General features: G+C 42.7%; 3 protein-coding genes and 1 long non-coding RNA gene across 10 annotated transcripts; 1 reads left to right on the forward strand and 3 right to left on the reverse strand.

The window, feature by feature from the left end:
• Nucleotides 1-17,967: 17,967 nt before the first annotated feature.
• Nucleotides 17,968-29,136, reverse strand: CWH43 (cell wall biogenesis 43 C-terminal homolog). The gene is made up of 6 exons (XM_074952060.1): nucleotides 28,977-29,136; nucleotides 28,306-28,441; nucleotides 22,891-23,035; nucleotides 22,179-22,240; nucleotides 20,864-21,019; nucleotides 17,968-18,064 (listed from the first exon to the last, which is right to left on the reverse strand). The coding sequence occupies exons 1-6, from the start codon at nucleotides 29,134-29,136 to the stop codon at nucleotides 17,968-17,970; spliced, it is 756 nt and encodes a 251-aa protein (XP_074808161.1).
• A 4,197-nt stretch (nucleotides 29,137-33,333) lies between these two features.
• LOC141986670 (uncharacterized) lies at nucleotides 33,334-56,960 on the reverse strand. The gene is made up of 4 exons (XR_012639343.1): nucleotides 55,765-56,960; nucleotides 35,875-35,995; nucleotides 33,739-33,818; nucleotides 33,334-33,395 (listed from the first exon to the last, which is right to left on the reverse strand). It is a non-coding gene; the product is annotated as an uncharacterized LOC141986670 (long non-coding RNA).
• A 2,601-nt stretch (nucleotides 56,961-59,561) lies between these two features.
• OCIAD2 (OCIA domain containing 2) lies at nucleotides 59,562-82,900 on the forward strand. 4 transcript variants are annotated; one of them, XM_074951435.1, is made up of 8 exons: nucleotides 59,562-59,994; nucleotides 64,226-64,374; nucleotides 71,269-71,365; nucleotides 72,224-72,277; nucleotides 75,006-75,053; nucleotides 77,391-77,496; nucleotides 79,087-79,174; nucleotides 80,938-82,900. In XM_074951435.1, the coding sequence occupies exons 2-7, from the start codon at nucleotides 64,315-64,317 to the stop codon at nucleotides 79,166-79,168; spliced, it is 447 nt and encodes a 148-aa protein (XP_074807536.1). In that variant the 5' UTR covers nucleotides 59,562-59,994; nucleotides 64,226-64,314; the 3' UTR covers nucleotides 79,169-79,174; nucleotides 80,938-82,900. The 4 variants fall into 4 exon arrangements, with proteins under 4 accessions (XP_074807536.1, XP_074807538.1, XP_074807539.1 ...); XM_074951437.1 differs by having other exon boundaries at nucleotides 59,562-59,878; XM_074951438.1 differs by having other exon boundaries at nucleotides 59,562-59,782.
• OCIAD1 (OCIA domain containing 1) lies at nucleotides 79,033-114,348 on the reverse strand. Of its 4 annotated transcripts, none has more exons than XM_074951433.1 (9): nucleotides 114,129-114,348; nucleotides 111,995-112,079; nucleotides 108,515-108,568; nucleotides 104,293-104,340; nucleotides 96,321-96,450; nucleotides 93,742-93,947; nucleotides 90,317-90,469; nucleotides 88,567-88,684; nucleotides 79,033-86,304 (listed from the first exon to the last, which is right to left on the reverse strand). In XM_074951433.1, exons 1-8 carry the CDS (start codon nucleotides 114,144-114,146, stop codon nucleotides 88,611-88,613), a joined length of 768 nt encoding a protein of 255 aa, XP_074807534.1. In that variant the 5' UTR covers nucleotides 114,147-114,348; the 3' UTR covers nucleotides 79,033-86,304; nucleotides 88,567-88,610. The 4 variants fall into 4 exon arrangements, with proteins under 4 accessions (XP_074807534.1, XP_074807532.1, XP_074807535.1 ...); XM_074951431.1 differs by having other exon boundaries at nucleotides 85,862-86,304; nucleotides 114,084-114,348; XM_074951434.1 differs by lacking the exon at nucleotides 111,995-112,079 and having other exon boundaries at nucleotides 85,862-86,304; nucleotides 114,084-114,347.
• Nucleotides 114,349-121,896: the final 7,548 nt, after the last annotated feature.

A 121,896-nucleotide genomic window follows, 5' to 3' on the forward strand; every position in this document is an offset into this window, starting at 1 on the left:
CTCATCTTAGTTAATTAGCCTCTTACAGTTTGTATGGCAACTTCCACCTTCTCTGTATGTGTGTATATATATATATCTTCTTACTATATGTTCCATTCAATGCATCTGATGAAGTGAGCTGTAGCCCATGAAAGCTTATGCTCAAATAAATTTGTTAGTCTTTAAGGTGCCACAAGTCCTCCTTTTTTTTTTTTTTTTTTTTGCGGATACAGACTAAGACGGCTGCTACTCTGAAACCTGCTTTACAATAGTTAGCTAATGGTACAAACAACATTTGGAAAGATCATTAAGTAGTCCGCTGAGACCCTCAGAAATTTTCAAGTGGTCCGCAAAAAAAAAGTTTGAGAACAACTGACCTAGAGGATATATCATTAGATCAGTGTAAGAGCTGGCAACACTAGGGTCAGAACTTAAACTCTGCCAAGTGCTTTTGAGAAACATGTTTATGGTGACATGGTGGGGGATTGCTGTAATGCCAAAAAAACCATACATGCTGTATACAATTTATGTAAACAAATATTTCATTGCATGATATGCTAAAAAGGAAATGCTAGCAAAGGAATGTGCTTTTTTTTTAAAAAAACAGCACATTGAGACAAAACCATAATTGCCTTTTGACCATGCACAGAAGCCTTATTTTTGTCAATAGGAATTTTGTACTCACATAAGGCACAGAATATGGCCCTAAGTGTTTGATAATCATAACAGCAGCAATTTGGTAACATCCTCATTTACTTTTCATTACAACATTTCAGCGTCTAGCAATTTGTTAAAAACATGTGGAAACATAATTAAGCTTAAAAAATCACATCCTTTTCTAAATATACTGTGCATGTCAAAATGTATCAATTAAAATACTGCTTAATTAAAATACTTCTTAAAATACAATTTAAAATAGCTGCAAATGCATGCTGTAGGATTTAGACCCTATTTTATTGTCCTACTCCCCTCCCCCTCCATGAAAAAAGTGCACTACAACTTCTCATTGGAAAAGACTGCAGCCAATATGTACATTTTTTGTTGTAATAGCAGGACTGCAAGTGTAATATGTAGTTTTTCTGCACGTGATGGTCCGTCCCTATATGTATTCTAAATGTGGTTGCACATGCGCGCCATGTGCCAGAAGGTTTTCTTTAGCAGTGTCCATTGACCCGCACGTGCGTTGATAAGTGTAGTATGCATCCGAGGAAGTGAGCTGTAGCTCACGAAAGCTCATGCTCATATAAATTGGTTAGTCTCTAAGGTGCCACAAGTCCTCCTTTTCTTTTTGCGAATACAGACTAACACGGCTGTTACTCTGATAAGTGTAGTATGACTTCTATATTCGGGGAGGGAGCAAAAGGCTTAATACTATTAATAATAGGCATAGATCTAACTTCTGGATTTACTGATTGTTAGTGGTACTTAAATTACAGTATACTTGAAATCCCAAATACAGTTTATGTTCATTATTTAATCGTCCTTAATTATTTGCCATGTTTACCAGCTACTACTTAAAAACCAACATTAGCATAAAACAAATTCTTTAATGAACGCAACTAAGCTCTTTACTCCAGTTAAAACTTGTAAAGGTCACAAAGTTAATCATAAGAACAAACATGTAATAACTACTTTGTATTTTATTAACCTTACTAAACTGAAATGAAATCTTTACATGACATATGTCAAAATATATGTCTTTCAGAAAGACGGGTAAGTCAGATTTTTTCTTTCCCTATGTCACCTTTTTAGAAAGAAATATACCCTGTTCTCCTGGGGTGGCTACTATCTTTTGTTGTTGTTCAATAAAACAAGTCTAAACTGGTTTCTCAGTCCAAAAGACAACTTGTCCAGTAATTATGATTTTCTTCAGCACATGCAATGCGTACATCAAACAAATCCATTACTAAAGCCTGTCCCCTTTGCCCATCTGCCTAAGCACATTCCACTCACATTTAACCTTCCCTATTTACTTAAAAATTCTGAACACAATATTTTAAAATTCTCCAAAATTCTGCATATTTTATTTGTCAAAATAATACAATATAATCACGCCATTTTCAATTATTTTGGTAATTTATTTCAAAATACCTGTTGGTAAGTGTGACTTTAATACAGACAAAAAAGATTATGGAAATGTTTTTTGACAAATAGATTCTTTATGATTCCTTACTGGTCCAGCCCCAGCCCTGGCCACTCCATGCAGGGAAGAGGATGTCCTGTCCCCACTCCCCACCCCCACCCTGCCAGGACTAGCAGCTGAGCCAGGTGCACAATTCCCCCAGGAGTAATTCACTCTGGGCTTGACACGACTGCACAGAAGCTTGGGAAGCAGCTCAGCCACCTGGCTCCCCTCCCTGAAAATGGCCCCAAAGCTAGAGCTCTGCGAGGGTCTGCTCTCCTGCCCTCCCTTTACTCAGCCCATACAGGGAAACTGACCTACTAGCAGAGAGCACCTGGGGCATCACCACTTTGCCTCCCCCGAATGTTCTTCCATATCCCCCAAGAGTGCTGGGGTGGGGGGGGGGCGAGCTGCAACCCCAGGTGCTCTGTGCCTGCAGGTCACTTACCCCATGTGGGCTGTGCGGTGAGTCATCAGGTGCCCCTCTCCTGCCCTCCCCTTATGCATACCATGTGGGGGAAACTGCCCTACACGCACAGAGCTCCTGGCATCACTGCTCCCACCTCCAGATGTTCCTCTGCAATGCTTCTGCGGGAATTCTGTGCCACTGTGAATGTGTAGAATTCACGTCTGGTGCAAAAAAAATTTCTCACAGAAAATACATTCTGCCCAAGAAGTGCTGCAGTTCTGCCTTTCACCCACCAGAGGCTGCTGTGGCACCAGAACAGCCAGCAGCCCACTGTGTTCATCACCGCACCCTGCCTGTGGAGCCAGGTTAGGACAGACAGAGTGGGGCACACAGACTGCTGTGATTCAGAAGGGCTAGTGAGGGGAACAGACTGGTGTGCAAGCTCAGGAGCTACTGGGGTGACAGCATTGAGCCAGGGCCTGGATGGGAGTGGGGGTGCAGGGAAACATGGGAACAGGGGCAGATGTGTCTGACTGAATGGGACCCCAACTCCCGAACAGTCCCTCCCCCCAAAAAAACAACTGTTCCATACTTCTCCCACCGACACCCAACAACCCACCAGCTTCACTCACAGGCTCCTTCCCAGCCATTACTGCTCTCTCCTTCAGCTCCTCCATTATCGAAGGCAACAGACAAGCCCTGTCATGAGGGTAAAAACCATGGCCACGGGTATAAGAGCAAATCCCTATCCTGAACCGCTCATAAGCACAGTGTTTCCTCTCCGAGCGGAGTCAGGTTGGGTGAGAGGTCACGCACTGATCCAGCCATCCCAGCACCCAAGCTGCCCCATGTTGAGGATAAGGCAAAGCACAAACGGGATCTGGCAGAACCGATGACTGCCCTGGTACCCAGGCTGGCACCCTCAGGAGCGAGTGCACCACCCGTCCTGCTGGCGCCTCTGTGCCCCTTGGAGCAGCTGGCATTGCTAACACTGCATGGGCTCTCTTGCATGTCCTGAGGGACGAGACACATTCCTGGGCAGTTGGAGCCTCTCTTACCGACAGAGAAACTGTTCCTCCATACCCGCATTCTCTGCTCCTCTCCAGATCCCCACTCACCACCGTCCTCCCCTCTCCAGCAGAAAAACCTGTGCTGCTGCTACTGGAGAAGCACATGCCATTGCTGCATCGCAGCTCTCTGGTACCGACAGTTCCCCCATTGCTGGAACCATCTTCGGAGTCTGAGGGCCTCTCAGAGCGGGAGCCCTCATTTTCTCCCATACTCCATCTGAGTCCGGTTGAGGACTCGCAACCCAGATTGCCGTACCCCCAGGGGTGAAAGTAAGTTAGAGGACTTACCGGTACGCCGGAGTCCTGAGCCGGTGGCGTGGCCTCAACCGGAAGAGGCATGGCTTTAACCGGAAGAGGCAAGGCCTTAAATCCCTGGGCCCTTTAAATCAAGATTTAAAGGGCCAGGGCTCCAGCTGCGGTAGTGGTGGCTGGGAGCCCGGGGCCCTTTAAATCACCCCCAAGCTACCAGCTGCAGAGGCGGCTGGGAACCCCAGGGCTCAGGGGCAATTTAAAGGGTCCAGGGCTCCAGCTGCCGCTACCACAGCGGAGCCCCGGGCCCTTTAAATCACTGAGGAGCCCTGGGGGCTCCCGGCTGCCGCTGCTCCCTCGGGGCTCTGGGCTGTGGCAGAGCTTTAAAGGGCCTGGGGCTCCGCTGTGGTAGCAGCTGCCGGAGCCCCTAGCCCTTTAAATCCCCACCTGAGCCCTGCTGCCCGAGCCCCGGGGTAGCGACAGCCGGGCTCCGTCAGGGATTTAAAGGGCCCCGGGGCTCCAGCCGCCGCTACCGCCCCGGCTCTTTAAATCCACTCCTGAGGCCCGCCGCCGCTACCCCAGGGCTTCGGCAGCAGGGCTGAGGCGAGGATTTAAAGGGCCGGGGCAGTAGCGGCGGCTGGAGCCTCGGGGCCCTCTAAATCCCTGATGGAGCCCGGCCGCCGCTACCCCAGGGCTCGGGCAGCAGGGCTCAGGCAGGGATTTAAAGGACCCCAGCGGCGCAGTGGGGGCTGGACCTCCGGGGCCCTTTAAATCCCCACCTAAGCCCCGCCGCCACCACTACCCCAGGGCTTGGGCAGCAGGGTTCAGGCGGGGATTTAAAGGGCCGGGGCGGTAGCTGGGGCTGGAGCTCTGGGGCCCTTTAAATGCCTGCCAGAGCCCCACCACCACTACTCCAGGGCTTTAAATTGCCCTCTGGGAAAGCCGGTCCCGGTACGGCTTAAAGGGCTCTTAAAATCGATTTCCTTTTTGATTTCGACGAGGGGATTAGCGCTGAAATCAGCCTTGCTGGGTCGAATTTGGGGTACTGTGGATGCAATTAGACGGTATTGGCCTCCAGGAGCTATCCCAGAGTGCTCCATTGTGACCGCTCTGGACAGCGCTCTCAACTCAGATGCACTGGCCGGGTAGACAGGAAAAGGCCTGCGAACTTTTGAATCTCATTTCCTGTTTGGACAGCATGGCAAGCTGCAGGTGAGTGCAGAGCTCATCAGCAGAGGTGACCATACAGAGCTCATCAGCAGAGGTGACCATGATGGAGTCCCAGAATCGCAAAAGAGCTCCAGCATGGACCGAACTGGAGGTATGGGACCTAATTGCTGTATGGGGACAGGAATCTGTGCTATCAGAACTCCGTTCCAGTTTTTGAAATGCCAAAACATTTATCAAAATCTCCCAGGGCATGAAGGACAGAGGCCATAACAGGGACCCGAAGCAGTGCCACGTGAAACATAAGGAGCTGAGGCAAGCCTACCAGAAAACCAGAGAGGCAAACGGCCGTTCTGGGTCAGAGCCCAAAACATGCCGCTTCTATGATGAGCTGCATGCCATTTTAGGGGGTTCAGCCACCACTACCCCAGCCGTGTTGTTTGACTCCTTCAATGGAGATGGAGGCAACACGGAAGCAGGTTTTGGGGACGAAGAAGATGATGATGAGGAGGAGGTTGTAGATAGCTCACAGCAAGCAAGTGGAGAAACTGGTTTTCCCAACAGCCAGGAACTGTTTCTCACCCTGGACCTGGAGCCAGTACCCCCCGAACCCACCCAAGGCTGCCTCCTGGACCCGCCAGGCAGAGAAGGGACCTCTGGTGAGCGTACCTTTTTAAATAGTATACATGGTTTAAAAGCAGGCATGTTTAATGATTAATTTGCCCTGGCATTCACGGCCAGTACAGCTACTGGAAAAGTCTGTTAACGTGTCTGGGGATGAAGCTGAAATCCTCCAGGGACATCTCCATGAAGCTCTCCTGGATGTACTCCCAAAGCCTTTGCAAAAGGTTTCTGGGGAGGGCAGCCTTATTCCGTCCGCCATGGTAGGACACTTTACCATGCCAGGCCAGTAGCACGTACTCAGGAATCATTGCAGAACAAAGCATTGCAGTGCATGTTTGCTGGCGTTCAAACAACATCCGTTCTTTATCTCTCTGTGTTATCCTCAGGAGAGTGATATCATTCATGGTCACCTGGTTGAAATAGGATGCTTTTCTTAAGGGGACATTCAGAGGTGGCCGTTCCTGCTGGACTGTTTGCCTGTGGCTGAACAGAAATGTTCCCCGCTGTTAGCCATGGGGAGGGGGAAGAGGGGAGGGGCTAGCCACGTGCTGCAGGGAGGCAAAATGCGACCTTGGAAAGAAAGCACATGTGCTATGTATGTAATGTTAACAGCAAGGTTTACCGTGAAAGACTGTACCCATTGTTCTATAAAATGTGTCTTTTTAAATACCACTGTCCCTTTTTTTTTCTCCACCAGCTGCATGTGTTTCAAGGATCACAGGATCTTCTCCTTCCCAGAGGCTAGTGAAGATTAGAAGGTGAAAAAAATGCACTTGCAATGAAATGTTCTCTGACCTCATGCTGTCTTCCCACACTGACAGAGCACAGACGAATGCGTGGAGGCAGACAATGTCAGAGTGCAGGAAAGCACAATATGACCGGGAGGAGAGGTGGTGGGCTGAAGAGAGGGCTGAAGCTGAAAGGTGGCGGCAGCATGATAAGAGGAGGCAGGATTCAATGCTGAGGCTGCTGGAGGATCAAACTAATATGCTCCAGTGTATGGTTGAGCTGCAGGAAAGGCAGCAGGAGCACAGACCGCTGCTACAGCCCCTGTGTAACCAACCGCCCTCCTCCCCACGTTCCATAGCCTCCTCACCCAGACGCCCAAGAACGTGGAGGGGGAGCCTCCGGCCACTCAGCCACTCCACCCTAGAGGATTGCCCAAGCAACAGAAGGCTGGCATTCAATAAGTTTTAAAGTTTTAAACTTTTAAAGTGCGGTGTGGCCTTGTCCTTCCCTCCTCCACCACCCCTCCTGGTGCTTCCCTCCTCCACCACCCCTCCTGGGCTACCTTGGCAGTTATCCCCCTATTTGTGTGACGAATTAATAAAGAATGCATGAATGTGAAGCAACAATGACTTTATTGCCTCTGCAAGCGGTGATGGAGATCGAAGAGAGGAGGGGAGTGTGGTTAGCTTATAGGGAAGTAGAGTGAACCAAGGGCGGCGGCGGGGGGGGGGGGGTTTCATCAAGGAGAAACAAACAGAACTTTCACACCGTAGCCTGGCCAGTCATGAAACTGGTTTTCAAAGCTTCTCTGATGTGCACCGCGCCCTCCTGTGCTCTTCTAACTGCCCTGCTGTCTGGCTGCGCATAACCAGCGGCCAGGCAATTTGCCTCAACCTCCCACCCCACCATAAATGTCTTCCCCTTACTCTCAAAGATATTGTGGTGTGCACCGCAAGCAGCAATAACAATAGGAATATCGGTTTCGCTGAGGTCTAACCGAGTCAGTAAACTGCGCCAGTACACTTTTAAACATCCAAATGCACATTCCACCACCATTCTGCACTTGCTCAGCCTGTAGTTGAACAGCTCCTGACTACTGTCCAGGCTGCCTGTGTACGGCTTCATGAGCCATGGCATTAAGGGGTAGGCTGGGTCCCCAAGGATAACTATTGGCATTTCAACATCCCCAACTGTTATTTTCTGGTCTGGGAATAAAGTCCCTTCCTGCAGCTTTTGAAACAGACCAGAGTTCCTGAAGATGCGAGCGTCATGTACCTTTCCTGGCCATCCCACGTTGATGTTGGTGAAACGCCCCTTGTGATCCACCAGTGCTTGCAGCACTATTGAAAAGTACCCCCTGCGGTTTATGTACTCGCCGGCTTGGTGCTCCGGTGCCAAGATAGGGATATGGGTTCCGTCTATGGCCCCACCACAGTTAGGGAATTCCATTGCAGCAAAGCCATCCACTATGACCTGCACATTCCCAGGGTCACTACCCTGGATATCAGCAGATATTTGATTGCATTGGCTACTTGCATCACAGCAGCCCCCACAGTAGATTTGCCCACTCCAAATTGATTCCTGACTGACCGGTAGCTGTCTGGCGTTGCAAGCTTCCACAGGGCTATTGCCACTCACTTCTCAACTGTGAGGGCTGCTCGCATCTTGGTATTCTTGCGCCTCAGGGCAGGGGAAAGCAAGTCACAAAGTTCCATGAAAGTGCCCTTACGCATGCGAAAGTTTCGCAGCCACTGGGAATCATCCCAGACCTGCAACGTTATGCAGTCCCACCAGTCTGCGCTTGTTTCCCGGGCCCAGAATCGGCGTTCCATGGCATGAACCTGCCCCATTAGCACCATGATGCCCACATTGCCAGGGCCTGTGCTTTGAGAGAAGTCTGTGTCCATGTCCTCATCACCATGCTGACGTCGCCTACTCGCCCGGTTTCGCTTTGCCAGGTTCTGGTGCTGCATATACTGCTGAATAATGCACACGGTGTTTAATGTGCTCCTAATTGCCAAAGTGATCTGAACGGGCTCCATGCTTGCCATGGTATGGTATGCACAGAAAAAAGGCATGGAACGGTTGTCTGCCGTTGCTCTGACAGAGGGAGGGGCAACTGACGACATGGCTTACAGGGTTGGCTTACAGGGAATTAAAATCAACAAAGGGGGTGGCTTTACATCAAGGAGAAACAAAAACAACTGTCACACAGAATGACCGCCTCAAGGATTGAACTCAAAACCCCGGGTTTAACAGGCCAATGCTCAACCCAATGCTCAACCCACTGAGCGATACCTCCCCCATGGTATTTCAGGCAGGACTGAATCTCCATTAAACTTTTCAAGATGCCCCTGACAGGCCTCACCAAAATGATTGTTGGCCGTTGATTTCACGAAGGGAGGGAGGGGGGAGCAAATGAATACAAAACAAATCTGGTGTATTTCTTGTTTTGATCATCTGTCTTTTACATCTTTGGCTGGCAGCAGACGGTGCAGTAGGACTGCTAGCCATCCTCATCTCCTGCCTGTTTGCCATAAGACGGTACAATAGGACTGCTGGCAGGACTAAAGAGAATAACCTGGTCGAGTCACTCCTATTTTAGGCTCTGTGCCCATGTCTGCCCAGGCGCTCCTGACCAACCTTACCGAGGCAGCCAGGAGCACCTCGGACATGACAACGATGGCTATCAGGCCTATTGCACCGTCTCCTGCCACAAGGCAATGGGTTGCTGCTGTGTAGCAATGCAGTACCGCGTCTGGCAGCACCCAGGAGACACACGGTGACAGTGAGCTGAGCGGGCTCAATGCTTGCTGTGGTATGGCATCTGCACAGGTAACTCAGGAAAAAAGGCGCGAAACGATTGTCTGCGGTTGCTTTCATGGAGGGAGGGCCTGATGACATGTACCCAGAACCACCCACGACAATGTTTTTGCCCCATTAGGCATTGGGATCTTGACCCAGAATTCCAATGGGTGGCGGAGACTGCGGGAACTGTGGGATAGCTACCCACAGTGCAACACTCTGGAAGTCGACGCTTGCCTCGGTACTGTGGAAGCACTCCGCCGAGTTAATGCACTTAATGCACTTAGAGCATTTTGTGTGGGGTCACACACAATCGACTATATAAAAATGATTTTTAAAAAACCAACTTCTATAAATTCGACCTAATTTCGTAGTGTAGACATACCCAAACTAGTCACATTGAAATAAGGTGCTATTGGGCTGTTAGGAATACAATCCTGTACTGATAGTGCCTATCACCTCCAGAGAAAGGGAAGTGCCTAGAAAATGTAAAAGGAAACTTAGTTTGATAACATCCTGTCTGGCAAGAACTCACTTATCAACAGCTGGGATGTGAAATCCTCATTTCTGTGTTGTTCTATCATTATAGTCCCCATTTCCCTATTGTTTGCCTGTATAATCTCTGTCTGGTTCCGTGATTGTTTCTGTCTGCTGTATAATTAATTTTGCTGGGTGTAAACTAATTAAGGTGGTGGGATATAACTGATTAAATAATCATGTTACAATATGTTAGGATTGGTTAGTTAAATTTCAGTAAAATGATTGGTTAAGGTATAGCTAAGCAGAACTCAAGTTTTACTATATAGTCTGCAGTCGATCAGGAAGCCGGGGGCGGGGGGGGAAATGGGAACAGGGAATGGGGGTGGGGAAATTGGAATCATGTTTTGCTAAGGGGGGGAATGGAAACAGGGACACAGGTAAGGCTCTGTGGTGTCAGAACTGGGAAGGGGGACACTAAGGAAGGAAACTGGAATCATGCTTGCTGGAAGTTCACCCCAATAAACATCGAATTGTTTGCACCTTTGGACTTCGGGTATTGTTGCTCTCTATTCATGCAAGAAGGACCAGGGAAGTAAGCGGGTGAAGGAATAAGCCCCCTAACAACAGCTAAAGAGGCAGACTTTCTTTTTTACCCACTCTGCCCTGCAACTCTCTTGCAATCCATGTAGCAGCAGAAGAGGAACACTAACACCCACAGAAATCTGCTCCCCCGGACAGAGCGGCGAAATGGATGGACCTGCTAGGCAGGAAAGTCTACTTCTCAGCAGGGCTGCAGTACCACATTTGCCAATTATCAGTCTTCGCTAGCCAAATATGACTTTAACAGCTATGAAGGCTAGCAGAGTTCAGGGACAAGCTGCCTCCGGACCAACAGCAGCAATTCTAGGCGCTGGTAGACTAGGGGCAACTGGTGGCCAAGGTGGTCCTCCAGGCCGCTATGGACACAGATGACACATCCTCGCACTCTCTGGCAACCGGGATCGTGATGTGCAAAGACTCATGGCTACAATCATCCAGATTCCCCAGGGAGGTCCAAACTACTATCAAGGACCTCCCCTTTGATAAGCACAAGTTATTCCATGAAAAGATGGATTAATCCTTCCATTCCCTAAGAGACTGTTGGGCCACACTCAGTTCCCTGGGTATTTACACTCCGGCCCAGAGACGCAGGCAGCAGGAACAACCGCTTCCATCCCCGACCGCATGCGCCCTACCCAGCCTACTACCAGTGCCAGCAGGAGGTGCTATGTAGATGGCACTGCTCACAACCACCTCCTCTACCCTATCCCAGCAACAGTCAAAACAGCAGTTTTGATGTGGAGGTTGAGAACCGTGAACTTCTCCTGATGCTTCCCGCGGCACCCCATATCACAATTGGGGCAAGATCACCATGGACTTTTGGGTACTGGAGATCATCCATCATGGATACGCCACAGAATTCCTATCCTTTCTGTCTCATCGCCCCTGACCCCAGATTTCCCCCAGAGACTTGTCCCATCAATACATCCTCCAACAAGAAGTGGACACTTTGCTCCACAAGGATACCATAGAGCCTGTCCCACCTCAATACAGGGGGATCGGGCTTTTACTCACCATACTTCCACATCCCGAAGAAGAGCAGAGGGCAGAGCCCATTCTAGACCTTTAGGTGCCTAACACCTTTATCAGAAAATCCAAATTCTGTAGGATAATGCTGGCATTGTTTATCCCCTTCCTTACCTGGGGAGCCTGGTTCATGACTCTCAACATGAAAGATGCCTTCTTCCACGTTGACATTCATCCAGCCCATCGGAAATTTCTCCACTTCTGGGCAGGATGCCACCAGTACCAATTCTGAGTCCTCCCTTTCAGCATAGTGACGACTCTGTGAGTCTTCACAGTTGTTGCAGCACTAATGCTACATCTCAGCTACGCAGTACTGGGAGAATTTTGCGCCACTGAAAAAGCGCAGAAGCAATGCCCTCCAGAGATTTTCCCCCTCCCCCAAGGGTGAAAGTAACTTAAAGGACTTACCAGTACGCAGGCTGGGGTCCTGAGCAGGGGGGTGGGGCCTCAACCAGAAGGGAGTGGGGACTCAATCAGAAGAGGCAGGGACTGGGAGCCCCGGGCCCTTTAAATCACCGCCAGAGCCCCATGGTCATGACAGCTGCACTGGTGGCCGGGAGCCCTGGGCCCTTTAAATCACCACCAGAGCCCCATGGTAGTGGTAGCTGTGGCGGCAGCTAGAAGCCCCAGGGCTCTGGCGGCAATTTAAAGGGCCAGGGGCTCCCAGGCTCTGGGAGTGATTTAAAGGGCCTGGGGCCCCGGCTACTGCTGCCGGGCCCTTTTAAATTGCTGGCCTGGGAAAGCTGCCCCCTGCTGGTACTGTCGGCTGTGTACCAGCTCTTGCCGGTACTCCAGACCGGACCAGACCGGCTTACTTTCACCTCTGCCCTCCCCGAGAATAATTGATTCTGACGGGGGCAAAGGGAAACCACAAGAGGGGTCACATAGGCACCAACTTCTCATGGCGCCGGTGGGTGCTTGTGTCCCCCCTCCCCTAAAGTCCCCACCCCAACTCCACCCCCTCCCTGCCCCTATTGGACCCCTCCCCAAATCCCCGCCTCCTCCCCTGAGCACGCCGCGTTCCCCGTCCTCCCACCTCCCTCCCAGTGCTTGCCGCGTGAAACAGCTGTTTCACAGAGGCAAGCGCTGGGAGGGAGGGGGGAAAAGTGGGCATGCAGCGCACTCGTGGAGGAGGCAGAGGCGGAGCAGAGGCGCAGGTGAGCTGGGGGGGGTGGGGAGCTGCTGGTGGGTGCACAGCACCCACCAATTTTTCCCTGTGGGTGCTCCAGCCCCGGAGCAGCCACTGAGTCGGCGCCTATGGTCACATTGCAATTGCATCTTTTACCCACCGGGGCTGATGTGGCACCAGAGGAGAGGGCAGCTGGAGCAGCCAGCCACAGAAAGGGCGGGGGCAGAGTCTGCCTTCCTCACAGCGTCCTGCCTGAGGGGCCAGGTGAGGAGGCACAGGATATGGGGGCAGGAGAAACAGACAGAGCAGGGCACACAGGGCTGCTGAGGGTCATACAGATGGGTTCAGAAGGGCGAGTGGGGAGGACAGACTGGAGCAGGAGCATAGAAGCTAGTGGGGGGACAACATTGAGCCAGGGGCTGAATGGGAGTCGGGGTGCAGTGCCATATGGGAATGGGGTGGGTGCATGGAAACATCGGGACAGGGGCAGATGTGTCTGACTGAATGGGAGAAGCTAGGGGTCAGCCAGGGTGTGGAAGGGGGAGGCTCCCCAACTCCCTAACAATCCCTCCCCCATCAAAAAACCCAAACGGTCCCATACTTCTTCCACCCACACCCCAAGCGCGGCTCAACTCCATCATGACACAAGCTTTCCACCGGTGGACCACTTCGTAACACTGATGACCATAATTGCAGACCTATGCCACAACCCAGCTCACCAGGTTCACTCCCAGGCTCCTTCCCAGCAATTAATTCCCTCTCCCTCACCTCCTCCATTACCCCTGACTCCCCCAAACCTTTGCACTGCTTCTGAGAGGTGCGGCAATTACATTTCTGTATGTACTCCACGAGGAATTCTGCACCACTGTGCAATGCAGAATTAATGTTCTGAGCAGAATTTCATTTTTCCCCACAGAATTGGTGCTGTAGAGCTGCTGGCCACCACTAGGGGCCAATGGACTCAGCAGAGCCCAGCTCTCCTGCTCGCAAATATAGGACACTGCGGAGGGGAAGAGGGAGCCGGAGAGTTGCGGGCAGCTGTGGTTCCCACCACATCCTGAAGAAAGGAGGCAGCATGCAGGAAATTCCATACAAGCCCAGGACCCAGCATCTCTCTCTGGATCCCTGGGCAGTAGGAGGTGCTCGTGTCTGGGCTGGGGGGCACCCCACACCTTGACTCTAAGGGATATGGGGTGTGGGTGGGCTTGGTGGCAGGGGAGGGGTGTGGGTATCTGAGACCAGAGAGGCAGAGAGTTTTCCCCCAAAGATGTGCCCAGCTGGCACATGTGACATATCCAGACTGAGATGCCCAACAAAGCATAACAGAGAAACAAGAGCTGCATTGCTGTAGGGGTTTCTTTAATTCTCTACTCCTGCGGGAAACTCTTTGGTTGTCTCTATTGTTACAGATGCTGACAGGTATTTTGAAATAAATTACCAAAATAATTGAAAACTGGTGTGATTATAGTGTTATTTTGACAAATAAAATATGCAGACTTTTGCAGAATTTTAAAATATTGTGTGCAGAATTTTTAATTTTTTGGTACAGAATTCTCCCAGGAGTATTCAGTGTACCCCTACCTGGACGACTGGCTCCTTGTCACACTATTCCAACAAGACCTAACCTCCACCATCCTCAACCTTCACACTTTCTTCATGTCTCTAGGTATTTGCATCAATGAGGAGAAATCAGTGCTTGTAGCTATGCAGATGATTGACTTTATTGGAGCGTGACTCGACTCCATCATGGCACAAGCCTTCCACCAGTGGACCACTTCGTAACACTGATGACCATAATTGCAGACCTATGCCACAACCCACGAACTATTGTCCATCACTGTCCCTCCCTCCTTGGACATATAGCAGCCTGTACCTCAGTGACACTGCACGCACATGCATTGCTTCCAGGAGTAGCTCCTCTCCAGCTACAGACCCCACATGGACCATTTGGAGGCCAAAGTTATAATTTCCTGGACAGTTCTGGCCTCCCTCCAGTGGCAGATTAGTCACTGGGCCGATGGGGCCCATACCCAGCAGCCCTGGCCAATTTCCATCCATTTCATGAAAGGTCTCCTCAATACCTTCCCACCAGTACTCAAGCCCATGTCCCCATGAGACCTTAATCTCATTCTCTCCACCCTCATGAAACCACCCTCAAAGCCACTGGCAACGGGCTTCCTCTCCCATCTCTCCATAAAGGTGCAGTCCTTAGCAGCATTACCTCAGCCAGACAGGTCAGTGAACTGGTGGACAGTTTCCTTACAGCTACACCCTAAATTCCTCCAGAAAAATGTCAGAGTTCCACCTAAATCAATGCATCCACTTACATGTCTCCTGTCCAAAACCACATGCCTCCCACGTAGACAGGATCCTGAACTCCTTCGACGTCTGCCATGAACTGGCATTCTGCCTCCATAGGACCCATGCCTTTTGTGCATTGTCAAAACTCTTTGTAGCCACTGCCAACCGATCCAGTGGCACTGGAACGGAGGGCTCAAGGAGGCCATGCCCCCCTCACTTTTAAAAGTGGGAGGACTAATCCCTCCCACTTTTTACAAAAGAAAACACCTTAGGGTGGGTGAGGATGGGGAGCACCAGGCTCGCTCTGCTTCAGAGAGGTGCCACGTCATCAGCAGCACCAGCCCCTGTTCACCTGGGGCCACCCCGCCTCCTATCTGCATCTCATGGGCAGGCTCCCAGGCTGGCTCCACAGCGGGTCCCTTCCATGCAGAGGAATGCAGCCAGCTGAGTGGCTGTTCTGGCACCACAGCAGCCTCTGGTGAGTAAAAGGCGGAACTGCAGCACTTCTTGGGCAGAGTGTATTCTGTCCCACAGGGGTATGGGCTTGAGTACTGTTGGGAAGGTACTGAGGAGACCTTTCATGAAATGGACAGTGGTAGGATGTGTAAACACATGGATAGTGCCATCCGCAGTGGCGCAGAATTCCCCCAGGAGTAGAAGTTCATCACACACCCTGCCTGCGAAGCCAGGTTAGGACAGATAGAGTGGGACACACAGGGATGCTGCAGAGGTCACAGACTGGGGTTCAGAATGGTTAGTAAGGGGAATAGATTAGGGTGTTGGCTCAGGAGCTAGTGGGGTGACAGCATTGAGCCAGGGGCTGAATAGGAGTGGGGTGCAGGGCCACATGGGAATGGGACGAGTGGGGACAGGGACAGATGTGCCTGACTGAATGGGAAAGACTTGGGGTCAGCCAGGGTTAGCATGGGGGAGGCTACCCAACTCCCTAACAATTCCTCCGCTCCCCCCTCCCCACCCAAAAAACCCAGTTCCATACTTCTCCAAACCATACCCAACAATCCACCAGGTTCACTGCAGGCTCCTTCCCTCTCACTCAGCTCCTCCATTACCTCTGACTCCCCCAAGCCTTTGGACTACTTCTGACGGGTTCAGGAAATATGTTTCTGTATTGTAGTTTAAATGAATTACTCAAAGTTCTGTATTAATATGCCTAGTAAGGAATATATTTGTCAAAAAAAAATTACCAGAATCTTTTCTTTTGTCTGTTTTGTTACAGACATACTTGCTGACAGGTATTTTGAAATAAATTACCAAAATAATTGAAACTAGTATGATTATATTGTGTTATTTTGACAAATAACATATGCAGAATTTTGCAGAATTTAAAAGTATTGTGCGCAGAATTTTTAAAATTTTGGCACAGAATTTTTTATTTTTTTGGTGCAGAATTCCCCCAAAAGTAGAAATTCTGACACTGCTATCCTGATGTATTGGTCTCTGGGTGCTTGTACTGTGAATTTTTCGTGTGCACATACACAGCTATATTTATCTCATTGTGCTGGTAGTGCTAGTTCCCTGGTGTAATGACGACATTATGCTAGGAATATGAATCCTGAAAATAGTGTCCTGCTGTGATGGTCACTCTGGGCTGTTAATGTGAATCCTCCATTTTTGTTTGCAGTGTTCTTGTAGCTCTGTTGGTCCCAGGATATTAGAGAGACAAGGTGGATGAGGTAATATCTTTATTGGACCAACTTCCGTTGGTGAAAGTTACAAGCTTTCAAGCCACACAGAGTTCTTCTTACTTCTGTTGGTGAGAGAGACAAGCTTCCAAGCTTACGCAGAGCTCTTCTTCAGGTCTGTAAGCTTAAAGGCTTGTCTCTATCACCAACAGAAGCTGGTCCAATAAAAGATATTACCTCACCCACCTTATCTCTCTAACGTGAATTCTGTCATTACAGCCCTGTTGGGTGCATCCTAATATATTGAGAGTATGAATCTTGGCCACTAGAAGCGATATGTAAATCTTGATGCTAGTAGCCTGCTGTTTAGATCTCACTCCACTCTGAGCCTGGGAGTTTTAATTTTGGCATGTGTATCATGATGCCAAACCATGAAGACAGTGGAATTTGGAAAAAAGGTGAACACAGGGCCAGCCTTACGGGTGGGCACTGTGGTCAAGAAGCAAGGAGTGGGGTGGACTTAGGGTATGAGGCCACAGAAGGGAGCTCAGGGCAATGCAGAGGGAGGCAGCGGGATCTCAGGGAAATGGGGGGCGGGGGGAGAATTCCTCCACCACTTTGGCCTTGCCCCCTCCCCCACTTTTACAAAGGTTCCAGCATCTTTGCCAAGCCTTCCCCTCTCAATGAATTTCCAAATAGGTCTCCAGGTGCATCCACAAATGCTACACCTTATCCAGCATACTGTTGCCTGATAGGGTCACAGCATACTCTACACAAGCCCAAGCAGCCACATCGACCTGCCTAGCAGACATCTCATGGCAAGACATCTGTCATGCAGCAATGTGGCACTCCATACACACGTTCACATCGCACTATGCCATCGCCCAGGCAACAACAGCAGACCATGTCAGGCTACACATTTCATTCCTCTCACATCCTTGGACCCACTTCCATGCTGCTCACTGCTCACCCACGTTTGGAATACATGTAGGAACCACCACTCTAAGAAGAGGAGGACGTTACACACCTGTAACTGGAGGTTCTTTGAGATGCTCAGTTGGTGAAAAAGAAGCATAAACTAGCTGCATCCCTCTTGCTCATGATTCTCTCAGCGCAGGGAAGTCATTAGGAGGTACAGAGCTGGCATACCCACCCTCCCTGAATCCCCCAATGCAGGGGGCATGTCAGGACAGGGGGATATATTCAACTGACAATTAGTCTCTTGAGAACCATTACCAGCTAGTGCAAGAAAAAAAACGCATCGGGGAAATGAAGGACCCATAACCAGTTCCCTGACAGCCACCATGCTCTGCTTTGATGAGCGTAAAGCAGAGAATCTGGCCTACATGTTATCCACTTAATGGACAAACTTGTCATTATAAAATCTAACAAAACCTTCCCTCCCTCCCACATTACTGACTATTTTGATTGGTAATGTCTTTCTTTAAAAAATTAAGAGAGTGATCCCTAAAGAAAAAGTTTTACAATTTCATAAGTTATTAGTCATCACATATTGCAAGACATCAACAATATTATGTAGCCTGGAAGATGCTCAGTCTCTAAAAGGTGTAGTTTTGGTTGCGTGGCAGTTTGATTTAAATCTACAGACCTCTCTTTCTGGTCACACTGATGTGTTATTTCCTCATTCTAGTCTGTTTAAAATACTTGGGAGTACTCATATGGAAATGATGAATATGTTCGTAGTTGTGTCCATCTTTGTAGGATCCAAACCTAAGAAAAAATAATTAACAAAGCAAAATCATTACAATGTAACAACAATGAATTAACCCATGCAATTAAATCACACAATTTTATAGTGTAATTAACATTTAATCTGAACAATTGTTTTTAAACTAGTCTTCATTTTAAAGTAGACTTGTTGAGAATACATTTTTTTTTTTTAAGTAAAGATGGGAGGAAAAAAGCAAGAATGTCTGAAAGGCAAATTTCACAGAATGACAGGTCTGAAGCAAAAATAGAAAGTTCTATTTAGGAAAATAAAAAGTTTAGTCTATTACAGCAATATGTAGCAAAATAGACAAAATAGACAAAAGTCTATTTGTATCAGAATCAGCAGCTACATCCTGGTAAAGTAAATAATAATTACCTATATGCTCTAGTTATGAAGGAGTGAGTATAACAAACACATTAAAATATGCAGCATAAATGATTACATGACGGCCCAATACGATGGATATTCCATAAATGGAACTTCAGTTGAATGAGAGTTGCACAGATGCAGTGAACTCCTGGCCCCACTGAAATCAATGGGAGTTTTGCCACTGACTTTAATGAAGACAGGATTTCACCTGTGTAGTGCCTGAAGGCTCAGACCCACTGTTTGTCCAGACTCCCTACTCTTAAAATTATGCCAAAAAGCTGTAAGCCCTAGATGAATGGAGAAAAGTATATTGCACATCACACTTAAACATGTAGCTTTTAATTACTGCTTGACTATTACTGAGGTTTTCTTTTACAAAAAGATCAGCATTGTTTATTAACAATGCCAGCATTAGCTAGACATATAAAAACAACAGAAAATTTCCTTTTAAAAATTATAGCTAAAAGGTAAAGCTTGTTCTTGGGAGCTGTCATTTTCCTGCTTTCAGGTAGGAGTAAAAGAAATTAGAACAGGAAGAAACTCATCTGCATTGAAATAAATGGACAAAGATCAGGACTTTGAATATGGATTTTAGGTAAGTTTCAACACATGGGACAGATTGTGGAAATCTTCAATCACATGCATAATCCAACTGACATCAATACCTAAAAAACAAATACTGAAATTTACCTCATGAAACTTAAGAACTTCTCCCACTGATTTCAGCGCAGAACAAATTTCCTTTTTATCCTTATTTCTCTTACTTCCTGTGTATTAGCAGGAAAACGGCACCATCTGCTCCAAAAACTCGTTTTCTGTAACTTGTTCTGTTATGACTACATACTATTTTAGAGAGATGAAACATTTAGAAATCTGTATGTAGTGCCTGTTTCACATTTATATTGTATTTTATAAAGCACTATATAAAATGTCGTCCTGAGAGGTGCGGAGGAACATGCAACTCACATTGACTTTAAAAGGAGTCATGAATTAATCCACACGTCACCAATGTGAGGTAGGTATCTTCACTTCACAGAGCTGTACACTGGGGTACAGAAAGGCTAAATAACTCAAGGCATATGGCAAATCAGTGGAAGAAATTAGTTAGAAATAAGGGACTCTGGCCTCCTAATCTTGTGCTCAGTCCAGCAGGCCATGTTGCCTCCCCTGTTATATTTATAAAGCCCAGTTTTGTTCCTGTGACCGAAAGCCCCCCCTGTATTCCCCCCCCATACGCTACTGTAATAATCTTTGTATAAAATATGCCTTGTTAGATATTATTTGAAAACTAATAACTTGCTGGTCAATAATATCATGGTAAAATATGTGTAGCAACATTAAATGCAAAGTTTTGAAATCCCCCTGCATGATGTTCTTAGCACATGTACAAAATCACACAGACCTACCCAGACAGAAGTATCCTGGATGAAATGTGTATTTACCTCAATTTACATATAAATAGTAAACAGGGTCCTTGAGACAGTAGGGGGAGGAGATGGCAGGAGACAGAGTAAACTTATGTTTCAGCAAACACAGGTGAGAAGAAAGAACATGGAGTCTCCTTCACCAGACTCCAGATCATTTCTTTACTCTTTGAATAAACCATTCTTTGAGGGGTAACTCTCAGAAGAATCCACTTCAAGGGTTAACTGAACTATAAAAGAAAGGGGGAAGAAAACCCAAGGGATCCGTCTCTCTCTCTCCCCTAAGAAGACAAAGGAACCAGCCCTTTGACTTTGAGGGGTGACCCTGACCAGAAAATTTGGTCAGCCGCATGCCTGGAAACATATGGTAAGGATTTTACCTTGAACCAAGTCTAGTGTGTTTAAGTTTTAGCTACTAGAAAGGGTTTTATCTTTAAACCATTTCTAACTTTAATACCTTATACTTATACTCACTTAACACCTCTCTTTGTAGTTAAATAAACTTCTTGTATTTTTAATCTAATCCAATGTTATGTTTAAACTGAACTGTTTGGTAACTCCAGTTAAAGTAGCAAACTGTTGAATACAGGGGGAACAGACCTTTAATAACTTAATTGTCCAGGAGAGAGTAGGACAATGCAGAATACAGATTTTAAGGAAATTTGGGATGGGGAGTGTGTTAGGGTCATCCTGAAAGGCTGGTGGAAGCCAGAGAGTGACTGGAACATTGCCGACAGGCTGCTGGGGTCCGAGCTGCTGAACCAGGGTTGCAGCTACAATCAGACACTCAGGGTGTAACATGCTGTTAGGCTGTTTGTGAGTGGCCCTGGCTGGGAGCTACAACAGTAAAGCCCTGTCAGGCACCCAAGGTTGCAGAACAGGCGGTGAAACCCCTCACTGGTCTGGAATACACCCTGGAATGTGACAGTTCCTCAAGTTTTCCCTTTTTGGTAATACAAATAAATAAATAATGATCATCTTCAAATATTTTTCTTATACGCTGACCTTGGGTTGAAATGGATGTCCTCAGGAACTTGGCTGGGGTCAATGATGATTTTGTCATTGTCAACGTAACTATCCAAGTCATCTGGGATCCTAAATTTGGCCATCTGAACTTCTGAATCACTCAGGCCAGCATGAGAAATGCAGACATAACCCAACCTATCACATCCAAACACAGAATTACTTTGAAGAAATAGCTCAAAGTCAGATCATCACATTAAAGCCTTTTTAAATCAGTGTCTTTAATAGTTATTTTAACCCACTAATATAATTCTTTTCAATTCTATAGCACCTTTCATCCAAAGATCTCAAAGCACTCTACAAACATAAGCTTCACAACACAATTTTGTACATGGAAAAACTGAGAAACAGTGTAAGTGCCTGAGATCACACAGCAAGTCAGATGTAGGACCAGGAATATTATTTAGAAAGCATTATGTTGTAGTTTACAATCATTAGAATATATTGGTATGTCTCAACAACTTTTTTCAATTAAACCATTTTGAAAGTTTCCAATAAACATTCAGGGGAAATGAGTGAACTTAAAATACAGGCGTAATAATAAAAGTTGTGTTATAAATGGCATCTCACTCGATACAGCTTTTCTCTGTGTGTATTCAGTCTCCTTATGGACAATATAGTTTACTACTTTTTATTCCTGTTAACACTGCAGACTCTACACTGCTATGTTAGAGTGAGCTGGAGTCTATTCTGGCTCATGAATCACCAACAGAATTATTTACTAGAGGCTCAATCCTGCAAGGTGCTAAGCATCCAGCCCTGGTCCAGCAAAGCACTTAGCATGTGGTTAACTTTAAGCACGAGTATTCTCATTAATGTCAATGCAAAGCTTTGCTGGACAGGGGCCAGAGTGCCCTACACCTCACAAGATCAAGCCCCAGGAAGATATTTCAGAATTTGTATCACTGGTGGTGATGAGTGATCAAGAATTCCAGGATGAGATTGCCAAGCTGGGATTTAGGAAAATAGTCTTTACGTATTAACCAAGCAGATTTGACCTGAAGTCTTAGAAACACAAAGATGGAGCCCCATGATGTCATTTTTACAGAGTAACTTTACAAAGCAGAATCACACTAACTCTGACATCCACTTATCAGGTTCCATATTACTTCATGTTATACCTGACTGCCTGCATGTAATTTAGTAGTTTGCCTTCAGCCAGTCAGAAAGTTTGATGTAAATTAAAGACAAGAAGTAAGCTCTTCCATTCAGAGGAGTTATACAGGCTTCTGTCATGAGATCTAAAAGTGATAATGGTAACATATCTAAAACGAGTAAATTATCCATTTTGACATACCATATTAGTCCATGATACATGATATAATCACACCACCTGTCATTATCCTTACTGTCAATATCCTATGGGGGAAAAATAAAGCAAACATGACAAGGTTTCTTCAAAGATGGACCTCAGGTCAGGGCATGTCTACACTAGGGGCACTACAGCTGCTTCCTACACTGACAGTGCAGATGCTTCCTACATTGACAGAAGGTGTTTTTTCCATCAATGTAGGTAGTCCAAGATCCTGAGCAGCACTAGCTAGGTCGACAGAAGAATTCTTCCATCAATCTACCTGCGTCTACACCGGGGTTAGGTAGACATAATTACAGTGCTCAAGGGTATAAATTTTTCACACCCCTGAGCAACGTAGCTAGGTTGATCGAAATTTTAAATGTAGACCAGGCCTCAGTAACAGAATCTGCATGTGGACACAGAACAAGGAAATGATTTGCTTGAGATGTAGTCAAAAGTTGCAAAGGAAACAGAATCCTGATGTTAGATCCAGGCAGGTAAGTAAAGGAAGACTGATTTTTTTAAAGGTATTTTATTTCTAAAATAATAGTTCATAACAGATAATTGAAAAATGGAACAGATTTTAAAACAAGTTGTTTTTTAAAAAGTATGTGTATTTTTAACCCTATAATCTGTGTAGCTTACTCATTTGGAATATTAAATTCATCTTTTCTAAATTAGTTAATTGTTATAGTTAGTAGTAGTTCTATATTACCTTAACATTACCATTTTCAATTACTTCTATGTAATCTCTGAATCTAGGAGCTGAAGTGATATATCCTAGAAACACAAGCTGTCGCGAGCTATTCTTCAACAGGTTTGAAATAGCAATAGCCTGGAGCTTCCTGTCCAAGTCATCTCTGAAAGAAGTGGGAAACCATTACAAAAACATTTTTTTTTAAAGGATCAGAAAAGATTCTCACTGATACAAACACAGAAAACCATGGGTTATGCAGTGGAAAACAGTGTCCGAAAGTTTACAAAAATAGGATGCTTTTTAAACTTTTGAAATGTTTGACCTCTGGTGCAAATTAGCTGCAAATAAGAGCTTCTTTCTCCTCAACACACTCCATGAATAGCTTGTTCTACGTTTTTATACTGAGCTCTAATCACCATGAATTTCTCATCTGACTATCTTCTGCAGTTAAGACTTTGGATCTGTCTAAATTATAAGTTTAACTGTGCCAGCATATAACGGTGTGGCACATTTTGGAACGTCCACATTCTAACTTGACCTTTTAATTGTACTATGGACAGGACAACCAGATCCTAGCATTGCATTACAGAATCATGCTAAAACCTAGATAATGTAACAATTTCTCTAACACCATTCAAAAACGGTGTCCCACAAATATTACCAACAAAAATGGTGCTGGAACATGTACTGATTTAACAAAATTGATTTAAAGACTGATTTTAATTTAACCAATGCAGGTTGTGTGCATAGACAACACCAGAAAATCATTATTTTCCTGTATGCTTGTATTGTAGAGCCTTGCACTGGTACTGCTGGACAGATGCAGGTCAAAAGGCTTTATGCCAGAATATACCTTCCCAGTGCACTTCTTGTATTTACTGAATTTCTAAATATACCTTCCCAGTTCTCTTACTGTATTTACTGGGTTTCTAAATGACTCCAATAAAAGTATCATTGATCCAAGTAGTGTAGTTGGTTTGCTTCCTCCTACAGCTAATACACACTTAACACAAGCCAAACAAAAAAGACCTGCACTGATATAATCCCAATTTTTTAAAAAATAATCCTTTATTAATTTAAAAGTTATGGTTTCTGATTACTGTTCCCCACTTTCAAAAGCAGCAATAAAATTATATTTTTAATTAACCCATTATAAAGCCTCCATTATGAATATGAATTCTCATAATTAGTCTCAAAACACAATTTACTTTGCACCTGCTTCCTTAGCAAGCTGAAAATAGCACTATAAACTGATAAACAGAGAAATGCTTGATATGGGATGATCTTGTGCCCCTTCTCCAAAGGATCTGGTGCTTGGGTGGGTTGAAAAAGCAAGTTCCTCCCTCAAAGGAGGCTTTTGGCTTCCGAGACTTTTAGTTGCACTCAGGTCATGTTTTCAACCCTTTCTTTGTATCCATGAAGGCTAGAATTTTTTTTCCTTAAGTGAAAGCTGAGATCCCAATAATCACTTGACTCCTGGAGCTAGGGCTTTTAAGAAAAAAAGCCATCAACTATCACAAGACTTGAGAAATTTGCAAGAATTGGTAACACTAATATTCGCCCCTAAATACATGGAAAGCTGGGCTGGAGGCTTTAGGTCACTAGAGGAACACTGCTGAAGGGGAGGGCAGAATGGCCAGGGAGGAACACTGCTGGAGGGAACTTTAGGCTGGTCAGTAGGTAGGAATGCTAGCACTAAGCACTGAGCTCCTTCCATTCCCCATGCACAGCTACCAGGTGGGCTGCTTGTTTCTATTCTTTTTCAATTCAAATGAACCGGCCTCCAGGAGGTGTTTCCCAGGCCCAGAAACAGCGCTCAACCATGTCAAGGTGATGTGTGACTGTTGCCAGCAATTGCAAATTGCTCCACTCTATGTCTTCCATCAGGGCTGCTTGCATGGCAATGTTCTGCACAGCAGCTCCTGTATCGGCTGTGTAAATACTGCAGGATAAGGCACGAGGTGCTTGTAATGCTCACAACAGTGTACAGCTGAGCGGGGTCCGTGCTTATCGTGCTATGGTGTCTGCGCAGGTAGGAGGTAAGCACATCATGGAAGGCTAATGCCATGTGCCCATAACCACCCGTGTCAGTGTTTTGGTTCCATAAGGCATTGCAAGCCCAAGCCAAAATTCCACTCAGCTATGTGCACTGTGGGATAGCTACCCACCGTGCAGCGCTCAGTGAGTCAATACAAGCCCTGCTAGTGAGGATGCACTCTGCCGACACAATGAGCATAGTGTAGACACGCAAGATCAATTTGCTTAAATCGGAGGCTCGATGTTGCCTTAGCTTTCTAGTGTAGTCATGGACTGAGAGAAACACAGGTGCTTCCCCTCTCCATGGCCAGTTCCTCCCACTCCCTTCTTGTTGGGATGTGCTTCTCCTTCCTTCTCTGCTACCCTGACAGCCAGATTCTTTGGGGGCGGGGACACAAAGTTGGACAGAAAAATGGAAGTGACTGGGCTGCCTGCTTTAAGCTGTCTTTTAGAGGCCAAATTGGGAGCCGTTTCAGACCAATTCAGTTTAATTAGTAAGACAGTTTCCAAGAAATACAGCTAACTGGGAATGAAGCTTCTGAGGTGGGAAAGGGGTGAGGGGGAACTTAATGGGTGGGCAGAAGGAAGCAAACCGATCATTTTAAACTACCTCCCACATGCCTCTGGATCCTGGCCATTCTTTAAACAGGTGGTTATGGCCAGACACTTTCAACTTGCTTTCTAACATGATTATAATAATTAGGGAGTTTATGGAATTGCCACCAGTAATTGCTTGCTGCTCCAGTACAACCCACATTTTCTGTGCTCTTATCCTGTGATCTCCTCAGGACAGAATCCTGCTTTTAGCATGGCCCATTCATTAGTTTAAAGTGCCAAGTACACCTTACAGCACTATGAATAACATCTAAACACAGAGTAAACTGGAAGCTGCTTAGCTGTCTCTTCTAGGTTTTATGCCAAAGGCCCCCAAACTGGAAGAACATTTTGGGGGGGGGGGAAGCACAGCTCCCATGGAGGGCGGGGAGGGAGCACCACCTAGCTCTGCTCCTGGCCCTGACCTCACTAACAAACTCCAGCTGTTTTCAGAAGCTTTTTTGCATATTATATTCCTTAACTGAATGTATAGTTATCTCTGCATAAGTTACAGTAATTAAGAGATAAATCCCAAAATCTAATAATTGGGATCTTAATATTAGATACTGTGGAGAATAAAGCAAAATGAGTTATAGCGACTTAAAAGATTCACAAAACCTGCCCAACTATTAACATACATTACACAGCCATAACCAAGACATTCCAGGAAAGATTGAGAAAGACAATATATTTGTTAATCCCCTCAAGCTTTTGATTTATCAGCGCAGTTCTTCATTTCAGAAGCGGGAGGTCACATTTCACACCTCCAGTTTTAGCTGTCCAGTAAAGGTACTGAACTTGTTTTTTTCTTGCTGTTTATGCAATGTGTCTTAGAAGTCTCAGTCGGTGCAGAGGGGAAAAAAAGAACACCCTACACTTAGGCCCTATAACTTCTTACCAAGCCACAATTTATGCCATCTACCTGTACCTGAGTCTATCCTCCCTGATGGAACATAATGGAACTCTACTGAGAGGGAGGAGGCTGAGGTGAAGGGGAGGAATCTGATATAGTTTCAAAGCCAATCTTGACTCTGTAGACGAGAGGTGGGCAAACTATGGTCTGTGGGCCACATCCAACCCACAGGATCGTCCTGCCCATCCCCTGACCTCCCAGCCGGGGAGACTAGCCGCCCTGCCCAACAGCCATGCCACCGCATGGGCAGTGCTCTGGCCTGCCACTCCTACTGGGCAGCGTGGGGAGCACAGCTGCCTCTGGCTGGATTGTGCAGCTTCAAGCTCCTGCTGCTGGTAAGGGGGCGGGGAGCAGGGGGTTCTGGGGGACAGTCAGGGAGCAGGGGCGGTTGGATGGGGCAGAGGTTCTGGGGGGGTGGTCAGGGGATGGGAAACAGGGAGGGTTGGGAGTGGCAGTCCCGGGGGGCCTGTCAGGGGGCAGGGGTGTGGATAGGGATCGGGAGGAGCAGTCAGGGGACAGGGAGCAGGGGGGTTGGATAAGGGGGTGGGATCCCGGGGGGCAGTTAGGGGCGTTGGGTCCCGGGAGGTGGCGGTCAGGGACGAAGAGCAGAGGGCGGTTGGATTTATTCTTTTACGTAGAGACTGTCCGGTTTGGTCAATGTACATGGCAGAGGAGCATTGCTGGCACATGATGGCATATATCACATTGGTAGATGTGCACGTGAATGAGCCTCTGATAGTGTGGCTGATGTGATTAGGCCCTGTGATGGTGTCCCCTGAATAGATATGTGGACACAGTTGGCATCAGGTGCCAGCAATGCCCCTCTGCCATGTACATTGGCCAAACCGGACAGTCTCTATGTAAAAGAATAAATGGACACAAATCAGACGTCAAGAATTATAACATTCAAAAACCAGTCGGAGAACACTTCTATCTCTCTGGTCACTCGGTTACAGACATAAAAGTCGCAATTCTTCAACAAAAAAACTTCAGAAACAGACTCCAATGAGAGACTGCTGAATTGGAATTAATTTGCAAACTGGACACCATTACATTAGGCTTGAATAAAGACTGTGAGTGGGTGTGTCATTACACAAAGTAAAACTATTTCCCCATGTTTATTTTCCTCCCCTACTGTTCCTCACACGTTCTTGTCAACTGCTGGAAATGGCCCACCTTGATTATCACTACCAAAGGTTTTTTTTCTCTCCTGCTGGTAATAGCTCACCTTACCTGATCACTCTTGTTACAGTGTGTATGGTAACACCCATTGTTTCACGTTCTCTGTGTATATAAAATCTCCCCACTGTATTTTCCACTGCATGCATCTGATGAAGTGAACTGTAGCTCACAAAAGCTTATGCTTAAATAAATTTGTTAGTCTCTAAGGTGCCACAAGTACTCCTTTTCTTTTTGTGGATACAGAGTAATATGGCTGCTACTCTGAAACAATTTATACTGTACTTACGCCTGAATCCCAAATTCCCCAAGGCCAGAACGTACTGAAGAGAAACACCAGCTAGCTATAGTGTTTGGAGCACAGCTCTTCTCAGTCTAGCCAGACTACAAACCAGTAGTAATTCCCTTCATTCCGCTGCAGGGTAGAAGAATCTGGAGGGCAGACTTTGAAGATTGGCCTTTTCTAAACTGGCATCTTCTTTGCTGCATTCTGTAGCTAGGAACTTGGCATACACTGTTCTCAAAGTCTGCTGTCCAGCTTCCCTGATTTTACCAAGGTTCTGAGCGTCCCTCATCCACCTTTGGAAAAATAAGGGCTGTATTGTACATTAAGTTGCTAAGAACTTTTATAATTAAAGCTTGTCACATTTTAATTCATATTTTTAAAAATCCGTGTCTTTCCACACCGTCTGTTTCCAGAGATAACTCACCCCGACACGTGATCCCTTGTGCTTGGACCAAAATTGGTGTAAAAACCCAGTTTTTCTCCTAACCACATGGTTGGATCAATGTTCCCAATGAATGGCTTAGAGGTATCACTCTCCAGAATGGTAATAAAATCTGCACCTGGGAGACAAATTTTTGAAAAACTATAACTATCAAAAAGACCGAAAGTTATTCTTCTGATCACACAGAATGGATGCAGCTCCCTCTAGCACCAGTCAGTGCCAATTCTACATTGACCAGAGACTGGTCCATCTATTGGTTGTGTATGCTGTTTCTGAAGTGCTCCCAGCCCTTCCTAACCTAAGACTCCTCAGGATGGACCCCTTACACCAATAATTCAGCCCATTCCACAAAAGTGTTTGTTAATAGTGTACCTGAAGTCTCTCCTGCACCCCCACAAGATAGAATTGCAGCCTTACTTCAAGAACACTTTTAGAGCGATTTATTTAGTACAATAAAAATATGAGTGAAGGACTTGGTGGCTCAGAGGATTTGAATGGGACACAGAACTCTTCCTTTCTAGGGATCAGCTCAAATGCAGCTCACACAGGTAATGATTGAAATGGATATTATTTGATGACTGTTGATCTATGTAAAGTAAGCTAGTCTGGGTCCCGTTCAGAACCGACAAGTGTTCACTTCACAAAAAACTCACCATCACGTTCAGCACTTTTATTGGCTGTCTCATCAGAGACAAGAAATGAATGAACACAGCAACTGAGCTGCTCACTCACCATTAGAAATGTCCCCTTAAGGTCAAGGTTGAGGCATGTTGATAGCTCAATGTGGGAGAAGTTTGCTCTTCCCTTAGACATGATGTTTTTATTCTATGATTCTCATAAAAATCAGGTAATTTTAATCAGAAACAAAGCCATGCTTGCTCCTTTCTCAAAGGGTGGAATCTCAAATTGCTACACCTCAATTATTAGTGAATTTATGAATTTCCTAGAAAGCCATGCAATATTTATATAAAACATAGAATTCTGTAATTTTATATTAAACCTATGTCACCAGTAGATAGAGATGTAGATTTCTTAATCTAAGGTTTGTCTTGAAATTTCTTACTACGGTTTTTGACTTCTGAATTGCTTCTTTTGGAAATAAGCATTTCATTAGCACAAAGAAACTTTCAAAGGAAAAGAAGTAAATTACTGATCCTGTCATTTGTGCTTTTGGTTCATGAAGGCTTCAGTTGATTGGTTTTAATGTGCATGAGAAATAAATACCTTCAATATATTTCTTATATAGATACTTTCAGGTTAAAAACATGGGCTACACTGTTCTATCTGAAGGGGAAAAAAAAACACTAAGAGGACAGAGAGTAGCCCAACTTTCAACTCCTGGAGTTCTGAATTGGTTTTTTTAGAGGGTGGGGGTTGCCTACTGAATGGGCCAAGGTGTCAGGTCCCTAAACACGAAACCATCAGGGCACCTGAGGAGATCAGAGCCGTCTGTGCAGTAGTCCAGTGCCTCTCGTTGCTTCCTAACCCCCATGTCATACGTCAGCATGACATGCTGCGTCAGTGCCTGCAAAAACTGCTCATTGACATGGAGACAACCCCTGCTCAGGGGAACAACTGGTTCCCTTAGTAGAAGAGGAACACACAAACCATAATGTTAACCCCAACATCACTCCTTCCTAATGCCCTTTGTGCACCTGCAGAGGAGCTTGTCTGAGAATAATGTTACAAAGCCTCCCACCACACTCCAGTGCCACCTGATCTTGGCCCCTTCCATTCATGAGAGCAGTAGGGACAATCCAGACACATACATAGTGCTAGAAAAGCAAATTTCCTTGCTCATATATGTTAAAAACAACACCTGAGAGTATAAAATCAAGTATATTTTAATAAGAATTTCTCTCTCATACCACTATTTATAATGTTAACGTTATACATTTCTCAGCTTTTACAATGCAAATAGACGAGTTCATTTTTCAAGTTTATAATTCATAGCTAGCCATTTCATTTTCAGGTGCTCAAGAAATGCACAATGCTGCACTACTTTGCTTGCAGACATTGTAAGGGAATGTTTATTTTAAAACTGTTTCCATTGGAATTAAAAACAATGGAGAAGTTAAAAAAAACAAACTAAATATGGAGCCAAGTTTATCCAAAAGAGTCTTTAAACTTAAACTTTCTTTCAGTAAATGTACCAAATATTTTGCTTTGCAGTGTTGTTGTAGCCATGTTGGTCACAGGATACCAGAGAGACAAAGTGGGTGAGGTAATATCTTTAATTGGACCAACCTTTGTCGGGGAAAGAGACAAGCTTTTGAGGTTACAAAGAGCTCTACTTCAGGTCTGGGAAAGGTACATAGAATGTCACAGCTACATACAAGGTGGAACAGATTGTTAAGCATAAGGAGCTCCACGTGTCGCAAGAGGTCATTCAAGGTGAAGTGCGCAGTTAACACCTCTGCAGTCGTAGGACAAGAAGGGCTAGTGGGTTACAGAGTCATTCAATAAAGACAGTCGATTTACAACTCATTACAACAATTTTTTTTAGTGATTAACAAAGTGATGAATTTAAGCTCTCAGGCTCATCTTTTGGAAGAATTGTGCAGGCTTCCTTTGTGCAGGTCAGATATGGAGTGACTGACTTGTGAAAAGTGGCCTCTTAGTCTTCATCCTCAAAGGAAACCTGCACATAGATTCATAGATATTAAGGTCAGAAGGGACCATTATGATCATCTAGTCTGACCTCCTGCACAATGCAGGCCACAGAATCTCACCCACCCACTCCTGCGATGAACCTCTCACCTATGTCTGAGCTATTGAAGTCCTCAAATCATGGTTTAAAGACTTCAAGGAGCAGAGAATGCTCCTAACACAGGTAAGTAGATCACAGAGGTCTGTAGGTATTATTAATAGCACATTATTTCCACAAATAGAGAAAATCAGGAAGTCATGACATTTAAAATGTACCCACACAAATAAGGCAGGCAAATGAATAAGAAGGGAGGAGGGGTTACTCTCTCCCAATTCATGATGTGTCGTAAACCTGGATAAATACCACAAAAAAAGTTACCGACAGACATTCACTCACATTTTAGTGTATTTGCATAACCTTTATTCACACCCTTTTTTGTATTTGCCATCTGTAACTATTCTAATGAAAACTAGTAGGAATAGTTGTCATAAAAGCAAATTTTGAGTAAATATTTCAGAATAGTCATAGAAAGCAAATTTCTAATTCATAATTGCAAGTATTCACACCAGAAACTTGATTTTATAACATTCATCCAATCATGGAACAAAAGCATGTCATGTAATGTGTCCAATCAAAACAGCTCTAATTTAAAACTGAACCTATTGAATACTCAAAGCAAAACTAACATTTGTAAGTAAACTGCATGCTGAAATATGTTAGCATAAAACAATCTCTCTCACCTGAAGCTGTCACCGCAACACCCAGCTCTTTGGCCAGATAGGAAGCTCAGATCCCACCCACCCCCTTTTTAAAAAAAAAATAAAATCAAATCTCCTTAATGAATCGAGAAGGGATGCTTCTAATTCAGAATAGTTTGTCAGAAAGGCTCCATTCAGAGTGACATAGTAACAAGGTGGTTTGTCCCATTAAGAGTCAGAGGGCCTGGGGCCAGCAAGTCCTGTTCAGTTATCAGACGCAGCTGGGAAGGGATCAGGTGATTCCTATAAGAGCTTAAGGGGGGGCTGCAGGAAGCAGGGTGGCTCCTGTGTTCTGAACAGAGTTCAAGTGCAGCATTAGTCCTTCCTGGGCTGGGGAGACAACACAGCAGCCCTACAGTGATCAACCTGTTGTCATGTATCAGTGAATTTGTGGGGTAAGAGTCCCATGGTCTTTTCAAAAACTGGTTCTCCTTCATGGCAGCACAACAGGCCTGTCACTGTACCAGCTTCAGCTTAGATTTTCACTGTAGTTACCTTATACTGCTACGCATATTAGCAATGGAGCATTCCTCATTGCAACATCAGCCCAGTGACAAGTCATAGTTAAGACAGCATTTCAAACAAGAAGCATGTGACTGCTTTTCAGATCAAGGATTTAATTCCAGCTAATAAAGAACTTAATACCAACTCATCTGTTCCAGTTTTAAACAAAATGCTTGTTAGGTGGGTAAATCCTATAGTCTAATCAAAGCACTCCATTTCTGAACTGAAGACGGTAACCCTTATTCAGGACCAAGTGGAATAAAAATTTGGTACTGCTCACGAAGCGGGATGTATGAAGCTTGGAAATGAATCTGATGCAACGTCATACACACTTCAACACTGCTCAACTCAACAAAATTTGAACAGACTCTACTATGACTCAGCCAAGTTACAGGCACTGAGTTTAGAGTCTCCAACCTGCTGGGTACAAAACCACTTGCATGCGTCACTATCACACGTTCTTAGGTCATGAACACATGGGCAACTATTTGCACCAACATCAGTGAAGCAGGTGAACTCCCTCATTACCCCTGGAAATAAATTCTGCCCTGATTACAGTAACTCTGCATCAGCCTACTTGAAAAAAAAAAGTGTACTCACAGAGTACCTTATATAATAAAAGTTTTACTGCAACTCTGGAAAGATCGCTATCATTCCCCCAATCAGAGTGTGGAAGTCAGAACAACCATCCACATTCATCATAATGGAAGGAGGGTGGAAAGAGTAGAAAGACACTCTCTCAAGAAGAGGCCATTTGAACATCTTTTCCCAATCCTGGAGATGCCCCAAAACATCTTTACACCATAAAAGCCCCTTGGGTTTACATTATACTGTAAATCCACACTTCGCAGTCCATTGTGTTCTCATTTGTTCTCTCTTCCCACATCCTCCTCTTCCTGTGTCTAATTTTCCTTTCTTTTGCCCTACATTTTCTTTGCATCATTCCCTTTTTCCTACTTGTCTTTCCCCCCTCCTCAGTTTTACACCATACTAATAGTTTTTGGAGGCAATTCTAACTTAATTTTAGTCTTCATTTTTCCCCACCCATTATTTTTTATTTGTATTACAGAAGCACTTACCAGTCCCAAGCAAGATCAGAGCCCCATTGTGACAGCTGCCAAATGTATTCATAGCAAGAGACAGTTGCTGCACCAAAACAACTGCAATTCAAAGAGACAAGGCAGATAAAGGGTGGGAGAAAGGAAGTATTATCCCCCATTTTTTTAAAAACAGACGGGGAAGTAAGGCACAGAGATTAAGTGATTTACCGAATGCCATACAAGAAGTCTGCAGCAAAGTCAGAAACTGAGACCAGATCTCCCAAAACCCAGTCCAGTGACTCAACCTCATGACCATTTTCCTCTGTTCAATACATATTCATATACTGAGTGACTTATGGTTGCTGTGTATTGCTGGAAAGATTTCTAAGGGATCATTTGCAGATGTTACAGTGTGTTTGAAAATATATTTCTTTGTTTAAAAAAAATAAACAATATTACTCACCCGTTGGCCTAATTTCTTCTTATAAACTTTATATTGCAGTCCTAATCCTAGCAAACCCACACCAACAAACAGCCACAAGACTTGAAACAGAAAACACACAGGAAATTAGTTGTGAGAGAGAAAAGGGATAGAGTGCAGAGTTAATTTCATGCTCTCAGTTAAACATGGAAGGGTATATTCTCTTCCTTGGGATTAATATTTAAGGAATGGGAGATACTGTCCGGTTATAGTTAAATCTCCACATATTTCAACAATAAGTGTAAGTACTTAGAAAGTACTGTACTGCCCATCAGTATACATGCGGATATTTTTAGAAGAAGAATCTATCTGCCTTTCATTCATGTCCTCCAAAACAAAGCAGAAACAGCAGGCTTCATGTAGCACTTTCCTTTGTATAGCAAAGGCTTTGTATAGCTAAAATTATCTCTTCTGAAGAACCTGTTACAGAAATTCATAAAGGCAAAAAGAAAAATGCTCTGTTTTTCCTGGCTCTGTTCCAAAAATCCTTTTGAAGTATGGAAATATTAATTTGTTAATATTATCTTGCCAAGCAAATAGCTATAGTTTACTTTAAAAAATCCCAGACCTCAGAAAGATGCAGTCCCTACCAAACCTCCATAGAAGCACTTTTCTAAATGTACAAATTGGCAGATTCTTGAAGAAGCACTAAAACCTTATAGAACGCAAATCATGGCTTTTCTGTTGCTTCCGAAGTCTGCCAAATCATAACAGTGGACAGGTAAGGACTCTCAGGGTTTGGCACTCATAACTCGTTGGTGATTAAATCACTTTGTGATTATTTCACATATACAAAGGCACATTAGGCCTACCAAAAAACTCAGGTAACTCTAGTCAATTCATTCATCAAATCCTTAAATAAACAATGATAAACTGACATATAATTCATTTTACATTAATATCAAACTCTTGTAAAACAACTTTACGGCACATTTAAGCAAACTTTACCACGAATAGTGGCAGGAAAAAAAAAAGACACATATTTACATGCCTTTATAAAACACAAAGGTGTTTGAGGGAGAAACTGACCGAAGAGCAGTAAAGTCTGAGAATGCTGGGGAAGTAAAACCAGAGGTCAGTGTTGCATTAAGTTATAATATCAGCTTGGTAGGACAAGGCTAGAAGCCAGTAGACAGGGTATTTTACTGTTCCACTCTTCTGAAGTTATAACAATGCTAATAGCTTTGTTTTGGGGGTGTTAAAACTTCTCGATTTGACTATAAATATATTTTACTACTTATATGGCCCCACTACCACAGTTTCTGAGTCACAATCTTTAATAATATTCACAACACCCATGAGGGGTAGGGAAGTACCATCATCTCTGTTTTGCAGATGGTGAAGTGAGGCACAGAGAAGCTACGGGATTTGCCCAAGGTCATGCAGGTAGTGATAGGAAAGCAGGGACTTGAACACAGGGTATTAGGTCAGGATGTAGGAGGCCTAACCTCTAGACAACTTCTCTCTCTAATTCTCACTGTAACTGAAAAGCTATTATTGGACTACGTGACCCCAATTCTCAACTACATCTCAGATGTGCTTAGTTGTAGTGGAGAATGGCAGCCACAGGGAGCTGGCTGCAGCTCATTGATCCTCACCAACAGAAGTTACAGCAGTGAGGCTAATATGTCCAGTTGTGCCGCTGGGGTGAACAGGGTAGCCAACACACAATTTTATTGAAAGTCTCATGATATTTGGTATTATTTTTACTTAAAGCCTCAGCTCATAGAACCATGTTATTTTGTGAGCTGCTATGAAACCCAACACCAGTATGATGGTGTTGGCAGTCTGACAGCTCCAGATTGGGTTTAGTGAAGTATACCAGATTCGGAGCACCAGTAGAAGATTCGTCCCTAGTATGAATCCCCAGATCCTTTTAATTATTTTTCAAATCTACTCTATATGTAGAGTAAGTACAGAATCAATTCTGTAAATACAGAATAATTCTCGAGTACCTGGCGCATTTTGTAACAACTGTTATAGTGAATATCAAGCCTTAGTTATTGCACAAATGCTACATTCAATTTTAAGCATTTTTCAACTGATATTTAGTTCATGAATTTGTGAATAAAGAGAAGCCATTTACAGTCATGTAATTTTTATAAATATGGACAATACCTTTGTAAACTGTTTCCTGACCACCATGTTACTGTTTGACCCACAAGAGAGGAACAAACACCTGGAGCCAAGATCAGTATTCAGAGTGTAGCCTTTGGAGCTTGGGATGAACCTACGCTTCCTGCAAACAAACACACACGCTGATTTTAAAGGGCTGTATTTTCAAAAGAGATCAAGTAGTAATGATTTCCTATGCATTTGTTCAACTGAACATACAGATGTGCACAATACATGTTTAAAACACCAAGAGAAATGCACGTTGATAGAAAATAGGTACATTTGTTTCCACCAACTGATCAGAACTATTGTTTACAGTGGGGGAAAAAAAATGAAGAAATCACATGTATTTTCTTAGACTGCAATCAATACCTGAAACTAGGTGGGTCATACTGCAGAAATATAGGACTAAATATTCAAAAGTAGGTGCTTAATTTACATCTGTAAAATGCAAATATTTGGAGCCAGTTAACTGAGCATACAACTATTCCTGAACATTTGGATTATGAAGATCAAAAATTACTCAAGTAAATTCTCAAGTGTAAGCATGCACAAGATGGAAAAAAATGTTGGTGCAATCAGATTGTGAACTGGATTTAAGAAGAGGCGTTGGAGGAATGGAATCAGAAAAAGCAGTCACAAGAGAGCCAGGAAAGCCAATTCACTGTAATTCCATAATACAACGATACAACAGGGACTGACAGTATATTGCACAAGGGTATATGGCAGTAGGGACATGACACTGGTATACATAAAAAGATAGCTTTCACACATTTAGAGGAACCGGGAAATTCTTCTACTGTATAATGTTCCTTTATATAATTCATGCTGTACTGCAACTGAAATAAAGATGCCCCTAAAATACATGTTTTTAAAGAGGCCGATATATTATTACACTTGAACGTATGTACAACTTCGAATTACATCTTTCCCCATGAAAATAATAAAGGAAGAGGCATCTGCAGTATTGAGCTATACCAACCCCAAATTGGCCGTGACAACCCCATTATTACAGCCTGTCACATGACCAAACGCAAAATTGCTACCAAGTACCTCCAAGAGACTTAGTTATTATGTAAATAGCAAGGATAGCTTGGTTTGGAACTTCAGTACACAAAATAAATTTTTTGTTTAGTCAGCTCTTCATTAACAGTCTAATAGCCTTCACTCTAAGACATGGATTTTATCATACTGGTTTGCCAATTTGATTTGGTGCTTATCTGTTCTGCCATCTGCTCCATAAGCTACACATTTTAAAAATAATTAAATCTTGAGCTAGTAAACTCTAAAACAGCATGTTTAGGGCTCTCTCTGAAAGGGGTTACTCCATAGCTGAGCTGGACACAGGGTTTCACCCAGTTAGGGCTGCACACATTTCCATGCAGTTCAGTCATTTATTTTGTGAGACTGGCTTGGCGACACTGAAGCCCTTTTGATTGTCAAGCTCTTTCCAACACCAAGGCTGGCTGCACCTAGCATATTTATTCATAGGAGGCTGGTTTGTTCCTTCTCCCTATTATAACTACCCTCCCAGGCAAATCCTCCCTAGACTCACCTAAATCCACTCTTGGTCTGCTCTTCCCCTTTCTCACAGAAAGGCAACTTAATCTCTCCCTGTCCTTCTAACAGCTCTCCAAGGTCAGGAAGCTTCTTCACAGGACAGCTTTCCTATGAAAGAAAACTGAACATTCCCTGTGACAGGGCTGACATATCCACTCACCTTCTCTGGGATCAGCCCACTCCTCTTTCCCAGCAGGCAAAACCTATTCATTTCCTCCCCAATGGGCTAAGAGTCCCCTGGCACCATCCCTACTCCAGGATTACCTCCTCCAGCCTCCAACCCTGCCTCAGTTCTTCTCCATCTAGAATTATTTACCTTGCCCAGCTCCCTCTAATGGCTCTGCAGATGTCTTCCACCACAGTGAAAGCTTGCCCTAATTGGCAAAAATTGCTCAACAGAGCAGGCTCCCACACCTGCTATGGAGGGATCTGTTTTATCTGGGAGAATTAATTAGCTCCTCTTGTCCATGAAAAGCAATACAGATTTAGGTAGATGTATGGATACCATAATACAGATTCGGACTCTGAAACACATTCTAGCTAGCCCAACAGTTTCCTTTAGTGTTCCCAATTGGTGGTTCAGTAGGTGATGTATGAGCATTTGAAATCTGGGAACACTAAAGGAAACACATAATGGAATAGTATAATCCTACACATTTGGCAAACTTCCATAGCACCCTGCATAATGCTCCCTGCTAATGCTCATACATCACCTACTGAACCACCACAGTCTTAGGATTTTAATTATTTTTCAAATCTACTCTATATGTAGAGTGAAATAAATAATTTCTTAGAGAGCTTTCAAAATGTTACATATATCTGCCTGCATTGGACAATGCATCTTTGTTAATTTACCATAATGTTTTTAAGTCACCCTTAAACATGAGTGCATTGTTGAAATGAGGGAGGAAAAACTGTTTATCTGACAGGAATATCGCACCTATAAACCATATCTTAAAGAAAGAAAAAAAGTTGGATTTGATAAATATGCTCCCTACCCCCACCCCAACTATTTGCAGTATAGCAAAATGAGACTTCTGATATTATACAAATCAAACAGATATGGATTTCTGTAGATTTGACTATTAAAATTTATTGAATGAAGGAGATAAATATTGACCAACGCAAAGATGTAGAAAGGAAGCATTGCTATAGATCAGGGGTCAGCAACCTTTCAGAAGTGGTGTGCCAAGTCTTCATTTATTCACTGTAATTTAAGGTTTCTTGTGCCAGTAATACATTTTAATGTTTTTAGAAAATCTCTCTCGATAAATCTGTATTATATAACTAAGCTATTGTTGCATGTAAAGTAAATAAGGTTTTTAAATGTTTAAGAAGCGTCATTTAAAATTAAATTAAAATGCAGATCTTATCAGTTTAGTGTGATCCTTGCCCTTGCTTTTCCTTGCTGAGTTTTCCAATGTCTGGCATGTATTTGGATACTTTAAGCTGCACACAGGCTTCTGAGTGATCAGTTGTTAACCGGCTCCGAGAGGGACAGAGGACAGATTTCAAGTGTGAAAATACCTGTTCACACAGGTATGTGGATCCAAATGCTGAAAGCACTGCAAACGCAATTTTCTTCAAACAGTTAAATTTCACTATCAAATCACTTGTATTTACTGAGGGATAGACAACCTATCCTAAATTCTCAATTACTGAGGGACAATCTACACTTATTGCTATATTTGCTTTCCACAAGCTTCTTTTAGTATAAAAACAACAAGGAGACCGGTGGCACCTTAAAGACTAACAGATTTATTTGGGCATAAGCCTTCGTGGGTAAAAAACCCCACTTCTTCAGATGCATGGAGTGAAAATTACAGATACAGGCATAAATATATATTGGCACATGAAGAGAAGGGACTTACCTTACAAGTGGAGAACCAATGTTGAAGGCCAATTCAGTCAGGGATGTGGTCCACTCCCAATAATTTTAACACCATCAATTTGGGCTTGAGTAGGGACTGGGAGTGGCTGCCTCACTACAAAACCAACTTCGCCTCTCTTGGTATTGACACCTCCTCATCAATTATTGGGAGTGGACCACATCCACCCTGACTGAATTGGCCTTCAACATTGGTTCTCCACTTGTAAGGTAACTCCCTTCTATTCATGTGCCAATATATATTTATGCCTGTATCTGTAATTTTCACTCCATGCATCTGAAGAGGTGGGATTTTTACCCATGAAAGCTTATGTCCAAATAAATCTGTTAGTCTTTAAGGTGCCACCAGACTCCTCGTTGTTTTTGTGGATACAGACTAACATGGCTACCCCTTTGATACTTTTAGTATAACTTTTTATGAGTGATGTACCTGAATATTTGGATGCTAATATTTAAACTGTATTGTTGAATCTGTTAACCTTAATTTGGGATATAGCAGATTATGTACTATATGTATTTTATGACTTTTTAAACCAAACTTTGTACTTTTGGATATTTTAAGCATTACATCTAGATGCATAGACACTCTTTCCTTGTGTATTAGATCATTTTAACATTTGGCTTAATAAAAAATATTAAATTTGACTGCAGGGGTAATGAAATGTTATCCTTATTGTATGAGTAAAGGGCAGCAGAACTGTGCTTTACCTGTTCTGATTGAGGGGGTCATCCTCAATTGAACTGAACTCACTAAGCAGGGGGCTCGGATGCCAGACTCCTGTGAAAGAAAGAGGGGGTGGAGACAGGAGTCCCTGCCTAGAGGTGTAGGCTCTGCCCAAGAGTTCTTGGGATGATCTAACCTGCCCATCCCCACTGTTCAAAGATGGAACTAATTAAGGCTCCCTTAGGAGTCTTTTGTTTTGTTAAGTGATCACTACAGCTGAAATCACCTGTTGTGGGACAGGGTTTCTGCGCAAACTGCTTCAGCAATGAAGTTCCTCCACTAAGAGCTGAAAATCAGTGAAAGTTGCATGGAACCTCAAGAGACTGACTCACAGAGGTCACAATAGAGAAGAAGGTGGCAGCAGAAGGTGATGGTGTGCATCGGTGACAGCTGGCAGGGCAGCTGATGGAGCAGAATGGCAAGCAGCCAGTAGGGTGGCAACTCCAGAGAAGCACTCAGATGGCAGAGTGAGCCAGGTGCCTTCTCCCCTGTCCCCAGGTGGGTTGTGAACTCACACAGATGCACCTCTGACCTCTGGGTCTTCACTGACCAAGGACAACCCCTGAGAGTGGGCTGTGGTGGAGGGAGAAGAGAGGGACCCATTGGTTGTTGAACTCAAGAACCTGAGGCAAAAGACACTGCCCAACGTACACTGGGGTGGGTGTTTTATGTTTATGAATCCTGTTTGCAGTGGTTTCCCAAATTAATGCCGGGGGACTTTCCTCCTTTCATTAAAAGTTTCTTTTCTACACTCAGACTCTGTGCTTGCGAGTGGGGAAGTATTTCCTCTTACAGGAGCCAAAGGGGTGGTGTGTAATTTTCCCAAATTACTGGGTAGTAGCTCAAGCCAGTTCTGTGTTGTATTGTTGAAAAGGAACCCCTAGATATTGAACCTAGTCCTGGTTGCTGCTGACTCCACCTGGCAGAAAAATTACAAATGCAACATTCCTAAGGAGTCTTCAGAAATTGTTTTACAATTTATGGGATGACCCCAAGGTGACAGGAAAAAGAATTATGGATTACAAGTGGCCTCTCCTTTCCTTTCTTCCTACATGATAGAGAGGCAGCTTGTGAGCTCTTGAGGCCCAAAGCGCTGACAGCGTCAATGTAATTTAAGAAATAATTATGGTTGTTTTACAATATCATGTAAAGTGTGTGTATGTGCCCTTGTCCACATACTACTGTATGTTATAGGCCCAATACTGTGATAAAAGCAAATGGGGATTCTCCCTTAGCTCTACTGGCCAGGACCTCTGCTTTTGGAGCAGGAGGATCTGAGTTCTATCTCTGCTTTCACTGAAAGTTCTCACTTCATGGTGTGCAGCAAAGTGACAACCATGAAATCGTAGGTGGCAATAGATTTGTTACAACACTCGGTTTGACAAGTCCAAGCACTTGGGCCAAGGAGGTGGTGTTATAGTCACAGCCAAAACCACTGATTTACTTATGGGCTCATCCAGTTCACCCTCACCTATAATTCCTGCTGCGACTGTCTGTGAGGAATTAATAATATCTAGCTCCTAGATTGCTCTTGGAGATCTACTAATGAAAAGGAGGCCAGTATCATTAGCTCCATTTTATAGATGAGGAAACTGGAGCACAGAGAAGTGAAGTGACTTGCCCAAAATCACTCAATAGGCCAGTGGTAGAGAAAGGAATAGAACCCAGGTCCTACTCCAGTGCTCTCCCCACTCCTTCCCTTCTTTTAACGTAAAGCCTTGCTCCTACCAAGAGAACCATGTGGGTGGAGCCTGGGTGGACATCAACTGGGAAAGTGCTAGTCTTTGCCCATGCTGTTCTCTTTGCAGGATCAGGTCCCAGGATTACACTAATATTTAACAATATTTTCTCCACTCCAGCACCTTTCCTGGCTTCTCTGCACATTCATTTTCTCCTTCCTCTCCTCAATTTAGCTCCCCTGAACATTTCTAATCTCTTAAAAAATAACTTTATCTCTTGAACCCCAACCACACAGGTACCCTCCTCTCCTATTGTTTTTATATGTCTCTACACTCTGGGTCCCTACTGTGATGTTGCACTCCATATGTTTTATGGAAATATGCTTATGAATGTGAATATGATGTATCTGGAATATGCTTTATGCAAAAGGTCTCTTGTAAGGCATCATAACAAAGGTTATATCCTACTGAATATATTCCTCCTGTTTGTATGTATGTATCGTTCTTGTATCTGAAGCTAGAAATATGAATTATAACTCCGAGGTCCTATTGTAATTATGCAAAGTGTGGACCACTATGGTGGTTTAGAATCTTGATGGCTCCCATTGACTAGGACAATTGGTTGTAAATGGCTCTGTTTACTTACAAACCTTCCGGTGTACGTGTGTGCCAGCCCAGAACGAATGGAGGCTGGAGTCTCACACGACATCTGATCATGTCACCTGATACTGGAATCCATCTTAAATTTGGTACTTTTCCATTTAGAAGGAGGGGTGTGGACCCAGAGAGACAAAAGATTCCAACCTTGTGCCAAAGCTATAAAACGGGGTGGAACACAACAAATGGAGCTGCCAGTCATGAGAACACACCTGAATTCCACCTAAAATGTCTGCTGGAACTAACAAGGACTGTACCAGGGAAAGGATTGGGCCCAGACTAGGAAGGAGTCTAGTCTGTTAAAGAAGCTTATTGGAACATCTCTGAGGGTGAGATTTTACTTGTAAACAGTTTCTTAATGTATTAGGTTTAAACTTGCGTGTTTTTGCTTTATTTTGCTTGGTGACTTATTTTGCTCTGTCTGTTATTACTTGAAACCACTTAAATGCTACTTTTTATACTTAATAAAATCACTTTTGTTTATTAATGAACCCAGAGTAAGTGATTAATACCTGGGAGAGCAAACAGCTGTGCATATCTCTCTATCAGTGTTATAGAGGGTGGACACTTTATGAGTTTACCCTGTATATGCTTTATACAGACGAAAACGGATTTATTTGGTGTTTGGATCCCATTGGGAACTGGGTGCCTGGGTGTTGGAGATAGGTGACCTGCTGAGCAGTTTTTGGTTAAAGTCTGCAGCTTTGCGGGTGTGGCTCAGACCCTGGGTCTGTGTTCCAGCAGGCAAGCGTGTCTGGCTCAGAAAGGCAGGGTTCTGGAGTCCTAAGCTGGCAGGGAAAACAGGTTCAGAGGTAATCTCAGCATGTCAGGTGACTGTCCCAAGGGGGTTTCTATGATCAAACCCATCACACCTACATTTCACCCATTTTTAATAACTTGGCTTCACACACTTCCCCCAACTCACAGTTTTACTCCCCATTCAGCCACCTCCTGTAGCTTTTTTCTGTAGAAGGGGGAGATCTGGTCCTTAGAAAACTAAGGTTATTCACAAGTTACCTGTGGTAAGGCCTACTGTACATTAGTAGCTTTCATTAAAAACACAGGAAAATAGTTTTAAATCATAAAGGCCCCAATATTGCAAGATGACCTGTGTGGTTGTGAGCCTCTGTAGCCATATAGAGTCACACTGACTTCAAGATGATCGGTCGGGGCTTGAGGGTCAAATTACATGGATAGGCTTGCAAGATAGCCTAAGTATGAAAAGTTGTTAGTTCTCCCAAGGGTGAAGTGTTACTAGCTCTTGGGCATAGCAGGACTCAAATACCACAGTGAAGAACATGGTGTAAATAGATGTGCAGATCATCATGCGCATGTATTCAGGAAGGTGTCAACAGCAATCAAAAACCTGGAAATATAGGACCTGCTCTTGAAAGGCTCTAAGCACTCACTAATACCATTGAAGTCAATAGAAGCTGCATCTTTTAGGATCAGGCTCAGAATTTTGATCTGTTGGTAGTGAGTTTAACTTCAGAGTGAATCTTTAACTCGTTTACCATTTGTAACTGGCACTAATTAATCACAAAATGAAAGGTTCCACAGTTTCATTACAACAACAAGGTCACTTTCCCAGAGGAGGAAATGAGATATGATTAACACTTGGTTGTAAAACTATTATTTTGTGGTGATTCATAATTTTTAAAAAAATTGGTATCTCATCTTGATAAGGCTTTTGTGAATATATCGTCAACTCAAATATTCAGTTATTTTATGACTATGACATTTGACTTATTCCTTTTTTCCTCTGTCCTCATTCTTACTTGTTTTTATCTTTTACATTAGTTAACATTCAAAGAGTGCAGGTAGATTATTTTTATCCCTGTGGTTTAAGACTGAGGAATCAATAAGGAAGCTTTATAGGTTGTCCGAGGCACTGAGCCCCCACAGCTCCAACTAACTTCAACAGGAGTTGTGAGTGCTCCACACTTCCGAAAATCAGGTCCTAATATGTTATTAATGTTCTTATTATCCATGCCATATGATTCTCGCAAAGCTGGTATATTTCACTGATGCTATTATAATCTTCTGACATTCTTATTCCTAATACCTTTTCTCCGATTTTTGACACTACAGAGATGCAGTAATGGCATCACAGTTTGGATGTGAGAGCAATCTTTCTCAGCTCCTGTTTCCATCCTCTTCTGCTCTCCACAAAACAATCCTTTGTGGATTGAAATTTCTCATATTTCCATTCATTCCAAATTTGCATTTTGGGAAGGCTAAAAATAACTGGTCCAGCCAATTTTGAGTTATGTTGTAATGGAAAAAAACTAGGTTACAAAAGGAAAACCTAGTGTGCATTTATACTCAAAACCCTGAGTTTTTAATTACATTCTGGCACAGAGAAAGAGTTGCAACTATGTGCACCAAAATTTTTTACGATTGAAATATATAGTTTACTTAAGTAGCATTAATCTGTATATAATCCGCCATATAATCTGTCAGTTTTAACCTCTCATTTGGGGTAAAAAAAATCTAATTCTAAGTGCCTTTACAATATACATTTCTAAGGCAAGGCAAAACCTTCATATTTAGAGAAATAGATTAAAAACACCTGAAACGTCTTGAAAATGAGATATTATCAGCAGAAAGTGTATATTAAATCAGTTTTGTGGCCACAATACTATGGACAAGTTTGTTCCATACAGGTAAAATACTAGTCTCACAATCAAGTGTTCCATAACAGGGATCTGTTCTGGGTCCAGTGTTCTTTAACATCTTTTAGTGACCTAGATGTAGGAATAGAGAGCATGCTGATCAAATCTGCAGATGACACTAAGCTTGGGGGGATAAGAAATTGCAAACACTTTAGAGGATACAACTAAAATTCAAAGGCATCTTGATAAACTGGAGAACTGGGTTAGGCAATAAAATGAAGTTCAACAAAGACAAATGTAAGGAGCTACACTTAGGGAAGAAAAACCAAATGCACAAATACAGAATGGGAGACAACTGGCTTGGCAGCTGCACTGCTGAGAAGAATCTGGGGACTGTGGTAGATCACAATCTCAACATGAGTCAACAGTGTGATGCTGTTGCAAAAAAAGCAAATGGAATTTTGGGTAGCATTAACAGAAGCATAGCATGCAAGTCACGGAAGGTGATAGTACCACTCTACTCAGTCTCAGCTGGAGTACTGTGTCCAGTTTTGGTTACCACTGCATAGAAAGGATGTAGAGAAACTGGAAAGGATCCACAGGCAAGTGACAAGGATGATCAAAGGTAGGGTGACCAGATGTCCCAATTTTATAGGGACAGTCCCAATTTTGGGGTCTTTTTCTTATATAGGCTCCTATTACACCCCACCCCCGTCCCGATTTTTCACATTTGCTGTCTGGTCACCCTAATCAAAGGGATGGAATGCAAGCTATCTAAGCAGAGGCAGAAAGAACTGGTTGGAAAAGAGGAGATTAATGGGGGGACATGATAACAGTCTTCAAATACTTGAAAGGCTGTCATAAAAAAGATAGAGAAAAATTGTTCTCTCTTGCCACAGAGGGCAGGACAAGAGGTAATGGGTTCAAACAACAGCATAGCAGATTTTGATTAAATCTCAGGAAAAACTTCCTAACTGTAAGAACAGTAGGACAATGGAATAAAACTGCCTAGGGAAGTAATGAAATCCCCTTCATAGGTGGTTTTCAAAAGGCATCTGGATAGCCATCTGTCTTGGATGGTTTAGACACAACAAATCCTGCATCTTGGCACAGGGTTAGACTAGATGACCCTTGTGGTTCCTTCTAACCCTATGGTTCTATGATTCTATAATCAATTTGTGGACAAGATTAATTGGTCTATAGTATTATGGAAATATCCTGTAGAATGTTAAAAGGAAAGAACAAATTATCTAAAGCAGTGTTTTGCAAACTCTATGGGTTATGATGTATCTCTGAGTGGGAGAATCACAGAGTTTAAATTTCTAACATTTTAAAATGGAAATTTTTATATTATAATTATAATACTTGGTTCTATACAAAGAGAAAGTGGTTGCTGTCTAAAATTTACAGACAGTTACCACTGGTATTTGAGATACCACAACTGTTTTCTACTCTACGTATTTGCAAACAGTGCAGTATCTCAGAAAAAACTTTGCAGTATCTGTTGATAAATGATAACTTTTCACTGACAAGCATCTCCTGTGAAGATGTGAATAGATTATACTTGCATAGTGGACACGTGAGACGGGGGCAGAGAGAGGGAGCGCTGTTTATGAAGCTGCCAGTAGAACCTGTTGTAATGATCGGGCCAAAAAATTTACTCTAATTGTGAGTTCAACTGTGAGGAGTGAGTGAAAGTTCATAAAATGTCACAATAAACTTTAATAACAAATATTGATGCGAAAATGTGCAGAAAGGAGACAAAGACTGAGTCTAAACAAAGGGGCTTTACTAATACAACTCAAGGACTGTGTTGAGACCATACTTGGTAAACAAAGAAAGACTGGAACCAGAAGTTAACGAACTAAACTTGTCATGTCAGAAGTTAGGCCCAAGAAGCTTTGGGAAGGCAAAGGGAAGCATGGAGCTGGATGACTGAAAGAAAGGGAAGGAGTGAGCATCACCATCATGGCTGCCACCTCCACCATCTCCTGGAACCCTAGACCTTCTTTGTCCTGATCCTGAAAATTATTCCGATTAGACTTGGGCAGAGACCCCAGAAGAACCAGTTGAGGTTCCCTGTTTTCACTTGCATAATCTCAAACCAATCATCCTATCATAGAATATCAGGGTTGGAAGGGACCTCAGGAGGTCATCTAGTCCAACCCCCAGCTCAAAGCAGGACCAGCACCAACTAAATCATCCCAGCCAGGGCTTTGTCAAGCCTGACCTTAAAAACCTCTAAGGAAGGAGATTCCACCACCTCCCTAGGTAACCCATTCCAGTACTTCACCACCCTCCTAGTGAAAAAGCTTTTCCTAATATGCAACCTAAACCTCCCCCACTGCAACTTGAGACCATTACTCCTTGTTCTATCATCTGGTACCACTGAGAACAGTCTAGATCCATCCTCTTTGGAACCCCCTTTCAGGTAGTTGAAAGGCTATCAAATCCCGCCTCATTCTTCTCTTCTGCAGACTAAATAATCCCAGTTCCCTCAGCCTCTCCTCATAAGTCATGTGCTCCAGACCCCTAATCATTTCTGTTGCCCTCCGCTGGATTCTTTCCAATTTTTCCACATCCTTCTTGTAGTGTGGGGCCCAAAACTGGACACAGTACTCCAGATGAGGCCTCACCAATGCCAAATAAAGGGGAATGATCACGTCCCTCAATCTGCTGGCAATGCTCCTACTTATACAGCCCAAAATGCCGTTAGCCTTCTTGGCAACAAAGGCACACTGTTGACTCATATCCAGCTTCTCATCCACCATAACCTCTAGGTCCTTTTCTGCAGAACTGCTGCCTAGCCATTCGGTCCCTAGTCTGTAGCAGTGCATGGGATTCTTCCATCCTAAGTGCAGGACTCCGCACTTGTCCTTGTTGAACCTCATCAGATTTCTTTTGGCCCAATCCTCTAATTTCTTTAGATCCCTCTGTATCCTATCCCTACCCTCCAGCATATCTACCACTCCTCCCAGTTTAGCATCATCTGCAAACTTGCTGAGGGTGCAATCCACGCCATCCTCCAGATCATTAATGAAGATATTGAACAAAACCAGCCCCAGGACCAACCCTTGGGGCACTCTGTTTGATACCAGCTGCCAACTAGACATGGAACCATTGATCACTACCCATTGAGCCCGATGATCTAGCCAGCTTTCTATACACCTATGGCATGATACAAATGAAAGAAATAGGGCCAAATCCTCAACTGGTATAAATCAGTGCAACATCATCATTTCTATAAAGTGACTACTTCTATAAATTACAAGCAACAGTGAATTGCTCTCAGGACACAACCAGACAATAAGAGTTTGTTCTGATTACATAATGCTTGTGCTTCTGAGCTCAATGTTACATATGCAGATATTGTGAAGACATGAAGACTATATTTCATCATGAGATATTTCAAACCTATTATTTAATTCTATCAACATTTCCACCAAGACATTGGGCATAGGTCTATTTTCTCAACCTTACACATTGTTAAATGGAAGAAGATAATCCTGACTTATAATTAATTGGCTGAGGATAGGTCATCAGGTTTTGCTTCTCTACTTCCTTCTAGCCAAAAATTACTATAATCCATATCAAGATCAGCTAGTTGCAGTAGAATATATTTAGATCTGCTCCCTGATTGATTCAAAGGTGATTAATCATTCTTCTGGGACCTCTAGACTCACCTCATTTTTACCACTTTAGTTTTACTAAAACTGTTAACCACTAATGAAATTCATGGTCATGATGACAAAAATCCTGGACCAGATTGTGCTAGGTTGCTGTAAGGATGCCCCAGGGAAAGGAAGCTTTCCTTGCCCTAATGTCTTCCATTTAGGGGCCTGTCATAACCGTAAGGGAAACATAATCAAGAACACTTAGGTAATTTTGTGCCTGTTCTGTTTATGCAACAGCATTCATCTTCTTAGTCTCTAACCTCACCACTTATCACAACAAAAACAAATACTTACTGGATTTGGACTGTCATTTTGTTAGGGTTACTGACTATTACCTGCAAAGAAATTCTGTATTTGCTACACTGCAGTTGATACATAAAACTACTGGCAAACAGCCATCAGAAACAGGATTAGTAAAATACTGAGAGATTCACTGAAGGCCTCATTCAATAAAATGTAGCATGAGACTGATTCTTTTCAGTTACATCAGCATAATTCCATTAACTTCAGTGCAGTAGCTCCTGATTTACACTAATATATGCAAGAGAAGAATTAGGTACTGTAAAGCTTGATCAAAGAATAGAAGATTGTCTGCTTCTCTTTGTTCTTAAATATTGAGAACTGAAAATCCCAAAACCTGAATGCCTGTTAGTTAACAGACGTTAATCTCTAATGAAGGATAGTGCAGGTACCAAAGAGAAATAAAAACATACCCAGGAAACAGAGAATACCCCCATATGTAGAATAGCTGCTCTCTGATTTCTCTAAAAAGTTGACTTTAGTGTTTAATATTTTATTCAGAGATTTATTGAATAAATTGGTAGTATCGCTGCTATTCCTTTTGGCTGTCTTATCACTGAATTGGTTAAGCTACTGTTATCATACACTGTTTTATTGCTTTCTTTTGATACCCGAATTGCTTCTGTATTGATCACTTATTTGTACCATGCTGTGTCTGCGTTACTTCTTCTGTTAGTTTCTGTGGAATTTTTATTTTAGTTATTGTTTCTTTGTATTCTTTTAATAAGTGAATCACTTCAGTTTCTCTCACTTTTGTAGCATTTTCTCTTTTTTTACCTCAGTTCACTCATACTTTGAGTGTTTCAGCTATTTACACATGTGGGAAAGGAGAGGAATTCTGCTGTCATTTACAATGGAGTGACTTTGGACCTATGTAACACAGCAGTATTTTTAACGAGGTGCTCTATAGAGACTCCCAAAACACTCTCCAGCAGATCCTCTGCAATAGTCCTTGCTTTACGAAGTAAAGTTTCAGAGAGTTGATCCTTCCTTCCCCGCAATGGCAGTAGTAAACTCCTCCTTTGGGGTTGTTTCTTTTCAATAATTTACCCTGCTCTTTGGTGGGGTGTGAGGGAAAGGGGTTGGATTTTTTTCCTTTTCAGGGGACGGGGGGTGTTCTATATTCTGGCTTTGATTTATTATTTTGAAGCACTGCATCTTGCTCCTGTGAATTGGCATATGCCCACTTTCATGGCTCTGAAGTACTTTCAGGTAAATACTGAGAACAGAATCTTTGAAGAGCCTATTAAGTCAAGTGTGGTAACCTACTTTCCCAAGGAACTTCAAAGAAAAAAGAAATCCAAGTTGATTTTCAATAGGCCCTCCTGAACAGGGAAGCATAAAAATTCTAGTAACAACCACTCCAACATTAACACTACCTTTACTGGAAGCTTCCAATTCAGGTGCTGGTTTATTTGATGAGTGATTATTTTACCTCAACTAGTTAGAACAGTCAAGTTATCATGTACATAACACCATATAGGACATGCAAACAGCAAAAGGGTGGAGAGAGAGAAACAGAACTGTAAGACAATGTATTCATTTCAGTTGATGAAGTCAAAGTCCACTCTAGCTTGCACTACTTCCTCATTCATTTTTAGTTCCATTGATATTTGTCTTCAGAGAAACTCCAAAGGGATAACAATAGTCTGCCAGATTTAGATTTTCCTGGCTGTCCTAGTGGGATCTTGTTTTTCCCTATGGCACTAAATGACCCTTCACATACTAATCTGTTTAAAGTGCATAAGCTACCGCAGCCAGCTCCAGCTGGTGCTAACCAACAGTAAAAACAAAGTATGCTTTAACTATCTTCAGAGTGGAGCTATTGAAAAAAAAATCACCAACCAGGATGAGCAGAAAAACTGTCTCTTTCTCTGTGTGAACTTTGGAAAAAGAACGACTTATCTTGTAGTTGATGAGGGATCTCAGAAATACTAGCAGTATCAGGCAATGGCAGAAGCAACTCAGTACTATTAACAGCAAAAGTTGATCAAATTGCTGTTTGAAGTGTAATTTCCTGCTTTTTAAATCACCCATGTTTTTAGTTATTTCATTTTAGTGCTTTAAACACATACACTTTGTTGGATGATAGAGGAAAGAATACACTTAGAACATCTGCAGATGACACCAACCTAGGTGGGATTGCAAGTACTTTGGAGGAAAGGATTAGAATTCAAAATTATCTTGATTGGAGAATTGATCTAGAATAGGTGTGATTTCCCAACTTCCAGCATAACAACGCAAGTGTGTAGTACCTACATTTAAGAAAGGGAAAAAAAAGTGATTTGTGAAACTACAGGTCCATTAGTTTGACCTCAACTGAATGCAAGATCTTAGAACAAATTTTGAAAGAGACAGTAGTTAAGGACAAAGAGGTAAATGAAAATTGGGATAAAATACAACAGTTTTACAAAACAATAGATTGTGTCAGACCAAACTGATCTCTTATCTTTGAAAAGATAACTAATTTTCTAGACAAAGGAAATGCAGTTGATCTTATCGACCTAGATTTCAGTAAAGCATCTGATACAGTTCCACAAGGGCAATTAATTAATTTGGATAAGATGGGGATTAATATAAGACTTTAAAGGTGGATAGGGAACTGGTTAAAGAGGAGACAACAGTGGGGTCATGCTGAAAGGTAAATTGTCAGGCTGAAGGGAGGTTACTAGCCGAGTCTTGGAACCAATCTTATTTAACATTTTCATTAATGACCTAGGCACAAAAAGTGGGAGTGTGCTATTAAAATTTGCGGATGAGACAAAGTTGGGAGTTACTGCCAATACTGAGGAGGACCGGAGTATCACACAAGCAGATTTTGACAATCTTGAGAACTGGAGTAATAAAAATGGGATAAAATTTAATAGTGCAAAGTCATGCACTTAGGGACTAACAACAAAAATTTTTGTTATAAGTTTGGGGATTTACCAGCTAGAACTGACAGAGGAGTAGAAAGACCCAGGCGTATTGGTCGACAGGATGACTATGAGCCACCAATGTGATGTGGTCATGAAAAAGGCTAGTGCAATCCTAGGATGCATTAGATGAGGTACTTCCAGTAGACAGGGAAGTGTTATTACCTTTGTACAAGCAACTAGTGGGACCTCATCTGGAATACTCTGTGCAGTTCTGGTCTCCCATGTTTAAGAAAGATGAATTCAAACTGGAACAGGTGCAGAGAAGGGCTACTAGGATGATGAGAGGAATGGAGAACCTGCCTTACAAGAAGAGACTCATAGAGTTTGGCTTGTTTATCCTAACAAAATGAAAGATAAAGGGAGATATGATTGCTCTCTATAAATACATCAGAGGTATAAATACCAGGAACATTTGGCAGAGGATTGCAGAGTATCTGCAGGAAGTTTCCTAGAGATTACTATGGAGGATTCCCAAGAGATTTCTGTGTGCATTAACAGACTTTTCCACAGGGCCCCCATTGCATAGCAACACAGGGGAATGAGAAGCAGATGCAAACAGTACCTAGTGTTGTTAATTTTGATTCCTTCTCCCATGTGCATCATGCAACAAAATAAAGGACACCTCTGCCTCATGTAATTGTGTAATATCAAAGCAAAATGGAGTATTAACACATGCTCCCTTCTCCTGCTTCAGGCACACCAAAGCGGGACTGCTAGACCCCTCTGGAGTCAAAAAAGAGTCCCTGGCTCGCCACGCAACCAGACAATCCTGCCATGTGTCCCACATCCTCCTCCAACTTGATCTCCTCGTCCACCACTTGGTTCTTGGGGTTGACTCCGCTGGCCGCTGCCTCCTGTCCCTGCACACACCCTCAAAATATCCACAGGGCTCCTAGCAGTGGAGGTGGGATCGCTGCAAAGGATAGCGTACAGCTCTTTGTAGAAGGAGCATATTTTTGGTGCCACACCAGAGTGACGGTTAGCCTCCCTTGCCTTCTGGTACACCTGCCTAAGCTCTTGATCGTAGAATGGCACAGCTGCATGTCCCTTTTGTGCCCCTTCTCATCCATGTTACTGCTCGTAGGTGTCGAAGTTCCTATGGCAACTGCATAGCTGCCTCTCCCCACAGACCCAAAAAATCCAGCAACTCCGATGTACTCCAGGTGGGAGTTTGCTGCAGAAAGCACAGGGCCGCATAGAGGATTTAGGGGGCCTGGGATCCTCGGTGGCGGGGGTCCTTCTGCTCTGGGTCTTCAGGGCACATCGCTGAAGACATGGAGCGGAAGGACCCCCACTGCCGAATTGCCGCCGAAGACCCGGAGCGGAAGAAGCGGCGGCGGATCCTTCACTCCGGGTGTGTTAGACGGCACTGAAGGGGGCCCCTGAAAACTCTTGTGGGTGCCCCTGCAGGGCCCGGGGCAAATTGCTCCACTTGCCCCAACCCTCCCACCGGGCAGCCCTGGAAAGACAGCATGGTCAGTTGGGAAGATGTGATGTGAGCTGTCCAGACCAAACAAACAGGAAGTGCAATTTCAAAAAAATTCCTGGGGCTTTCAAGGTGGAGGTGTGTATGCCTGTGTACCCAGCTGCAGGGCAGTGGAGTAGAAACTGCTTACCAGAGTGGTCATGAGAGCCATTGTGGGACACCTCCTGGAGGCCACTTTGGGTGACATGAGCAAGCACACGATCTACACTGACACTGCATAGCTCAAACTTTGTTGCAAAAAGCTCTATGCCACTCATCGAGGTGACTGTATTATGCCAGCATAGCAGGAGTTTTAAATCAGTGGGAGGAGCATTGTTGTGTATACACCTCCACTGTTTTGTCAACAAAACCTGACTTTTGTTGACAAAACTGTATAATGTAGAAAAGGCCTGAGAAGACATTTTTATAGTTACGGAGCAAACACTACCTTAGAACATGGGATACAGATATTATAAGTAGGATTAATACATGCAGCATCCTACAAGCATTCCACAAAATCTAAAAACATTCTTATAACTCTACTACTGTAAAATAGATATAAACTCACAGGTAAGCCAGCCTGGTTTTTGGCTATGCATCTGTCAGTGTTCAATGAGGCCCAAGGCTTTGGCATGAGCTGGCACTGGGTTTGCCAGAGTTACAGTGGGTTTCTTTTTTTCCTCCTTCTTCCAAAGGATCAGAGATGGGCTTTGGATAGGAAGGGTTTGTACTCTGGGATAGCACCCAACTTTCTCTTTCTGAGATGCTTAGCTGGCTGGTTCTTGCTCACATCCTCAGGGTCTAACTGTTCATCACATGTGGGGTTGGGAAAGAATTCCCCCCCACCCCGGTCAAATTGGCAGTGACCTGGAGGGATTTTTGCCTTCCTCTACAGCATATGGGTGTATCCACAGGGTATCATTTGCATGGATCATCTGGGTATATCTCACTTATTATCCTGCCTTTGCAGGGCCCTCATTTGTTGGCCACCTTGGTCCCTCCTATTCTCTGCCCATGGCACATAAGAGCTTAGTCTATGATGGGCTGTAATACTTTGGTCTAATTTTGGTTGCTGGGTTTGGTTTGGTGTGCAGGTGCTGAATGGTGTTGGTGGCCTGTGATATACAGCAGGTCAGACTAGATCAGCGGTGTGCAAACTTTTTGAGTCACACCCCCCTTCACCATTAAAAGAATCTGTCCATGTCCCCCCTCCATTACTGCACAGCCAAGGCTTCCTCAGCAGTGGAGCTTGACGGAGCTGAGGATGGGGGAATGGTGCTCCCTTCCTGTCCTCACTGGCCGGTTGGCCTGGGCCTAGAGCCAGAGCAGGACTGGGGGCTGAACAGGGCTGGGGGAGGACTGAGACTGGGGACGGAGCTGGGTTGAAAACATGGTGCTCCCTCCCACACCCCCTGCTGCGTGCACCCTTGAATAATCCTCCATTCCTCCATGCTTCCTAGGTGCAGGCACCCCACAGTTTGAGGACTAGATGATCTTGTGCACCCTTCTGGCCTTAAACTCTATGACTAGTTTGTTTGCTTTGTTTTTTTAAAGCAATCACCTTTAATCCCCTATACCAGAGCCAATATACTGCACATTCCTTCCCTAAGCTATTACTAACTTCCTGCTGGCAAGTATAATTATCAAAATAAATGTTCTAAATTTTATTTAGAAAGTGAAAAACCTGTAAGGAGGAGTCTGACTAGCAAGCTTGGTATTTGCTGTTCTCCTAGAGCAGCCTTAAGGCCCTCAAGGGTTGGGGGTTGGCTCAGTTTAGCAACAGACATTAGTACATGCTCCAGAGGACAGTGTAGGTTCAGGCTCACCTACCCACCTCTAGTATATGTAGCCCTTCTGCCCATCAGAGTTGGCAGCAACAAGGGCCGGGTTCAATATCTAGGGGATCCATTCCAATAACACAATGCAAACCGGCTCGAGCCCCCACCCAGTGACCTGGGACAAATATATACCACCCCCACTGGGCGCCTCCAAGAGGCAATACTTCCCCTCTCGCAAGCACATAGTCTGAGTGTAGCAAAAAGCCTTTTAATAACAGAGAGAAACAATGTGGCATTATGTTGGGGAAACACCACCAACAGGATTCATAACACAACCCATGAGCAAAAAAAACCACCCCAAGCAAATTGGGGCATGCCCCTTTCCCTCGGGTTCTTGAGTCCCAGCACCCAAACGTCTCTTGAGTCCAGCAATCCACAAATCACCCAAAGTCCAAAAAGTCCAGCCCCAGAGTTCAAAAGTTCATCTGCATAGTGTTACTCCCCAGTCTGGCTAAAATGTGCCTGTGTGTGGGGGAAAGGGGTAAGGGGCACCTTACGTGTCCTGAAGCTGACTGCCCCACAGGGCTCTGCTCTGCTACGCTGTCTCACGACCCGCTCCGCTCTGCACCGCTCACCGTCTCATGAACAGCTCTGCTCAGCTCACCGTCTCACGAACACACCGCTGTCTCACCAACGGCTCCACTCCACCACGACCGGCTCTGCTCTGCACCGCTCGCTGTCTCAAGAACAGCTCTGCTCAGCTCGCTGTCTCATGAATGGCTCCGCTCTGCTCAGCTCGCCGTCTCACGAACACACCGCTGTCTCACAGACGGCTCCGCTCCACCACGACCGGCTCCACTCCGCACAGCTTGCCGTCTCACGAACACACCGCTGCACTCTAGATCTTCTGGCTCCCCACTACTTGACACAGTGCTCAGTGATTTCAGCTCTTAGTGATTTCAGCTCATAGTAGTGGGGGCCTTAGTGCTGGTGCACCTTAAGGCCAAAGTGAATGCAGCACAGTACCTGTAGCAAGACTCTTAATAGACCCAAAATTAGCTCTGACATTCCACAGTGGAGAGAGACAGAGGTGCAATTGGTGCTTCAGGCCCTCACAAAGGGGCCCACACCACCAGGTACTAATACCTGTCTCAAGTCTCTCTCCATTCACACAGTTTTGGAACCCATGACCCTTGCCTAGCGAGTGCTACTTAGTTGATGGTGAGTCCCTCCATCATAGCAAAAGGCCAAGTACAGTTCCAAGCACAGTTCCCATAATCAGGGTAATAACAATTTATTCTTCCTGCCCCAATAACAGAGACACTGGGGATCCCACAGCAGCCGAAGTGACCATTTGGGCAGCTATGGCCTCAGTCTAGGCGGGGTGGGTGTGCCTATGCAAATGAGATCAGCCCCTAAAGTTTTTTTTTTTTCCACAACTTGCCACACCTCACCACCAGATGTCAGGGTGGAGCTCACCCTGACACTGCTTACATATAAATGAGTCTGTCCTTTTATTAAAGAGTAGGTAGGTGGGAACTGTTCCCCGCCCCGCCCTTTTTCAGCCAGAAGTTTCACAGTGTGTAAGGCAAACCTGAAGCCAGACCAGGGGTGCCCATTCAGCTGCCATGACTCACCACTTCAGCAGAACCTGCAGTGACTTATCACCAGGGATCCTAGTTTTCTGTGATAACTGCCCCCACCTCCCCCGCAAAGTTTTCCAATAAAAAACCCCAAACATAAAAATCCACATTTTTCTGTGATAAAAATGAAATCTGACAGCCTGGAGCCCCACCACCCAGTGCTGACAGCCCAAAACCCAAGCCCTGCCAGATTCTTTATTTAAAAAAAAACAACAAAAAACAAAAAAACCCACCACACACACATTCAATATTTTTACATGGCAAATGCATTTCCAGGATACCTATTAATTACTAAGTCATACTGCACCAACTCATCCCATAAGCAGAGCCTGAGCACTCAGATATGCTGCAGCAGCTTATCCCTGGACAGAACCTGGGTCAGATGACCCCTAGGCACAGGTATTTTACTGAGTCTGCCAGACCTGTAAGTTAGACCTGGTCTATGCTAGGAAATTAGGTTATTATAACTATATTGCTCAGGTGTGGGAAATATCCACACCCCGAATGATGTTTTTAAATTGACCTAACCCCTAGTGTAGATACAGGCTGATCAGATAGCAAGTGTGAAAAATTGGGATGGGGGTGTGGGGGTGGGGGTGGTAATAGGAGTCTATGTAAGAAAAAGCCCCAAGTATCAGGACTGTCCCTATAAAATTGGGACATCTGGTCACCCTATGTAGACACAGCTAGGTCGATGGGAGAATTCTCTACCACCTCTTGGGGAGGTGAATACCCATGTTGATGGGAGAACCCCTCCCATTGGTGTAGGCAACATCTTCGCTGAAGCACTTCATTTTTGTCACTGCAGTGTTTTAAGCGTAGACAAGTCCTTACTCTGTACAACAGCACTACTTGGCTAGGAACCCTCCTGCTGCTTCACAGTGTTACAGACTCCCTAGGCTTTCAGCCTGCCCTTGATCCAGTTCCTGGTCCTGCTCAGCCCCAGGCTTGTTGCTGCTATCTTCAGTCTTGCCCAGGCCCCACTCAGACCATACTCCAGCCCTGTTACTGAACCACTCCAGCCTTGCATCTGCCTCCAGACCCTTGGACTGACTCCCACCTGGCATTGACCTTTGGCCCACTCTAGACTCTAACTACGATCCTGATTTGGCTTGTCTGTGGACTGTGACCTAGGTTTTGATCCATAGCTGGTCCCCTACCTCGGTTTCAATGCGGCCCTCAGCCCGGTCCTGACTCTATGGCTAGCTTCAACCCTTGTACCTATTCTTGACTATGGCTCTGACCACTTTGAAATGGGAGCCTGTCACAGTGTTGCCATGACTCAGTGCATTTAAGGAGCAAAAATGTACAGGTCCTGGATAGTCTGCCCACATCTTTTCAGAGGTATCATTTGTTACAGGGAAAAGGAGGCAGTTACAACCCTCCCTCCCCCCCAACCTTAGTTTGTGCCCCCTTTTCATAGGTCTATATGCTCCATTAGGTCTTCCACGTTTTGTCCCACCCCCTGACTTTGCAGGATATCATAATCAAATGCAAGGTTCTTTATGCTGACAACTTTGCCTACCCACTCCCATTTTTCTGAAGTGACAGACCTGAACCTTGTCTCAGAAGAAAAAGAAATCTCAGTTAATTTTGTCCAAAGTTGCAATTCTAGCTCCAAACTTATACTTGTAAAGTATATATTTTATGTAAGTTACAGTGAGAGTTATCTCAATATTGACAGAAGGCAGATGCTCAGTTTAATTGCCCCACAGACATAGCTGTTAATCATTTCTTGGTCATTGCACACATTGCTAGAGCTATTTGACACTACATTTAGCTTCTGTTCAAGGTAGATTCTAAATGAAATAGTTGGAATTTGCCTATCATGGGGCCTGATCTTGCTGATCACTGAAGTCTATGGGAGCTCTGGCATTGAGTTCAGTGGACACAGGATCAGGCTCTTGTTGTACTGCCATGGTGCAATGTTTTAACTAATTTAAAATAAATTCATTTTATGAAAGCTAGAGGGGATTCTTACAAGAATCTCACCCATTTTCTCCCCTTTTGCCTTGATACCCATCTCAGTACCACTAGCTCCACTTTTAAGCAGCTAAAATCCTCTGTCAATGGCATAAATTTGTTTATTATAACTATTTTGACTGCCATATTTAGAACCTTCTCTCTTCCCTTTTCCCTATGCAGAGCCCTCTTCTAGTCTGCTTTTTGTTTGTCTGTAGACAAGGCAGTGTGTTTTTTTAAACTGTCTATAATTTACTAGAAAATTATTATACAGTGCCCTGGTGCTTTGAGTGGGGGGTGCTTTAGTGTAAATAAAAATCCAAACACCCACTCATTCCTCTCCCACCCCAACCTTTGGGGAAGTTGCAATCCAACTCTAGATCTGCCATAGCAGACAGGTAGATTTTAGCAGCCTATAACAGGCAACCCTAAAACAAGGGTAGCAAGGGGTGCTGGAACAATCTGTGTAGTGGGAGTGCTGAGAGCCACTGAACCAAACTGTAAACCCCTGTATATGATGGAAGCAACTCCAAGCCAGGGGCCGCGGCCACACCCCCAGCTCCAGCACCTAGGAAGGGTGGGGTTTATTGCACAACAAATACAAAGGGTAAATGCCGTTTTAGGTACACGACAGCCCCAAAAGAATCACGTTCCTTTGCACATGGGGATGGGTATTTAGTACCTGCCTTGGTGTGAGTTACTCACCTAAATTATAGCTGTGTAAACTGTCTGAGAGAGAAGAGACAATATCCCGCAATGGACAAAAACTAAATTCTGGTATGTGATGTGTCCAGAGGTTTCAGCCCAGGAAAGGGCAGCAGCAGTACAGGCCCCTTGCCCTTTCCAGGGAGTTACATTACACTGGGGAGAAAACACTGGCAGCCCGGAGCTCGCCAAGGGCCGCACAAACACAGGCAGCTTCCGGGAGCGAGGCTGAATCGGTGCTTCTTGCAGCTGATCTCTGCGTCTTCCTGGCCGGGCGGGCCCCGCAGTGAAACAGGAATTGAATACAGCCTGCGGGTGCCGCGTCTCCGCGCCAGAGAGCACGGTACAGCCAGCAGGAGTCTGCGCGGTGGAAGTACGAGCTGGGCCCAGTTTTAGAACTAATACAAAATCAGTAACTTCCCAACTAGAGTCCGGAAAGGTCGTAAGTTTTTTTTTCTCCTCTTTGTCTCTGCAAAGTTGCTCTTCGCTCTGCTGATTTTCTTTAGTCTGATCTCCTGGGTTTTCAAACACAAGAGCTGCGCAAAGAGTGCTCCGGTAAGCCTCTGCCCTGATGTGGGTTTGGGCATTAGCGGACGGGGAGTACGTGCTGTGCTGAGGCAATTTCCTCATCATTGCAAACACAAAAAGATTTTTTTTGTTCTAATACCCCCTGTAAGGTCCAAATTTGACAGCATTTTTTCCCCAAGATCTGTTTGCTAGTGACCAAGGTCTTGCACGTATATCACAAATTGCAAATTTTGTGGCAGCTGGTTTTAATGAGAGCTTGTATATCCTTTGTGGAAAGCATGTTTAAAAACCCCATCTAGGTTTTATATTGAGAAAAATACTATAAAATGCACATAAAATAAATGGAACTAAATATGGAGGGTTAATTACATACCAGAAAGTAACAAGACACTGGACCAAAGTTCTGCAATCAAAAATACACAAATGTCTTAATGAGGTTACACTAGAACTGAGGCAGGATCAGCTTTAGGGGTAGGCAATCAGGGCAGTCACCCTGGGTGCCAATTTGTAGGGGGCAGTGCATTGCTCATGGGATTAGTCTCTTTTTTGCTCTGCTGATGGGCTAGCATTCCCCACCCCCCTTCACTGCTCCTGGGAGGTGCTAAAAATCTTCCACATGACCAGGAAAAGATCTAGGGCTTTTCCTGATGGACCGCAAAATTCAGCTTGTTGGGAAAAATAGAAAATCCCCACCCCCACCCCCCATGATCCAAATTTTGCCCTCAGTCATGCTAGTGTATAGTGAAAATAACAACAAGAAGTAATAAAAGTTGTAGGTCTTACTCTGTATAGATTTTTCTATCTAACAATCTCAAAGTATGTGACTTCCTATGCATTAATTAAGCCTCACAACCCAGCTGCAAGGAGGGTATTTTACTTAGGAGGAAATTGAGATTTAACAAGATTGGGTGACTCACCCAGTCTCACACAGGAAGTCTGCTGCAAGGCCAGGAACAGAATCCAGATTGCCTGTGCCTAAACCCCATGCCATCCTTCCTAAGAAAAAGAGAGTGATCTAATTTTTTTTCCCAAATATTCTCATAATCCCTTCAAAAACAACCAAGAAAATAAAGTAACAGTGCTTCCCAGATTATTCCTCTGTAAACTTTGGAAATGGATGTCAAACATCTGAGCCAACACCTTTAACAATAGTGTCCAGTCACTGTTTCATTTTAATCCTGTTTCGCTTCTAGTGACATTGCCTGAAACTAAACTATGTACCCTGCACCAAAATAAGAGTCCCATAATTAAAATAAAGATTCTAATTTAGAGGGCTCTTATAATATCTCCTGGCAAGTATTTCCCCTTGCACCCCACTGGATGTCAAACATCTGAAGTGTTACTATAAGCGCTGGGCTAAATGTCACTATGATTAATTAGTACTTTATTCCAGAAGCACCCACACAATAAGACAAAGTCTCTGGCAATTAAATTTTTCCCCACTCTCAAAAATCTGTTTTTTCTCATCTGTTTCTCACAGTAATCTCACAGAGTGGTGTGGTCACTATCAACAACTGAATCAAGCCTTCTCAGGGTGGATTTGATTTAAATCACTAGTCAGGAAGACTCAATTTAATCATGGATTTCTACATAAAACTGCATTCTTGTTGGTTGTTATAACCTTAATACATATTCTTCACAACTCAGAAATAGATGTAGGTTTCATTTTTAGAAGGTACACACTATACACATTTTTTAAGTGATTTTGAAAACTTTTCAGATTACTTTTTCAGCTATATCAGAAAATGAATGGTTCGTTGGTTGGTTATTTCATTTACGAAAGGTAATTGAAGTAGTTCACCTCCCAATGATTTCATAAATATCTATCTCCAATTCAACAGGTTAATCATTAATATTTGGAGGATTTTCTTGCCATGCTGTATTAAGAGGAGACCACCACCAGACAGACATTTAAATTGTTTTATTTAACTAAAACAACAACATTATGTATTCTGCATTTTTTTCCTTCAACAGCAAAACATACAATATTTTAACAAAACAAGCATATGAATTTTTGAATTAATTAAACATTCACGTTTTTAAAAATCAGGTTTGTTTTTGTTAAAAAAGTAAAAAATAGTTAAATGAAATATTTTTAAAAAACCAAAAATTAAATAGACTGTCAGGCATGTCAACATGAGAAACTTATTGGCTTCTGCAGCTAACTCAGTCATCTTCACCCATTTCTGGGATTCTTCATTATGTTGAAACTGAAGTTTAGCTTAGTAACATAGGAAATACTTCCAAGATTTTATGGGTGTAATAAAAGATTAATTACAAGCTACATGTTATTAGAACACATTACAGAGTCCTAAAAAAGCCTGCCTCTCTTCTTATTTACTTTTCTGAATCTGGAAAACAATGATGAAAAAGTGATGCAGAGCTTAAATTCTGCTGCAGTGGTAAAGGAGCCAGGTCAGATTCTACAGCAATCTCCTGTGATGATCTTTTTTTAAATACAAGTTCCTACACAGCTAGGTTTATTGAACAGAATATGAATTCCAAGATTTAGTGCCTGTGATTGGCAAACTGCTCTAAAGTTCCCTCCCCTTTCCCTAGATCTTTTCTACGTGACAAGAGACTGACAGAGTGAGACAAACAGTGAAGAGTTTACAGTTTGCCCCACCTTCCACAGAGCTTCAAAATTACATTTTTTCAGAGAAACAGTATCAATATACAGTTTGAATGTGGTAAAACTGAGCACAGGAAAAGACTTACCTTACTACAGATTTGTATCAACACAGTGCTTTACCTGAGTCTTTTTAGCAAGGAGAAAGGTCAGTTCTTCAGCCCTGCCATTAAAAACCAAACAAAAAAAGGTTATTTGAATTCCCAATGCTAAATAAAAATACAGGGCTTCTCGTGAGTGTTATAACTTTGTAACCGTCTCAGAACTAAAGCACAGTACAGAGAAGAGATGGAACAGTTCACACTTTGAGTACCAGCAACCACTTAGGAGAACAGACTTTTGAAGCTGTTCTGTTTGTATAAATACATAAATAGAAATTGGGCTAGAGAGAATGGCTCTGGAGCCTGGGGGTTAGAGCACTAATCTGAGAGGTGGGAGACCCAAGGTCCAGTCCCCCTGCTCCAATGACTAATTATTTATCCAAAAAGTGGAACAGCTTCAACACAAGAGACTAAGGGGCACCTATACAGGAATATCCCAGAGCCCATTTGTTATGGCAGTCTCCTGAGAGGTGGGAAACAACTGTTCAAATCCTCTCTCCCCATCAGGCAGAGGAGGAAATTGAACCTGGGTCTCCCACATCCCGGGTGATGCTCTAACCAGTGGGCTAAAAGTTATAAGGGAAGCACCACCACCCCGTCATCACTTTTGAATGGACCCCAACAGTGAACCAGGCCCTGAAGCCAAAAGGGGTAGGGGAACATCTGAGATCCCACTGAGGCTTAGGCATGAAAGAGGTATCCCGAGGCCGAGAGGGAGGTGGTGTGTTCATGACCAAAGGCAGAAACTTAGGACCCTTTATAACAAAAAAATTTAGGTGCAGAGAGTTTACAAGCCTACAGGTTTATGCAGCAGCCCAGTGGGGGTTTTGTGGATTGCAGTGGCACCTAAATTTGGGGCTTAAGTAACTAAATCCCTTTGTGGGTACCTTTGAAATATGATTTAAAAAAAAAAATCAGAAAAATAACTAGGTCATGATGGATCTTGGTCTGAAATACAGACTTAGTTCATGTTAGGCTTGATGTTTAGGTCCTGTGGTGGAAAAATAAGAAATGTGCGTCAGGGGTTAAAGGCCGGGCATGGCTAGGAGGGGGTAGCCCTCTGACTGTGGGAATTCTGGCCACCACTCAGAACAGGCTGCTATAAATTAGACCAACTCTCTGAGCCATCTCATTCATGCCAGGGGCCATTTTGGCTTCTAGTGCAGTCAGGAATCAGGAAGGTGCAAGGTGGCTTGAAACCACATTTGTCCTCACTCCTCTCCAGCATTGAGAGTTTTGTGCTGCACTCCACAAGCCCCAGCACATAATCCTTCCCTGTACACGTGCCTGCTTGACTCAGGACAAACCCAATATTTCTGATAACTGAAAGGGGATAATGCATTGTGTGGCCTAATATAATTCACTTAGAGTTCAGCCATTGTATCTTTTTTAGTTACATTTAATATCAGGTTATTCAAATAGTATCTGCAATAAAAACAATGCTTCTTTCAAAATGGTGTTTTCTCTGGGTAAACAGTTGGGTATAACAATGTAATACTTTTACTCTTTTTACCTTTGTACCAAACAGTGAGAGGAGGAGCCAGCTGTAAAAGACGGCATTGCTGACTTTGCTGCTTACCAAGATTGTTAGGAGGAGAGGGGGAAGGACAGACAGACATGTCTTCAGAAACAGCCCAAAGTAAAGTTCAGGCATCTTCACAGCAACAAAACAAACAGGTAAATTTCTGTTGAATGCTATCTTTAGCCAATGACTGGCATTTTTGTATTCTTACTATCAAATGGAATCCAGGTGAACAGCTGTCTGAATACAGGGACTTATACATATAAATGAGGAGGAGGGGAGGCTTGCCAGTATTCCTCTGTGGAGTTCCTGCTGATCCATTTGCAAATTATTAATAGATTGCTGGTCTCCAGGTCAGGTGTCTGCGTCCACTATACTCATGGCAGCTTTCTCAGGGGTATCTGGCTGTTTGGGGCAAGGTTTCAGCTCTTCAGGAGTTACTTGTCATATATAAAGCTTTTACATTTTCCCAAGAAAGATGGCCTCATTTGAGATATTTTCTTCATGATATAAGCAAGATTCTGGGAGGCATTTTTTCACAACCAAATGAAAATGCAAAAGGCGGTAATACAGTATTTTACAAAGTCAGTGGGGTTGCACAGGTATAATTGGGGGCAGCCTTTGGTCTTATGTTTAAGTTTAGTTTAATACAAACTGACAAAAACAATAAATCTTATGGCTTAAACTCCACCCTAAAATAGCTACAAGTTGGCCCATGCTTCCCTTGTATACCTGGAATATGCAGCATTTATGGTGTAAAATATTAAATGACAATGTCCAGTCCTGTAGACCACAGATAGGTTAATTACAGCATTGCAGCTTTCACTTTGTACTTCCTTGAATAGCTCTTAATTTTTAGCATGATATTTTTCTACAGAATTAAATATATAAAATTTGAAAAAATAAAGCCTGCATTCTATTAAAATGTCTCCTAATGTTAATAACGGATCTAGTCCATGTCATTAACTATGTTTCAGGACTTCTACCCCTTCTGCTGTGCTGAGATTTTGCTTTTCATATTTCAATCCAAAGTAAATTTTTACACCTGAGTTAAAAATTTCTAAAAAAACTAAGTTTATAATAAAATGTGTATTGATGCTATATAACTGTAGGTAGTTTAAATATAGTTTATAGTATCCCATACAATATTAAAAATAGAGCACATTTGGTTTTAGAATCATAAGTTCTTGCACAATTTTCTATATATACACACAGTAACTCCTTGCTTAACATTGTAGTTATGTTCCTGAAAAATGCTACTTTAAGCAAAGTGATGTTAAGCGAATCCAATTTCCCCATAAGAATTAATGTAATTGGGGTGGGGGGGGTTAGGTTCCAGGGAAATTTTTTTTTTCCTTCACACACACACCCCATATAAGTCATGGTGGAATCAGAGGGTGGGATATTTCCCAGGGAATGCCTTGCTGGTACATGATGAACTAGCACTCGGCTGAGCCCTCAGGGGTTAACACATTGGTGTTAACGTAGCCTCAAACTCTCCAAGGCAGCACGAATGGAGGGAGGAGACACAGCATGACAGTGGTTGCAGACATTCCCTGCGGAAACTGACCGTGACCATGAATCCACGCTATCCCACTTTCCAAAGTGTGTGTTTGTGTGACATGCACATTGCTCCTTTAAGTACGCTGACCCCACTCTAAGTAGACTGCCTTTTTAAGTAGATCAGCAAGTTGAGACAGCAGCTGCTGCTGCCAGCAAGCTCCCTCACCCCTGCACCCTGTCATGTCCCTCCCCACCGCGCTCTGTGGAGATGGGGGTACAGGAGCAGGGGGACACCCTGACATCAGCACCCCTCTTCCCCCCACCCCCTGCCCAGCAAGCAGGAGGCTCCTGGGAGCAGTTCCAAGGCAGAGGGCAGTAGCAGCACACAGCAGTGTGGGGAGGGACACCTGAACTGCCTGGCAGCTGCCACACGGGGAGCTGATAGCGGGGCTGCCAGCTCACCCTGGTTCCAGGCCCCCATCCCTACCTCCAACAGGCTGCTCTTCCTGCAAGCACTGGACAAAGCAGGCGGCTGCCAAACCACTTTATAAGGGAGCATTGTGCAACTTTAAACGAGCATCTTCTCTAATAGATCAGTGATGTAACAATGGAACAACGTTAATCAGGACGATGTTAAGTGAGGAGTTACTGTATTATACTTCTCTAAGCTCTGTACAAGGTTTCAGTATGTTCATGTTCACAATTTCTGGAAAATCCAGCCTTCTTTGTGTTATGACCCAGACTCTGTGCCAAATTCTGCTCAGTACAGAGAAGACAGAAAGCAGAGGGCAGTCAGAAAGCTGGTAACCACCATCTGCAAATTCTAGTCAAGCTATCTTGGTCCTGGTCCCAGTCCCAGCTAATCTGCTCTAGTTTATGCCAGCTGGCTATGGCTTCCAAAGGACCATACCTCTTTTAAGAGCCAATAGAGCACAGGTGCTCTCTGGCTCATCCTCAACATCCAACTCAGGTGGAGTGGGGGGGCTAGTTGGCATAGGATTTGGTTACACTACTTTACACCCGCTGCAAGCTCCCCCATCCTGAAGAAATCTCAACAGGCCTGTTAAGGCCAGATTCCACCACTTTTGTGCCATAGGTGAACATTTAACTAAGAGTAATTTTGATATGAAATAACCCTGTTCATAATCATTTACTTCTTATCTGTTGTTTGTACTATTGTAGAGGTTTTATTATATTTGACACAGTTTATGAGCAGTACAAGTTTCATATACTATACTATGACCTTATGTGACAGGTTTGCTCTACTCACTGCTGGATGGCACCACCTGTTGGTGGTTCTGGGGATTAGCTTAGTCTGATTAACACCCCTTCCAGCAGATATACCCCATTAGTTTCTCCCCTGCAGCCTCTCTTGCTCTCAGGAGCCACAGCAGCCCTCTGGCCAGGTCACTCAGCATTCCCCTCTTCTTGGGTGCAGTCCTTCAAATTCTCTGTCGCTCCCACAGTGACCCCAACAGTCTTTCAGTTCACTGCTCCACTGGTGGGTAGGGAAACCCAGGCCCACCCTCTATTCCAGTTTCCAGCCCACGGACCCTACAACATGCAGCCAAGGTCTGCTCAGTCCCCAACCTTGCTGCTTATTCCCTGGGCTGCTTCTTACCGCAGCACTCCCCCACTCTCTGGGGTTTGCCAGCCACTCTACTCCCTCCTCCCAGGCACAACCGTGGGCTACTTCCCTCTATAACTGCCAAACACACCTCCCTTCTCCCAGGGAGTGACCATAGACTAACTTCCTGCAGCCCCTTCTGCTTCCAATTTCCTATCTTTTGTAGAAGCCCCACCTGTCCTTCACACATGAGCTTCTCTCTAATTAATTGCCTAAAGCTCTCCCCCTTCAAAGCCTAATTAGCTGATTGGGCCCACCTGGCCCAACCCAGCTCTTGCAGGGCCAGTGTGGGGAGCACACCCCATCACACAGTGCTATGAAACTTGGTTTGTGATCAATTTGAAGGCCTTCCTCAAGCAACACTCCCACTAACTTTAGTAGGAGTTGTGTTTGAATGAGGACTGGGACATTCACTACCTGAAAATGTAATAATGACTGCAGCCAATAAACCTATTTCATCACCAGGATTACAAAACTAACAGGGCTCACATTGAGGTGGTACATGTCAGCATAGGTATATCTCCAGCTGGAGCTGGGGGTGCAATTTTCCACTGAGGAAACATACCCACGTCAGCGGCGATTGAGTTAGAATATTAAAAGTAGAGCATAGCCATGGCAACAGGGCTGGCAGGATTGGCTAGCCACTCCAATTATGTACCCTCCCAAGATATTGTAGGCACGTACTCAGGGCGGCTAGCCCACCCACTCCTCATGCTGCCATGGCAACACTATTTTTAGCGCAGAGCTAGCATGGGTATGTGTCCTTGACCTGGAAATCACATCTCCAGCTCCAAGTGCAGACATACCCTATGGCATACCAACATCTGTACTGAGGTGGCACTTGTGCTACAAAATCTGAGCTTTCATTTTTTTAAAAAGTACATTTTCAGTTTTTGTGATTGTAAATAAAGCCTTGGAAATGTGAACTGAGTGTAATTGAAACAATGACATCTGCCTGAGTCTGCACAGAGCTTTCAACAATAACTATGAAGTCTAAACTGCCCCATTCGTCTCAGTGAGATGCAGTGGCAGAAGTAGCCTCCTAAGTCAGTAGGTGCACTCAGCCTCTTCCTCACCCCACTGAGGGGGCACCGACCACCTGCAGCAGTACACTCCTCTCCAGCACCACAATCCTAATCCCAGCTCGGTGTGGCGCGAAGGCCTAGGGGAAGAGGGGTTGGCCTGGAGACCAAGCCCAGCTTTGACTCACCCCACAGCAGCAGCTCCTGTCCCCCAGGACTGGGGTTGTGCTGGGGCTGGCTCCAACTCCCTGCTCCATGCGTTGTGACCTGGCACATGGAGTCGCAACGCCATTCAGGTTTGGAAGTGTTGAAGTTTATTGGTAAATGGAATAAAAGCAAAGATAAATGTAATAAAATCATATCTAGAGTACAGGGTAGGCCACAGCCTATCTTGGTAGGTTAAACCTTAGAGTTATAGTCCTGGTAAATTGAAGACTACCTTCCTAGCATTCTATGTGTCTGTCCCTCCAGCTATCATGGGCTCTGCCTTTATCTCACCATCCCAGTGCCTGAGGTCATAATTGCCAGTCAGAATCTATTCCAATCCCCTCTTCACTTATACTCAGTTCCTTTGAAGTCTAGGTATGAATGCTATTACCTGGTGACTGCTAATCCAGCACAGATGAAGCCAACATACCCTCCCCAGTATATATATCAATTTTATTTAGTAATGAAGAGGATTTGCTTTCATGAGCAAAGAGTTTTTCCATTTCCTGTTACTTAGTATACATCACTTCACAGTAACTCCAGGAACTTTTTACAGATCACATATTTATAATGACATCTAGATACCATATTGTAGGTCTGTTTTTGTAATGAGGAATAAAGAGGGAGGAGTTGGGGGTCAGAGAGGGCCCTTGATAGTATCCCCAGGATATTTACACCAGGTATTTCACATTATTACTAGACGCTTAAGGCAGCTATGAAACCTTTCCTGGGCAGCCAGATAGAAACCTAATAAAATAACAATTTATAATTGTCTTCTTACACAGAACTAAGTCCCTGCCATGTTGCTACAACTGTATACATGCACTGTACAGGAGACTGATTATGCCAAACTCTTGTACAGTGCATGTGTACAGCTGTAGCAGCACAGTGGTGAGTTAGTTCAGTGTAAGAAAACTTATTGATGAGTAAGGTTACGATTTAGTCATGGATATTTTTAGTAAAAGTCATGGACCGTGACCCTGTCCATGACTTGTACTAAAAATACCCCTAACTAAATGTTAGGTGCTGGGGATGAGGGGGCGTTCCAGCAGATGCTGCTATTCCGGGGGGTGGGAGGGGGTGGCCTGGGGCCCTGCCACCACTGCTGCTCTGGCCAGGGAGCGGCCAATGGCCTTGCCACTGCTGCTGCTCCTCTGGGCGGGAAGGCAGTCTGGGGCACTCAGGGAGTGACCAGTTGTGGCTAGCCCTGGGGCTGCCTCAGCTGCTCAGGCAGCCCTGGGGTCAGCCGCTGCAGCTGTGGAAGTCACAGAGGTTCCGGAGTCATGACTTCCGTGACCTCTGTGAAAGACTCGTAGCCTTAATGATGATTATTACAATGGTTAGAAATCCAGGAAAGCAGAAGCCCCTACCTTCCCTCTCCACATTACTCCTATACCCACCCCCTCCAAGTAGCCTCTGCCCTCAAAGGAAACCCTCCTACTGTCCCTTCGAGGAGCCCTGCCTGCCCCCACCCTGCTCCTTACCCCTCTTGGTTGGCTCAAGGCTTCCTTGGTGGAAGGAATTTTAGGGTCTTCCCCTCCGTGCCCCATATCCAGCCCTTCTCCCTCCCCCCGGGATCCCCAAAAGGGAGTTGCATCATAACCTGGAGTGCCACCCCTGTCCCAGCAACACCATAGGCCCCCCTATTGCTGCCCTACCCCATCCCCTGCACTGCTGCTGCCTACCTGGCTGGACAAGGAGAACAGGCTAGCTTGCCCCTCCACCCTACCTAAATCCTTTCCCCTCCATGCTGGCTTGAGGCTTCCCACTGGTCCCCATTGCCAAGAGAAGTTGTTGTGGTTTTTGGCAGGCAGACCTGAGTGCCAGCTGCACTCCCAGCCATGCACATCCAGACCTGATTTCTGTGGGTGCAGTTCAACCATGGACCCCAGCTAAAGCCAGCCTTGGAGAGATGTTAACTCAGATGCCCAGAGATGGTACTAAAATATCAATATTATTAACTATTTCACTGCTCAACAAAGAAAAGAGAGGGACATACACAATCTATTGTGAGTGACATTTTACTGCCATTACTGGGTGGGCGTCAACAGAATCCAGTAGGACAACTGAATCCTTCTGAGGAGAAACCCAGCCAGAGGAGCCCAACAGAGCCCATAGGTGTATTTGAATTGCATGGAGTGGGAGTTAAGACTGCAGTGCCTTGGAGGGCATGAGAGATTATAATTTGAATATCTGCACAACCTACCAAGAGTAATTTCTCATTTGGCATCTCAAGTGGTTGGGGTTTATTTTGTGGGAGGACCTGAGAGTAGCATTGCCTTTTTTTCCTCCCAGTTCAATCCCTGAACATCAGCTAAAGGAATGTGGCTGATCAGAAAAAAAGAATTAAGAGAAGAAACACCAATTTACTGCCTGTCTAAAATTAATACCTAAACTATTGCAGGCAAGATGTTCCAAATAGCATGACGTTTTTTCACTTTAAAACCTGAACAGTGCTTCACATTTCTGCTCTTGAATTATCAAATATTTGATTGTTTTACTAACTAGAGATGGGGTGTGTGCGTGTGTGTGTTTGTTTTGAGACTGGAGGGGGGGTTGCATTACTTATGAAAGGAAAATACCTTTCTCCTCACTTTACATGTATTAGTAACTATTTTTAATCTTAAATGATCTAAAAATGATCTTATAAGATAAAAATCAGTAAGCTAACAGAAGATTGCTCTTTTCAGTCTGGTCTCTACTGTCCTATCTCAGATGCTCACATCAATAGAAAAGAAGTAGAAAGGATCAGTCGAGAATGTAGAAATGAAAGTTTCTGGTACAGAGGTAGGTAACTCATGTTAATTCTTATCCCAGTGAGAATCAGCACCTGATGTATTTTTAGCTGAACTACTGCTTTAAATTCTACTGCATGACTTGCCAGTTACTTTAACATTTAAATTCATTTGAGAGAGGATTGTTATTAGGGCCTAATTCTGTCATCCTTACTTATGCTGAGTAGTACTTACTATGAAATCAGTGGGACTACTTACATAATAAGGTACACTTAATGTAAGTAAAAGTGGCAGAATTGTTCCCTTAATTGTTAATAGTTAACTATTATTATTAGCTGATGTCACTATTTTTTAAATCTATTATTACTCTCACCCAAGAGACACTTTTCACTTTTCTTTCATGTGATCTTGATTTTGAATTTTTTCAAGAAATAACAAAATTTCTATTTAGTTTCAACAACAAAAACAAAAGTCATTGCAGAGTGAGTGTAAAGTTGGCCAGATGGCAACTCTCACTGTGGACATTCTGAAAGGAAAAGATTTGAAAAGCTTCTAAGGGTTTCATCATTTAATCAAACTACTATCAAGGTCAGATACATTTTAGTTTTGCTGTCTTGAGGGGATATACTACTATGGTCATGCAAGTTTTTGTTGTTATTTATACTGCAGTAGCACAAAAAAGTCACAACCAGGTTGGGCTCCACTGTGATAGGTGCTGTACAAACATAATGAATGACAGTCATTGCCCCAAAGAGCTTTCCGTCTAAGAGCAGGCATAATAGGTGAATGAGACAAGCAAGCTGGGATGGAGAAGGCAGGATAACAAATACAAAAAAGATGCACATAATTCTCAGCCAGTCAGCAGTAGTGAGCAAAGTGCTGAATTTTTTTGTTTGCTTGTTTTTTTCAGGTCTTCCATTGTCTCTAGGAAGCATGCTCATCACTCAGGGACTAGTTTACAATGGTAAATGGAAGATATACATGTATCATTTTATTTATATTAGAAATGAACCTAAGTCATGCTGATCTGGAATCAGCACTAAATGAGAATTCCTCCAGAGCTTGCTGCTTTTCATATTTGAATGTTCTTCCCACTCAGTGCCATCACTGTTATAATGATTTGATAATTAACTATGCATTGCCACAACTCATTCTGAATACAGTAAAAGCTGTGTTATCTGGCACTTTATCAACCAGAAAGCTTTATTATCCAGCATTTCTGATACCTCCCAATACAAATCTTCAGTCTAGTAACCAGGACTGGTATACTGCCTAGAATTGCACATTCTGCCCTCTACTTTTATGCAAAAGAGGCAGAAGACAAGTAAGCAAGCTGATGATATGAATTTATTCAAAAAAGCAGCTTCCAGGGTGTGTCATAGGGTCATTACAGATTCAGCCCAATCTACTACACCTTCTACATCTACAATGATAATTGATGTTGATAATGATGACCGTGAGGCACTGCAAGAGCCTGAAGTGTCTTCTGAATCATCAAAGAAAGATCAACTTATGTTCAGTATAGTTTTAGTGATCTGGGTGTACGCCATGTGCTGCCCATAGTGATACGTAGTGTCAAAAGATAAAGTTTTCTATACAGTAGGTTACCTGTATACACCTAAGTGCTTCAAGAAACCAGCCACTCTGCAGTGCAGTACTACTACTGCATTGGTGAATACCTGTATACTGTACTACTGTATTTTATATTTTATTCATTTTATTGTATTCTAATTCTTTGAAAATTGATATTCCATTGGTAAAGTATAACTCTCAGTTAACTGGAATATTTGATTAACCGGCACCCACCATTCCCCCAACATGCTGCATAACAAAGCTTTTACTGTATTTCCTTTTGAATTCAGACCTTTGCGAATACTAGGGGCCTGAATATGTCACGATTACATTCTGTAATCAAGAAGCATCACTGACTTCATTGGGACTACTTGTGGAATAGGTGTAAGTCAGGGTATCAGAATCTGGCATTGTAGCTCTAAATTCTGGCTTCTAGAAAGCATTGGCAGCGTTTCTATGACTGTATGTCAACATACATAGTGGCTCAATGCAAAGAGTACTGGCTAAATGGGAGGACAGGGAGATCTTAGACAGCTGCTGTGTAATCTGCACAGAGGAGTATCACGTTACATTTCTGTAGTGAATCAGCCTGGTTGCACTCTGCATGCCTATGGAGGAGATGCAGACTACTTTCTGGGTTTCTCACCCCTTGGCAGATAACTCTCCCCACATTTCTGCAATAGCTGGATATTTATGCTAAAATGATCAGCAGTGAAGTAATTAAGAATGCCAATTTTAAATGGCCATTATTGTGCCTTGACTTATTTGAGATGAATGGGGCATCTTGTACCTCTTTTGAAACAACTGCTGAACACCTGGACAAAGTGAAAATAAATGGGCTTTGCACGGAGGACCTAATAGGGGCTAGGGGAAAAGAAATCCTCCTCCCCACAATCTAACACTTGGAATAGAGTGGTTGCATAACCACTCCACTGTGTATACTACAGCTCATTGGCTTTAGAAGAAGCTGGGACTTCTGTGCATCTCCTACATTATGTGACTCTACAGTGGTGGATCTACTGGCCGCCACTCTATGCTCCCTCTGCCACCAAACTCTTCTGTGTGGAATTCGCCTGTGTAGCCTAGCACTGTCACCCCTACTTCCCTTCCATACCCTGCCTCCCACTGACATCCCACCCCAGAAACACAGTGGTTCCACTGTTTAGGGTCTTCCATCTCATTGAAGGGGGTCATTATGTAGCCCTTAGAGCTACTGTCACACTCTCTTTAAATTCTGCAGAAATGGATGGGTCACCAAACAAGTGCTGGTACAAAATACAATGGACTGGCTCATTCTGACTCCTGCTCCTTTGATTGGCTGAGATTAGATATGGCAGTCACATCACACAGTTGTGATCAGTCATCCTGCCTGGGTATTTTGAACAGGTTCTATACAATGTCCAGAATGGTGGTTGCAACTTGTGAGCTCATGGGTGAAGGGGATGTAAACAGGAAAATTGGAGGGATCCACAGGCATTTGGAGGATTATATGGAAAAATCCTTATGCTGCATTTTGATTTGCTGTCTCATGGCATCAGCTGAGCATCCACAGATACCAATACATGATGCTACAAAATTGAGATTAGAAACAAGCCACTATTGTCATATTAGTCAATTTGAGGGGAGGGGGAATTTTGGTGGAGAAGGATGAGAATCTTTCCATTTTCTCCTCTGTTCATGAACTACATCTTCTCTCCTCAAAAGCCCAAATGTCAGAGTGACTCCTCCATTCCTATTGAAGAGGATAAACATGACTCTATCTGGTGACAGTTAACACTGGGCTGATTATTGGCAAAAAAGGGTCCTAGGAGCTATCTCCCAGTTTGTGCTGACCCAAAGAGCAAGAAATTGAATGAGAGACCTGGACTCCAATCCCCCACATGACAGCACAAAGTATTTTCCCCTGATGCTTGTGTGCCGCTGCACAAATAACTGCATTGGGAATTACCAGAATGCTTTGGAAATTGTGTATTTTCCTAAATCAAAGCTACCATACTTGCAGGTATAGGCCTTGCTCTGAGAAATGAGAGAGGCTTATTAGAAAAAGACCCCTTTTGTTGTTAGATGTTGATGAGTTTCTCAAGTGGATAGGCATTCTTAACTATTGCGTTTTATTTTAGGCTTTCTCTCATCAAACCCAAGATTTGGATCATTACCTAAAATTGCATGTAAGTCAGTACTTTTATTTTAAAAGGAAAGAAAAGGTTGGGGGATCTTTCTTAACGGTAGAATCTGAACTTTCCAAACCTCCACTATCCAGACTTCCTTTGTGTGCTAACTGTGTGTCTCCCTGTTCTAGTGAATGTCAATTATCCAATGTTTATGTTTATCTGAATCTATAAGGTGTCAGCATAGCAGTTTAGGTAAATAGGATTCTACTAAATTTACAAACTAATTTATTAAGTAAAGCTTGTTTAATGAAGACTTTTTCAGTCAGAGTGTATATTCAATTTTTAATTGCCCTATCTGCACTATTATATTATTGCAAGGTCAGCCCTCACCATGGTTCTGTCAATAACACTATTCTCAATGGTCTGTTTGTCTGCTTCTTCCATAAGCACCTCTCCCATACTACCTCTTTCTTGTGGGGAAAACTTCCAATCAAAATCTGTACCTCCCCACCTTAGCCTCATTAACTCTCACCTTGAATCACAGAATCATAGAATATCAGGGTTGGAAGGGACCTCAGGAGGTCATCTAGTCCAACCCCCTGCTCAAAGCAGGACCAATCCCCAATTAAATCATCCCAGCCAGGGCTTTGTCAAGCCTGACCTTAAAAACTTCTAAGGAAGGAGATTCTACCACCTCCCTAGGTAACGCATTCCAGTGTTTCACCACCCTCCTAGTAAAAAAGTTTTTCCTAATATCCAACCTAAACCTCCCCCACTGCAACTTGAGACCATTACTCCTTGCCCTGTCATCTTCTACCACTGAGAATAGACTAGAACCATCCTCTTTGGAACCACCTCTCAGGTAGTTGAAATCAAATCCCCCCTCATTCTTCTCTTCTGCAGACTAAACAATCCCAGTTCCCTCAGCCTCTCCTCATAAGGCATGTGTTCCAGACCTCTAATCATTTTTGTTGCCCTTCGCTGGACTCTCTCCAATTTTTCCACATCCTTCTTGTAGTGTGGGGCCCAAAACTGGACACAGTACTCCAGATAAGGCCTCACCAATGTTGAATAGAGGGGAACGATCACGTCCCTCGATCTGCTGGCTATGCCCCTACTTATACATCCCAAAATGCCATTGGCCTTCTTGGCAACGAGGACACGCTGTTGACTCATATCCAGCTTCTTGTCCACTGTCACCCCTAGGTCCTTTTCCGCAGAACTGCTGCCTAGCCATTCAGTCCCTAGTCTGTAGCGGTGCATTGGATTCTTCCGTCCTAAGTGCAGGACCCTGCACTTATCCTTGTTGAACCTCATCAGATTTCTTTTAGCCCAATCCTCCAATTTGTCTAGGTCCCTCTGTATCCTATCCCTACCTTGACATAATGCACACAGAATTCTGCCATCTGATCATAGATAGGCCAATGATGAATTTGGGCTGCTGATTGTGCACATAGCTAATCTGTGATACACTATCCTACAGTTTTGTTCTCATGTTCTCTCCTTGCTCTTACAACCTTGCTTATTTTATCTGCCTGTTATGTCAAATCTTTTAGAGTATAAGCTTTTGTGGGGCAGGTACTGTCGTTTATTACATAACATACAGCAGTAAGGCCCTGGCAATACCATATGACTACCATAACGAGTTCAACATGGTTAAGTTCTCTAAGTATTACAGGAAAATAACTACTCAAATAAAGAAATATAATACAAATTCAGTTTATCCTACGTGTCTAACTTTGGAACATTTTGTTAAAAAAAAGTTGTTTGCACAGAAATTGTTTTGTATTGCATTTACATAATGCAACCATGCCATTTAAATGACATAAGCTCGTGTGTTTTCAAAAGCCAAGCAGGTTGCATTTGGTGTATACTTCGATTTGAGATCGCCACAGAAAATTCAACGTGTTGCCAGAAGTAGCTTTTCTTTTTGAATGAGTACTGAACCAGAGCCTAGTGGTATTAAGGAAGGCTGTGACGTAGGAAGACAAGACTTAAACTGAGGTCTTAGCTATTGGTAGTCATCAAAAATACCATGGGCCATTTTGCAAAGGCAGGGGGAGTCGGCTCTTATGTCTTTGTCAGATTTCACCTTGTGCTATTGTTACACATTTAAATTCCCCCTGAAATTCCAAGTGTACACAGTATTCTTTTTCACATCTAAACTGTTGTGCAGTGTTGCTGTGTATTAACCAGCTACAGTGTTTCACTCTACAGATGGTTGCATTTCAGTGACAAGAGAACTTACACTATTACAGTATAATCTTTGTGTTTATAAAGCACTTTCTGATTAAAAAGTCCCACATAAGTGCAATTTACTGTAAAAAGGACAAATGATAGTTCAAGAGAGTCTAACTCAAGATACTAACAATATTTTGTGATCTGTTTGTACAGTTGCTGGTGCCTTTGGTCTTGCCATTGGGACAATGTCATACATACGAGCATGCCAAAGAAAGTTCCAAAGTATAGGAGTTCAGCCATTTGGTCCAGAACATAAAAGGTTTGTCTTGAATATAGATCGCTCAATCTTAGATCAAAACATAATTATTGACAATAGAATGAAGGAGAGAGGCAACTACAGAGTACATTTAAACCTTTTGCTTTAGTTCACAGGGCACTCTTGAATGCTATACCTAAGGATATATATTGCAGTTATGCAGTTCCAGATTATGTGGTAATTATTAGAAAGATACAAAATTAAATACAATGTAATCTGCATTGTTTGGAAGACACAAATAATCCTATAATTTAAAGGATTAAATCCCTAGCCTCTCCATATACTAATTATAAAAGATCAACAGTTAGCAATTTACCTTCTGTCTGGTGCCATTAAATATCACACCATCTATCCTGCCTGTAACTTGAGGTTCACCTTTGAATTCTCCTTTGCTCCATATGTCCAAGATGTACGTATCCAAATCCTGCATCTTTTTCCTCCACCACATCTTCATATCCCTCAGTTAATCATTCTCTGCCATAATTAATGCAGCCTCCTTTTCTCTGGCCAATCCTGTCTCTAGTCCATACAAAATGCAGCTGCTAAGATCATTTTCCTTACCTCAGACCATGTCATCCCCTTTTGAATCTCTCTACTTGCTCCCTGTCCAACACATCAAGTTCAAGTTTTTTGTCACTGCCTTCAAAGCCCTATACAAATGCTGCTCCCACCCACATCTCATTTTGCATTAACTCCCACCTCCTTCCCTGAGCCTATGATAATCTCCCTCAGTTTGTCCATGTCTACTACACTGCTCCCCGCATAGGAAATGCATTTCCAAAAGCTCATCCACAAGGCCACCTCTCTGTTTTAAAATCCCTTCTGAAGGCCCACTTGTGCTGTGATGCCTATGTAAATTAGCTGACTGATAATGGGAAATTGGAAGGGTATTTTGAAATAATTTAAATATCCTAAACCAAAATTTTTTTTTAAATAAAATCTTCCCTCCCCCACTTAACTCCCCACTTAACCCCCCACCTCCACCCTCCCAAACCCTGTTGTGTTAATACAACACTGTATTACAAAGATGTGGCCAATTGGCCATCTATATCTTGGAAACCCTTGCCTTTACCCAGTGGTCTTGTCTAGATTCTGAGTTCCTTTTGTCAGGGATCATGCTTCCTTTTCCTGCTTGAAAAGCTCTACTATATTTTTGGGCACTACTGAAAATAAACAATACATAATAATAATAAGGTTGTTTTGCTGGGGCATTCAGACATCATCCCATACCATAAGACATCTGGAAGGACTGAAGAACTGGGGGGAGGGATAGCTCAGTGGTTTGAGCATTGGCCTGCTAAACTCAGAGTTGTGAGCTCAATCCTTGAGGGGGCCATTTAGGCAAAAATTGGGGATTGGTCCTGCTTTGAGCAGGGGGCTGGACTAGACGACCTCATGAGGTCCCTTCCTACCCTGATATTCTATGATAAGAACATAAACCGGATGAATGGAAAACAAGAGATTCCTTCTATAAAGCCTGTTCAACAAATTCCTTCTAAAAGAACACATACAAATATGCGTCACAAAGATGACAGCTGTGTTAGAGAAATATGAGCAAAAATTTTGAATGCTCTATTTTCCTCCTGATTTTAGGCACTGTCATCATACCTGCAAGGAATGTGAAGCAAATTTTGGATCTAATGGGAAGGAAAACTCAAAGCCTTCAGCTTCATAATCCCAGGTACACACATTTGAAGCTTAAGGAAGCTTTTGATTTTATTCTTTATTTTGAACAGTATTCTAGTTTAAAACACTTGCCACAATACAATATAAACATAAACTTCATGAGATGAAAGCCTGAGAATCAGGAATTCTGTTTGATTCTGAAGTTAACCTTGATTCTTCATTTTCTCTTTACATACATTTCACAATTTTAAATTCCCACTTCCGAGGAACTCCTAATTTAGCTCCAAAATTCTCATGCAAACAGCACTATTTTTTTTTTTTAATCCAGCGGGATTCTCTGGCTAGTTGTAAGTTAGAAGAAAAGAAATAAATATTTCTCTCCTAGTTTGAATGCCATTTTCTGTTCTCAATTTTTTTTTTTTTAACTTGAACATTTATGGACTGGTCATTTTTGGTATGTCAAAAATACAGCTGAAATATTGATGTTTTAAGAACGTGACCAGTAAATAATGTCCTTATTATCTGCATGTAATACTACATGCTAGCTCAAACAGGAAGTATGGGTTTGATGCAGAAATTACTGGGTGAGGCTCTTTGGCCTGTGTTATACAGGAAGTCAGGCTCGATGATCATAAAGGGTTCCCTCTCGCTTTAAAATCTCTGAGAATGACAAGGAGAGGGATATTTTAGCAGATCCTGTTCGTTGACCCAAAACTGTGCGATTTTGATGGATTTTGTCAGTGCATGGTATTCACAATGAAACATGTTGATGTAACGTTGTATTATCATTGAAGAAACCATTAGGCTGAAGTGTGGCATTATTAGATTAGAGTGTCCCATTGGGTCTTTAATAGGCTGGAGGAATTTTGTTACACCTGTGGCCTTTTTTTAGCGACTACAGGAGTTAGCCAGTGGAGTAAGTAAACGGTGAGGCCTCATTTGAACCTAGCCTACATGATTATTGCACTCCAAATCTGCAGTAATATAGGGACGCAGTAAGATTCTCAAAAGCACCAAACCAACTTGAAAAACCAATGGGACTTAGGTGCCTAAGTCATTAAGTGTTTTGAGAATTTTGTCCCAAATCTTGCTTGCCTCACTCACGTATGATTATTTCCATTGACTTAAAATAAAGATGCCATAGTATGTTTAATTAAAGATTGCCATTTGTTCACTGACAAGTTGTTTGAGTCTAGTTGAGAGCAGGAGTTGGTGCATATTTTAGTTTGCTTACTCTACTGGTCTGACAAAGACTGAGTATGTTAACCCCTGGATCCAAACGCAAAGACCATCTCCTTTCTCAAGCTTTTGACAAAGGGATTATTGTGAACAGTGTTATTTAATATACAAGTACTGGCTAGCTTTGAAAACTATGTTTTACATGTACCCAGAGTCAGTTCTGATGGAAGAATTTTGAAATTTAGGAAAAATGTTAAGCAGGTTTTTTTTAATACAATTCAACATTAAAAAAACTGAGATTAGAGACTGACTGAACATTTCAATTAGAATACACAAAATAGTATTGTTTGATCACTTTTTTCCTTTTTAAAATATGTACAATGAGCTAAAAGTGTGACATATGGTGGATATTGCTTTTCCATCATTTCTCATGCTAAAAATGTGCATCATGCTCAAACTTTCTTCTCAGATTACATCTAATTAAAATTATTGTGCTGCACACACATTCAGGACCAAAAATTCTTACCTCAGAGATTTGTGCAGAACTCCCTCTGAAGTCACCAGATGCACATGTACATCTGAGGAGAACTTGGCTCTCAGAGCTCAGTATTTATAAAATGTGATTTTTGTTTGTTTCAGATTATGCCTCTTCTTTTTAAGAAGTTACTTCATATCTTGGTATCTGAATTGTAGAACTGACAAAGATGACAATCCTGCAGAAAAAGTCTCTTCCTTCAATAGCTTATTCTGGCCAGAAGAAATTAAGCCTACAGTCCTGTGTAAATCAGTACACTGTGAGGATTGGGTTGATTTTTAAAAAGTTTGCCTATATAATAAATGCTAATTCCTAGAACTGCAGTTTGTTTTTTTCTGCTAATATCACACCCCAGTACGTTTCTTTTTTCCTTAGATGCATTTTAGCTCTTGGCACTGAAAACTTAGATATTGCAACTCTTGTAAGTGGCAATGACCTGATCTCAGTGCAACCTGCAAAAGGCCATAATTGGAAGCATTTGTCTCCTGCTTGAAAGAAAAAGAATTCAAGAGTATTTAAATGATGTTGCACTGCTAAGCAACCCACCAAGCCCCTGATACTGTGATCAGTTTTGCATAACTCCTTGTACTGGGCAAGGACTCCATGTATCACTGTTCTTGACAATAGGTATCCTCTGGGTACTATTAGAAAGAATCCCATTGACTTCAGTGGGCTTTGAATCTGGACTTGAGAGGAGAGTGACATTTTATTTATGCCCGTCTATTCAAATCTCTTTGGAAGGAGTTCTGAACATTATTCCTAAACAGACAACTTAATAAAAAGAAGTTTTCTTTCTCAAAACATGAACACTGGGGAAAGAACTGACAGTGAGCTCAGAAACCTATGTTATTTAAGTTTGCTCTAATCTGACCGTGACATTAGAAAAGATAAAAAATAATGAATTACAGAAAAGCCAAGTTAATTACTGTTTGCATATTAATAAAAATGCTTTAATACTTTGTTTTTAGAATTTTTAAGTTCAAAAGTGTTGTGCTTCTGCCTGATATCCCCTCCTCTATGATCACTCTCACTCATAGGACCCTCTCTGTGTACAGATCCCACAGGACAATCCAGGCCTTTAGAGTGTTTGATATTACTATTCATCAGATGTGTCCACTGAGGTATCAGTAGGCAGCTATGCAGGTTAGCACATGGGCAACCTCACGTATCTCCTAGTAAGTAACAAAGGGTTTTTCTATATGCAAATTTCAGTAATACTACTTCATTTACTACAGCTAGATGTTTAGTCATAGCAGACTATGCTGAGACCTAACTGATACAATCCCTAACTTGTCTAATGTTAAATGCTGAATCATACATGCATGTGCATCATAAACCTTATCCTGAGGCAAATGCTTGTGGCTTAACCACTCCCATGTCATTTATTAACTCTCTAAAATCAAGTCAATTGTAATATCTTCTGTAACTGCCTTATGCCTATACTATGCATGAAGCTGCACATGGCCCTGTCCAGCAAGAGGCTTCACACAACCCCTGCTAAACAGTTGCCAGGTCTAGAAAGACACCTGTCAATTGACAGCTTGCTCTCTCAGCAGTCTATTTTTTTCTTGCTTAGCATCTATTGCTTCCCTATCTGTAGCCTAGGCTTGCTTAGCGTGATTGCTGCCTAAGGCATCCTTTGAGGAGTTCCTTCTGCTTCACTTGCTGCACTCCTGGCATGGCAATGGCTTTGTCTATACAACAGTCTCCAAACTCAGTTGGCAGCCAGTGGAATGTCTGGTATGCAGAGGGCCAAGGGACCTATGAAGAGGAATGAACCTAAGGAAGGCTCCATAAAGTGTAGGGCAAGCCCTAACTACCCTCTGTGGTACACAAGAGCAGAACCATTGCTATATAAACTGAAGCAAAAAACAACTGTATTGTACCAAAAGGATTGTCTCGTACTTCTCCTAGCCTAGTTAGAACATGCATAAAGGAATGTCTCTTGCTATCAGTGAAGTATTAATACCTGGAGTGCATTGATGTCAATCTAATACGAACAGCAGGGACACCAAGTTCACCACTGGTGTGTGTTTTAGTGTGAATTACATTTTTTTAAAATAAAAAGACCTGTAATCTAATGAGATTGAAATTAGTGTGTGCATTCTGTTTCAAATGCAGAAAATAGTTAAACAATACAACGCACTACATTTCCAAGTTTGGGTCATTATTGCATTATATTTTTGCAGAGCTGTTTTAGCTCCATCTACAGGTTTTTTTTAGAAAATGTACTGCAAGTACACTGATCCACTGAAAAAAGCATGAGTGAGGAGGATATGTATACTGTACAATGCAGGGAATATATTTAAAAATATCTTTCATTTACTGCAGTGCAGGATTAGAGAAATCATCCAAGCAAGGGCTTTGTTGTTTTTATGTTTTAGAAAACTGTCATTCAACAGGAGGTAATGATTTGTTTGTGGATTTTAACATACTTTCCAGGGTATGGTGCATGTAAAAATGGTCCAAATTTAACACACAAATTTAGAAATTTTGTTCCATTTTGCAAATGTGTTTGAACAAATTTACAGAAATAGGAAAAGCAAGTAGTGGGCATCGAAAACTAGATAGATATTTGTAAGTAATGGGATAAACTGAGAAGATTTACGAGTATTCATATCCAATAATAATTTAAATGTCCACATTAACTATTTCATTCATGGCTGACCAAATCACACAAGACAGGAAATGGACACTCATAATATGAAAATCTGTCTAATCTGTTGAGCATGAAATCTTACCTTGGTGCCAAAAGTGGGTGAAGCCTGGGTATTAAGAAAAGCTTGAGTACACCAGCAGTCCCCACATTTGATTCCTAGAGCCAAACAAACCATGGGGCTATCTGAGCCTCACAGAGGGTAAGCCAAGCTTGCAAAGCCCAGCAGGCAGGTGAACTCTATGAAGAGAGTGCCAACCCTGAGAAATCCAGCATCCAGAAGGGTATCTGAGCCCCACTGAGGGGAAGCTAAGACAATGATCACACTTTGATCACACAGGATCATACTTTGAACACTGCACAATATACTGTGACATCTTATTTTTGCATCTCAAGTAGGCAGCGTGATTTATGTGCAACTTGGAATAGTACCCACAACTCCATTCCCCAACAATTCAGCCTCTGCCTGGGCTTTCTTTGAATGAGCATCAGGAGTTATTTTCTTTTGGGATTATCTGTTGTTTAACTGGGTTCCAAACAGATCTATGTAATATGAATGAACATTTGCTGAAAGCAATTGCTGAAGAATTAGACTGTTTCCTTACTTTGGATTATGAATCTTGCTGCTGATTTTGGAAGACAGCATTGTAAACTCAGTTCTCCACATATCTGCAATACAGAAGCAACTGACATTGTAACTTTTAATGAGGCTGTAAACAAATGTGAAGGAGCTGGGCCAAATGCTCACAATACATGTCAACAGCCCCCAGTTTCAGGCCACTACCTTTATTTTTTAATAATTTGGCCTTGCAGCTTAAAAATTGGAAAGATTAATATAGATGCAATAGATCAAACCGCTGAGTGCTCTCCTGTTGACTCCGGTACTCCATCAGAACGAGGAGTGCAGAGTCGATGGGAGAGCATCAGCTGTTGAGTTACCGCAGTGAAGTCACCACGGTAAGTAGATCTAAGTATGTCACTGAAGTTGCGTATCTTAGATCGACCCCATGCAGTAGTGTAGACAAGCCCTTATTCTCTCCTTTTTTGTATGGTGGGTATAACAAGGAGAAATCAAGACAATTTTGTATGCATTTCTCCCATGATAAATCTGACCACTTTCAGTATTCTAAAATGTCCCCATCATTCAACAACAGTACAAATCCTGCTGACTTCTAGTACTTTCATGGACCTCTCATTTCAGACCTGAAAGCCGCCTCTCAATGTAAATTGGGGTCTTTTTTTTTTTTTCCCCACAGTTAGCTTCAAGATAACCTGATGCCAGTCATCCACTTACGGTTCCGAAGTAGTTTCCTTTCTCTGCAAACAGACCTGTTATTCAGATGTTCTTAAACATGGTTTGGTTAAGAACTCATCTTCTCTACATTCATTTTTCATCGTCATTTCAGCTTACTCTGCACCACCCGGTGAATCTCTCTCTCCCTGTTGCTCTGTTGTTGGTCCATTGAATCAATGAGGTCCTCAAGAGCATTTTTCTTGGATGGTAATAGAATTCTCTCTCCTCTCTCATGAAATTAGGGTTGATATTGATCAGTTTCAGCACACCTTTAACCAAAGACCCCAAACCAGACAGGGACAGTGCTGACAGGCTAAGAATACAAGTAGAGCAGCTGAAGGTCACAGCTTGAAGATGAGATTCTAGTGCTCATGAAAGAAAGACTGGTGGCACTGTTTTGATCCAGATATGTGGGAGGTAAAGCAGATACTAGGAAAATGTGTCAGAACAGCTCTGCCAATGTATCTCAGTCCTGAATAGAAATACTAATGCTATATTCTATTCAAGGGGATCTCTTCTCGAGACACAGAAAGTGGTGACAAACTGCGGTGGTTTTGTGACATGTATAAACATGGGAATAAGAATAAGACCACAAGATTATTTTTCAATCCAGGCCAGAATTTGAACCCAAGTCACCAAAATTAAAGTGACTAATACACTTACCCCACTATGCCTAAATACAGATGTTTTTTAATGTTTCCTTTTTCTTTCATTTAATCATTTTCTGTGCTTCTGGTAACTTGGATCTTGTCATAACAATTACTCAGTGGTAGATGAGTCAGAATAACTCACTAAAAATGTGCATGTTATTCTGAAACGTTTTTGAAGAGCATGAAAGGTATACATTTATTCTGGTACCTAGTTCCTCATCACTGCCTTTTTTTACTGTTTAGTTGTAAAGATTTATTGCGGGTTAATAAGATCTGACTTTGAAGTCCCAAAAATATGGGAGAAATGAAAATCTATTTTAATACCTTACTAATTAGATGGGGGTAAATACCACTGGGATTTTATGTCACATTACTTTCAGAACAAACAAAAAAAATGAGGGTAGGCTTTACTGAGTGACTTTTAATGGGAGTCTTGAATAATCTGAAAAGATTGTTTTTTTTCCCCCTCAACACCAGTACATCTCACTTAGTCTGTTTACATATGCTAGTGTCTTATCTCTCACTACAAATTTATAAAATTAGTGCAAGCTATCCCTTTTTCATTATTTCTAATGAGTGTCAAACTGTTTAAAATCACTGTTCTCATAAATAGTCTAGTTCCCCAATGGTGCAAAGCTACACAATGTTAAGCCTAAAATCCATAATTTTTCACTCTTCTGGAAAGTCAAAAATAAAATCTAGTCTCCTTTATTAGAACATTTTTCAATTTGGCAGAATACACCAAAGTGTGTAGATATTCATGACCAACACAGATGGAGCTGAAGTTAGCTGATTGAAGATAACTTCCTTCAGTACATGCAAAGATTCAGTTCTCACTCTTCCCAAGCATCTCCATACTTGTTTACTTTAACTAGAAAAAAGAAAAAATATCATACAACTAAATAGTTTAAATACATAAGTTTAATTTACATAGTGCTTTGAAACTGTGGTGAATGTGTTGTGTTTTCGAAGTGTGAGGTTTAGGGACAGTTACACTTTAGTGTGTGTCTAGTACTTTTTAAAATGAGGGAAAGGGTAAAGATGGCATTATTAGTTTTTATTATAGCAGTATTCAAAGGCCCCAGTCAGGTTAGGGACCAATTACATTAATCGCTACCCCGCAGAGTTTATAATTAATTTAAAACAAGATGCAACAACAATTGGAAGAAACAGGGAAAGAATAACAGATACAAATATTGCATAGTCTTGTTATATGCACAGTTATGTGGCTACAAGGTAATTAGTTATATATTTAATTCATATTTGTTTTAAAACAAAAAGGAGAGATTTGTAATCCCCACTGGCCAACTACCTAGCCTTTAACAGTTGGCAACTGCCTACAATGTAGAAGTGGGTCTTGGAGATAGACTTGAAGGAGGGGAGGGTAATGGTTTTATGGATTAGTCCAGTGAGGGCAGTGTGGAAGAAAATGAAAAGGTGCTTGTTTGGGAGAGACATGGACAAACAGGATATAGAGTTAGGTTACAATAAGATACAAGAATAAATATAAAGAGAAAGAGGAAAGATGGACCAATGGTTATGACTCTGGAGAGCTGGGTTCCCTGCTCTGCCACATATGTTTTGTGGGACCTTGAACCAGTCACTTGGTCTGTGTCTCAGTTCCCCCTTTGTAAAATGAGGATAATAGTACTTTTCTACCTCACAAGGGTGAGGAGAGGGTAAGTACATTAATGATTGTGAGGCCCCCATTACTGTAGTGTACAAGTACCTAAGATAGACAGTAGGTGCTGAGTTGTGCTGGTCCTTAAAGGGAGGGGAAGCTTGAATTGAATGCATGAGAGAAGTGAGAGCCCGTAGGAGGATCTGGGCTGTCAGGAATTGTGTGTAAGAGAGCACAATATGGTCAGACCAGCCAAAGATTCTAAAGGAGAGGGGAATATCAGGAGGCCAGAAAGGAGGTGGTCAGAGAAGACAAGACAGGATGAGAGTTTACTTGGTGCACACTGAGAACTGGACCTTACATAGAAGGAAGCAAGCAAGCTTTGGCTTCAGCCTGAATGTTTGGGGTTAGAGAGAGGGTGGATTCAAAGATGATACCCAAGTAATGGGCTTAAGTGACTGCGAGGATGGTAGTATTGTTAACAATGACAGATGGCACATCTACATGAGAAAGTTGCACTGACTTCATCTTAAAGTGCAACTTTAAATGGATTTGGTTAAATCCATGCATGTTGTGTGGACTCTTATTTTAGTTTAAACCAGGTTTATTTCAGTTTAGCTTGAGTTGATTTCTAATTGACAAGCTAAACTGAAATATGCATGGCTTAAAACCAAAGGAAGAGTCCACAGAGCTCTTTGCACTGGTTTAACCCCATCAGTTTACAACTGCACTTTTAGTTAAACCAGTGCACTTTTCTTACATAAAAGCCAGAAAAAAGGGAGATGCATCTCCAGGGAAAAAGGGAGATGCATCTCCACGGGGGTTTGCCTCAGGGTTATGTGTGGGTGCACAGAGTGATAAAGGACTCTACTGGAGGTGTCTGAGGATGGCATGGACAGGAGAAGGGTGTTGTAGATGTTCCTCCTACCCTCCCAATATAGTTTCAATTTTGACGATTTGTGCAGATTTCTGCTCCCATCCCCAAAAAACTGCTGTAAGGGAGCCCCAGTGCTTATCATTTGACTGCTGCTGAAGAGCATCCACTCAGCAATTTAGCAGGAATTATGCAGGCACACTAAGAGCACAGAGGTTAAACCCAAAGCAGGCAAACCCTAAATTTTAGTTCCTGTTCTTACTCATTATTATAAAGCTAACATTTCAAAAGAAAAAGTAGTAAACAGGCTGAAAAATCACTGAGCTCTGCTATTGAACCATCTCCGTTAGTGACATCAGTAAGTTGCCTGAAATTAATTTCAGACTTTCATGCACTGTCATTTATTATCCAGCAAATATTTACATTTATTTTAGTTTTGCCTTTACTCCACTTTCCTAAACAGTGCAAGCAACCACATTTACAAGTTATTTGTAGAAAGCTCAGTGAACTACTCGTGCCATTTTCAAAAGCTGATAAGTAACATAACATTCTATCTATTGTGATCCTATGTTATGTTTAAACATTGTTCCATAGTGAAAAACATCCTAAATTAAAAAAGTATAAATAAAATTGTGAACCTTTGTATTCTGCAATCCCATAGCCATAGACTTTGCGGTGGTGTTTACTCCTTGCCACAAAGTGCTGCTCCAGAACTTGAGCTTTCATTTAAAGAAAATATGATTCTAGTCTCTATGGCTGTGGAGAAAACCTTGAATAAGAAACTATGCACACAGATGAAATGTCAGTTGCCTGAATCTACAGACAACCTGGAACAATAGCTAAGAGGTGTGAACTTCCTCATTCATCTTAATCATGGCATCATGAATTCCACAGCCACAGGAGTTGGCATTTTTCCCCAAGAATCCATGTAATTCAGAGGGTCTGCCACAAAAATAATCATTTTAATCCAGGCAGGTGCTCAATATTTTATCTCCTTGCCCTGCTAGGACCAGCCTGCAGCTACATTTGCTCTACAGCTTTTCCCACAAGGGGGAGTTAATTGTATTACAGGCCCCATGGAAAATAGAGTGAAAAAACTCCTATCTTTGAAAATAACCAGTGTTTCAAATGTTCACCCAAGAATTTTATGTCAATTGATATTTTCAGCTATGGGCTAAAACTGCATATGTTCGTATGCGGGTGGGTGGTGTAGAAATGTAGAGTATTTCACAGTGATAGAATAAATTAACATTGCCACAAAATTAAAGGGTTGTTGCTGCAGAATTTGGTCCCATTGTGATGCAGAGTATATGGGGGTCTGAATATAATGCCTGAAGATTCAAAGTGACAGATCCTGCAGTGCATTAAACAGCAAAATAATTTTTTTATTCAAAATAAGAAGTGTGGTTCCCAAAGATAGCTTTATACTGATTGAATGGCATTTCATTTTGAAGGTCACTTCATTCTTTACAGTCTAAAGTTCTGTTTTCCAGCGTGAAAACAAAAATCTCAACATTGGTGCCAAGTACTAGTTCCTTCCTTTAAATTTTAACATAGAACAGTAAACATCTGCAAACAATGACAAGTCCCTCAAAATTCTACACTACAGAAATCCCCAAATTCATAAAATATGTTTTAAAAAACAGGTATGTGGTTTGTTTTGAGAGAATGCTAACTTAACATACACCCTTTCAAGAGCTAAAAAACTCAGTCAGAAACCTTAGTTCTCGAACCCTTTGCTAAAGAGCGGTGATGCAGTAAATTATTTATTTGGATATGTCTATACAGCAACTAGACACCCATGGCTGGCCAATGCCTGCTGACTTAGGCTCCTGGGGCTCAGACTGCAGGGCTGTTTCATTGCTGTGCAGACTGCTGGACTCAGGGACCCTCCCACCTCTCAGAATCCTAGAGCCCAGGCCCCGAAATCTACACAGCAATGAAACAGCCCCACAGCCCAAGCCCTGCAAACCTAATTCAGATGGCACAGGCCAGCTGCAGGTTTTTCTTTGCTGCGTAGCCATACGCCTAAAGGCCTAGGCAGCCAAGCACTAATCAAGCTTTTCACAATTTGTCTCTAAATGGATAACCTGATCGCTCTAGTACCATCATTATAATCTTCTACTGAAACTTCAATGTTTTTTCCAACACAAGAAGTAATTTGAAATATGAAACTATATAATATGCTGTACATAAGCCATACATAGAAAGGAAATCAGTTCAAATGTGAGCTAAGTCAGAAAATACAATTCTGTCATTTGCCCCTCAAGACACTGTTTGTTTATCCTTTAGGGATTTCTTAAAGGAAAGCACAAGACTCTAACCCTTTTCAATGCTACTTTGGCATCCATGTTCACTACGTAGTGCAGCAATTCAGCATCAGATTACCTTCTTTTTTAAATGGTCTCTCCTGTGAAGACTTGACTGGAGTCTCTGCCTTTTGTGTTAATGTTACTTCATATGTCTCTCTGTTTCTATTCCTTAACTCCTCGTATGAGACACTTTTTCTCTTAGGACTTTCTTCTAGGAATGGAACAGGTTCTTTAAAAAAAAATATATATATATACATATATGCAGTGAGAAGATTTAGCAATATCCAACTACACTTGATTATAGCTGCAATTAACTGAACATTTTTTTTTAGCATGCCAATCAATTGTAGCTCAATTGAGACTGAAATGGGACACATTACAGCCACAATCCTAAACTGCAATTCAGTTTTTTAAAAGTATTGTAAAAGCACTCTCTACATTCAGAAGGATCCCTCCCTGAAACTTTTCATTTTATTCTCAGATGCCACCAATGTTATGAAGTAGTTGTGGGCTGGGAAAACTCAGTAGTGACACACAAATAAGAACATAAAGCAGAATTTCTATGTATAGCACTGCCACAAACAGCTTTTCAAGCAGATAGCAATTCACCTAGATCATGACTGACAGCAGAGACATGTTTTGCTCTGTTGGGAGTACATCAGTATGGTACAGCAGTCATAGTCTGAGCAGATAGCGCAACCCAAAGCAAGAGTTTTCCATATTTTCAGACTCTAAAGAATAGAGAAGAGAATTCTGTGCATTCCAAGCACAGCAAAACTTTTTTTTAAAAAATGAAGACTTTGGAGAAGGGAAAATCAGACTGGTCTGAAGAGAAAAGGATGTTATGGATCAGCCACCTAAGTATTTATAAAGTGCCCAAACTCCATGGCATCTAAGCACTATTAGGCTTGTGGGTTTGATTTCATTCATCCCCCCCCCCATTTTAAATCTGTCAAAAATGTTATTGCTCTTAGGATGGAGAAAGGCTTCTTCTTGGATAAAATAAGAAAAAAAAACCTAACCATCCCCCAATAATATTAAAAATGTCATATCTTTGGGGGACCCTGAATAAAAGTAAGAATGTCTAGTCCACTCATGTTTAGGAAATAAGAACATATTCATCTATTTAAGCACCATGATTTTGTGCTACTGACAGAGCATTTCAAATAATATATAGTGGTGATTAACAAACAAAACATTTGGTGAACAGAAAATCAGATGCATCGCGGGGGGGTGGAAGAACCAGAAATTTGAGCTGTTTTACATCTTCAGTTGTTCTAAAACTATTAGAGTCACTTTGCTAGGTTGGCTAGTGAAGTACCTCAGTTTAATTATTATGGAGATTATCAAACAAATAAAAAAAAATAAGTAGGTTGAACTCTGTGAAATAAGACTCAAATTTCATATGAGTTAATGCAAATGCTTGGGCTCACTTATTCCTTGGGTCAAGTTCTGGCTCCACTGACTTCAATGGCAAACTCCTATTGACTTCAATTGGGCCAGGATTTCAACTCATGACCTAAGAGGAGGAGGAGGAGGATGTCTAGACAAAATGACAAACTGTTGATCTCGGTATACACCATTAATGATGTTACAATCTGCAAGATTTCTCCCATCCAAGAAACTGAGCAGTAAACACTATCATGGGTGGCTGCAACTATGTGAATGATCAACATATCTGGGACTATGAGTTACAATTAATAAGGGAAAGGGGAGAACGCTATTTCAGGGTATGATGACTCTTCTAGGGCCTGATTACATTTTCTTTTTGTTCTTCCAGTTTTTTTGGCTGAACTATTATTAATTTTGAATGACACATGGTCAGCTTTGTAAATCCCAAGAAAGTAGCTAAATTTATAAATCGGATCACAAACAGAAATGGAAATAAACAAGGTTTTTTTTTTTGTTTTTGTTTTTGTTTTTTTTTTAAGATCAAGATTGATTTTTGAGCTTACTTCATTGATTTTTTCTTATTTATGCTTGAGACAGACAAACTGTCAGTCTCTGTGCACACGTGAGAACTGGAAGATACTAACTAATTTATGTTTTCTCATTCTGATATTGCTAAATTACCAGAAAGATTTAAGCTGTTTAACACTTGGTGGATGAGAAAGTTTTGGTCACTTGACAAAAGCATAACAAAACTAAATAATTTTGGAATAAATTTAAGTTTATAAATTAGACTTTTCAGAAATCCAGATAAGTTTACGATTTGCATACAGACTTGCGGTCCTTCCAGAAATAGCAAAAGCATGTACAGCAGGTCCTTCAATAGAGCAAGATATCAGTCTATCTGTATATTAAAGGCAATCATTTCTGGAGAAACCCTCAGTCTGCATTAAATGGTAACGGTTATCAGGATTTTTGATAGAATATGATGTTTTATACACTAAAATGCTGCTGTTATCAATAGGTGGGTTGTTTCTTAGACTTATTGGGATAACTGTATTTGGAAAAACTTCATATTGGATTAATTACATATTTATTTCATTATTCTTTCATGCTATACCTTACTGTCCAGTTTTATAAACCCAGTTAATTAAAAAAACAGTTAAAAATCAAAATCAACCTATGCATAATGTTAATATGTGTACTTTGCCAGCTCCAAGTTCACTTCTGCAAGCATTCATTTCTGCACACATTTCCTCCTCTGAATATCACTTCTATACTTTATTTTGGATTTTTTTCCCCCTTCATATATTATCAATTATTGTATAAATTCAGCACACATGGAGAGAGCAACTCCTGGATTCTGTTAAAATTGCAGTTTTCAAGTGCTTCAGTGTAAGGAGCCATAAAGATTATGAATGTGTCTAAAATGTCAGCCCCTAAATCTGTTAGCAAAAATTAGTTGTGTGAAGGGGCTTTTAGAGTCAAATAATGAAAAGATTTTTAAATTTAATTTTTGTGAAAAATCTAAAGTACATTAAAATTTATATATACACACACACACACACACACACACGGAAAATCATCATATTTATTTAGGTACCATCCAAGACCTGAGTTCACGATCTTGTGTTTCCCCTGCAACAGTCCAGGACATCATTAACACCTAAAGCAGCATGAAGGATGCCGGAAATTTTAGGCTCAGTGATGTCCTCAGTTGTTGCAAGAGAAAACAGAACCCTATATTGTAAATTAAAATTTTTTACTTACAGTTATCTTTTTAAAAAAATATAAGTTAAGTTGGTTTTAAAAAGACAAATGTTAAAACAGAAACATACTGTAGGTCGATGTGTTGAAGTTCCAAAAAGAAAAGTATCAAAAACCACTGCAATCTAAAAAATACTGTATATTTGTACAGGTGCTGAAACAAGGCAATTTGAATATACAGAATGTATACATCCAAGCAAATTAAGGGGATATACCATATTTATCATCATGACAAAAGAAGCTTTACTTTCACATTCTTCTCACCTCTAAAGACAAGAGACATCCAGGACAGAGACAAGAATTAATGTACTATGAAGTTATAAACTTTATTAAGACAAGCCATACCTGGGGCATTATGTTCAGTAACTCCAGTAGGAGAGGATTCATTCAGAGAAGAACTGAATGGAACTGGTGCATAATTAGAGCCGGACTGATCTGTTGAACTATATTCATGTGAATAGCTGGAAGAAAGTGGGGCTTCAGCTGCTGGAGAAGATCCAAAAGGTGACTGAGAAGGCAAATTTGCAAACTCTGATTTTTGAGCAGCATATCTGGAAAAAACAACACAACTGGATATTAAGATTGGAAATATTTAATTAAAGCACATGACACACGATGGGTTGAGGAATAAAATTTCTTTGATTAAAGGTTTTAATACAATTATTTTTTTAAAACTTTAAGTATTAACAGATTTTAAAAGAAAAAAGGTAATTGATTCTGCTTACACTGTCCAAAAAGATCTATATGTCCCCCTCCTTAACACAATACACTTTAAAAAAGGAGCATACATGAGAAACTTGACTCCTATCTGGAAAAAAAAAAAATACAGAATATAGACAGAGTACCAGCCATAGACTTGGAACTTTACAAGATAAATACTGTAAGACACAATCCCTGCCCCCAAAGACAGTTCAGACACAGACAAAACACATCAGACAGATAGAACAGGGTGTGCCTGCATGAGCTAGTGGTGACATAAGAATCTAGCAGTAGCTGCTATTTTTGAAAGTTTGGGGGAAGAAGTGTGGTTTGAGAAGCCAAGATGCAACTTAAAACCCTTCATTAGAAGCTGCTATGACTTATCAATACCAAAAAAATGTCACAGTAGCTATCCTGGGGACAAAAGAATTATCTTGAGGAAACAAAAGTCTTATGTTCCTCCCTCCTATATGGACTTACTGAATTAGTTTTCCGGCACAAAATTAACATGGGGAATGATGATTAGAAACAATTTTTTTAAAAGATGACGACATCAATTGGTGGTTACATGCAAAAAAAAATTGTCTATTGTAGTAATTTAGGCCTGATTCAGCACAGCACTTAAGCACATGCTTTAAGTATATGCTTACATGCTTTGCTGAATAGCGAAGGATTTAAGCACATAGTTCTAATGGCCCTGTACACTACTGAATTATTTACTCAGCTGCCCATCTCTTACTTTTTTTGGAGCAGAAGGGAAAGAAGGAGATTTTATTTATTCATATTTTCGATCACTTACAGTAAGACATTACAGTTACATTGTCTTTACACATATAGATACATATATCTTATTACAGAATTATCTTTTATATTGACCATATATTGTTATTTTAACCTTTCCCTTTTCCCGCAACAATTATTTAAAACACCACCTTAACATGGCGTGTACATATGCACTTAGGCATTCATATTCACTTTTGGGGGTGGTGGGGTAGAAGGGAAGCTGAACATTTTATGAGGGGGCATGGAAGAGTCTCAGGAGAATAGAAAAAGGAAAGCAAAAAGTGGCGGGGATGTAATTCAGTTATCCTGTGTATATATTTTTCTTGACTGTCCTATAGGTATAAGATTACCACGTTTATAGGTAAGTCTACACTTAAACTGGGAATCCCACTCCCAGCTTGATGAGATATACTTGAGTAAGCACACTAATAGAATGAAGCACAGCAGTGTGAGCAGCAAAAGGGAATAGCTGCTGAGTGCATGCCCATCAGATGCTAGGAACTTACTGGAGGCAGCAGCTTGCACCGCCTCCCCCCACCCCGCCCCCTTGTGCTGCCCTGGCTATGATCTATTTTTAGTGCACTAGAGCTTGATGAGAGCCAGTTTGGAAAGCAGTTAAGAGATTAATCAAGTCCTTGTTAAAAGGTTTTAAAAAGTATGTCTGTCTGTGTAACAGTAACCATTATATAAACTAGACTACTGCTCACTGCTATCCAAATAACATTTTCTGAGCAGTGAATTATATAAAGATTTATATAGGTCAGAGGTTACAAAACTAATGTTATTAAAAACGATATCAAGTGGGAAAACATTTCTGAAACAAAACAGGAAATATTTTAAAGAACTTGAGTTTTTCACAAATAGAGCATAATGGCGTCATGCTTCTCCACTATTATAGCTTTTAAAGTTGTGAACAAAGGAAAGTAATAAGTTTGTCCACCATACGTCTTCCTTAGCTAATATTGCTTACTGATCTCTTTCCTTTTATTATTATTTCCACCCTCTTTCTATTTCACCCTCAGTCAAACTAAACTACTGGAAAACTTCCAACAAGTGAAGCTATTTTATTTCAGTTGTCTTCTAAACTATCAAGAGAAAACTTGTGTAAGGTCATATTATCATGAGTAAATCCCCACAGGAAACCAAAGTCAGTGTACACTCTAGTACATTTTTGCTTACAAAAGCACTCTTTGCTTGACTTGACAAAATACTCTGTTGTACATAACAAAGCTCAAACTATAATTTTCAGTTGATGCTGCTGCTTTGTGAATTCACAAAGAATGAGTTTCCTGGAGGTAACAAGTTGCTGGAAGGGAAGGAAAAATTCAGCTCTCAAGATCATTGCAAGTTGCAAACGCAGCCCTGATCTTTCTATGAACTTCTTACAAGAAAGAAAAAAAAAAATTAAGAACTTAAAGAAAGTGAAAGAATTGAAGTCTTACTCATGTGGAAGAGGTCTGCGCCCTTGTCGTATACTTTCTCCTATTGGGGAATTCTCCAGTCTCTTAAATTTCTCCTGGCAGGCCGACATGTAAGAAATCTTTCCAGCAATATATCCACATATACCGGCAACTTATATGTAAAGAAAAGAGCAACTTTGACATACTCTGCACCATAACATCAATACACTTTACAATAAAAGTAGAATCATTTAAAAATGTAGTACACGGTGCCATAGTATCAAATGAAAATAAGTTAGTCTTCAGTTTTGATTTAAAGAACAAAAAAGGCAGCATCTTTAATATTTCTTTGGTACTCCTGTCCAGAGAAGGTACTAAAAGAGTAAGGTGACAGCTGAACAAAGTCATAATGAAGTACCTGAGACAAGCAGGCAGCCATCAGATGCGGCAGTTGAGAGGAGAGAAGGATGACAATCATAAAGATCTCTGGACCAAGACTCCCAAGGGTCTCAAGCTAGGGTTCTCAACACTTTGGGTTCCCTGTTGCACAACAGTAGGCCTGGCAGCCCTGGAAACTGACTAGAGCTAGGGCTTTAAGGTTTCCAGCTGAGCAGCTCAGAGAGCCTCATCAATTTCATTCAGAATATGTAGAAACAGACTTTATTTTTCAAAACAAAATTTAGACTCAATAGGAAATCTGGAAATTGTAGAAAATTCTAAAATTAAAAAAAAATAATAAAATTGTTCCACATTGGAACAAAAACCTACAGAAAAGTAATTTCAAGTTGTGAACAGCCCTGCTTCACAGGTCAAGAATGTCACTTTTTGACTTTAATAAAAGATTCTGACTGACAATAAGTCATTAAGGCAGAGAAGGTATCTGTCTAGTCACTTCATTTAATGCTTTTTTTTTTTTTTTTTTTTTTTTTTTTTAAAGGGGGACAGTCTATGGTTTATTAAAGGGAAAGTCTTACATCAATGACCCAGTAACTTGCCTAGCAAAATCAGTGTTTCTTAAGGAACTGTTTCTTCAAGCACTTCATATATAGTCAAGAATATCCATTTCTTTCTCCATAACCCCTTTTAAAAGAAAACTAGGTAAATCAGAATATATACGAAGTTATTAACATTTAACACACAAAATCCATAAATAAAAACCTAAATTTCTTTTTATCCCTTGCCCACTTTTAAAATGTGTTGAATATCAATTTTAAGCATATACAATAAAATACAATCTATGTGGAACATGGATGAGTCGGTTAACATCGGAGCCTTTATTTTTCATTACCTGACTTGAGTTTTAAGAACAGTAACAAAATAAGACACATTTTCATATTTCAATATATATTACAAGTGACCCTCCAAAACAGCTCTCAATATATTAAAGGGACACAACTTACATCATTTTTAAATGGACTTAAAAAAAAATCAGTTTTTCATAGAGCATCCTTTAAAAAATATGCCCTGTATTGATTAAAAATTCTTTTCACTCCTCTACTGATGTTCAGAAGGCTCTTTTGGGCATGCCCAAGACAAACACACCCCCTCATTCCAGGGGTGAGCAAACTTTTTGGCCCAAGGGCCACATCTGGGAATAGAAATTATATGGCAAGCCATGAATGCTCGCAACACAGGGGTTGGGGTGCGTAAAGGGGTGAGGGCTCTGGTTGCGGGTGTGGGCCCCGGGGTGGGGCCAGAAATGAGGAGTTCAGGGTACGGGACAGGGCTCTGGGCTGGGGGTGCACGCTCTGGGGATGAGGAGCTTGGGATGCAGGAGGGTGCTCTGGGCTGGGACCGAGGGGTTCAGAGGGCGGGAAGGGGAGCAAAATAATGGCAAAAGGTGATCCAGGATTCAATCAATACATAATTAAAGGTTAGCAATAAAATTAATGCCAATCACCATTGTTTTATGGACGATTGATCTTATCAAATTGGATTTCATTTTTTAAATGAGATTACAAGTTTGATTGATAAAGATAAATGCTTAGATGGAATATACTTGTACTTGAGTAAAACATTTGCTTTAGTACTACGCAATATCCAAAGCACTCTACAGCATCAATAAAGAACACATTACATCAGTTAAGAACTGGCTAACTGATGGATCTCAAAAAATAGTTGTCAGTGGGGAATCAACACAGAATGGGATATTTCTAGTGGTGTTCCTGAGGGAACAGATTTTGGAGCCAGATTTATTCAAAATTTTCATCAGTGATCTGGAAGTAAATATAAAATCACTGCTGATAAAATTTGCAGATGACACAAAGATTGGAGGAATGGTAAATAAGGAGGAATACAGGGCAGTCATACAGAGTGATCTGGATAGTTTGGTTACATGAGGTCGTTCAAAACATGTTTTAGTACAGCCAAATAAAAGTTATTCATTTAGGATCAAGGGATGCAGAACTAGGAACTACACAATGGGGGAATGTATCTGAAAAGGATTTAGGGGTCACAGTAGACAAGTAACTGAACATGAGCTTCCAGTGGAATGCTCTGTCAAGAAGAACTAAAGTGTTCCTTGGATGTATAAACAGCGGAGTAGTAAGTAGGAATAGGGAGGCGATTTTTACCTCTATATGTGGCACTAGTAAGACTGATACTAGAATACTGCTTCTAGTTCTGGTGCCCACATTTTTTAAAGGATGTTGAAAAATTGTAGAGGGCGAAGAAAAGACACACATATTATTCAAGGATTAGAAAAAATACCTTACAGTAAGGGACTAAGAGTTCAATCTGTTTAGTTTATCAAGACGACGACTGAGTGTGGACTGAATTCCAGCGTATAAATACTTTCATAGGGAGACACTATCAGGTATCAAAGGGCTTTGCAATCTAAGAGAAAAACATAGCAAGAACCAGTGGCTGGAAGTTGAAGCCCAACAAATTCAAATTAGACAAATTTTTAACAGTTAGAGTGATTAATCACTAGAACAAGCTAGCAAAGGAAGTGATGGATTCGCTATCTCTTGAGGTGTTCAATCAAAGATTGGATGCCTTTCTGGAAGATATGCTTTGATGATCCGGGGAATCAATGTACAACTTAGAAATTCCAGTTTGATTTATGAACTGTGTGTATCCTTATGTCTTACAGCTGCCTTTTACTGTGCTATGGGACAGGGGGTTGGCACTAGGGCATTTGCCTAGGAATAGGTTGGTTGTTAAAAACCATCTTGCCTGGGCAGAAAAAAGGAGCAACTGCATCCTACTGAAAAGCAGTTTTCTCTAACTTCCCTTCAAAGGGCTAGGGTTTGAAGGAATGGAATTTCCCCAGGACAGGGGACAAAGAAGGTGTTGATACTGCCCTTTAAAAACAAAGATAGACTCAGAGAGGAAAGGAACAAAAGGGACTGAGTACCTGTTGAGCGCAGGACTAGTCCAAGTTGAAGAAAACTGACTGCAGAGGTGAGATTTTCCAGGATTTGGAGAAGACGACAAACTGGAGAAGTGAGGCTAAGCAAAAGGGACCTGTAACACTGAAAGGACACTGACCAGAATGCTTGAGTAATGGGGAAAGCAAGGCAGGGGTTTACATGCAAGTGTTTCTTTTGCCTAGTTCCATAGACTTTACAGACCATAATAGATAAAGGGAAATAGTTTTTAGAAACGGCTTTTGCAAAGTAGTGACTGCATCTTACCCTTCTTTGGAGAGAGATTGAGAGGAAGAGACATCTCAGACTGGCCCTCTACAGTTGCTTGACTATTAAAAAGTTAAAGGAGGTCCCTGCCAATATGGAAAGATTATCCAGGGATTAACTGGGGACAAAAGAAAGGAATCTACATAACACTATCACACACCACCAAGCAGGTCACTGAGGAAAAAAATTAGTAACACCTGAAGAAGAGACTGAACTCACCAGAATCCAAAATGCCGTTATCCAGGGAACCATTACAGTGATCCTCCTATCCTCTCCCAAATAGTACCGAGAGAGAGATGGAAAGACCCAGAATTAAGGCTCTGGAACAGAAGATTTAGTTACATCCTCTGGATTCAAAAGAGGACTCCACCAGATCTCTGCAACAAAGAACATGCACTGTGCAGAACACAGAAGTGTGCTGAAACGAAGGGACTTGCACGATCTCCAAAAGGAAAGAGAGTCAAAGTCCAAGAGATCAGTGATACTGGAAGACCAAGAATTGCCTTAAAAGTCAGATCTCTACTATGCTCTCATGCTTCATGTGACAGCACTGAGCTCTCTATCATGGAAGCTCTCACTGAGCTCTGCTTCACATTACCCCTTTGCTTCATTGCAAAGGAAAACAGAACAGATGCTTCCACAACGTCAAGCCCAACAAACCCTAGATCTGAGGGGAGATTGCTCCAGTAGCAGCTTAGCCTGAGGCTTCCCTTGTACTGAGACTGTCTTCAGCACTGAGGGAACTCTGCTGGTCAAACCAGCTGGTTTACCTACCACCCCATACTAGAATCCATATGGGATTATCATCAAACAATTACAACCCATCCTGAAAGACCCCATCCTGAAAGAAATCTTTCCTGAACCCTTTCTTCTAGCCTCCAAACAACCCCCCAATGTCTCCAAGCTCACCAGAAGCAAGCTCCCCACAGACCAGCATATGCAAACTCAAAGGAACACCAGACAAACAGATGCAAGACCTGCAGACATATCTCCACTGCTACAACACACCTTTCAAGATTCACGGATCCTATATATGCCTATCACAAGGTGTTATACCTCATCCAGTGCACTAAATGCCCCAATAACAACTATGTGGGTGAAACCAGACAGTCACTACACTCTCAGATGAACTCACACAGGAAAATGATAAAAGACAAAATACCTTATCACCTGTGAATGAACACTTTTCACAAAGTAATTGCTTTATATCTGACCTCTCAGTCCTCATCCTCAAAGGAAACCTGTACAACACTTTCAAAAGATGAGCCTGGGAGCTTAAGCTCATTACTCTGCTAGACATTTAAAAATCATGGAGTAAACAGACACTGGATTTATGGCTTATTACAACAATCTGTAACTCACTAACCCCATCTTTTTGTCCTAATGACTCCAGAGGTGTTAATGGACCACTCTATCTTGAATGGTCCCCTATAATATGTGCTCGCTACTTATGCTAAACAATCTGTTCCACCTTGCATTTTGCTGTGAAGTTGGAAGTTTCCTTCCCAGACATGAGGAAGATCTCTGGGTTTGTCTTCGCATACAGTGCTGCACTGGTGCAGCTGCACCGGTGTAGTGTTTTATGAAGACACTCCTATGCCGACAGGAGAGCTCCTCCGAACAGCGAGGTTAATCAACCTCCCAAAGAGGTGGTAGCTATGTCAACGGGAGAAGCTCTCCCACTGACATAACACTGTCTACATGGGGGATTAAGTGACTATAACGACATACGCTTTGAGTGACGTAGTTATACCAATATAGATCTGTAGCGTAGACCTGGCCTCTGTGTGGCTTGAAAACTTGTCTCTCTCACCAACAGAAGTTGGTCCAATAAAAGATATTACCTCACCCACCATGTCTCTAATGTCCTGAGACATACATGGCATAGTTGGATTGACTTAACCCCCAGTATAGATGCAGCACGGTCAATGTAAGAATTCTTCCCTCGACATAGCTACTACCTTTCAGAAGGTGGACTAACTGCAGCAAGGGAAAAAACTGTTCCATTGCTGTAGAAAATGTCTACAGCCACAGCTGTGCCCCTGTAGCATAGACAAGCCCAGTGTAAGCCTTTTGGCACTGAAACAGCCACAAGACCAGATACACAGTATTTTGCCAATCTGAAGCAGGATCAAGATGCAAAGCCTAGGACCAAAGGCTTCTGTCTGAAAACTTTAGGGGAACTTCAAGTCAATAACCACCCTCTCCCTGACCAGAGTATGGTTCATGGGCCTCTGTCAAGAGGAAGGCATGGAGCAGAATGTATCTGTTCTTTTAGAACTAACACATAAAAGACCAGCAAGCTAAACTATGATTCAGGCTATCATCAAAGCACATCAGGCTGCAAGTCTGTGCGTTTAACCTGAGAGGGGGACATTAAATACATCACTTAACTCTGGTCTTTTAGGCTCTGACCTTGACATGATGTCCCAGAACCAAGCCAGAGACAGTCATAGATTTTAACTTTGCAAAAACTACATGAAATTACCAATCCAAAAAACAACCAAAACTACAACCAAATATTCTTGGTGGAAAGTTTTCTCAGTACAAAGTGAAAGTCTGTATACCCACAACCAATCATAGAAAGCAACAAATGAGGTAGTTGGGAACTTCACTGTTTATAACCTTGACTTCTAGAATTCTGTGCTCTAACGTGATGCTTGTGTAGTCCCAATTAGCCCTATGTTTCTTGAAGATTCCCAAAGTTCAATTGCACCAGGTCAGGAGGGATACATCTCAGAACTAGAAATATGTGGCGGTCCCTTCAAAGTAGCAAGTATTATTTATTAGAAAAATGTGTGTAGTAGTATTGTTCAAGGCACAAAAATAGAACTTGCCTTAAATGACCAATAGTTTTGTCTCATTCATTTATATGTTTGAAGCAGCACTTCCCTTATCACAAATCATAGGCCTGTTCCTGTTCCTATTGCTATTAAAGTCAACGTGAGTAGGATCTGAATCTATGTGGGCAGAGCGGAGCAATGACAACTTCCTGTTTTACTGCTATTTATTCATTTTTATTTTACCGACTTTTTTAAAACAGTGATTTATATTTCTGATTACACAGATTTCAAAATCCTTCACATAAAATTGCAGGTTTCCTTTAATTGTGCATACACAGAGACCAGGAAAAGAGATATTAAGATAGCATGAAAGAAACAAATGAGACATGAATTATGACCTTCAAATCAGGAAGCGTAGGATGGGTATGCTTTGGCAAAGTTCTTAAGGCAGATTTCACTGCAACAGGAATATGTGATTAAAATGATATATTAGACAGTTGGACCTGTAAACTTCAATAATGCTGAAAAGTTACATAAGCCAAAGAGTCATCAGAAATTTAAATCGGCACTATCAGCTGGAAATATAGTCATTGTCAAAAGAGAGAAGTAATTTCAGGTACAAACCTAACCAAGTCTCCTGCAAATGTTTGTGATTTAAAAAAGAAAATAAAGGAAATGTGATTATAAATGTTTCTTTCTTCCCTGTTGCAGCATGAAGGACCCCGCACAATAGGAGAAGCTGCCTATATGCAAACTGTTAACTGCAGAAGGCAAACTGAAAATACAGAAAATTTGTATTTCTTTAATCTTTCAGTTACAGTACTCTTAAGTATTACTTTTAATAACATCAAGTAAAAAATTCATACTGTACTGTGATTTTAAATTGAGAGTGTCCTTTTACAGTGACTTTCACCACATACAAAGAATTACTGCAAGTTAAAACCAATCTCCTCTCATTTCTTAAAAGTTATGCACTGTTTTACCATCTTGGACTACTGGAGTCCCAGAGGATAATTATCAAGAACTTCTGCAATCTTGCAGGGTTTTACATGAATGCTATACACAGAAATTTTGCAGAGCCTGTCGTGCGAATTCAGAGTGCAGAGGACTGATACTTTTCACCTGATAACAGTCTACCCAATTTGTGGGTGAAAGGACACGGTACATTAAACAATCCCACTTCTCAGAATAGCCACTTTATTTAAATTGGAGACGACTTCACCACTCAGCCTGAATAAGTTTTAATTATTTCTGATAGAAATAATATTGAAAGAGATGTTTAGTAATTGTCTATTATAGTTCTAGCTGTGCTGTTGGGAAGGAAAAATGAAAGGAAGTTACTGACTAAAAATGAATTTGAAAGTCTTGCTATGTATGATAGAGAAATAATGAATTTGTGAATATTAGATTGCCATATAGGGAAGTCTTCTGATCTCAAATTACACCAATATAAATCCAGAAAAAGTTCACTGAGATACATCTGAAATGACTCAGCTGGCTTCAGTGGAGTCGCTTTGGCTTTTTGGCAGGGTAACTGACGCACTTCATGAACTAGATTCTGGTAAGTTGAACTAATATGTGGTTTATACTTACATGCAACTTTGGGAAGAGAGCCAAACCTTGAATGAGTGGTGAGAATTCCTGAAAATAAGCAAAGTAAGTAATTACTTACTAAATGTAAAATAATTATTTTAGTAAGATCACAAAGATGAATTTAAATAACCAGATTAACATTTAATTTTTCATGTGACCATGCCATAGTAGTTAATCCTCTGCACTACATGAGCTGTTTTAACTTTTTAAGAAGAAAAATCCCAACAACATTTCTGACTTATAGCCACAAAACTAGAAAATTCAAGAGTTAAAATTCCGGCATTATCTCACCTTGTGCAACTAGGTATTGCAGTATATATGGGATGTATAATCGCTCTCTGGAGAATGCAATACCTCAACACAAGGTGAATGAGGCAATTTCAGTCAATTCTAAGTTCCCCTCTTTCCGCAGTTTCAAGTGCTGCTGAAGCTATGTGACTAGGAATTTGAATTTTTCTTAATCATTTTGTTATTCTTCTCTTAACTCCCTCCATTTTGTTACACCTTTCTGGAATTGGGTTACTCAGTACAGACTGCACTATTTCCAGTTGTGGTCTTACAAGCTCTCAGAGACAGGACTATCATAGGAACATAAGAATTATCATACTGGAGCAGATCTTGGTCTACCTAGTCCTGTTCCTGTCTCCTACTGAGGTTAGCACATGCCTCAGGGAAGGTCCAAGAAACCCCACACAGATGCAAGGTAATCTACCTTCCCAGGGAAGTCACCTTCTAACCCCTAACAGCTAGAGAATGGTTTAAACCAGCGGTCTCCAACCTTTTTATGCCAAAGATCACTTTTTGAATTTAAGGGCAACCCAGGATCTACCCAGCCCCTTCCCCAAGGCCCTGCCCCTTCCCCAAAGCCCCACACCACTCACTCCATCTCCTCCCCCACCATCACTTACTCCTCCTCCCCCCCCCCACTTTCACTGTGCTGGGGTAGGTGGTTGGGATTTAGGAAGGGTGCATGCTCTGGGCTGGGACCAAGGGGATTGCAGTGTGCGAGGGGGCTCTGGGCTGAGCCTGGGGCAGTGGGTTGGGGTGCGGGGTTGTAGCCAGACAGCCAGCCCCCCCCCTCAGACCAGCATTGCTGGAAACACACGGGAGCCAAAACACCAGGGCACTCCAGCACAGCCTTTGAAGCTGAGAGAAGCACAGGTGTGCTGCGACAATGTGCCTCTGGGAACGTATACAACAATTGGGCTCACAGCAGGCAGAGGCGCTGTGACAGACATGGCTCTTAGCCCCTACTAAAACAGCATGATGCACACACACCAACATCCTAGGTGGGAAAATATTTACCCTGATAAAAGAAGTGTCCAGTAGTCGAAACTTATTGTTTCTCCCTTGCAAGTGTGAACTACTCTTGCGAGAGCTGGCGTCACCCCGACAGACCAGCCCCAATTTAGCATAGAAAGGAGAAAGAGAATAAAGGAGTACAGAGGTATAAGTAGGGGACCTACAGCACCATGATTTTTGAGTGCTTTTCACTATCTATCTGCTGGTCAGATAAGTGACAGCCTCCCAAGGCTTTTGCAGCTAAGAGGGTCCCTAAGCCTTGTCCCTTATTCGTCTTTCCGCGGAATTGAGTGACCGATCCTGGCTTGGCACCGCTGGAATCGAGAGATGCAAGGAGGGTAAGAAGCACCCACACCTGATCTCCTATCTTTAGTGTACACATATTTTGAAATAGAGCTCTATACTTTGTTTTCTTTCTTTGGGATTGTAGCTTCAGTTTTGTAACTTGTTTGTGTGTGTAACATCTCTACATTTAAATAAGTAGGCACTAGCAATTTTGTAACCACATGATTAGAATCTAGTTTAATAAATTTTGGTAACCATTTGTGCATAAGCCTGACTTGTTTCTCTGGTTTACTGTAAAGCAGCCAACACAATTAAAGAACCTCAGCCGTTTTGGCTATAAAGCCTGGCCATTAGGTGAGAGTACTAAGAGCCTAGCGTTGAGTTGTGCCGCCTCCACGGGGCAAACTCTTGGGGCACCTGTCAGTCAATCCTGACTGCCCGCTGCGAAGGAGCTCTGAGCTCTAGCAGTTAAAGTCACGGGTGTGGAGAGGCTCTTAGTGCTGCCATTGGGGCACCTGTCAGTCAGTGTTGACTGCCCGCTGCGAAGGAGCTCTGAGCTCTAGCAGTTAAAGTCACGGGTGGTTAGGACCTTGGGGCATCCGTCAGCCTAGCCCGGGCTGCCCGCCGCGAAGGGACAGTGCGTCCTAGCGGTTAAAGTCACGGATGGTATAAACGGGCATAGCTGGCACCTCACCAAACATCCCTGGCCATCGGCTAACAGGGGTGCAAGCTCTAGGAGGGAGTTTGGGTGCAGGATGGGGCTCCAGGCTGGGGTGGAGTGTTGCGGTGCAGAATGGGATGCGTGGTGTGGGCTCTGAGAGGGAGTTTGGGAGCAGGAGGGGGCTCCGGGCTGGGGCAGAGTGTTGGGGTACAGGAGGGGGTACAGGGTGCTGGCTCTGGGAGGGCGGTCAGGGCTGGGGCAGAGGGTTGGGGTGCAGGAGGGGGGGTGGGGTATTGGCTCCGGGACGGGGGTCAGGGCTGGGGCTTAAGGTGGAGGAGAGGGTTCTGGGTGCTGGCTCCGGGAGGGGGCTCAGGGCTGGGGTGCAGCCTCCCGCCAGGCAACACTTACCTCCAGCGGCTCCCGGTCGGTGGCACAGCGAGGCTAATTTAGGCTCCCTGCCTACCCCGGCCCCACGCCACTCCTGGAAGGGGCCAACATAGCCCTGCAGCCCCTGGGAGGGGGCGGGCAGCACATGGCTCCACACACTGCCCCTCGCTGCAAGCACTGCCCCTGCAGCTCCCATTGGCCACAGCTCCCCGTTCCAGCCAATGGGAGCTACGAGGGCAGTGCTTGCAGGCAGGAGCAGTGCACAGAGGGAGAACCCTGCCCCTCTACCATCAACAGGTTGGTGACCACTGGTTTAAACCCTGATGCGTAAAGTTTTACAGCCCTTCCCACTTATTTTTTTAAGTACTTGATATTTTATGTCTAAGTATTCTTGAAATCCATAGAAATGTCAAATACGTTTTGAATCTTGCTACGGTCTTGGTCTCAGCAACATCCTATGGCATCCAGTTTAATTACACATGGCATGAATATGTACTTCCAAGTATGAGTTTTGAATGTGGCACCATTTCATTGATGGTTCCCTTGTTTTTACTTAGACATGGAAAGACGTTCCCATTCTACCTCATTTATAACAATTAATTCTGTAGACTTATATCCCCTCTTATTTGCTTCTTCTCTGAGATAAACAATCCCAGTCTTTTCAGTTTCCATAAGCAAGTTTTTTCTATGCTTTTTTGCATTCTCATAGCCCATATCTGAACCTCTTCTAGTTGCACAATATCCTTTTTTGATATGGCATGACTAGGGCTCCGTGTCTGTCACAAAGATCGCAGAAATCACGGATTCCGTGACTTTCCGCAACCTCCGTGACTTCTGCAGGGGCCAGAGTGGCTGACTCCAGGGCCAGCTGCTCAGGTGGCTCCTGGGACAACCACACCGGCCACTGCTGGAGTGGCCCTGGGGACAGCCACACCAACAACTGCTCCAGCAGCCCCCAGCAGCAGTTCCCGGCCGGCCGGAGCAGCCGCGGTCCATGGCCCCGGGCAGCGGTTCCCGGCCGGCCGGAGCAGCCGCGGTCCACAGCAGTGGCCTGCCAGCCACGGTCCCCGGCGCCCCCCGCAGTGTCTCCCCACAGAGCCTCACTCCCAAGATTTAATCACAGGCATTTTTAGTATAAGTCATGGACAGGACACGGGCCATGAATTTTTGTTTATTGCCCATGACCTGTGACTAAATCATAGCCTTAGACATGAACACAAATGAATACAATATTCTAGATGAGGGGAAACCCTCATTTATATCATGATATTTTAATATTAAAGTATTTTCCATTCCAATCCAATTCCAAAATCTACTATCATCCCTAGATTTCTTTCAGAGTTACTGCTTTGGAGGTTTCTCCCTACCACTGAATATTTCTTTTACTGAATATTTTTTCTTCCCCACATGTACAAAAGCTTGCATTTCTCCACTCTTCAAGTTTTCGCAATATTTCCTATACATATTTCTAATCTACTTACATATTATGATTTAAAATCAAATTTATGCATGACAACCTTGTTGAGAGCACAAGTAAAACTTATCTGAGCAACATGAAGTTAAACCAAAAGATGTTTTAAAGTTTACCTTTCTTAATTAAGCCCTGAGTGACAATCATGCTTACTGCAGAAATAGGAACAGCTGTGGGGGGAAAAAGTAGCTTATCAATAGAGAGAAAAAAAGAAGAATTATAATTTGCAATCTTTTCAAAGTGGCGGATTCTCTCTCTCCTGATATCTTCAAATCAAGATGCATTTCCTTCTGGAAGATGTGTTAGCCAAACACAATCATAAGTTATTGGCTCAATACAGGGGTACTGGCTGAAGTTTAATGGCCTGTAATATAAAGGCGGTCAAACCAGCTGATCTAATGGTCCCTTCTGGCCTTAAACTCTATGAATAAGACAACACTACACTTACACTTGAAAAATCTGGTGGAAGGTATCCTCCTAAAATTGAGTAACTGAGTGGAAATATTGTGGAAACTAATTTAGAGTTTCAACAATTTCACTTCTTTCAATGTATATATAAAAATAAGATAGCAACTACTCTGCTCTTTTTAAAATGTCAACCATCACCCCAATCAGCAGCAATGTCCTAGTTAAAAAAAATAAAAATCAGATGATCATTAACTGAACCCACAATCCTCCCATCACTTACAACCCTCATCATTACCTCGCTTTCCCAAAAGCTAGGGACCAAAGAGGATTCTTGCTGTATGACTGGAAATTCAAGATTCCAGCTATCTCAAACCATGCTGGGAGAGAATCCCAAAATTGAGGGGAAATGAGGTTTTTCCAGAGAGATAGGAATCTACCCCAAACCAGACAGACAGTTAGTTCAACTCACAGGGTGCCAGTGCACTATGTTCATATAAAAACATACTGTTCAACAAACAGACTGCTAAATTCTACATTAGCTTCAGTTTCCACAAAGAATTAAGATGCAGTCTCATAAAAACCATAGTGCAGCAATCTACTCTTTAGATGACAAAAGCACAGATGACAGACAGAAGACTCATATCCGAAAAGATAATTTCATAATCTCCAGGCCATCCCTAAATGAAGAAGCAGTGCTGGCCTTTTGGATGGGGGGAAAAATGTAAAGTAATAATGCAATCCATTTTGGTCAAGAATTCTTCAGTATTTTGTGAAAAACATTGTTTTGATAATTGAAACAAATCACATTGTATATTGGGCAAGCATCATTCTGTTAAGACAATGCATGATCACAGGCCCCATGTATTATGATTTGCACAATTCAGTTTGCTGTAGAGTCATGCTCCAAAGTCTCAGCCTTCATTAAATAAAATATTTCTAGTGCTCATGGCTGCAGAGATTTCCTCTGATGGTATGTCTACATAGCAACTAGATACCCATGTCTGACCCATGCCAGCTAACTCAGGCTGGTGGGGCTCAGGCTGCAGGGAGAACCCCAGGCTCTAGGATACTGCAGGGTGGGAGGGTCCCAGAGCCTGGGCTCCATCCCAAGCTTGGAAGTCTACGCTGCAATGCAACAGCCCCATAAGTTGGAGTTGGCTGGCAGGGGCCAGCCTGGTATATGTCTAGTTGCTATGTAGACATACCCTGAGAGGCAAATTGAATGTAAAATATGTTTATTGATGGTTGTTCTCTTACTGAAGTTGCAGAGAGACTCAAACAATGGTTCTAAGAGGTGTGAACTGTCCCATTTACCTTAATGACCTATGAAAGAATCTGCACAACTCAGAACTGAAAATATGAGGACAGTGTAAAATAAACTGAATTGAATTTCATTTTCATATTCAATTCAATAAAAACCTCAATTTAAAAAATTGCATGAAGCTGCTGCAGAAATTCAAAAATACAGAAATGCCTTATCTCAGTCTTTTACATGTTTCACTAGCATTTACATGGTTTAGAAAGCCATCCAAATCCTACAAATCCTTACTTGCATAAACAGTCAGACTAATTTTGAGGGCCAACTTGTATAAAGGTTTGCAGGATGAGGCTGTGACCCAGGGACCTCTTGACGTGAACTGACAGAGGACAAGGGGCGGGGGGGGGGGGGGGGCGCATAGGCATTTACAGGGATCTCTAAGGTCAAGCATATGAACACTAGTTCACCAAAGTGTGGCATGTAAGGTCTCTACCAAGAGCCAGCAGCTTACAGATCATCAACATCACTGAGAAACAGGTGTATGGATAATATTTAGAGACAAACTTACAAGCTTCAGAGAGATCTTCTTCAGCTCAGTGTAGCTCAAAACTTTTCTCTTTCACCAACAGAAGTTGGTCTAATAAAAGATATTCCTTCACCCACCTTATCTCTCTAATATCCTGTGACCAACACAGCTAAAACAACACTGCAAATGATGAATAATATTTAAGAAGTATCTATACCAAAAATTATATTCTTAAAGCCTTGAAGTTAAAGTCAGGTCACAAGGATGTGATGTGCCATGGAGAGGTTCTCTTCAGGGAAAGGACAGCAGATGCTTATCTCTCTATGTCTGGTCACTTATGTATCGTTCATCGTATGCATCACAACGGAGACCTATTTGCATTACTGATCCTGATGCTAATCAAGAGACTGTGAAATCAGAAGAGAGGAAAGCTTTACAAAAAAACCAACACCTAAAACAACAGGGGAATATCCTGTTTACAAGTAAAAATAATGGATTCTGGGGGTACAACGGTGTACTGATATACACCCAGGATCCTTCATGTAGGAGATGAACAATTATGGTCTGTCTTATGAAAGGAGGGTCACAGTCAACCTCACTGGAAAATGCTGCAAAGACTTTGGGTGAGCTAAACTTCATTAGACAGGAAAGTATCTAGTTAAGTCTAGGCTCTAAAATGTGTATTATGATTTTATTTTACATGTAACCATTTGTTGCCAATACTTTTTCTTGCTACTTCTCAAATCTCTATTCTTGTTAAATAAACATACATTACTTGTTTTCACTATAAACATTTCTAAATGCTGTGTGTAAAGTGGAGCTATGACCTAAGATATAACTGGTAAGCTGAGGTGTACTGTTCCTTTGGGAACAGTGTATCTGTCAATACTGTGGAACAGGAGCTGAGCACCCCAATGAAATGCTCAGAGGTTGTAGTGTGTCTATCGCTAACCTGCAGAGGGACAGCAGAGTCTGTGTAGGCTGAGGAGGGAGTGTATGTGTTGCCCCGTGGTGGTGGAGTCAGGGAGCTGACCCCAACAAGCACAGAGGCTCCCTGACACTAACAGTAGATTGTGGGGAGGTGCTTTACAAGCCTGTGTAACTATGAGAGGCAAAACGGGCCCTATGACTGGATCTTAAAAACAGTTAGTGTAAATGCTAATGGATCAAGTATTCAGGGAGATGTGAAAAGCATTTTCCTTCCATAATATTACTTATCTTAGTGTATAATTTGATTTCAGTGAAGCTTCTCATACAAATGGTCCTTACTCATGAGTAAGGATTTGTAGGTTTTGGCTCTCATTCTTAAATAGCTGTGATAATGGCAAAAACAACACTACAAAGGAGGAAGAAAGAGGAGATTAAAATGGAGACAAAGGTGGTTTATCAGCAAACTTGACTCACATCTATACCAGAAGCTCTCTTCGTTGCATTCCCTGAAAATTCTTCTTTCATCCTCTGTTGGTACGTAAGCCATACCTACAGGATTCTTTCATTATGAAAATTGAACATTAAAAGATATGTATATGAAAATATTAACAGAATGAAGCTTTTTAAAAATACTTTTCCTAATCTCTACACTGTCACATGAAATAGCTGTAATTTAATAAACTGTGGCCTTTATTCACCTGTGAATGCCTCATCAGGCTAGCAATATTAGCTATTTAATTTAGTTAGATTATAACTATACAGGCCTCTTGCTGCCTTAGGTATAATTTTAAAGATACAACAACATTGAAAAACAAATACACAGCAGCTTATCTAGACATGAGAAAATAACCAAAAACCCTGCCACACACTTAAATACCAACCCTTATTGTACTCCTCCCATCACAAAAGCCTGGGTAAAAAGACAGATCTTGAAGGTCAACAGAGTCTAACTATTCACAGAGCACAAGGATCATATTGGTGTTAGTCACTATAACTTAACACAGTAAAAAAGTCCTAACCACATAAAACATTTCAGTTATCTATAAGATGTTATAAGGTGAAGGCTGGCCAATTCCTCCACTACTCCCCCCATGAACTTGGAGTGCCTGATCATCACCATTATTGTGAGAGAGCCAAGTGATGTTAGGCTATGGTGAGCACCTAATACTATAAATAAAAGATAACATTTTTAGAGAGAAGTCATTCTACATTATCAATTCATGATACATTTCTCTCATTAACTGGACCTCGCAGCACTGGAACAGCAAAACTTCAAATTACAAAGGAACATCCATAATTAAGGATGAGTTTTTGTCACAGATATTTTTATTAAAAGTCATGGACAGGTCACGGGCAATAAACAAAAATTCACTGAAGCCCGTGACCTGTCTATGACTTTCACTAAAAATATCTGACAAAACAGTGAGGTGGGTTCAGCACCCATTCTTGTTGGGGCTTCCCGATCCCCCACTGCTGTGGGGAGTGGGAGCTCTGGGGTCCCCCTGCCCACAGGGGTTGGGCTGCTGTAGGGTCCACTTGTCATCCCCCTTATCGGGGTGGCTGGGAGCTCAGCGGGGGGTCCCCCACCATGGCTGGGAGCTGCAGGGTCCCCAGCTGGGCAGCTGGAGGGTCTCCCCCAGTGCCCACCATGGCCAGGCTGCTTCATGGTCCCCCCCATTGCCTGCTGTGGCTAGGTAACTTTGGGGGGTCCCCCACCATGGTGGGGGCTAGGAGCACCAGCCCCGGCAGAAAATGTCACAGAGGTGAAAGGAAGTCACAAATGTTGTGATCTCCATGACACAATATATGGAAATGCTACATATAAAGAGTTAGCCCATAGCATGTTCCATTTATTCAACATCAGTTTGTATTTTAGACTAGGCTAGTTTATTACTTATGCCTCCAAAAGAGAAGCCTGGGTACCAATAGCACGTGGGGACAGAGGGAATATATAGACAACAAATCTCCACTGCAAGTAATTTTAAGGAGGTGTTTAATGCACCCTTTACTGAACAAAAAGGGGTTGCTATGTGTGTTTCAATGACACCTCAGTGGCGCACTCAGATAACATTTTCAGATATTTTAGTCAATCGTCCTGATTTAAATGATCCCAGCTTGAGAGGCCAGCTCCGAAAACACAGCAGAGACGTTTTGCTACAACAATCTCCGTCGCCCCAAACTGCGGCTGCCACCAGGCCAGAGGTTGCCAGCGCGGACACAGGCAGGCCAAGGGATCAGGCTATTGCCCCTCTACGCGAACCGCAAGCACAGCCCGGCTGGGGCGGTCGGCGTCTCACACACAACAGCTGCCCCGGGGGCGGGCGGCGAAGGGGCAGTCGCTGAGTGACACCAGGCGCAGTCGAGCCCTAGGACCCCTCGTGCCCTGCAGACACACGGGGGAAGGGGACCCCGCATCACACCGCAGCGCTCGCAGAAGCCTCCCAGGCTTCACAACAGCTCCCTCGCGCCTGCCCGGCCCCAGCCCTACCGGCACCCCGGGGGCGCCTGGGCAACGGGCTCCCCGCAGCTGCTCAGCCCCAAGCCAGGGGCAGCTCCTCCGTACCTGGCCCGGTCCGCTGGGCTCCCTTTCTCGGGGGCCCCGCCCTACCTGCCCGGGCGGCTCCATGAGGGCAAGCACGGGGAGCGGGACTAGAAGAAAGCAAAAAAAACCGGCTCAACGGCGGTGCCAACCGCACCGACACCCAAACCTCCCTGGGAGGGGGACCGGAAACCCGCAGCGACACAATGACCCCGCGGGAACGGGACCAGGGGCGATTTCACCAGAATGACCCGGATACGGATACCGACAGGCAGTAACAACAGGAAGGCACCCCTCCGTGAACTCGCTTAATGCGCATGCGTCTTGTAGGCTGGTGCCGCTCGCCTCGCCTCGCCCCGCCCCCTTCGCTCTGCTGCTGGGGGCGTGGCTGGGGTGCGGAGGCTTGTCACTGGGACGTGCAGACCCCGCCTCTCCGACCCTGCCCAGCTACTGCGGGTGTGCGCGAGAACCAGGCGAGTCGGGCTCTTTCCTCACGAGCCAGTGGCTGAATGATGAGTGGACGTAGGGGTTCGGTGCTTCCCTCTGGGCAGCCGCTGTGAGTGAGGGTGGGATTTCCCTGTATCTCTGAAGAAGTGGATTTTTGCCCACAAAAGCTTATGCCCAAATAAATCTGTTAGTCTTTAAGGTGCCACCGGACTCCTCAGTGTTTTTGTGGATACAGTCACAAACTAGCACGGCTACCCCTCTGATACTTGAGCAGGATTCACTCATGAAACAATCCGGGCCGGATTAAGACCTTTAAAGGCCCTAAACACTGAAAAGATTATGGTGACCCCCCCCCATATGTAATTCAAAATAAAAACAATACTATACCATAAAATAATATTTATTTTTCAAAATGACACAAAACTTACATGTATGCTGAAATTAAAATAGCTTCTTTCTAGATTTTCTGATTGCAAGATTCTGGATAAGTTCATCGAAGCTGACTCGACGAAGCATGTCTGCTTCCATACACGATAGGGAAAGTGAATCAAGTCTGTCCTGACACGTTCTCTGACGGTTTTTTATTCTTTTCAGCTGAGAAAAAGAGCGTTCTGCAGAGCAGTTAGTAATAATCAATGTTAGAAAAATACATAGTGTGATCTCTACATTTGGAAGTACACATTGTAGTCCATCTTTCAATATTGTGACATGAAAATCAATGTGACTGAATTTCATTTTTCCTGTTTCATTAAACTTTGTGCGCATATAACAGTGGAACTGCCGTACTTCTCCACAAAGATTCATGTTAAAGTCAACAGGGTATAGGTCAACTAGCTTTTGGGAACCTTGTGAATATTGTTCATCAGATAAGTTCATATAGTTTAGAAAATAAAATCTACTTGATACTTCTTTGTACACTTCACCTCTCCTTTTCATATGAGCTTCAAGTGTATCAATTATAGTGTAGTAAGTAGTTACGCAAAATTTGTTTCTAGGATTCAATTCTGTTTCTGTTGCACTGCTATCATTTGCTTGTTTTTTCCTGATTCGCTTGCGGGACCGGGCAAGATGTCTTTTGATATGTCTTCAAATCTTTCGAACTCATTCCTCAAAGTTTATAAGTGGTCTGCTAATGATTTGACAGAGGTCTGCACAAGTTTTCAAATCCAATTCTTTTTCTTGGAGAGCTTGACTTGTGTGGTAAAAGTGTTGTAAAATTTCATTCCACATGGTCAACATGAATACAAACTCAAGTTCTTGCATCTTGTTTGCAATGTTTTCTGCCTCTCGTATAGTTTCTCCCTTTTGTGATTGGTCTTCAGCTATACTTTCTAATGCATGCACAGTCTTTGAGTAGGACTCCAGAATTGCACTTGTTGCCACTGCATGTGCCTCCCAGCGAGTATTAGAAAGAGATTTCAACACACGATCACTGTCCAAATATGTTTTAAGAACTGCCCATCGGTGTGTTGAGGCAGAGAAAAATGAATAAAGTAACTGGACTGTTGAGAAAAAACTTACTGCCACCGGACAACAATCAACAGCACTGCGGCCAACAAGATTGAGAGAGTGTGCAGCACATGGCATGAATATGGCATATTTGTTCTGTTCTAAAAGCTTCTTCTGCATTCCTCGATAACGCCCTAATATGTTAGCAGCGTTGTCATAAGATTGACCTCTGCACTTTGAGAAATCTGTTTTGCAAACTTGGCACAGATAATGCAGTACTTGATTTGCCATTTCTTCACCAGTGTGGCTTTTCAAATTGAGGAATGTTATAAATCATTCAACTGGTTTTCCATCTGTGGGAGACACATATCTTAGTACAATACTCAATTGATCAATATGTGAAAGATCAGGTGTAGAGTCGACAGCTAAACTGAAGTACCCAGCAGTACTTATTTCATCCACAATAGCTGAACGAACTTTGTCACTCATTAGACCAATGAGTTCATCACATATTGTCTTGGATAAGTATGATGGGTTACCTTTGCCAGCATTCCCATATTTTGAGATGTGGCCTGCTAAAAATGGGTCAAACTGAGCCACAATACATGACAGGATCTGATTTCCTCGCATTATTTCAATCTACGTTAGTAGGACGCCCCCCTGGTTTAGTTGGGGATAAGTAATAAAAAGAGAAGAGAAAAACAGGGGAAGAGTGTGTAGTGGAGTGTAAGGAAGTCTAACAAAGTTCTGATTTTTCCCATGATGACTACTTAGATGCTTTTTTTGAAATATCAAATATCAATTTTTTTTTTAATATTTTTTGAGCCCCCTGCTTTGCTGGTGCCCTAAGCACGTGCTTAGTCTGCCTATTAGGTAATCCAGCACTGGAAACAATGAAGAGAGGAACAACGCACGCCCGTACATGTGATGTATGCTCGCATAACTCGCTGTGTCTACGTCTTACTTAACCAGTTGTGCTTGTGGAACATCTGTGTACAAGATGGAGCTGGTGCTGGGCTGTGACAGTAGTGGCTTGTACGCTGTACCAGTGCTTTTCTCACCGACTTGTCAGTTTCTACAGAAACTGATTGCCTTTCACCTAAAACAGTGGTTCCCAAACTTTTTGGCATCGTGCCCCCTTTTTAATTTTCGATAAACCCTCACGCCCCCACCTCTCCTTTACCATCATCCAACCCCCCTGCTCCTTGTCCCCTGACCGCCCCCTCGCAGGACCCCAACCCCTATCCAATTCCCCCTGCTCCCTGTCTCCTGACTGCCCTGACCCCTATCCACACCCACACCCTCTGACAGGTCCCCCTGGGACTCCCACGCCTATCCAATCCTCCCCTGCTCCCTGTCTCCTGACTGCCCCCCCAGAACCTCCGCCCCATCCAACCGCTCCCTATCCCCTGACTGCCCCGCCCCCGGGACCTCCTGCTCCTTATCCAGCCCCCCCTGCTCCCCGCCCCCTTACTGCTCAGAGCGGCAGGACTGGCTTATTGGAAAGCCTGGGAGGTGGGCAGTCGCAAGCCGCACTGCCCGCGTGGCAGTGTACCTTCAGGGGAGGGGAGGGGCTGGGGCCTAACCTCCCTGGCTGGGAGCTCAAGGGCCTGGCAGCCTCATGCCCCCCCCGGGGGGGCACACCCCCCAGTTTGGGAACAAATGACCTAAAAAGAAAGCCTGTTGTGGCACTCTGGCTGCAAAGAAAAACTTCCAAACTTAAATGGGTCATGGTCTATCTGCAGACAAATAGAAATTATAGCCCTCCAAGGTGGGAATTAGTCATTTCTATGGATGGAGTGTTAACAAGGGGAATTACTAAAATTGACATTCAAGGTCCCAGTCATTCCTTTCAATGCACAATGTGTTTCCTTCCTGTGCTTTATCTGCCTGCTTGCTTACAGGAAAATTGCATTCTCTAATAAATTCAGGAGTATTCATAGCTACAGAATTCTCAAGAGGTAATTCTTACACCATTTATTTTTTTAAATGGTAATATATTTTTGGTATTGTAACTGACTCACTGTCTGTCAGGTGTTACTGTATGAGCCATATGCCAAACATTTTAAATATACAGTAACATGTCCTGTGTACTGTATTTAGCTTTAGAAACTCCAGGCATGAGGCAGGTTACCAATAAACACATCTATTAAGTAAAAGATTGTTTGCAAGAGCTGGCTAAAAGGAAAGGCTGCCACTAAATTAGGCTCAAGTTTTGTTAGTTAGTTACACACAAGAGTCCAGGTGGGGACTCAGAGCAGCACCACTGGGATAGTTTGAGTATGGAGAATTTGGAAGTTAGGGAGCTGTGTTGGAGAAGGAGGATTGTGATGGGCATGCTAGGTTTGCATTCTGCTAACAGTAAAACAGGAACCTCAGAGAACTAACTATTATAGGTGAAAGCAGTTTATCAATGAACAGGAATAACTTTAAAAAGGACACTTTATGGTTTTATCTGCTAGTATGGTGCTTGCTGTAATAGCTTCCACATTGAAGACAATGCTACTGGTTTAATTCACCATATGCTGCTGAGCTGTTGCCATTCACCTGGAATGCACTACTCCCTCATACCATTGCTGGAGGGGGCAAATCATTGTTTCTTAGCCCTCAAATTTAGGTGAGGAGACTTTTAAGCCTCTGCGTGGAGGAGGGAAATGGCAGGCATCAGGGAGCCCTGAAATCTGTAGAGTGGAGGTCCATTAAATAAACAGTGTGGGAAATGCGTTTTGGAAATGTTAGTGTGGCAGGGTCACTAAAATGAGATGGATGGTGGTGGAAGGGTACATTTGGTTACATCAGGTGAGTGGAGAGGTATGCAGGGAAATCAGTAGAAGAGAGAGATTCTGGAGTACTTGGGACTCCTGAAATGAGCAGGGAGAATGGAATAGGGAAGGGAGCATCTAGGGGCAAGAATTCATAAGTGTCAACATCTTGTGACAAAGAAATAGATTGTTAATTTGCATAGTTACACAAATTTGCACAGAGTACTGCCTAGTGATACAAAAGGCTCCAGTTTCTTCCAAACCTCTGGCTAATTAATTGTGCCCCTCCAGCCCCATATCAATTAATTTTGCATTTTGTAGTATCTTAACATCAGTGTTCTGCCTCCCAGGCCCCATCAATTAATCCTGGCCCTGTCAATCCCACATCACCCAGCCCATATTAACAGAGATTATGGGGGTGGGCGAAAGCAGATTCCTGGTACCACTAGCTAAAATCCATGTGGTTTGGAAAGTGTTTTGACTGTGTGGGTAATAAAACACCACCTAGTTGACCTGCTCCTTGGTAATGATTTTTTCCATGTAGCTCAGGTTAAAGTATTTGCCTGCAGCAGGAGGGAGTTTTATGCTGGGACCCCTGAGGGAAAGGGTAAGGTCTCAGGAACTGCTGAGAAAATGGGAGAGAGTCTCCTTGATTCTTCTGCAGCAGGTGAAGCCACATGCTTCCAGGTGGGAGTGCGGTTGAGACCAACTCCTGCACTGCAGCTGGAGGCAACACCACATCAGGAAGTGATGGGGGTATAATGCCTGCCAGGGAGAGAACTGTCCAGGTTTTTAGCGACAGCAGGTTGCTGGTGAACCAGAGATAAACCCGGCTCTAGGGAGCATAGAGAAATGTGTCCCAGTGGAGAACCCAGAAAAGGGGCAGGGGATTTCAGAAACCACTGAGGTGGGTGAGGATTCCTGCAACTCTGTAACACAGGGAAGCAGTGTGCTTCCAAGTATGGGAGGACCTGAGACTAGCTCCTTTCCAGCAGAAGGCAATATGCCCTCAGGCGCAGGGGCAGGAGTGGTATTGTCAGTGATTAAGGAAACTGTCCCAGTTGTTGGCTGGCAGAGTTTTGCAGATGAACAAGGGACAGAACCCTTCCTAGGGAGCACAGAGAAATGTGTCTTAGGAAGGGGCCTAGAGGAGGAAACTGGGGAAGGAATAGTGGGGGTACAGGAATGTCTCCTCACTAGTCACTTGGGGCAGGATGCCCAGGACACTTGGAGGATGGCTGGGTCAGCATCTCTGCACCCAGGTGCTCAGCCTGTGACTCAGGTTTTGAGAACGAACCATGTAATTGACCTCCAGGAGAGGAGGAGTCACACAGCTGACTTTTCAGGCACAGAGAAAGGGGTTGCGGAGGGTATCCCAATCCAGGTCCCAGTTTTTCAGGTTGCTATTTCTGACAAGTTTTTGGCAAGTAACTGTGTCTCTTTACATCAAGATGCAGCTCCAACACCTGTGACAGCAGAGGAGTTGAGACCAGGAAATTGCCAGGTGGTAGTTTGTGAGAACACAAATGACCCAAATGACAGAGAAGGGGGTGTTTTCCACCAGGATAGTAAGAGACAGGGAGCTGTTATGGAAAAGCTGCTGGGAAAAGGTGAATCTGACCAAAGGGTAAACACACCTAGCCCAGAGAGCACGGATCACAGCCCTCTAGGGGGCAGGGAAGGACTCAGTGCTGGGAGGGGGAAACACAGGGTAACCCCGAAAGGGGAGCTGGATTTTCTACATATGTATAGTCCCAGGGTTGGGAGACCGCTCCCCAAAGGGCCAGCCAATGTGCAGGATCATAGAATCATAGAATATCAGGGTTGGAAGGGACCCCAGAAGGTCATCTAGTCCAACCCCCTGCTCGAAGCAGGACCAATTCCCAGTTAAATCATCCCAGCCAGGGCTTTGTCAAGCCTGACCTTAAAAACCTCTAAGGAAGGAGATTCTACCACCTCCCTAGGTAACGCATTCCAGTGTTTCACCACCCTCTTAGTGAAAAAGTTTTTCCTAATATCCAATCTAAACCTCCCCCATTGCAACTTGAGACCATTACTCCTCGTTCTGTCATCTGCTACCATTGAGAACAGTCTAGAGCCATCCTCTTTGGAACCCCCTTTCAGGTAGTTGAAAGCAGCTATCAAATCCCCCCTCATTCTTCTCTTCTGCAGACTAAACAATCCCAGCTCCCTCAGCCTCTCCTCATAAGTCATGTGCTCTAGACCCCTAATCATTTTTGTTGCCCTTCGCTGGACTCTCTCCAATTTATCCACATCCTTCTTGTAGTGTGGGGCCCAAAACTGGACACAGTACTCCAGATGAGGCCTCACCAGTGTCGAATAGAGGGGAATGATCACATCCCTCGATCTGCTGGCTATGCCCCTACTTATACATCCCAAAATGCCATTGGCCTTCTTGGCAACAAGGGCACACTGTTGACTCATATCCAGCTTCTCGTCCACTGTCACCCCTAGGTCCTTTTCCGCAGAACTGCTGCCTAGCCATTCGGTCCCTAGTCTGTAGCGGTGCATTGGATTCTTCCATCCTAAGTGCAGGACCCTGCACTTATCCTTATTGAACCTCATCAGATTTCTTTTGGCCCAATCCTCCAATTTGTCTAGGTCCTTCTGTATCCTATCCCTCCCCTCCAGCGTATCTACCACTCCTCCCAGTTTAGTATCATCTGCAAATTTGCTGAGAGTGCAATCCACACCATCCTCCAGATCATTTATGAAGATATTGAACAAAACCGGCCCCAGGACCGACCCCTGGGGCACTCCACTTGACACCGGCTGCCAACTAGACATGGAGCCATTGATCACTACCCGTTGAGCCCGACAATCTAGCCAGCTTTCTACCCACCTTATAGTGCATTCATCTAGCCCATACTTCCTTAACTTGCTGACAAGAATACTGTGGGAGACCGTGTCAAAAGCTTTGCTAAAGTCAAGAAACAATACATCCACTGCTTTCCCTTCATCCACAGAACCAGTAATCTCATCATAAAAGGCGATTAGATTAGTCAGGCATGACCTTCCCTTGGTGAATCCATGCTGACTGTTCCTGATCACTTTCCTCTCATGTAAGTGCTTCAGGATTGATTCTTTGAGGACCTGCTCCATGATTTTTCCAGGGACTGAGGTGAGGCTGACTGGCCTGTAGTTCCCAGGATCCTCCT

Source organism: Natator depressus, chromosome 4 (assembly GCF_965152275.1).
Source record: "Natator depressus isolate rNatDep1 chromosome 4, rNatDep2.hap1, whole genome shotgun sequence".
Taxonomy (NCBI): domain Eukaryota; kingdom Metazoa; phylum Chordata; order Testudines; family Cheloniidae; genus Natator; species Natator depressus.

Bases quoted from the DNA above. Each gene is read 5' to 3' on its own strand.
- CWH43 (XM_074952060.1), bottom strand. From the start codon at position 29,136: ATGTCTAAGGGAAGAGCAAACTTCTCCCACATTGAGCTATCAACATGC. The intron at 28,442-28,976 runs GTGAGTTTTTTG...TTTGTCTCCCAG, and splicing joins TAAAAGTGCTGAACGTGATG to GTGCAGATTTTATTACCATT. The intron at 21,020-22,178 runs GTATGTCAAAAT...TGGATGTGATAG, and splicing joins ATGTATCATGGACTAATATG to GTTGGGTTATGTCTGCATTT.
- OCIAD2 (XM_074951435.1), top strand. From the start codon at position 64,315: ATGTCTTCAGAAACAGCCCAAAGTAAAGTTCAGGCATCTTCACAGCAA. The intron at 64,375-71,268 runs GTAAATTTCTGT...TGCTCTTTTCAG, and splicing joins CACAGCAACAAAACAAACAG to TCTGGTCTCTACTGTCCTAT. The intron at 77,497-79,086 runs GTTTGTCTTGAA...TCCTGATTTTAG, and splicing joins TTTGGTCCAGAACATAAAAG to GCACTGTCATCATACCTGCA.
- OCIAD1 (XM_074951431.1), bottom strand. From the start codon at position 114,146: ATGGAGCCGCCCGGGCAGGTAGGGCGGGGCCCCCGAGAAAGGGAGCCC. The intron at 93,948-96,320 runs GTAAGACTTCAA...TGTTTTTTCCAG, and splicing joins CGCAGACCTCTTCCACATGA to ATATGCTGCTCAAAAATCAG. The intron at 88,685-90,316 runs GTAATCTGATGC...TTTTCTCCACAG, and splicing joins GAGACCATTTAAAAAAGAAG to CCATAGAGACTAGAATCATA.